The 144,179-nt window shown below is 52.5% G+C and overlaps 2 protein-coding genes across 5 annotated transcripts; one reads left to right on the top strand and one right to left on the bottom strand.

Moving 5' to 3' along the window:
* Positions 1-60,507: 60,507 nt before the first annotated feature.
* On the bottom strand, positions 60,508-75,002 carry LOC119090100 (putative nuclease HARBI1). 4 transcript variants are annotated; one of them, XM_037212897.1, is made up of 11 exons: positions 74,793-75,002; positions 72,204-72,391; positions 71,063-71,574; positions 70,536-70,635; positions 69,291-69,374; positions 68,467-68,697; positions 66,513-66,628; positions 65,171-65,276; positions 63,654-63,848; positions 63,107-63,258; positions 60,508-61,785 (listed from the first exon to the last, which is right to left on the bottom strand). In XM_037212897.1, the coding sequence occupies exons 2-11, from the start codon at positions 72,381-72,383 to the stop codon at positions 61,665-61,667; spliced, it is 1,797 nt and encodes a 598-aa protein (XP_037068792.1). In that variant the 5' UTR covers positions 72,384-72,391; positions 74,793-75,002; the 3' UTR covers positions 60,508-61,664. The 4 variants fall into 4 exon arrangements, with proteins under 4 accessions (XP_037068792.1, XP_037068805.1, XP_037068813.1 ...); XM_037212910.1 differs by having other exon boundaries at positions 68,467-68,631; XM_037212918.1 differs by having other exon boundaries at positions 72,204-72,339.
* Positions 75,003-75,296: 294 nt separating this feature from the next.
* Positions 75,297-125,027, top strand: LOC119103343 (2-oxoglutarate dehydrogenase, mitochondrial). Its single transcript, XM_037226884.1, has 23 exons — positions 75,297-75,435; positions 76,198-76,416; positions 100,589-100,810; positions 101,786-101,888; positions 103,054-103,168; positions 103,579-103,719; positions 104,866-104,999; positions 107,455-107,555; positions 108,481-108,660; positions 109,068-109,196; positions 110,139-110,318; positions 111,053-111,205; positions 114,686-114,799; positions 115,529-115,651; positions 115,878-116,020; positions 116,485-116,612; positions 117,195-117,280; positions 121,279-121,371; positions 122,018-122,143; positions 122,572-122,735; positions 123,545-123,692; positions 123,982-124,139; positions 124,866-125,027. The coding sequence occupies exons 2-23, from the start codon at positions 76,210-76,212 to the stop codon at positions 124,966-124,968; spliced, it is 3,051 nt and encodes a 1,016-aa protein (XP_037082779.1). The 5' UTR covers positions 75,297-75,435; positions 76,198-76,209; the 3' UTR covers positions 124,969-125,027.
* Positions 125,028-144,179: the final 19,152 nt, after the last annotated feature.

Genomic DNA, 144,179 nt, shown 5'->3' with positions numbered 1-144,179 from the left:
GTGTAAATGTTCAGCATGTACCGCTGCACCAGGTGTGTCGGCCGTCAACCCGGCAGCCGTCGTGGTTACTGACAGTGATGATGAAACGGATGGTGCCAATGACACACGTGGAGACTGGGGTGCCCGATCATGTCCCAAAGTCCGACAGGATGATGCGGATGACAGAGAGTGGGATAGGGTCTCCCGAGAGCGAATCAGGCATCATATCAGCAGAGATTACATGCGGTATCCCGGTGTGGGTAGGCACAGCATGCTTGTTTGACATAAGCTAGCTGCTAGGTTTGATTTTCGAGGAGGGGAGACAGGTAACAATTTGACATCGTTTTCATGACGCTGATGCGGACGAGCACCGATCATCAGTGCCATTTCATCGCGGACAACTTTGGCATCTCGAGAAGCTTTGTCGCTAAACTGGTGTCTGCTCACCCCCCAGTTATGGCTGGCTGCCTGCGTGAATTCATCAGATGGCCACCAGCTGACGAGATACTCAAACGTCTCCCTCCGGCTTTCAAAGTCTTTTATTAAACAGGATCAGCTCAATGCTGTTTCGAGATCGAGAAACCTTCCACTGCCCTGTGGTATGCGAACTCATGGTCTGACCACAAACAAATGTGACGCGGTCCAATATTGAATATCATGAACCCTCGATGGCTCCAGTAACGTACTGTCACGAGGAGTGACTGACCGAGCCTCGGATATTCATCTAGTCATCAAGGCAGGCTATTTGGCTCAACATGGACCAGATTCAACCGTTTTCCCACGCTGTGGCTCCAAGGAAGCGGATTGGGTTTTGGCAGCAAAGGGATGCTCGCTTTTGTGGCCGCTCATCAAATCAAAACACATCGAGCTTGAGCGAGCCGAGGCTATCTCGGATGTGGTCGGTAGCTGGCTCGCGCATTCATATCGAGCGCGTGGTTGGTCGCCCGCGAGTGTTCAGGGCTCTGGACAGTTGGTCCCGACTTCCACTGCCGATGTGGACAGTTAGTCCCAACTTCCACTGCCGATATGGACAGTTAGCCTCGACTTCCACTGCCGATGTGGACAGTTAAGTCGCAACTTCCACTGCCGATGTGGACAGTTAGTCGCTACTTCCACTACCGACGTGGACAGTTAGTCTCAACGTCCACTGCCGATGTGGACAGTTAGTCCAGACTTCCACTGCCGATGTGGACAGTTAGTCCTGACTTCCACTGCTGATGTGGACAGTTAGCCCCTACTTCCACTGCCGATGTGGACAGTTAGCCCAGGTTTCCACTGCCGATATGGGCAGTTAGTCCAGACTTCCACTGCCGATGTGGACAGTTAGTACTGACTTCCACTACTGACGGCGCGGTCGCGATCAGCTGTGGTCTGATCAGCCTCCAGGAGCGAGTCGTGAAGGTCTGAATGACAGAGTGTTCGGTTTGCGGTCTGTCACACAGAACCCACAGCGTCAGACCATAGTGCTAGCGTCTCATCGTTGACTGAATAAACTATAACGTGCTACTGTACATTCTGACTGATGCAAACAAGTCAGTCATCACAAGTCGGTCATTCAGTCAAGTCAGTCAAGTCAGTCATCACAGAGACGGGCCGGTTATGGCAAAACGGATCAAGCAGAATAACAATCTCGTGTGCATGCGAAATCGGGAGCATGTGACCTTAGGTGGCATGCATTTGTCTCTATGCTTATCGGTGTCGGCTGACTTTGTTTGACTGTTTTTGACCGTTTTCATCATCACTGCCTGTTGCACGCATACTAACACCCACTCTCCTTGTGTTCCTTTGTTCCTTGAGTCTCCACCTACGGCAGTTACAGGCAATGACATGCAGCGCTTGTGTACCGAAGGTAGAGCGGACTGTGTTATCAGGTCTGATCTCATCAGCACACTCACACACGGACAGCCCGCGGTCAGTATCAGCTTGCAAGCAGCGATGATTTCACCCGACTGTTGGGCTGTTGAATGCACGGCCGCGGTGCGCCTCAAAACAGACCACTTCAAAGCCCCCACTACACACTCGGACATCCATTGGTGCAGCGCCCACACGGCTCAAGGGGTTCCTAGAAGATTATCGATCCGCGGTGTCACCTTGGCTGTAAGCAGGAGTGAAAAAAGCTTCTGATTTACCGGCTATGGTAGGCTACAAAAACTGACACTTTTGGGAGCCAATTGGTGACAAAATTTCGAGCATTAATGCAGATTTCAACAGATCGGCACAGATTGCAACAGACTATCACAGCCAGCTGAAACTCAAAGCTTAGTATTGGCCTGTGCTCGCTAACGCCTGCGGCGTGAGTATGTATAGAGCACATGTCAAAGCGCTGACGTTTTGCTATATGAGGAAGGTTTTTGCTATATAAGCCAAACATATTAGCTTTAATCAGGATGGTTTTCAACACGGAGACAGAAATACAATACAAATTATACCATATCAGTGGTGACGTCACAGATCAGTGGTGACATAGTGCTGTTCTAGTGTCCCTCAGATCAGTGTTTTTCGTATAATTTTTCAGCCAAGATTCACTTCACATACTAAACAATATTAAATGCCAAATAACTAGGCTTAGTAATAGTGGTAAGACTTGAAGCTGGCCACAGCATCTTGCGATGAGTGTGATCAGTTTGCTACGTAGCGTTTTAAAGCGTCGTGCTATACGAGACAGATGGGCGCGAGTGCTCGCTCGGTAATGCAGTGGATTCAGTGCAAGGCTGTGGGCTGCTGTTACTTGTGATCATGTGGTGAGGACCTGACTGACCAGAAGAATGCAGCTGACCGTCGTTTTTTTAGGTAATAGCATTAAAACGCCCTCCTGGTCAAGAACAGTTGTAGTCTGCGGATACGTGAGCTGTAGCTGCAGAGGTAAACGGAGGACGTGGGAACGACACATGTCAAGGGTTCATCCGGGGCTTCCTGCCGCTGAGAGGAACAACGGCTTTGAGGTAAGAGGAAGAGCATCACTGGTGTAGCCTCTCACATTGCCCGTTGCACCTCAGAGTTAGCGTACTGATCGGTGGACACGCGTGAGTTAAAACCCTTTTTAATTCTCATCATATTGCACAAATGAAGATATTAGGGACGCTCAGAAATGTTGTTTGCATCTGTTGATACCACTGTCGCATGGGCTTTGCTCTAAATAGGTGGGATCATGCTAGGAAGGGCGAGTTATGCACCGGTAACGATTATGCAAAGATAGTGAAGGTCGCCAACGCTTCCAGCTGATTGTAAGTTGACGTCACAAAACCCAAGTGCTATTGTCTCCAGGTTCTTGTAGAACCATTTTGTTAGTAAATGTAGGACTACGGGGATGCAGTTTTTCAAAATACTTGGGGGTGAGAGAGGGAGGGGGGAGGAGGCTGTGGAGCAAAACATGACTGAGCCTGCCTCCGAAATGCACTTAAATCAGTTTTTCCCCAGATTTGACGCGCTTTGTTTCCACAGTTGGGAGCTGTGATATAGTATTTCACAACTAGTTTTAGGCAACTAAACCCACAAATTATGCATAATGAAACATTATGGATGTTAGCGAGCAAACGGGCCGTGGCTGCCGGCGCGGTGGCGGCGGCTCCGCGATGGTGTGAGCGGCCCCTCTGCCGATTGGTCCCCACCATCTGGAGCCCATATGTGGGCCTCGTGGGTTTATGGGGACACGCGGGCGGGGACGCACGGTCCCTGCCGAGCAGTCCACGTCCAGGCTCCGACGGCGCGGCTCGACGCGAGCCGTGTTCGTGTTTACGATGACGACGACGACGACTTCGGAGTGTGCGACGCCGCCCTTCCAACCCCTCTCTCACCTTTGCCTTGCAACTCCTGGGCTAATAGAGACTCTTCCTTTTCAACGTCGGTTTTCGAATCAAGTCGATGGTCCTCCGGGAAACTAACGAACCCATTCGCACGAACAATGGATAAAAATAGGGTGAGAAATGAACTCCCGAAACGAAAATATTTGGTGGCTATGCCGCATTTCATTTACTTTGTTTTTGTTTTTGTGGTTTATCGCAACTAGAGTTGTATTGCAATAATTGCTTAAAGGTTTGGCTCCAGGTGACAATTTAGACGGCTCAAATTTCGCCGGTGACAGAAAAGACACTTTTTCACCCCTGGCTGTAAGTGCACAGAGCACGGCGTCAGGGATATGATATCATCCAGTTACCTCGAGTGCTAGCTACGTGCCTTTTCATCAACCCAAGTAAAGTCGTGGCAACAGCCAAGCATGCTCATAGTGTGTCATTTCACGAAGGAATCGTTACCGGTGGCTGACTGGATGCAGCTGCATTTGCAAACCTACCATTTTTCATGATAAATCCTAAAAAGCCATAAGATATCACTATGGGCCGTGCCGAAAGGACGATTAATCTCCAAGGCCGGAGTTGTAGTATTCCCCTCTTGAAACATGTATTGCGGGGGGGGGGGGGTGTTCTGTGGTGGGTTGCGTGCGCCGCACTGCTGCCGGGCCGCCGCTGGATGTTTGTGCGGCGTCGGCTGCCGCTGTCACACCTCCCCACAAGAGCGAATTTATACTGAGCAGCCCATTGGTCAGCATACGAGCCAGATGATGTTCCACTCGGCGCACGACTCGGCGCGTAGTGACTCCGGTACACCTGACATCAACACACACTCCTGTAAGCCACAGAGCGAGGATGAAGCGGGTCACCAGGGCATTAGCAGGATGGCAGGTCCGGTCAGGCACAACGAACAGCTGTCTCCTCGTATGTGGCTGTGCGCCCCTAACCACGGTACCCCACCTCCACGTTTTAGCTGATGATTATATTTAAATGGGGCAAAGACGGGACCAGATGCAGCGATAATACGGCCAGTTTGGAAGGGATCCCACGAGACCGGCGAATTACATTGGCAAGGGCCCGCTGGATAACAACCCTGGAAACCCCTCGGCCTTAACTAATCCACACAGACATCATGCATTCGGCGCCCGACAACACTCACCCTGAGCATGGACCCCCCCCCCCCCTCCCTGTTTATCTAGCATGTTAACATTACAATTGACACGTCCGTGCGAGTTCGAGCTAAGCTAAATTAAATTTATCTATCACATTCCCCACACCAAATAAAGCCACGCTTAAGCCCTATTTAAAACTTATCAGTTAATTCATCAGCTGTGCACCGATGCAGCTGCTGGGCCGACATCTATTGTCCGGAGCTGGACGGCGACTTGTTTTCTCGCCTGACCTCCAGGGTGACGGCTCTCTATTTGGACGACGCTCCACGCGTCTCGGCTACGGTGGGCGGCCCACCATTCCTACAGCCACGCCCACCGCTGGCAGCTTTCGGCTGCCGCGCACGCGCCTCAGGCAGCACCTCGTCCAGCACGGAGACGTCGACTCCGGCGCTTCTGCGCCCTCGCCTCCTGCCTGTAGGAGTGACCTTTGCAAAGCGCCGCCCCCCGGCGCGTCCCTCAGAGGCCTGGAGGCAGACAGTGCACCTGATAGGACGGTAGAGCCCGTCGGTAGACGGCGAGCGCCTAGCATGACTTGCGTTCACGCCTTACGTTCTCCTCAGCCGGCGCGCTCTGGAGACTCGGCTTGACCGGCCTGTCCGTCGATCTGGTCCCTTGTCGCCCTCTCTATAAGCGTCGATGGCGGGATCTCTATTCACTACGAACATCCCGTCATTAAGAGCTCACAAGGCCTGGCGTAAGCCACGTCGGAAGAGAACAGGCTGTGTCCTCTTCTCCTCCAAAGCGTTGTACACCAACGGATAGACTCGGCTACCGCCGTGCATAATCCGGCACCCCGGGCGGAGCCCACTGGTCCTAGGTCATATCATGACCTATGCCTTTTTATGCCGTCACGCCTGAGGTCAAGTGCGAGACAATGAAACGGGAAACGGAAACGAGACAATGAGCGTCTCTTAGTCCAAAACAGAGCGAAACCGTGCCTCCGAGTCGCGCTGCTCATCAAACATTGATCTGCGTAAGGGCAGGACTGCGGTCGTCCGGCTCGTCCTCAATGCTGAACATGCCCCACGACAGTGCCATTCTTGGCTTGCTTGCCCATTTTGTTGCTGGAATGTGGCAAAAATTAAGGAAAGAGATAAAACATCACACAAACTTACAGTGATTAGGTCATCGTTTGATGGCCAGAGCTTCAAGAACGCTGAATACAAAAATAATGATGTGATAAAAGCAGAAACGACAGCCGCTAAAGCTAGAGAAGACTACACTCATAAAAAACACCTTTGTGGTGGTGGGAGGGGGAGTTTGGGTTGTCGACAATAGCAATGAGCACTGTATTCAGCTCTGTTGTTGGAGACTACCGCATCTCCAGTTCAGATGGCGGTGAATACGACGAACTAGTGAAAGCCGGTGCGTTGGCAAGGGGTCAAACCCGGTACGTCAGGACCATAACCTCTGGGCCTTGCTTTCATGTAACACGACCCAAAAAGACACGACCCAGAGGATGGCTCCTGTTTTACAGAGCGTCAGACCTCAGGCTAGCGAGTGGCTGTGAAGATATTTAGGTATGAATTACAGCTGACAGGGTCCTTATATCATAGGGGACCCTGACGCAATGGTGGTCGTATCATCAGATCAAACACTGGATCTGATGATGCAGGGGGCGTTCACAATTTCCACGATGCAAAATGTAGATAAATCATGATGTTCACAGTCTATGATCATCAAAATTTTCGGCGTCAAAGTTGGCTCCGATCTGTCATGGGCTGTCTCAAGTGTCGTGAAAAAATGCAATAACATCCTCACTTCTCTGTACAAATGCCGTGATTAATTCGCTTCAGATCTTCTTAAACTCATCATTCATGTGTAAGTGTTTCCTCATATCACGTACTGCCTGTGCGTGTGGGGTGGGGCGACCAAGAGTCAACCACATAACATTAAAAAAGTAATCAACTGTGCTGCTAGAGTAATTACTGGCTCTAAAAAGCACCACAGCTGTAAGTTTCCTTGGGTGGCCGAGGATCGAGGTCAAAGTGGCGCACCACGACGGGATCAAAGTGTTAAGGGCGCTGAAGGAGGCAGATGCGCCTCACGAGGCCCGCGCGCTTTTTGTGCCATGCGCCGCTGTTTCCACCCGTGAAACGCGCACCTCGGAAAGAGGTAGTTCGCTCCTGCTGTACACACCGACTGACTGCCACTCAGTGGGCGTTTTCGCATCGAGCTGCAGTTTGCTGGAACCGCGTGCCATCGTATGTCTGTGATGCCACAACACTGAGCGTGCATGCCCCGCACTGTTTAAGCGCTGCATCGCTCTGTTGGGTGTTAACGTTGTGACTTTCCGGGATTGAGTTGACCTGCGCCCAGCGCTGCCTCGTCCCGCGAGTTCGCCCGGAGCGACCGGAGAAGGCCTCTGATGAGGTGAAAGGCAACTATCACCTAGCTGAACCAATCATCACGCGAATACGTGGAGCGTGATGATTGGTGGAGCCGGGTGAGATCAGCGCCGTATGACCCGTGGTGAGGTCGGCCCGCGCGAGAAACGAGGTGGGGAGTGTGTGTCAGGTCATGAGACGAGTATGTCGTTGTTTGATAACAGAGTGACATGGGGTTTGAGTATTTTAGAACCCAGCTTGTGATATGTGCCGAGACTCGCAAAAGATGGGACGTCCTGAGAGAAGTCACGTGAACCTTACTTTTAGACTGTTTGATGGTCTCAAATGAGCAGATCATCACGAGCTTGGTGTGTACATAGGCTGTACGCATCAGTACGCGGGTCAGTGGAACCAGTGACAAAGGCACGCCTTGCATACTGAGCTGCTGATGAGTGATGATCCTATAAGTTGTGACCCCAGAATGTTTTTAAGGTTTGTCTTGCCGGGAATTTTTGTCCTGGGGTTTGCCGCTCCTCATTACGTTCCTACGAGACATCACTAAAGTTGTAGGGAATAAGCATGCGTGACTGTGGCTCCAGTTGGAAATAACCTCACGGCGTGACCTTCCAAAAATTGCCAGGTCTATAATTCTCAAGCAAACCGCCGCTTTGACCAGGCTCAAACCCAATCAGGCAGATTCCAGGTATAGAATAACCCCGAACGGCGATATTTCCGTGAAATAAAGATGCGACAACCCATGCAGCGGCCCAGCTGCCGCTGACTCCATCTGCTGCCAGCCGGGACTGAACAGACTACCGCACATCGACAGGACTGAGGGGCCAGCAAGCGGAGGCAGCGACTCCAACTGGAATTGAGCACAAGCATAGCTTGTTGGTCTTGTCCTGCCACCACCGCCCAAGCGTTCCCACATACGGAGTCATTTTTCCGCAGGCCCACAGGGCCGCCATACGAAAACCCACGCAAATGAGATCCATGAATCGAAGGCTGCAGAACGTTCCCAACCGTATGTTTGGCAACAGTGGTTTGCATGCAATGGTACAGAAGGGCGCCGAATTTCTGGGATGCGTGAGAGCAGTGTCGGCTGGCGTGACCGCCTACAGTGAAGAAGTGTTAGCCGGGCGATGCCGACACTTATAATACGCTGCTCTCCAGCCCTGAGAACAATCCGGACTACGTGCCTACCTGCGGCTCTGGTCATAGGACGCGACGCTATCGACAGACAACCTTCGTTAACAACAAACCCGGAGCGACGGGTGGCACAAGTCCAACTGCTCGAGATTGTTGGCCTCTTATCGGGCAGCAGCCGCATGACACACTGCCATCACAAGACCTACCGGCGTGGGCAGGTGCAACATGAACGGGTCGTCCTGAGCTCCAGCAGAGGCCGCCGATAAAATTGTCCTCCAGTCTATGTTAAAAAAAAGCCGAAGTCTCTCTTCCAGCAGGGCGTCTAACGGGCACCTGATTACCGTGAGACCACATGCCTAGGTGCAAAACTATACGAATGCTATAAGCGGGGGGAGGGGGGAGAACGGCAGGGTGTGCAATTAAGAGCGTTCTCAAAATGCAGGGGACCGACTCCATCCACGAGCGAAGCCTCAGTATGAGGCCGCGCCTAATTGCATAAAAACAAAGGCCCGGCCAAGCGCACGTGCCACCCAGACTTACGATAGAACGAGCTGGATAATATGGTAGGGGCCAAAGTCGATATCAGTCGCGGCCAAGATGTACCTTTGCTGCTTACCAATGGACCGTCAGCCATGTTAGCTCAGTCCAATCGTGAAAGTGTCGAGCAAATGTTTCGATGAAGACGGAAAGCATTTGCCCGAGTTTTACACCATTAGCTTGATTTTGATACGCATGCACCAATAGACGAGCGGGCAGAGTTCCACCTGAGTTAGGGCACAAACAGACCACTTGAGTCTTTTTCATCGTAACTAGCCAACGTGAGTGTCCAATGGCTTCAAACGGATAGGTGATACATGCGAGTGAAGCTTAGACAATACATGCGTCATGCACAAAGATCGTTCTTGAGCGCAAGGTACCTTTCAACAATTGAAAGAAGCGTCGGACCTTGTCGGAAATCAGGGAAGTGGACGGGTAGTCGTTAAATAAACGGCAAACAAGGTTACCTATCGCGCTGCCGCACGTAAAGAGACCAGCTTGGAAATGGCCACAACGCAATACCTATCACACGACCTTCTCCACACGTCAACCCAAGCACGTCCCGACGCAATGAGGTTATCGCCAGTATGTCGCACAAGGGTGTTGGCCAGCCTCAAATTTCGCGCGGCTTTTGGGTCGCCCAGGATAAAGAGACACCCGCTTACATACACCCGTGTCCGTGGCGTGTTTCCCCGAACCAGCAGTGGCAACTGCAACACCAATCAACACCATCTGGTCCACATCATGGGACCTAAGCTCAAAACCCACTCGACTTACAGGACTTTGATTCCGACTCACATAATACTAACCTATGCTATCAGGAGGCTCAAATAGTCCTCAACTTATGAATGTGCTTAATACAGACGGCTGAGGTGTGGGTATCAGTTATAATAACAATTATTGAACCATTAGCATTGCGCACAAATATACCGTACCGCCCACGAACGGCACGGCAGCAACGACACAGTCCAAACAATACGGATGTCATCAGGAGACCAGGAAGCGGTCTCCTGATGTCGGCTGTGTGGAAGTTACGATCTCGAATACCGCACACTGATGTTGAAACCGAGAGAGGCGGTGCCACAAGAGCAGCACTGGAGCACAGGGCTGTACATTGCAGAACTATTTAAATAAAGCAGTGGTGTAGATGCAAAACAATCCCACACAGTCACAAAAATGTTCATGTTTACGAACATGAACATTTATGTAACTGTTCAGGCAACATTGTTTAAGACTTGAGTCAGGACGGCGAACATGCGGCAGACCATGCCGGTTTTGCTCCCCTCAACGCCGCACACAGCCCAGGCTCTCCCCCAAGTCTACGGGAGACAGTGGTATGACGTGTTCACAAACGTGTTTGTCTGGCACGGTGCTGCGAGGCCGGCCCTCGCCCGGCCGTACGACGGGCCGTAGCTGGTCCTGGCTCGCGGTCTGAGAACGGTGGCCGTGGACCGTGGTCACCGCCTCGTCGTCGCACCGCTGCACCGAGTCCATCCTCGACGGCTCACCTACTCCGGACGCGTGACCCCGTGCGCCGAGTCCCAGGACCGCCGCCGCCAGTGGACCTGCAGCCTCCCACCCAGCCGCGGCCGAGTTCTCCGCCGTCGGCTGAGTTGACGCGACAGTGAGCTTCTTCCATGCCAAGTTAACTTATACCTTTAGGAACATTTTCCTACGAACCATTGTGTGCGTACCTAATACATGTGTGCTTATTCTGACGAAGTTAATAACTAAGACCTGCTGCGCTTGCAGCCGCGGAGCACGCCAGCGCCACCGGCCAGGAGGAGCCGCAGCGAGCCTAGCGACCGCCGCGCCGTGCCTCGCCCCAGCCATCTGCAATCGTCGCTGGCCTCCGCCCGTTCTCAGTACTCATGCAGGTCACGTCATGCTTCTGTCGCCCTGCTATCGCCCCGTCATCCTTGTGAACGTGGCCGCGTAGGCAGCGCCGACACTCCCTCGCGGCTGGCGGGAAAGTGGTGTTTTTTACTCTGACGAAGAGATGGCGCGAATACGCCGAAGGGGCGACGGCGAACAATTTACGATGCGTTCCATGCATGGGCATAATTTATTGAGCGCCCTGTGGCGGTATGACATACATGTTGCGTAGCGTTTCTAATTTAGCAAAGAAATCAAACCAGCCAGCCTCCTAGGCTCTGATGTAACAGCTTTCGTCAATATAACTGATGTACAACCTTGACTGAAGTCTCATTTCGAAAGACAGATGAATGAAAACAAATACTAGAGCTAGGGGTGGTGCACGGCTATTACCCATAGCTACATGTTCAAGTTGTGCACTGAGTTTGCAAAGAACACTAGGCTATTGTCAAATCTGTGAGATGGTTCTCGGAAACAGTCAGGAAGCACTCGAATGGTGTAATGCCGAATAATTATATGCTATCAAGTTTTGCTCGATTAGGCTCACTATACCGACCCTATTCGTTCTGTAAACGGAGTATTCCTACAAGTTGTTACATTCTTTGTCCCGTTTAGTGTTTTCGCGTGTAGTAATAGTATCTGAACTATGATCCTGCCAGACTTTATTATCTGTGCTATGTCTGGATTCATCTTTTCTTCCAGCTATATGCCATATAAAACCATGATCGCACATGCGACATGTCGATGACCCTTGCGCGTTTTGGTTCATGGAACTAGCTCATACCAGGCTTCTTTGCCGAAATTGATAAAAAAAGGACTGTCATGACAACTTCATCAAACATGTCATATATGCCTCAATCAAGGGCGCAGGAACGATTTAAAAAGTGGGGGCCAAGCTCCGGGTGTACTTCAGGAACTTTTTCTGGAAATCGAGCCCGATGGCCGGCGGGAGGGGGGTAGCGATGGAGGTTGTTATCGTTCCTTATTCAAATGTCATGGCTGCTATGCTCGATACGCATCTGAAGCTGTTTCTCACTGGTGCACACTCTTGTCTATTCGACTCGTCTGTCATTTGGCAAATAAGGCTATCCAGCTTCCCAACATTATTCGTCCATTTTAACATTGTCCCTCGCTGGGAAGCGAAATTGCACGGGCGGGTAGACATTTTGGGTCATTGAGGAGGCATCTGCCTCCACAGTGTAAATGCCAAAATACGGCCTGGACATAGGCTGGTGAGAATTTTGAAAGTGGATCGATGGCTCACAGTGCTTTTAAGAACCAGGCCACATAATAGGGCCCATCTGTCATACGTTCCTTATCTGGGCCCTGCTCCTGTCCACCGTCAGTGGTCACGCCCTGGCTCGTATGGCTACTTTGGTGCATACTTTTGGATCGGCGTTACTACTACATGGTGTATGAAACATGTGTTGGACACCTGCAACAGTATTTTTTCCGAATTATCTTCCCTTATACCACACCATCGCAGAAAAATAGCCTCCGGGAAGCTGTCTGCCTTAGGTATGGATTGGCCCAACGCCAACTTCATTGTCCATCATGCAACGTACGCTACTTGATCTACTTTTGTGTGTCGGCAGGGGCGTAGCCAGAGCCTCGCCAAGAGGGAACACAGGGTTGACAAAAGCACATCTTATGGTGATCCCCCCCCCCAAAAAAAAATCCCCGGATATAGCTTAGTGGTTAACAAGGGACACGGCTTTCTTCGTTTTATTGTTATTTCTATCTTGTAACCAGAACAGAAACCAGGAGCTAGAATGAGCTCAATTCTGTTTGTATTTTGATGTAAATAAACTGCATAAATCAGGCGTTGAACAACTGCATGGAATAAATCACCGGCGCTCTTAATTTATAATGGTTTAGTTGACTCTTTCTAAGCCGATAGAATTCAGACGCCTTGTCAGAATTTTCATTTCATTCATACAGACTTTGAGGACATCGCGAAGGTAGATTTCAGATCGATGTGTTCGATCTAAATTTGAAGATGAAAATTTGATTGCAGATCGAGTGGTCAACAATGTGTATTAACATGACGAAGCGATGTTTGTCTGGAAATGTTCACCATTCAATTAGAATGTATTAGCGACACAATTTATGTCACGTGGTTTTTTAACATGCGCGCTCGCAAATCTTAGTAACCAAAACCTCGACACCAGGCGTCGCAGTCTCCATTATCCGCAGAGCGTCGCCCAGTAGCTAACCTTTAGCCGTCGCGCACCGGTGGACGAAAATGGTGACGCTTCTGAAACGATTACCTTTAAACACTGTAATCGACTATTAATGCAAGTTATGTGACGCAATTTTGAGCGTGCGCACTCTAAAATCTTAGAAACACAAGCCTCGAACCCAGGCGTTGCAGTCTCCGTAGGGTGCGCAGCGTCGCCTAGCATCTGATACTAAGCTGTGGCCAACGGGTGGACGAAATGACGATGGTCTTAAAAAGTAATTTTGAGCGCTTGATGACATCAGATCTTATATTAAGAGGGCAGCCTGAGCGCATATTTCACGTGTACAATTTTTTGACTGATGAAGAAAAACGGATTGGCCCTTTAAGCACCGTGAAGTGGGGCTGGAATCTGGTGGTTGAACTGGAAAATTGAAGATAGAATCTCTATTTTTCGTGTTTTGCAAATACTTATCTATCCAGAAGACAGATTAACACGGCGCCCGCCGTCCGGTGGCACTTGCAGGGGCCGAAACTTTTCGGTTTTACGCAAGCTGCAACCCAGACCATCCTTGTCCTTGCTCTCGAGGTTACGGGCGGATATGTTCAAGCCGTTTGATGTAATTTGCTCCACTAGTGCATTCTGACAGACTGAACGTTCTCAGGCAAACATGGCATGCACTTGCTCGTTTTTTAAGCTTATTTCGACCCACATTATTCAACAATAATGAGACCCCACTCTACTCAACAATAATGAGACTCCTTATTTCCTTCCGGGTAAGGGGCCTCTTGAGTAGAACATCAGGGCTATAATACCGTTTCCGGTCAAGGGCTGAAGGGCCATTCCGTCCCATCGCAAAGTGTCTTCTGGCTATCATTCTGGCGACACGGAGCGGGATCTCCTGGGAGATCCAGAGGCCATTAGAAGGATATATGATATCACATTGTTCCCATCCCTGACACGGGACGCCTTCTGACCCGCGCAGTTAGCGCCGGATCAGCACAGGAGCCCTCATTGACGCAACAACATCCCTGATCACCGCAGATAGTCCAATAATTGTCACATAGATTCTAGTTCCGTGTTTTTCTGTGTTCTTCGGAGATAATAAGTTCTCCCCGACCGTAGATTGTAGATGAACTGGGGTTCCTTATTAGTATTAACATGGCTAACCCACGTTCGTCTAAATATGCACGGGATCCTGTCATAACTGATTACTGATAAGCAAACTACGCAATATGGTCTTGAACATGCGCGCTCCCAAGTCATAGCAACAACAGTCTCGACGTCCGGCGTTGCAGTCTCCAGCCCGTACAGCGTCGGCCTTGCGGCTGTAATGCTAAGCGATGGTCAATGAGCAAACGAAAAAGATGACGCATCTTAAGGGTGATGTCTGGTGAACTAGGTAAATCGGCATATATGTTAAATGTAGTGCAAAAGTAAGCCAAATGCAACCTTAATATGACAATTGTGGCGGGGGGGGGGGGGAGGCAGTTAACATTGCTAGCCCCCCACCTTGAAGAGTGGGGGGTGGCATGGTCCCCTGGCCCCCCGTTCCTACATCCATGGTCTCAATGGACCAAAAGCAAAACGCACAGAATATGGCAGAATACACAATATTTGGTGTATGGTGCTGAACGCACAGGATGTGCACAAAGTGCACAAATCTTTTTTCGGTAAAATTGTATGTGAGAAGAACAATGCATGGCACTCAGACTTGTTTAATGAATACCTGGGCACACATGCCTGCGGAGGGCGTACGCTCACAATTAGGGGAAGAAGCAGTCGACATACGTGCACCAATGGCACACATTACAACACACTTAATTTTTAAGTGCACATTTCAGCAACGGCATGAGACAAACGCGAACCAAGAATATAAGAACCGCTGCGAATCGGTAAGCTTTGGCAGAGGATAAACCCGCAAGCACCATCGTAAAATATTGATTGTTAGCGCTGTTGTTCAGGTAAGGTACGTTCAGCAATAGTTGTCTGTTGATCGATTTCTACACTGATTTCCTGTAGCGCATTGCTTTCTTATCTGTGATACAGTCCATCGAAACCTTCCGGCCTATCCATCGATGTCTCGTGCGAGCCATATCATAGTGCCGTGTGCCTAACACTAGGATATGGAAGCTTGCGTGCTTGATTATTGTTATACTTTTTCTTGTTAGGATCTGTATAGGATTTGAATATCATAATATTATGGAAATATGGCGTAGAATCTTGAGCGTTGGCCTGTTTCTTTTAACGAGTGATGGATTTCTGGGTTTGTGCTCATGCGATGAACAGAGGCAGTGTCACCGACTTCCCTTGTAGGGCGAGCATGGTCTAAAAAACCGAAGGTGTCCTCAGATTCGCCAACTTTTCAAACTACCTTCATAGATATATGAAACTAAGCACAGCCATCTATTAGCCTGGCGGGATCTCATGACCTGTTAATCAGTGCCTCCTCTTGGACTGGTGGGACTTTTAGAAGCAGAAACGTCACCGGAGCTCAATCAGTTAGTGTGTGCCGCCCAGCCCACACGTGACGGTGTGGGCAGGTTTGATTCCCCCCGGTATTCGCCCTCAGCGCTCCACATTCGTTATTCGCCCCATTTCCTTTTAAGGTCTCATCTGGAAGAGTAGAAGGTTCTTCCGAAGTCTCCTGAGCGGGGGCAATCCAACTGTGGGTATTCCACGTACAGATCTTCCGGGCATTAAGCCTTCCGAACATGTTTTTTCTGACCCTCATCTTTCCCAGCTCGGGAGACAGGCTCACCGTTGCTGCTTCGTCAGCGGCGAAACTGCTTCTTTGCTTTATGAGTTACCGATTCGGGGGAGTGAATGGACAGCCGTAGAGGACAACAGCCATGTTTTGACAACTTGTAGCCAGTTTCTCAAGACAGAAAATCGTAGATTTCTGACGTATATCGTGTATTTTTGGATGCAATCGTAAAATCCAGTTTCCCAAAACAAAAATGTACGACTTACAACTGTAATCTACGGCACTCAAAAAATACACAGAAAATGTACAATCTGTGACACAAATGTACGCAAACAATCTTGCACTAGTTTCGCATAGCCATACACAAATTACGTCACAGCGTACATTCTCATGCAGGAAGGCCATATTTGGCAACATAATCAACGACACCCAAGCTTGCGTGTTTTCAGCATTCCGTCAGTTATCTGTACAGTACTCAAGAGATCCTCATTTCCCTGTACATTTCAAGAAACATTAAGTAAGTTAAAGTTGAAGTTAAAGCATTAGCTAAGTGAACAATGGGGGAGAAACATTATCAACCCAGGGGAAGAAGACCAAGGATATACAGACCAAGGATAAACCTTACGTGGCAAGTAGCTGAGAGCTTTAGGTAAGTTATGAGTCCTCTATGGTATTTGCAACAAGGACTCAAATCATGTGAAATGACAATGATTGTGAAACGATCTAATTCATTGGCATGTTGAACATTCGTTACAGAAACCTAAGTTATACACTGGCACTTGCTACACATGCCCAATTGCAACCCATAGTTGCAAGGCATCTATTTCCCCAGGATGAGACTCAGGATATCAGCCAACATGGCTGAAGCTATTCTTGGTCACATAGGACCACAGCTGGCCCATCCTACTGGAAGGGGTTGAGCTTTGCTCCCTCATGAAGTTCCTCCTGGCATTGAGGTAAATGTGTTGCATATTGGCACTGCATTATGATTCATGAGCACCAAATTCCACCTACCTCCAAGCATTGCTGCTTGAAATCACTATCCTTTGATGCACTTGGTGTTGCACAATATGTAAATATAAGCTGGTTTAAATTTGCTCTTTTAGGTAATAATATCCTGCATCATCCAGCAGCTTTGCTATCGCGTTGTTGTAAAATGGATTATATTGCCGTGCCAATTACACTGCTGTCTTCATTTCCAGATTCTTTGCTACAGGAGGCTTCTATCTACTGACTGGCGATGGGCATGGGCCTTCAAAGGCTACTGTGTGCCGCTGCATTTGAAGAGTAGCATTTGCCTTAGTACATGCATTTGGCAAATCAATTGCCTGGTCGCAGCAGCCCCAGCTTCAGGTCATTACAGAGAAGTTCTTTCGGATGCATGGGCTGCCCGACGTGATCGGTGTTCAACATTGAACATTCTGAACGTCATTCAACGTTTCGAATGTCTGGAATGCACTTTGCTTGGTTCCTTCCCCACAACCCCGGTGGCTGCTTGTGATCATGCGTCGTAAATGGTTGACTGCAGACCGGTTCTGCTTGCCGTTGGTACCTGGGAGCTAAGGTTGGGCGCCAAATGAACACATGCATCTGGTGCACCCAAAACCACCACATAGTCGACACCAAAATGAAATTATTTACGGCTATCTACTTATCTACACCTTAGACACTTCCTGAAATGCTGCCCCCCCCCCCCCCCCCGACACACCACTGCTGCCATAACTGCTAGGAATTCGCAGTAATGGCGCCAGTCTGCTCCCGTTCGTCGATTGACGTGACTTTTCATGGTAACGCTAATTGTCCACCTTTCAGTGCTTCTTAACTGACATGGCCAGATATTTTTCAGAATCGTTTTTTTTTTGCTTCAGTGCAAAATTTTGCGAATATTAACCCATGAATAGCAATTGCTCGGTTGAAAAACTTTTGCAATTAAGTTACGAACTGGCTCACGGGCATGACGTGTCCTTGAAATCTGACGAACGGTAGCGTTCGCCCGACCGCACGTGGTGAGCACGTTCGTATTGAGTTGAAGTGTGTGCCTCAATTTTTTTATCCCACCCTCAAAAGTAATCACCTCACCTTGGGTCTTAATTTAATTTTGATCTAAGCCTTTTCTTAGATGCACGATGAATGATGCCACTAAAGCCATTGGTCGCAGATATGCACGCGTAGTGGTCCCCGAACAGGACCTTTCTGAAGTGTCCAGCACAGCCTTCAGGGACCCATTCTGGCCTGCAGAGGGCCTGTGATGAGCCGTAGAGAATACATTATTGAAACCTGAGTTCCCATCCTGACCTGCACACGGGACATCCCACTTCCAAACATCAATCGATTTTACAATGTCTACGGGGGCCGGGGACGGATCTAGCCTGGAGTTTGTTTTTTGTTGCTTTTTTCCTTTTTGCTGCTAAAATGCTTTCGGAACATTAAAGATGCGCTTCCTAGCTTTACATGGCAAGAGGCTGCATCTACGCAAGATCGAGACGCCAATCAAGGTCGTCGTGTAAGTGAATTATTTTAAAAAGAAATTAATTTATCCTGCACCCGAAAAGGGAAATTTAAAGCGCACACTTCGTGAGCACACCTCAGTAAGTTGATCATGCAGTGTGCGAATTGAACTTCACCGACTTATTACAATCATATGGACTTCTGGCATGTACACTCCTCTACCGGAAACATCGGGTGAATACCGAAAATATTCGACGAGAAAACATGTGGGGGGGGGGGAAGTCACGCTATCTCCTATCTATGTGCTTGCGTTCCTTACCATAACGTGTGTGGTCATAAGTTCCAAACTGTCATCGTGTCGACTCTCATAGTGTTTACGCTGTTCCAGGGCGCGCGTCATCTTACACAACCTTTGCCAGTCGGCTGGGGATGAAGGTGCATGGCTGCTAGACGGGCTGGCGGCTCTGCCCGCAGAACAAGACAACGTTGAAGACGATCCTATCTCGGTAGTGGAGTCGGTCGGCCGGGACGCAGCAGCCCGAAGACGCGCTGGCTTTGCCAGCCGCGCCGAGCTAGTGCGGCTTTTTCGGCGATAGGGGTCAGTCCATGTGTTATATTAGTTATGTGTCAGGAAAACTTTGCGTGCATGTGCATGTGCATGTGCATGCCAATTTGTCCTAACCTAACCTAACCTAACCTAACCTAACCTAACCTAACCTAACCTAACCTAACCTAACCTAACCTAACCTAACCTAACCTAACCTTACCTAACCTCACCTAACCTCACCTAACCTAACCTAACCTAACCTAACCTAACCTAACCTAACCTAACCTAACCTAACCTAACCTAACCTTACCTAACCTAACCTAACCTAACCTAACCTAACCTAACCTAACCTAACCTAACCTAACCTAACCTAACCTAACCTAACCTAACCTAACCTAACCTAACCTAACCAACCTAGTTAACCGAAAAGTTACGGAGCTATGTGTACCACGCTACCAGATTCGTGTGTTGGGTTATGTTTTACGCCAGAGCCAGCGCATGCTGTATTGCCGAGACGCACCGATAAAAATCGCTATATCAGTCGTGGTCCCATAGACTTTAAATTGGCTTTGCTTTTGGAAACCTATTTTTTTGTGTTGACTCGCTGAATTTTGAAGCTATTGCAAAATTTTGACCATGGCTGGGAAGGTTGATGCAAGTTGTTTTTTCCCTATGAGCTATCTGTTGGTGCCGAAAGTGCAGCGGTACACGCATCTGATAAACTCCTGTTCTTCTGGGAAACCAGCAACACGAGATTCGAGTCCCTGGGTTGCCCACCCTTTCTGCCAGGGTAAGAGGCAGATGACGCTAAAGCCTCAGCAGCTAAGTGAGTCGTAAAGCAACAGTGACGACGACAATGACCTATAACCTTTCTTAATGTACATACGAGTGTGATACTTTTGTTTCCAGTTGTAGTCGTAACTGTACTAATTTTTATAAACTTTTACACCATTCTAACTTTACTATCCAACCTTTATCAACGGCCAGCTTAGTCAGCCCATTGATCAATGCGTTGAGAATGAAATGGCAATCGACAAACAGTGCTGAGCAGCGCGTCAAAATATGCGTTAAGTGCGTGTCAACAAGTGGCAAGCAAAGCAATTTTAGTTGTTTGCCTTTTTGGTAAAGTTCCTCACAACATTGCGTGTTGGTTAACTCGATTTTGAAAAAAGATAACCACTTGGGGTTCATCTTACCTAACGGATGCAAGCAATGTCTACGTTATGTAGGAAATGCAGCAAAAAGTGAAATCAGATCATATAGAAATGTTGAACTGAAGGCAAGGAGATGACTGTCGGACTTAATTTTCCTGAAGTACGCGACTAAAAGACATTATACATTGGAGTCCTATATACGTATTCATATGTTAAACACTTCAGATGGGATATTCGGAGCACATGTGTCTGTAATCAAATGGTTGATTTTTACAACAATTAAAGCCTCCAAGAGTATAAAAAAGAAAACAAAAAAAAACATTTTTCTCTCGTAATATAAACATTTTGTACAAGCTTTGCCGTGTTTCATTTGCACACTTTTTCACAAGCTGCGTGGAATATTTTGACACCAAATGATAAGGTATCATTACAGTGTCCTAGAATTGCCGACTTTGGGTGTAAAGCAACACCCTATGAGGAGGAACTTTTCACGCATAGTTTTGACGGTGGCGGCTTGTATTCGCCTTCGGTTTTGAAAAAAATCGGCCCGTTGCAACTTGTAATGCGGATTGCAGCGCAACGGCGAGTTGGACAAGCCCGCCATACCCACTGAAAATGTGGCCGCTTGAATTGTTAATGTTAACGTTGAAATCGTTAAACGTTTACAACGTTTAAATTGTTAACGTAAAACCGCGTCAAAAACGGTCGATTTCATCTTGTCAGCATGTGTGCACGTGCCACGCGTCATGTGGCGCAAACAAAAGATACCAGATTACGATGGCCCATTCCGTGCTCTATCTCACCGTGCAAGTTGCATGTCGCTGCAACCCTTGGTTGCCGAGATACGGCTCCGGAAAGCGAAGCGTGCCGGGCCGTCGGCCGGAATCGCTTAATTGGCGTCGCACATGTTAAAGCTATGGGTGTTTTTGCGCCCGTGTTTCGCTCAGCACGCGCTCATTTTTGCGAAATGCAGAATTTTGACGCGAGTCTGTCACGCGCCGCAAGCGGGCCTTGGTCGTGCGCAAATTTCATGGAAAAACTCCTGACTGTTAAGCCCGCAGATGATCTAACTCAAATGACACACACACACACACTGTTCCTTTAGTGATATAGAACAAAGAAGGAGAAGATGACACCATTCATGATTTGTGTATGGTAGGTTTGTATGGAAATGACGAATGTGATTTGATGTCTCTAACTCCCATGTTTGTTATATTATTATGATTTATTATTGAAACTACCCTTGTTGAACTTGTTGGTTCGCAAATCAAATAATGCAAGGTATTTCATCTGGCTAAATGAAAAGAATGGTCTACTTAATTTGCAAATGACTTTTGCTCAATGTCTTTTTACAATAATGAAATGTTCTGACTTGTTCAATCCATGTCTGGCACCAGCAAAACAGTTAACAATGAACTTAATTTGACCTTAAACAGACCCTATTTGACCCGAAGGTGATTACCTAGGAACCCAAAACTTTGACCTAGGTGAGTTCACGTACAGGTCGACACACCCTGCAAATTTAATGTCTTTAGCTTTCTTAGTTCCCATAATGTCAGGGGGTCAAATTGACCCCCACCTGAGCGAACGGTATCTGGCTGGCCGCCCGGGTGCGTGTTGACAGAACCTCGGATATGCAGGACGGAGGAGGGCGTGGGTAGTACACTAGGATGGTATATCTACTGATGCATAGCACACTGCACTACACTACTAGATGATAGCACACCAAGGGGGAGGGGTATTACCTTTTCCGGTTAGTGGCCAAAGGACCTTTCCATCACAGCCCAAGTTGTTCACCAGCTGTCATCTCCCGACGTGGGAATTGGGTCCCCTTGATCCACTCCGAGGCCCTCCGGGGATGTATCGCATATCGGTCCCCTCCCCGACGCAGTCTGTCTTTTGACCGGAGCAGCTGCAGCCGGATCGACACAGTGACTCTCACTGATGCAAAAAGATCACTTACGGCACAGAGGGTCAAATAATTTGCACAGGGGACCCAGTTCCACTCAACTAGCCACTGGTCGCAGCGGGGTAGGGCTCCCGGTTGTCACTGAGGCCTCCTGTGAGAATCGGAGCCCTTCAACTGTCTCATTGGCTCATTATGCACCCTTTCACTGTTATCAGTACTCTGTCGTTCTCAGAGGGCACGAACCGACGGAGAAGGCCTGTGGTGGGCTGTGACGGGTACCAAATGGGCCTCTGGCCGGCTCGAGCAGCACAGAATTTACTATTATATATGCACTGTGATCAGAGGACATCCTGTCCGACATCGGTACTCCGACGAATGCGACTTGCGAGGTCTTCTGAATGTCATTCTTAGGCCCAGACCGTGTCCATGTTTGGAAAATGGGCCTCAATCCGACAAAGGGCCAATTGTTGGTGATCTCAACCGAAGTGAGGGGCTTCTTCAGAGGGGCCCCTTTCACCGCCAGAGGCCCCTCTGACATCAGAGGGTCCCGGCCCTCCGGACTGGAGACCTACGGCCAGCCCTTCGGCCCTTCGAGCCCTGTAATCGGTTCGTTGATTGTCAATCCCGAGGGACCGTCTGGATCCCGAGGGACCCTCTGGATCCCGATGGACCACGATGACCAAGGGGCCACGTGCCACCTACCGCTCCACTATCTGGGCCTGGATGTGAGACATATAAGATTCTTTATGTTCAAAACAAGCCAACTTCATTACGCTGCGGGGTCCCAACTTCACGAACTTAGATCACAGTGCATGTCTGGCGCTTGCAATTATCTAGGACCGGTCACTCGCCTCCAATATTATGATATCAACATGAAGCGCCGCTCTCGTTACACTGGGCCGAGTACATTGCAACCAATAATGTGCATAACGGAGCGCCGATTATAAGCCTCCAGGCCTTGAGGCGCATGTAAAACACGAAAGAGACGTTTCCCAATAGCGCTACGCGAAACTCAGTTTTTGCCGGTAGCTCGATCCAAAGTTGAATTATTTCAAAAGTTTAATATTTTCAGACTCTTGTCGCCTCGCGTTATCTATGTTTTACCACGAGAAAATCCGTTGACCAGTATTCTTCCCGTACTTACTTAAATTAAAGTTCATCACCACGTTCCAGCAGTAACCTATTTACGCATCAACGGAGATAAGACATCAAACTGACTTGCTGATTTCAGTGCCCTAAGCTTTGTGTTAATAATGGACCGAACTAGTACCTTGGTAAATTTTGTGACCACAGCTTAACCGGAAGTGAGCTCAAGGGGCATTTGGAGTTGAGGGTGAAGGTACTGCATCGACTTTCCGAGCGAGAATAAATTCATCGCCGACAGGGATAAAATCACCAACTTTGTGTTAGTTCTCAAAATCAGACACCGACAATCCCCACAAAACAACATTCGCGTACAATGATTATCTGTGGAGATTATTCCAGGGTGGGGGGGGGGGGGGGGGCAGAACCTAGTCGGAACTAGGTCTCGCAATCCCACGGTGACGTCATGATGGGAGTGCCTGAGGTCATTTACGCATTGAAGTGCAAGATAACACTGACTTTTTGACAATCGTTCTCGAGTGTTACTAAGGCGTTTTTTTTCCAACGAAAGGGGTCTCATGACGTTATATTCCGTCGCACTGGTCGTGTGTCCTTTTGCGTGGGATATATGACGCGACTTGTTGTGTTTCGGTGCAGTTTTGCGTCCGATTCTTCACCCAGGAAGTCACCTGGTATGTGTTTGCTACAGCATCTAGCGTGTGAGACAGAGGGTGATGATGCGTAATAGTGGCTGTTCCGCCCGAGATGAAACGGGCGCAGTTAGTGCCTCTGTTGTCGTTGGAGTCTCTCGGCGTTGGAGTCTCCTCAGGCCGCGCGGCGTCGGTCTAGCAGCTGATACTAAGCTGTGGCCAACGGGTGGAGGAAAATGACGACGCTTCTGAAAAAGTATCCTTGAACGCTTCGTGACATCAAATCTTACATCAAAAAGGTAGTCTAAGCGCACATTTCACGTATGCACTTTTTAGGCTGATAAAAAGAACGGATTGGCCCTTAAATCACCGCGAAGCGGGGCTGAAATCTGGTGGTTAAACTGGAAAATTGAAGGTAGAATCTCTATTTTTCGTGTTTTTGCAGATATTTACATATCCAGAAGGCAGATTAACACTGCGCCCGCCGTATGGTGGCACTTTCAGTGGGCGATACTTTTCGGTTTTACGGAAGCTGCAACCCAGATCATCCTCGCCCTTGCTCTCGAGGTTGCGGGCGGGCATGTTCAAGCCTTTTGATGCAATTAATTTCGGTAATACATTGTGAAAAAATGAACGTTCTCAGGCAAACATGGCATGACCTTGCTCTTTTTAAGCTTATTTAGACCCACCCTATTCAATAATACTGAGATCCCATTCTGCTCAACAAGAATGAGACCTCTTATTTCCTTCCGGGCAAGGGGCCTCTTGAGTAGAACGCCCGGGGTACATTACTGTTTCCGGTCAAGGGCTGAATGGCCATTCCGACCCATCGCAAAATGCCCTCTGGCTATCACTCGATCGATCCGGAGGAGGCCATTAGAAGGATATATTATATCACATTGTTCCCATCCCTGACACGGGAGGTCTTCTGACCCGCGCAGCTGGCCTCGGATCGGCACACGAACTCTCATTGGTGCAACAAGACCCCTGATCACCGCAGGCAGTCCAATAATAGTCACAAAGACTCCAGTTCCGTGTTTTTTTTCTGTGTTGTTCAGAGATATTGAGCTCTCTCTGACCGTAGATAGTGGATAGAATGAAGTTCCTAAGTTTTATTAACATGGCTAGTCCATGTTCGTCTTAAAATGTTCAAGATCCTGCCATAACTGATAACTGATAAGAAAACTACGTAATGTAGTCTTCAACATGCGAGCTCGCAAGTCATAACAACAGCCTCGACGCCTGGCGTTGCACTCTCCAGGCCGTGCGGCGTCGGGCTTGCGGCTGTACCGATAGGCGATGGCCAATGAGCAAACAAAAAAGATGATGCATCTTAAGGGAGATGTCTAGTGAACTAATTAAATCGGCATGTATGTTTAATGTAGTGCAAAACTAAGCCAAATGCAACCTTAATCTGAAAAGTTGGGGGGGGGGGGGCAGGTAATATTGCTGCCCCTCCCTTTGAAAATGGGGGACGGGGACATGGCCCCCCTCGCCCCCTGTTCCTAAACCCATGGTCTCAATGGACCAAAAGTAAAATGCACAAAATAGAGCAGAATACACAATATATGGTGTATGGCTCTGTGCACACAGGATGTACACAAAATGTATTGTAATCTACAGAGCTACAGAGCTGAGAGCTACAGGCACTACATTCACAGGATATGTTGGCTTGTACAAGAACTAACTTGCGTCGAAACTATCCCATTGTCTAGGGTTGGTGTGCCTGCACTTTTTGCATCGGCAGTTATATTGGCATTAGTTGAATGGCATTGCATACATGAACAATTCGGTTTTACGCATGATATTACAAGTCGCGTCGATGAAAGAGATGCGTCAGTGATGCGCCGACTCCTGATGACACTTCTGGGTATGGACGCCTTTGCCATTTCATGTCAGGTGGTATCGCGTCACACTGTTCGCGACAATTTTGTCCGCAGAAATTCGGTTGGCAACACAAATTACATTTGTACCACTCCTGCCCGCCACAGCAAACTAACGGATCACTACTTAAGCACAAGCCTAGTGTGTTACTGGCACACGGTGTCGGAGTCTGCACCAGCCACGATTAAACGAAATTCAGTATATATGCACATATATATGTGCACACATTGTACACATGTGCACATATTGCACACATTGCAGTCGTACCGTTCACTGGTGCTACGAGCAGAGATAGGATGACCAAACATGATCGCACTGTCGGCACACGAGCGAAGTGACAATGTTTGCAATGTTTGTGCGACGGTAATGTTCAAGATTACTTTTAGGCAGAGAGACGTCGTATATCTATGCCCCGAGGGAAATAGACGATTCCGTTTCATTAACTTTCCTCGATGTCACAGCAATGCAGCGCAAAAGCGAGCGGGAACTTCCCATTCTGTATCGCAGTAGTGTCGTCAGCCTTCGTCACATCACGCAGATCACTCTAGCAGTGGGATTTCATAACGCGGCATGCACTTCCAATGTCTGAAAATACAAACTGACAACCACATCGACCCACCTGCCGTTAGAATCGTGAAACGGAACGCAAACAATCACTATCGTTATATCACATTGGGCTTTCTGGTCGGCTGGCGCAACGGCTGGCGAACTACTACTGCCGCCGTTGATCAGGGTCCGGTCTGTCCCAAAGTTGAATCCTGACTCCAGGGGGAGGCCGCGAGCTCGCTCCGCCTACGGATGAGGTACGAGCGTCAGGCTCATGGCTTTTTTACACGCGGGTGCGAGCCTTGTCACATGACAGGTCATCGTCAGCATTTCAGCAGCTGTCGTTCACGATAACGAACGGACGAGGCTGAAAAGCGATTGGCATTGCAGGAAATGCGGTAGTACGTAGACAGGCAAAAGTGATTTATGGACGATCTTAAGTAAACACAAAAAAGGCCTAGGTGATCAATGTATTGAAATGAACGATATGTTAAGCACGCATCGATGGCTAGGTATGCTTTTGGACATATCAGATCCAGTAAGAGATGAATACTGCAGAGATAACAATGTACCGCGGGATATCTACATAACTGCGCTAGTGTTATGAAATATTTGTGAGCCTACTTGCAGTTATTTAGCAGTTTGCTTACCTGCAAAAGCAGACAGCACACAACACAGGCCACGAAAATAATCATACTACTCGGACGCATTGTTCTGGATGTGTAATCCACGGCTCTTGGCTCTCAGTTGTCTGACGTGCGGGAGTCTGAGGGTGAGTTCAAAGTTGTCATTCTGGCATTAATCGACCTTCAGTATCTCAGGAACGGTTAGCAAAAGCTGTCATCGGAAACATATAAGGTATATTGAGAATGTGCGACGCCACGGCCCAGTGCTCATGTTTACGAGAGACTGGTTACAAACTTGGGACATGTCGCATTTAAAAATCAAGACTCATGTGTAACTAAAAGGTTAAGACGATAACTATAATACATAGCTATATATATATATATATATATATATATATATATATATATATATATATATATATGTATGTATCTCTCTCTCTCTCTCTCTCTCTCTCTCTCTCTCTCTCTCTCTCTCTCTCTCTCTCTCTCTCTCTCTCTCTCTCTCTCTCTCTCTCTCTCTCTCTCTCTCTCTCTCTCTCTCTCTCTCTCTCGCTCTCTCTCTCTCTCTCTCTCTGTATCTATATCTATCCTACATTAAAAGATAGCTTCCTGAAATTGCGCAGACATTGTTTTTGTAAATGTATGAAGGATTTACTCCGTCCGCAGTTAATATGGAAAACGGTTCATCTTATAATACGCCCAAGCTTGTAGTGCAGCCTTCTCAACTGGCCCTTTTCTTTTGTGAGATCAGTGTTAACTAAGCTGCGCTCAATATAAGAGGAAACGCCCGTGCTCTCCTAGAGGCTCGGCACTACTCTCAACACCCAACGACAACGACACTATCAAGGAAGCGCTGGTTACATTGGACAACAAATTCGACGTTTAACTTATCTGTAATCTAAACACAAAAAACAAATCGTTCAACAAATGACTTCTGGCAAACGAAAGGTCACATATCACCAGTGCAAGAGCTCCCAAACTCCCATAGCGGTGTGAAGCCAGCAGATCATGGCGTTCCTTGTTCGAATCTAGTCGCCTGTCCGCACGGTTCACCAATTCTCCGCCTCCTTTGCCAGAAGTGCCATTCTGTTCCACGCTCTCAGGTATTCGTCCCCTTCCCTTGGGCAGACTGGATCCTCTGCGCCGACGTACGCGGCTAGCCCCAGTGGCGACAACGGACTCACTCCACATGCGTCACTCACCGTTACTGCCCTGGTGAGGGTCTCAGCGCCGCTGTGCTGCTGCCGACGATGTCTCTATCCAGCCCTCTTGCAGCGCCCTTTATATCCGCGTCACCGATAACCGCCATGGCAACTGCTGAGCAGGAAACCGGTCCGGAGGCCTCGTCTATTTTTTCTCATCCTGAATTCCGACGTCTTCTCGCTCGAAGTAAGCGCCTCAAATAAGCAGAATGTCTCCAGTGCCATGCACTATGGTTGGCCGTGTGTACCTAACATATGACGCAATTGCCTATTGTTCTTGCTAGATTATCGTGATCGGCTACGCTTATCAGAAGGCAATAGATAAGGTGCAGACTTCTGTTAAGTGTAGCTTAACAGAAGTCAGAAGATGAAATTATGACGCAAACTTAAATTTCCTGAATTCCAAGTGCATGAATCCCAAACTGTTGAATTTCAAATGTCTGAATTCTAAATTACCGCACACGCGTAACACGTGGCTTTTGCGGTCCATTGGCTAAGAACAGGGCTCGCAGCACGAAATTGCAGTGCATTGAATACTGAAGCGGCTCTACCTTTCTTCAGCAGGAATAACCTACTTAATTTACACAGGGTCTCTCTGTCAGCACATCAACCTTAGGTACTGAGAGGTACGCGTTTATTTATGTCACGTGTGGGCGTATATAAAATTTTGTACCACTTGCGATTTTTTTAAATACTGCAACAACCATGACTACCATAGGACATGCCTACCATGACATGACTGACATGACTACCATGACATGACCCGGCATGACTACCGTGACAACCATTCCACATTGGAAGAGATTGAGCCAAGCATCAGATAAGATGAAATGATCTCATGTGTGATCTCATCTACTGATGTGTCTTTAAGTGCAAATGACTACTCTTGACAACACCAGTTCACTACTTAGTATCTAAGCTCATCAATGCGTCATCGCTTAATGACATCATGAAGCGTTTATGGGGCATCAGAATCGCTGTCAAATGTCCGTGTCAGAATTGCCACTATAGAGAACGGACTGGCTTGCAATACAAACGAACTTACAATACTTCAACCTGCCCAGAGGTGAGGTGTGTGCTGGCGCGTGTTTTGAGACGCCCATACCGCTATATATATATATATATATATATATATATATATATATATATATATATATATATACTTGTGTATGTATGTATATATGTGTGTGTATTTCCCTTTTCTCCTGTGGAGTCTTTTTGCATATCTGTCCGGTTTTTATATGTTTTACTTGCATTTGCATGCTCAGTTTGTACTCATTTGGCATCCCTGACCACTGACTGGTGCAGCGCTCATAATAAGGTGTTCACATTATCATTGTTATGGGAAGCAGGAAATATTATGATTGATAACATGCCAGTGACTGTATTTTAAACATCAAGACGTGGCAGAGGACAACCTGAAGGCAACCATCACATGGCTTGATGCTGAAAGTCCATGCTATATTCCACCTTATAAGGTCTAAAATTATATCATTGGCATGAAATTGCATATGCACATTAGCATTACAATGTTTATAAACAGACACACCTGGATGGACACAGATGGACCTTCCATAACAAATTTGAATGTAACAGTGGTGCAAGGTCTAAAATATGGAAGTTTCGTTTGTTTGTAGGCTCTGTTAGGACACAATTCAGGGAAGGTTATTACATAAACGTCAGGATAGTGTCATTGTAGTTATTGCTACGAAAATGTTCACCGGGATTGCCGAGCAACGAACGGTGTAAAATGCATGTGCGGCCCTGCGTGCTGCTAGTACAACTAGTGCAGTTTTGTTATGTCGCCGGAGCACCATAGTTGTAACATTGCCAGATTTAGTCGAAGGTTTAAGCTATCAAGGATGCTAGTCTAGATATTTGCTATAACGGATTGCAATACTTCGCCAGATATTATGTGTTATCAATTTTTATTTGAGTGGCAGTATTGCAACAAGTATTGATAACAAGTTGCAAATAAACTCGCTTTGCCGGTACCAATTTCAAATATAGTATATTCTGGTATTATCCTGCCGCCCAGCCTGTTGTTATAGGACCTTGATTCAAACGAACTTTTTTCTCTGAATGTATATCTCCTGATGGGATCAAAATCGGTGTTGTGAATTTGAGTAGTGACATTTTATGTTTGAATGATTTTTAATCCGTTCAGCTTGTGTAGCCTTGTAAATTCTGAAATCCGGTCTAGTTCTAAGCCGTGTGTTGTTCTAAATTGCTGGCCAGGTCCGATCCACCCTGCGCTTTGGTATAATCCGTGAAGTGCTCTAGGAAACGTTTTGCCCAGAATTAACCAAATCACAAAATACCCGGGGTTTTCTTTCTGTTTTGTATCACTATCTGTTGCACAATGCAAAAACTTATTCGACGGTAGAGCAGTTTGTGAAGCTGATAGTGGGAATGTGTGCGTTGTTAAGTTTTAAGAGGTTAGTGACCAAGTAGGCCTGATGGTACAATGTATCCTGGTAAAATGTGTCGCTGCTTAACGTGTGGAGTTGTGCTGGCACATGCAAACGTGCCACAAGGTTAAGATAAAAACCACAAAATTGGCAGATTGCCATAAATCATAGAGTGGTGGACGACAGAAGGTCTTCTATCTCGGTATCCATGAGCCAGAGCGAAAGGAAATCGACACATTTAAGCTCTGCAAACAATAGCTTATCACTGTGACGAAAGCGCGGGTCTCCGTGCAGCAGCAAATGTGTGATCGTGCAAAAGAGACTCGGACCTGGGTGTTTGTGACCGTTTTTCACTATTCATGCAGGTCTCGGCAGTACAGGAAGATGGCGCCGTTGTCAGCCGTTCAGCCAACACTGTTCGACCATAGTGACGGGCCAATTGTCGATGGAAAGCGACTAACGTCACGTTTTTGGAAACCGAGCACAAATGTCATACCCAGAGATCTGAACCGGGTGACATGCAGACGGAAAAAGTCCCAGCCGTAAATCTCAACTCATGGTGATTAAACATGCACGCCCAGTGTTTGGGTGTTTTCCAATCCCTTGGTCACAATGGCCTAAAATGTAGCCCATCGTGACTGTGCGAGCTTTGTAGGTATCAAAGGACGCGCCTGTTCGCCGCTCTTCTGGGGAAATTAATTAGCTATGTGGTTACGTGTTTGTGCCGAAGATCCCCGCGTGACGGATATAATTATACAAGCTTGTAACGGGGCTCTCGAGCCGGCTATCGTACCATTGCAGGAATAATACAGCTCGGGATAGACAGCAGCACGCAATTTTACAGTGAGCTAGAATCTATTTTGAACTAGGGCGGGATTGAAAAAAATTCATCGCAAAAAACCGTCTGGGAGTGGAAAATTCAAATTACAAAAGGTGGAACTTATGAGATAGTGACTGATGCTTCAACAAAGACATCTTTTTCAAGTTGGCATGGACGTAATATCATAAACCTGATAAAACTGCTCATTTTTTAACATCTTAGGCCATTAAAATGAAACAGAATACATTAAGGTATAGCAACTTTCTTACAGTGTAATGAGCATACAATATTCATAAACACCAATAATTTGATGCTGCACTTTGCACATCCCTTCCACAGCATTTTTAACACAAAACGAAGCAAAGAAATTCGGCAAAAAAATAACAACAGAAAATTAAACAAGCATAAATCACTCAAACAAAAAAAAGACCTTGGACTCCCACCCATCAGCCCATCACCGAGTCAAACAAAATACACATACCTCTGGCTTCTGTTAAGATGGGGCCAGGGAATGCAAACATTTTGTCACTGTTTCTTACAAAATACCAATGCTTAATTCCATGTAAGCAGCCTAACTATGCCTAACCTAAAGAGGCCTTACTTCATCTCATCCTGTCTAACCTGTTGGTATCACAGCAGCAGCTGTGAGTTACTGATTCCTGCACAAATCCTATTGCCACTTGTCATGCACTTAACCAACTTAACTTAACTTAGAGTAGCCCATATGTTGAACATCATCTCAACTCAACTATCTGTTGACAGCAGCACTTATGATAAAAACGTGACAAGCTCATTTTTGACTGGTTTAAACTTGGTTAAAACTTTTTATTCAGTCAATTTGTGTACGCCTGTTGACATCATACAAAGTTGAGAGCACACAAATGAAAACACTTTAGATCGCCTTGAACAACTTACTCTCATTGTCCTGGTTAACCTCTGTCAGGGGCAATAATTGGTATGCTTCACAAAACATTCGCTGTTTTGCAAAAGTATAACAACTTTTAGATCACCATGCCAGTTTTGCTGCTTGCCTTTTCAGCTGCAGCAAAGGCATCTATTTAGGTTGTTTATTCATGTTTAATGACATTACTTAGTTAGTGTGAGATGTTGGCTTCACATTTCAAATGGGATGGTCTGACTATTTGCTCAATGCTGATATTTACCTCATATGATAATTGCTTTGCAGCTTAAAGTATCTGAGTGCTAAAAATGTAGTGCATATTTACAGTACGGTCATTTGCCAGTCAGCAAACAATGACAACTATGGAAAAAATCTGGTTAAAGCAACCATGAGGGACCACTTCACGAAATGTAGGCAAATTATTAAGAATATGGAACAAAATAAGTCCACTGCATGCCATGTGGCAGCATAATTTGTTTTATGACAAAAATCGATGAATTAAAACAGAAAATGGCTAACTCTGGTTACAAATCATGTGTTGAAAGCAGGTAAGGTAAGTAATTACTTGGTTCACAAGAGACTTACTGGCTTTTTTGGGGGCACACTTTTTCCTGGTCACCCAAAACAGTCAAAAAGTCAAACCAAAACAGTCAAAAGTCAGTACCACAGCTCGCACAGTTTGCTGACAGACAGGATCATTCCACTCACCCCCCCCAAATATAAGTATCAAACACGTCCACCAACCTACGAGATTAAAATGCAAAACAAGTAAGAGGTGTGCATAATAAGCATTTCTGGACGACAGAATTTCGCCATCAAACACTTCTGTATTAGCCGCGTCAGGTCTGTCCCAAAGCTCGATATGACAGCATACGGATAGCCTTGTCAGGTAGCATGGTAAGTTAGACACTCGAAAGGCTTAGATTTATCATCACCAAGCACCGCCATGAACCCAAAAATGGCTAACCGAAGGTTTAACAGAGTACAGATGGCGATAGAAATAAGTTCCGTGCTTCAAACTGTCTCATGCATTCCCTGTGAATTGCTCACTCTTGGATGCATATCAGACATATTTGGGCGGCTGGCAAATTAATCCAATTTATGTAAAAAATACGTGCAAGTTTGCAGTTGGAGAATCTTGCAGAGAAATTGGTCAAAAATTTAAGCAACAGATGTTATCTCAGCTGTTCGCTGTTATGATGCTACTGTTATCATCAGATATTATATATGTTATCAGATGTTACTGTTGGCGTGCGTACTTGAGCCGCTGGTGGGTACCTGTTGACTTGAAGGAAACATGCGCTTAGAGCCTGAGTGGGGAGAGTTTAGAGGCACATGGCCCAGTACACATGTCTCGTGCGAAGGAGGCACCAGCTACCTAGCATGTACAAACAACACTTTTTGGAACATAAAATTAGGTTTTGCAGTCATGGACACAGCACGGTATATACTCAGATCCACACCAAAGTGACATAAATGGGGGTTACGAGTGGAGCCGAATGACGAATTAGGAAGAAAGAACGGGCTACGCTTTCAGGGAATGAGGCGATGAGACGTGTCTTGTCGACCGACCTTGACCAATGGCGGGTCCGGAGTAATAGGGATGAGGAATGGGATGGGACTATGCCCACTGTCCCTTGGGGGAGGGGCAGCAAAATATGGTGAACGGGCAGTCAAATTTTTATTTCGGATCCACATAACCTTTATTTTGAAAAGGCCCTAAAATTTCACGGGCACCACAAAAGGGCGCTTAAGTCCAGCGGCATTGCAATAGGTGTGCCTTTTACTTTGGAAAAAATTCCCAATCGAACCGTTCAGGGAAGGAGCACCCTGTAGCAGGGAAATAGGCACCAACAGCCTCCGTTGTCATCGGGGCTTTACGATGGGCCATCACAATGCCCGTGTCTCACCATTAACGAAATCCTGCATCGGCCCATTCGGCCAAGAAACACCTTTCTTTAGGACCACCACTGCATTTATTTCCTTGAGACACCAAATGCAAGTTGGCGAATGAAAGAACAATTGAAGGTGGTCCAAAACTTCCCTTTCAAGAGGCACCGAAATACAGGAGCACAACGATAGCGCTGTCTTACACTGCTGAAATTCTGGTTCGGCTCCTACGGTAAAAAGACATCAAGAACCTTCATTGGGGGGGGGGGGGGGCATCATAACGTTTATTTTCGTCAGCCCCCAATTTAAATTAGAACACCACAATCATCTCAAACATTTATTTTAAAGCGATGCAAGATTTCAGAGGCACTTAAAATGGCCCCTAAAGCTTTATTTTCACGGGGAACCAAATCAAGCAGGACTCCCCCCTCCCCACGTCCCTTCTAGGCTCCCGGGGTCCGATGGGTTCCGAAGGTCCTTTTTTGATCCCTTGGGGCCGAAGATCAAGAGCCCGATTAAAAGGTTTGAAGCGCAGGCCAGAGATCATATGGAGGGATCACAGCCCGAAGACCGGACCCCAAAATGTAAGAGTAGCTCTAGCACTGATCGGAGACCGGTGCGACTGTGTCTGCGACTGACAAGAGCCACATCGAACAGTCCGCTCCATGCTATTCAGGGGCCTTTGGGTTATTTCCCAAGCAGAGACAAGGCCAAGATCTCTAAATGCCAATCAGAGGGGATCCTACTTTCGTCGGGACACCTGAAATAATGAAGGACCCACGTAGCTGGTCAGTGACCGCAGTCCCTAGCAGCAGACCATGTGTCGGCAATGGGCCCCAGGTCGGCCAGGAGCACATTTGCTGAATAGGGACTATCATGGGCCCCCGTATGTCAAAGGGTCTATTGTGCTGGTCTTGACCCTATTGACAATGAAAGGATTCATGAAAAGTGACAAAAGGGGGTAATCCTGTACAATGAGACAGTGGAGAGGCCTGTGCCAGCCAGGAACACCAGAACCGGACGAGGGATCCTCTGCATCATTTGAACCAGGGACCGATAAGGGGAGTTAGTGTCTCGATACCAATTATTGGACTTCCTGTGCCAATAAAGAGTCCGTTTGCATCAGCGAGGGCCTCTGCGCCGATCCGTCGCTAGATGTCTCATTTATAAGGCCGGCCGCATTGAGGAGGGGACCGGTTGTGATGATTTTTCTGAGGGTCTCTCCGTACGGCCCTAGGGGCTAGCACTAGACTAAAAGCCACTAGGAACCCCAGATAGGACGTAATACCCTTCAGCTGCTGACCAGAACGTTTTACCAATGCAATGTAGTTGGCTGACCAGTTGATTCTCTGACCGGGTTCAGCAGCTGCAGCGTTACCAGCAAGAGAGATTACGTCATCACGCCTTCCCATTGCGCCTTCCCGTAATCCGTCCCGAACACCATATAACCCGACTACCAATCTAAAAATTACACTAGTGAAACATCCGGCAAGGGCACACCTTTTACACGCATACCCATTGACTTCATAAAGCGTTGGAAAGTACCGATTTCGATACGTGGTCATTTTCATCCGTCCGTTGACCGCTGCCAGGTGTTGCCGCAAGGCTCCGTACGCTACAATGGCGTAACTACAACATTTTGTTCCGACGTCTCACAGAGCACCTCACGCAGGGGGCACCAAGGAATCACGTACTGCCCGACCACAATACTCTCTTTGCGCACCGAGCGCTTACACAAAACACTGCAATTCTATCATATACACACAAAACAAAACTCAACAGTCTAGATGCATTGCCCATTCATGACCATAAACGACCTCTGAGCAAAAAAAGAGTCAAACTCAATAATCATCTCTTTGGAGCAGCATCACAGATAAATCAATTAGACACTGATGAATGATGACGAACACATGATCATGAAGACACTTATAAATGGCGTGGGTGTTGGGTGATTGGCATTTGGTGTTGTGATTTGCTGTGTTGATTATGTTATTTGCAGTGTGTGGTGCTAATGATGTCTTCTGCACTAAAGAATTGTTTGTTGTTGCCAAGTCAAAACGACAGTGAGTGATGTTCAGTGAAAAGTTTATTGCTGGTTTGCATGCTCGCGTTTTATGCTCTGATTTGAAGTGTTTAAGGTGCCGAAGTCAAATGGAGAGCCAGATATACAGAAGTCAATCAGCAGTCATGTGCCGAGCAAGTTCTGCGAGCTGCGTGTGTCTGTCGTCATAAAAGTATATATATATATATATATATATATATATATATATATATATATATATGTGTGTGTGTGTGTGTGTGTGTGTGTGTGTGTGTGTGTGTGTGTGTGTATACACCATTATTAAACCCTCTGTGCGATTCGGGCGAAAGCACCGGCCAGAATTAACACGACGCCATATCGGAGTGATCTCTAAGAGCCAGAATATCCTGCACATTAAACCCCCCATCTGCCATAACAGTGTCACCTGCACGCAATCTGTCCATAATGTCACATCACTCAAAAATCTCCCTATCGCTTGTTGAGCCTGTGTATGCACCCGAACAAAATGTCACAGCTCCACTGCATGAAATGCCTAGCAGAACTTTGTAGGCATTGACTTTTTTGTAGTGGGAGTAGGATGCCTGCTGCCCCCTGGGATTTAAAGGGACCTGAATTTCGCACTCAGTGCAGTCAATGATTACCATAGGTTCATCCTTGAAATCACTCCATCACATGGCCAAATATCAATCATTGCAAACCGCCTGAGCATAAAACAGATCCAGTTTTCAAACATAGCACCAACAGCCTGCCTGCTCAGCTCAAACATTACGCCCAGAAAATCATTAGTCACCTTGCGGAGCAGCTTTATAATCACCAGACAGAACTGCTTCTATGAAGGCAGCCTGCTACCTGTTGTCACATCATTGTCAGGTCTGACAATGGATAGCACAAATCTGAAATGCTCAATGTCGTCAAATCCAGTCAGGGCTTTGATTCGCCCTGGTATGTTAGAGCATACATGTAGGTCAAGCACTCCCGCCACAAAACAGGTTTGAGTGGCAGCTTTACAAGGCACTTTGAATGTGCGCTCATCGTCAGAGCTGCCTGCCACATCATCTTCATTTACAGTCCCAATCCCTACTTCCATAGCAACTTCAACACTCTGCTGATGAGTACTGCTGGATGCTGCACTGGTTTGGCTATCACTGAACAAATCTGAAGCCCTGCTTCTATTCGGCCCCTGTCTTGATGCCCGCTTGTTCAGCCGTGAACTTCGGCTGCTATTCATACTGTCTGATGGTTTCCATTTAAAGATGGATAAAATAGCATTTGCCACCAGCTGATGTCTGTATGTTTTTTCCTGAAAAATCATTGCCCATAAAATTAATCATGAAGAATTGCACATAAAATTTATAAAGTGCAATCAGACCAATGCGTACACTATAGTTGTTTTCATTTTTGGTGAATAAGACCTATGCTTACACATATGCATGGTCATCACACAGCTTGAATGTGATGTTAGTGTGGTGTTAATATTAATGTTAACTCATCAAAAATATTGGACTGAAAGCTTGAATATACTCCGGAAAGGCAATTATTGCCAAGGAACAACATGGCTATCAAGATGCTGCTGAAATGATCTTTTTTCTGACGTTGTTGAACTTACCAAAGTGTTACAGCGTAACAAAGTCAGTCTTTGGATTAAAATGGTTCTTGCAAACCACCGAATATTTGTTCGGAATCCAGGGCCTCTTTGTCTTGGGATCTTCCCTCTTAATCGCATTTATCTGCGCTTGTCGCAGTTTTTTTGTTGGCAGGGAACTTGTGGCCACCAGGTTCAGAGCAGAGGGGGACGCAGCACTTCAAGGCGGTTCTTTTACTTGCTGACCGTACAATCAAAACCCCTCCACGGATTCCAATCCTGTATACAGAAATGCAAAAACGAGAGGCCATCACTAGACTAGATAGCGCTAGCTACACGCACTCCAGTAACGAATCGTGAGAAACTACCAAGGCGATACATATCAAAACTACCATGTAACCAAACTTTGTCACAACTGCGCCACCGACCGGTGGACTTCAACGTTTGACCTGTCACCTGTCGGGAAAATTCTCGGAAAGTTTTAGCATGGCCCATCGTGGTCAAATGGCTGGCATTGTATTTGCAGGCTATCAAAAGCAAGGGTTTTTGCCAGACAAAATACCATGGGATACGTGACAGTGCATGGAAACGGGGCTGTGGCGATCGAATATCCACCCTTCCTCCCCCGTCCCCTCTGCCCCTCTACCCTGCCCACCTTTCGTAATATCGCAGCCCTCTGCACATTCGTGCACCATGGCCGGAGAGATAACCTGCCCATCAGCAGTGTTTAAAAAAGAACATTTTTCATGTACCTACCGAGTGGATTTCTGCAAAAGCTGTCTTTTGGTAGTAGTCAAATAATGACATGCAAAACCCCCAGCCCACTTATTTTGCACTGTGCTCCTTGTAAAAATATATATTCGCACAGCATGTGCACTTGAGAATGTGCAGCATCCACTTAATGTGTAGACTGACTCGAACGGGTCTTTCGCAGCATCGTTAAGCTTTAGTTACAGCATGGAATTAGGCATTGCATAAAACTTAACCTAAAGGCAGTTTAATTCTTTAAACCTTGTAGAAAATCGAAACGTTATTCCAATATATGCTTCTTTATTCTGAGCGTTGTCATGAGCACGGCACCCAGGTGGACAGCGTGTTCCAGGACGGGGAAGAGCGGGGGGGGGGGGGGGGGCGGAAGTACTGGCGGCAAGTTAGGTGTGGATGGGAGGGATGAGTCCTTGAGCTGAGTGCACAGCATACAGTGCCCTACCCGGCCTGGACCGACTTAACTGGAATTCGGCGGAGGCCTTAACTGGAAGTCGGCTGATTTTTTATGAGCGTCACGCTGTCAGGTCACCTTCGCTTTGCGACGGTACCAGCTTAGGACAGAGCTGTGCTGGGCCGGACGTCGTGCCAGTGCTGGCCGGCCGGGGAGCTGCGGGGACTCCCCGTCACTACCCGGCCTCCAAAACGACGCCATCAAGGTGGAACAAATCCTTCCTGTAAGCACACCGGCGCTTGCCACGAATATGGACGAGCTAAGTTCCATCAGTGCTCAGTCGTGTCCTTCAACAGCTGAGCTGGTATTTCACGACGATAGTCCTAGACTTTTCCGGGCCAGCCTCAGCAGATGTCTTTGAAGTCCAGCTGTTATCTATGACTAGCTGACAACCGCAGACGGCGGCTTACAGAGGTTTTGAGTTTGTCGTGAAATACGATTAGCTCCCAGCACAGGTTACTCAGGGTTGTAAAAGTGTAGCGGTCGCAGCATTCTCTGTCTGGAAATGGTTTCGTCCGAATGAATTAATGTTTCAAAATGCGCAATGATGCCACCGCGTACTTCTTACACCATCTGCGGAGTCGAAAATCTTCATCTGAAAAACATACAGTACAAGTAGCCCATTTATGGCATTTAGCGCGCCAAAACGGAGAGCTTTTTACTACTACACTACTAATGCCCGGCTCAGATAGATGTGACAGTCCGGTTTCTGGGCCCGGTGCGTTCCGTAAAAATAAGAATGCATGGTGGCCGGGCCGACGGACCGAAGGACAAGCGTCCTGGGCCGGCCGGCAGACCGGAGAAGGACAGGCGTCTTGGGCCGGCCGGCAGACCGGAGAAGGACAGACGTCCTGGGCCGGCCGGCAGACCGGAGGACAGGCGTCCTGGTAGGGGTGGCAAAAGTGCGCTTTTTGTCGCCGACCAAATTTATGGAGGAAAAATTGTCGCCAGTAGCGTAATACAGTATCCTATGACAAAATGGTCACTAAGTCCATGCCCAGTAACGTCATTAGAAGTCAACCTATCACCGAAAGTCGCTATCATCACTCCGATTTTCAATACCATGCACATAACCGAAACGTTCAATCATGCATCGTCCTTCAACAAATGTCAGGATAAGTGTTGCTGCTAGAAAAGCAGGCACACCTGCCCTAGACAAGTGAAATACCCCAATCAAAACAGTTTTCTTCCACCCTCGGGGCTTGCCGAGGCCTTACGTTTAAACTCGATTTTCGGCTGGATTTGCTTTCCTTGACCTAAAAAAAAACAAACAACGAAGGACCTCGATAGTCAGAGCAGCAGAATGCATAGCAGATTTCGAGCCAGTAGCGAGCGGCACTGGGAACGACGTTAAAGATAGGGGCCTCCGCGAGGCCACGCCCGCTTATGAGAATCGCGTCTGCACTTCGAGTCCCATCTCAACCGTCATCAAACAATCCACCATACCTCAGGCGTGTTCCAAGCCTGGCGCGACACGTTTTGACGGGTGGGCGCCTTTCGCCGTTCCCCAACAAGTAAATTGCATCGAAATTTGTCAATAACTTTATATCAGCCAGCTAGCTCTTTCTGAACAAGTTACTCGCCCTGAGAGGAGGGGGAGGGTCAGCAATGAGATACCCACCCGCCCCCCCCCCCCCAACGGTTTTCCGCGGCATAAGAAACACCAATGCGGTATACATTACCAAAAATAACAAGGCAGCGTATTGTGCAATCTCGCTCAAATCTTTGGTAGCCTCTGAGGCATCCACTGACGTCGTGTTGACACCAAAAAATGGCTCCCAGCAATTCTGGTTTCAGAGAAGCAATGTTTTTTTACAAGACGATTCGGAGCGGGCGGGTGCGGCGGGCGGCAAGCGACGATTCTTCGGACTGCGCGCGGAGGATTGACACTGTTACATGAACGAAACCCTACATTGCAGAACTAGTCTCCAAGCAAACAAAAATACCTGCCATTGCACTCATAATCAAACAAGGGACATACCGTTTCATCTTGCATGCTATTACACCACATGTTTTCGTATATATGAACATGCAAAGCTGATGTTTGGTTTTCAGGAAAATTTGTTCTTCACCTTGGTGAAATGGGGTCAATGAACCACAGGAGATTTTTTACCAGTCGCGAGATCTCGTTAAAGACAGCTGTTTGTTTCATTTTTGCTAGGCTTGAGCTCTTTGTTTGCAAACGTCAGGGAATCCCCCTCCCCCTCCCCCATTAGCCCACGTTACGAAAACCAGCGAACCATGGTAAGAGGTAAAATTTTTGGCTGCCATCCATTGCTATTCATCAAACGCCACAGCAGAATGCCACATTTCAGTACCAACATGCAAACATTGGTGGAAAGTTAATAAGCAAGCCAACATTGCGATCTGCATGCAAGTAGCGGGCAAATATAAGGTTATGAGTGATGTTTCTCAAGTATGATGCATGAGTATTAATTCAAATTAATTTCTAGGGCTCTACTCAATGTTTATGTTGAGTTGTTATAGCACAAAATCATCTTCTCTGGACCTTGTTTATGGGCCATGATCTATAGGTTGCTACCTCCCGCTAATCATGCATAAAAAATTGGCACTCCTGTCATACTATGTCACCACCACGCAAACTACATTGATTTCTACTGTCAATGTGGAGTACATATCGTTCGGTTTCAACGTATATTACACGGAGGTGTGTCCGTGCGAGCGCGAATAAATCACTGACTCTCGGCGCTAGCTGCCACGCCGTGGCGCTAGTGGCGTACGGTGGGCATGACGTCAGATTGACGCCAAACCAAACACCTCCCCCTACGTGATTATAACATCATTTCTAAACACACCGAAAGGATATGAACTCGACGAAATCTACTTTAGTCACTCTGATCATTCCAGCGGACGGTAAGGCGCTGCGGAGTGCGCTGATCGCGGACGCCACGGCGGAGCGGCGGCTCCGCAGGTGGGGCAAGCGGCACCTGGGCGGCAGCCAGCTGCACAGCGCCGCGCGGCGGACTCGGTGGCGTATCCGCGGCAGCACCGCCCGGCGTGTTCGGCGGTACATCGGAGGCCGCGCCTCCCGGCGTGATCTGAGGTCCGGGGCTCGCCAGCAGTGGGCGACGGGGTCGCAGGAACCGCCTGTTTCGCCACCAGATCCGCCCGCTCGGCAGCTTGACGAGGTAGGACCTCCGCCGGCCGATACCGACGATGACGCCAGAGCGGTCCCAGAGGCGGGTCTCGGCGTTCTGAACGTCCGCTCTGCCGACAAGCGGCAGGGTTGCGAGTGAACGGGATCGCAGGCCGTGTCGATGCCGTACGTCCTCTGCAATCTCGGCGGCCCTTTCATCGCACTGGTCGGCTGCCCGCTGCCACTCCGCGGCGTGGGCACGGTGGTGCATGGGCACCAAACCTGACCGCAGCGGGTGGCCGAAAAGGACCTGTGCAGACGACCGGCCGTCGGCCCGCGGCGTATTACGCAGATCGAGCAGATCGCGATCGACCTGTTCGTCGTTCAGGCGGCCCCCGGCTGACACGGCACTGAACATCGTTTTTACCGTTTTCACGGCGGCTTCGGCATGTCCATTCGAGCGTAGGTACCTGGGAGGCGACATCTCATGATGAACTCCTCACCGCTCCAGGAACCGGCGCAGCGTCGAAGATGCGAACTGCGGTCCGCCGCCGGTCCGCAGCACCGCCGGAACATCAGTGATTGCAAACAGCGTGCGGAGCTGTTTAGTCAGGTGGTCCGCTAAAGCCGTCCGCGGCCATACGGTGATGTACGTCCAGCCCGACAGTTGGTCCACATACACGAGATACGCCCGGCAAGCCACGTGAAAATAGCCCGCGGACACCATCTCGAATACACGACTCGGTTGGTCCTCATCCCGCCACAGCAGCTCGTTGCAGTGGCCTGGAAGAAGTTGTCGGCAGTTCGAGCAGGCTGCTACAGTGTTGGCCACCGATGTCATGTGCGGTGCGTGGATGGCGCGGGCTGGGAGACGTGCAGGTGCGGCGGCAGCTGCAGCCTGCACGACTGCGTCAGCGTCGACCGGCGGTGCAGCTGCTGGACGCTCCTGCGCCAGAGCACGCTCCAACATCGCCGTCAGTCGCGCGTCACGCTGCGTGGCCTCCTGTTGGGCCTGAACGGCCATCTCCGACTGCCGCTCGAGCAGCGCCCTTAGGCGCGCTATGTGCTCCTCACTGTCCTTCATGGCACGAGTCCGTCACCACTCACTGTGACACGCTCACACGCAACCACACGCTGTACATTATCAAGGTCCTACCGACCGCGCCATGTTCGGCTGCCAGTGTTCTGTTCGGGTGTATATTACACGGAGGTGTATCGCGTGCGAGCGCGACACACCTGACCTGTGCGAGCACCGTGCAATGGGCCATCACAATCGGGTGCGTTGTTGGCGCCACGTCACATGTGTTGAGAAGAAGAAATCGGGCGTTTTTGGCGCGGTTTCACATTCATCGTTATGTCTCGGCGCGCAGAGCAGGTAGAGGCCTGAATTTTGTTTCTCAACATTTACAATTGAAGCGGCTTCGTTTTCAGTGTGCATCGAGGGCTTCTGCAACGCAGAGTTACGCTGCAAATTGCAATACAATTTACAACGGACCGAGTTTTAAAAACCAGCGCCAAATACAAGCCGCTACAGTCAAAACTATGCGTGATGTAGCGTTGAAAACTACATCAGCGTGCCGGCCAATTCATGCTGTCTCTGATGCACCCTTTTTATCGCATTTTTTAAAAGAATGTCGTTCGGAAATGAGCCTAGTCTAAGGGGCTGCATGACAGCATTTTCGCCGCGGCGGCGGCAAGCCGCTGCCCCGTCTCCCAGCGCGCGTCCAAGGCGTTAAGGGTTAAAATGGCCGTTCGCGCCGCGAGCTGACGACTTTGTTCGTATCGCTGGCCTTCATACGAGCATTCTAACGTGCATTCAATCTGTCCGGCTGTCGGCCGACGGGCGGGTCGTCCGCGGGACGTATATTTTTTTCGCACATGCGTTTCTAGGCAACCCATGGAAACAAGGTGAGGAATAGTGCTGACCGATTCCGGTTGGTTCGTCATATTTCACCACATTTCCGGCGCACAAGCCACGTATTGAAAACGTTGGACTTGGGCACCACAGCGCCTTCCGGTTTGCGGCGTGATTCGCGGCGGTCGTGATTCAGCTTGCTCCGTCTCTGCGTTAGTTTTCTGTCGTGGGACAATGTGGTGGTGGTATTTTTGTTAAAATTCCGTCACGCATTGCCCCGGTAGCGTTCACGGTGTACCGTCTCGCCTATCTTCATTTCAAAACAGTAAGTAGCGTATTTCTCCTTCAGCGTCCCGCGATCACGCCATAATTTAGTCTCCGCCCCTTCCCGCCGCCAGGAAGTGCTGCCACCTGCCAGCCGCTGTAAGGACGACGGGGCGGGTGGCTGGTTCGTGGTTGTGCTGACGACAGCCTAATGTGTGTCGGAATTGTTTTTTTTTTAGTTTTAAGTCGTTCTAATAAGTAGTTCGTAAGTTAATTTAAGTTAAGTTTAAGATTAAGACCCAATATGTCATCAACATCTCCCCTCCGGCGGCCGGCCCGGCGAGGGGCTTGTCTGCCCCCCTCCACTTCCCCTCCGGAAGGACCGAGCTTCGTGCTCATTAGAAACGTTGACGGGAAAAGTTTCCGCACGACAAACCCCTTTGCCATCCATCGGGAGCTCGAGCTCCACACCGGTGAAGTGGATGGAGCCAAGCCGCTGCGCTCGGGAGCCCTGCTAGTTAGGGTTTTTTCGGTGCATCAGGCAGAGGCCCTGCTCAAATTGAGCAGTTTTCTGGGGCGGGCGGTCACAGCCACAGACCACGCGGACCGCCTGAACACCATCCAGGCGGTCGTCTACAGCCCGGAGCTCACCGAGCTGTCGGACGACGAGCTACTAGAGGAGCTGACCGAGCAAGGGGTGTGCGAGGTTGTGCGTCTGCCCTCCCGCCGTCCCGGCCCGGGCCCCAACCCACTCGTCCGCCTGAGATTCAGGGGGCTAAAGCTCCCACGTGCAATTCACTACGGGTACCTCATGGTCCCAGTAAAGGGCTGGGTCCCTCCTCCCCAGCAGTGCCGCACCTGCCAACGGTTCGGCCACACTGACCGGACCTGCCGAGCTGCGCGCCCGACCTGCGGCCGCTGCGCCGACCCTCATCACACGCGGGAGTGTGACGCGGAAAACCCGCTCTGCGCTACATGTAAAGGCCCGCACGCAGCTGGGGACCGCCGCGCCTGTCCCGCTTGGCGTGTGCAGCGCGAGGCGCTGCGCGAGCGCCAGCAGCAGGCAGCGGCAGCGGCCTATGCACCGGTCCGAGTGCTCCAGCCTCAGGAGTGGCCCACGCCGCGGGAGGTGTACCCTCATCCTCCCCCTCTAACACCAGCTCTGCGGCGGCGCCCCCTCCCTCCTTCGCGTCCTGTTGAGGAGCCTGAGGTATCGAACCAGTGTTGTGCCTCAGCATAACGCTCCTCCTCAGCACGCCGCTCCTCCCCAGCAGGTCAGCCGCGTCCAGTGCTGCGTACGATCGTGTCCGCGCCAGCCGACCCAGTCACAGCAAACCCGGTGGCTGCGAGCTTCCCTGAGCAGGAACCCGCCTCACCAAACTCGGAGAGCCTCTCTCCCACCCCAACACGTCGCTGTTGGTCCACTCCACCTGTGCCGACGTCCCAAGAAGCTCCATCCGATGCCTCAGCCGCCGCGGTCCCGACGCCAACCCCCCGGGCCAGTCCATCAGTCGAACGCCGAGCCCGGCCCGTTACGCGCTCCCGCCGCCGCGCCCCTCGATCGCTCTCTCACTGCCGCTCCGCTGGATGGCCTCCCTCCCTGCCCTAAATTAATCCCCAGTTCGGTGAATTCTTGCTCCAATGGAATACGAGATCTCTGGTATCCCATTGGGCAGAATTCAAGGAATATATGATCAAAAACAAACCATTGATAGCCGCCGTTCAAGAGACCTTATTTAACGACTCAGATTCTTTTAATTATAGCTTCAAGATCAACGGTTATCGCCTTTACACACATAACGTAAACGAAACCCCGCGCCGAGGTGGTTCGGCCTTGTTTGTCTCAAATAACCTTTTGCATCGTCAAGTTCATTTTAATACGTATTTCAATTCAGTTGCAATAAACGTAAAATTAGCACAGTTAAACCTTGCTCTTCTTTCTATATACATTAGCTAGCCCTGTCTCCTCAGCTGGTCTCTCCGCCTCACTCGCCCAAATTCCTTCGCCCTGTCTCCTCCTTGGGGATCTGAACGCCCATCATCGCGCATGGGCTTGTAGCACGACACAAGCAAGGGGGAGAGTTTTACACACACTCATGGACACTCATGACCTCATATGTATCAATGAACTGACACCTACGCATGCACATCACCACGGAGGCACAGAGACATACTCTGTTATAGATCTAGCCTTAACAACACCACGCATAGCACCACTCTTTACACACAATGTCCAATCAGACACGCTATTTAGTGACCACTACCCGATCCATATAAATTTAGAGATCCAATCAGGACAAATAGACTTCAATTTTCTTCCCCGATGGAATGTTCGCAGAACGGACTGGGCATCTTTCCAAAATTATATAGATGAGGCACACCCGTCAGGCGCAACTCCCGACCTCCCCACATTTCTAAACACTATCTTAGCCTCAGCGCACCTGTTCGTTCCACACACTCATCGTCGACCAGGGCTCAAACATGCGCCCTGTTGGAACGATGAGTGTCAGCGCGCATTAGCCCTGCGACGCCGGGCTATGCGGGCCTTTCGTAATTGCATTTGCAGAGCTCATGAAGAGGAGTTTCGCAGAGCTAAATATCAAGCCGACGTAATCATTAAACGCGCAAAACAGGAAAGCTGGGAGCAATTTTCAAACACGTTCAACCGCTTTACCCCTCTTTCTAAAATATGGTCACTGATTCGGTGTTTCACAAACAAACGCACGCCACATTATAAAACTCCGCATCTTGTAGTCAGCAACCAACACTACAGCATACCATTCGAAGTCGCCACAAAATTTACCACACACTTCGCCCGTGTATCATCATCCGAGCAGTATTCCCAACAGATCACTAGCACACTTAATGCCACACTGCTCGCACTCAACTTCACGTCTGCTAACACTGAGACAGTCAACGTACTCTTCACACCCTATGAATTGGACCTTGCGATCAGTAAGTGCGGAGACACCTCTGTCGGTCCAGACCAGTTAGCCTACCCCTTCTTTAGAAATCTTACTAGGTCTGGACTCACCAACCTTCTGTCGGCTTTCAACGATATGTGGGTCAACGGCCCCTTCCCTCCCTCATGGCGCTCTAGCACACTTATCCCCATACTTAAACCTTCTAAGCCTCCCTCTGACCCTTCGAGCTATCGCCCCATCTCTCTTACTAGCTGTGCTTCTAAAATATTCGAACGAATGGTCAACGGACGTATCAGGGTGTTCCTTGAGTCAAATCATCTTCTTTCACCTTTTCAGAACGGCTTTCGCCCCGGCCGCTCCACGGCGGACAGCCTGGTCCACATTATAGATTCCATTCAGCTCGGATTTCAGACCAAGTCTACTACGGTAGCATTATTCGTGGATTTAAAGGCCGCCTTCGACAGGGTGAATAAAAGTGCCCTCCTCATCAAACTACATGAAATCGGAGTTCGTGGCCAGCTCGCCGCTTTCATTAAAATGTTCCTAACTGATAGGACGTTTTCTGTGCGTTGCGGAAATACCTATTCTTCTCCGACGACGCAGGATCACGGTCTTCCTCAGGGCAGTGTCTTATCTCCAACCCTCTTCCTTGTGATGATAAATGATGTTTTCAATAATATTAATAATATTTCTCCACATTTTCAGTATTCTTTGTACGCGGACGACCTGGCTGTGTGGCATACGCATGCTAATGTCGATCGCGCACTGCATTATGTACAATTAGCTGTAAATGATATTCACGCCTGGTGTGCACGGTGGGGACTGCAGATTTCACCCACAAAGTCGGCTGTAATTGTCTTCTCTAGGCGAAATAACGTTCAAACTCCCACCCCCCTGAATCTTAATGGTGAAATAATTCCTCTAGTTGAGAGTTTTAAATACCTCGGAATAACATTAGATCGTCGTCTTACTTTCAATGCTCATTTTGCTGACCTTAAGCAACGATGCGCCAGACGATTGAACATAATGAAATGCATAGCAGGGCGGGAGTGGGGCGCCGACAGACGCACTCTCCTCCGCCTCTATACGTCCCTGATACGCCCGATCTTGGACTACAATGGCTTTCTTTTTGATGATATTTCTTCCAAAAAAGTCGAAACCCTGGAGACCATCCAAAACACAGCCCTCCGCATAGTGACTGGTGCACTTCGCACCTCCCCGGTCCCAAATCTGCTCGCGGACACGAATATCCCCTCCCTATCACACCGACGAAAATTACAACTTCTCAGGTTTTACGCACGCGCCACAGGCCACGCTGGTAACCCAACATACAACGCCCTCGCACACCTCCGCCCCAACCGCACACTTACCAACGCGGAACTCCAGCATCCAACCATCAGCACTCGTGTTATTCGAGCGCAGCGAGCGCTCAATCTCCCCGACATTCCCTGCAACCCAACTCCCAGTCCCCGACCCTTTTGGGGCGACCCTATACCTAACGTAATCTTTCTGTTTAAACACAAAAAACGAAACGTATCAGAAACCGAAGTGCATGCACTCTTCGCTGAGTTCAAAGGAGAATATGATCAGCACACCTTTATTTATACTGACGGCTCCCGACGCGATGGTCGCACAGGAGCTGCCTTCGTACATCAAAATTACCACAAATCAAACCGCCTGTCAAATTACAATACTGTGTATACGGCTGAACTAACAGCAATCCTGGCAGCCCTGCTCTACATCAAGCAAGGCCATCTACAAAGGGCAGTCATATGCACCGACTCTCATTCGTCCTTACAAGCTCTCATCACTCTCCATAATTCATCCCACCCAACTTTAAACGGGATACGACGAACGCTCTGCTCCCTTCCTCAACAAACTCACGTAATATTTCTCTGGATACCTGGACACGCAAATATTCGTGGAAACAGCACTGCTGACGAAGAAGCAAAACGAAGTCTCATGCTTCCGGGACGTAATCATCTTCACTGTCCCGTTTCTGATATTCTAGCAACTATCAATTTACATTTCCGTCTCTTTCTCCAATCCGAATGGGATCAACACGCTCATCACCATCTTCACCCAATCAAACCCATACTTCAGCACTGGCCGACAATCAATCAAGATAATCGCCTGAAGGAAGTGCTGCTTGCCAGACTGCGTATCGGTCACACCAAAATCACCCACTGCCACCTTTTCGAACGCACTCCTCCTCCACTGTGTCACCGCTGCGGCATCCCTTTCACAATAAATCACTTCCTCCTCGTGTGTCCGGTATATCAACGATCAAGACAGCCGTTCATCAATTACACCAACGCTAATAGGCTTCCACTCAATCTCCATTCTCTCCTCTGTGATTCCTATCCTGATTTGATCGTTCTCCTCTTTGAGTTTTTACACAGTACAGGATTAGATATCTTCATTTGAATAAAGGATTTTTTCCTGCATAATTTGGCAAATATTGCAGGTTTTTCCCTACTGGCTAGGAGTCTTGGTTTTTCTTAGTTACGACTTTCCAGGACTCAATAACATCGCACAACACCACAAGGTCGTGCCGGGCAGCGGAGCCCGGGGCTGATCTCCCCGTTGCTGCGATGAGGCGGGCCGGCATCCATCCATCGCACAGGTCGCCGACAAGTCAGCTGAGCCAAGGCCATCGCTGACACGGACACCCCACGCAAGACACACGGCACCCCAGGAGTAAGGCGGAAGGGCCGGCGAGGAGGCTCACTTGTCGTTCAAACGTATTGAATGCGTGCTATGTCGTCATGAAATAAATATATCTGTTGCTGCGGTCTGATTTACCTGCTATGACCTTGCTGGACAAAAATGAGCCAGGTTAACGTAACGTCACTTACGAATACCCTTTCCCTTGCTTTGCGCCGGACAGCATAAGCCGGTTTAACGTAATTGTTGCCTGGCCTTGTGCCGGAAGTAAATTTCCCCCCCCCCCCCTCGGAGGTGACTTTAGGTCCGTCGAGGGAAAAAAGAGGCCTTACATTGGCCCACCAAAAAAGGGCACCACAGCATTACTATGGGGCGCGGAGGATGTCTGCATTTGGTGTGGGTCTTTCTTTGGTTTTAGTTGTGCTGCTTTTGACTGATCATCTCTGCGCTTGGCAGGGCTTGCAGTCTGATCAGGCTCACAGAGGTAAGTTTTGGGTGTAATCGGCTGTATTGGGTCTGGTTTTAAACAGTTATTGTGTGTCATAGCATTTGTACTGGCCATGTGTATAACCGCACGGAATTCCAAATGCATACCCAGTAATTTTCCGCATGTTATACGGTACACTATATTGAAATATACAGTAGTGTTCCTTTTTCTTGAAATACTGCTGTTTTTGACGGACATTGACTATTTTAGTCAATCTGCCAGTGAATTTAGCAAGGAAGTGTACAAAGATCAGTGATAGGAAGTGATAGATAGGTTTACTAACTGGAGCCATCATAACACAAAATGTCTGCATCCAGTCCAAAAAACACGTGTATTTTGCTGGACACCTACAAGACATCTGTGCCTGGATCTTCACATTGGAATGTCAAACTCTGGCCAGGCTAAATCACGCTGAATTGTCAAATTGTTGGTGTGCAAATATATTTTTCGGCGTATGTCTACCTGAAACTACCTTGGTGGCATCATGATTCCTTGAAACATTGGCTCTCTTAGTATTGGAGTTGGTGGCATGTGTGTTAAACTATGAGCTCTTGGATTTAGAGGGTATGAGCTGAAATTGTTAAGATGATGTCAATTTTTTGCTGTACATAATCTACCCTTACCCCAGACATGTGAAATGGTGGGTATGTTTTGTGCAACCTGGGTTTATATTGATGTTATCATCTGTCATATTGAAACAGTTTTCTCTCACAAATAACTAGTTGAATACATGTGTAATAAGATAGAACATAACATGACTATTATCCAACATCCATATTTTTAAAGAAGCATAGTGCATGGAATTTCTAATTATCATTTTAAATGGGCACAAGCAGTGATGACATCTATATTTCATAATTTTGACCTGTGCTTGAATAATCAAACATCACGGACTGCTATGAAATAGTGTTCTGGCTTTGGTTCACCAAAACTCAAGTTTAACATGCTCATGGCTCCAGCATGCTTTCAACATGCTTTCAAAGGAATACTTGTGGTCTCACATGCCTATTTACAATGCAACCATTGACTTGTAGACAGCAAAAGAGGGAAAATTTCCAGATCTCTGCAGACCCTGACAATAAACACCATTAATAAACAGTCATTCATGCTCCACATTATAATGTTTGATGCCTGTTACTTAAGGTTATGGCTAACAGAAGATACAAATGGCTAAGCCAAAAGATTTTGACGACCACAACCAAGCATGGGGTTAGAAATACATGTCCCAGGAGCTTCAGCATAGTAGTACATCTCGCTACTACATCCTAGCACCGGATACCCCGTGCGTGGGAAGGGTTGCCCAAAATATGACGGCTAGGATGAAAGGTTTTGAAGTTCTGTGCCAAGTGTAAGGTTTCAAGGTGATTTGCTACAGGAAATCAACACTCTGGTCATTGTTCCACCATCCGTGCGCCTCACATAAGCTGCACTACGCTTTGCAAAAAATACTTCCAGCGGGTGTTAATGATAGGTCAAAACATGTTGAGAAGCCGTGGGAGATTTACACGTTTTCAGGGCATTGCAATTAAAAGATTGACATAGCTTACAAACAGGATCACGCTGAAATTGTTGGTGAGACACCATGTCAGCCATGATGGTCAGTCGTCTCTGTAGGCTGCACATAATTTTGGGAGGACGCACATTACCTTCTTCCAATGAAATCAGCCGATTTTCAAAGGATTATTGGACTGTTCTTCCTTGGCAGGACGACGCGATACACCATCTGGATGGTTTGCCACCCTGAGGGCGGAGGCCAGCCCCGCCATAGAGCCGACGCCAGGACCGTCCGTGAAGGCCGCCGAGACGCCAGCCCTTCAGCCCTTCACGGAGAACCCAAGGGACCGAGTCGATGACGACAGCGATGGTGATGACTTTGTGGATCCTCGTCACGTCAGGCCGTTTGACCTGCCGGCGCCCGCGGTGGTCCGCACCTCCCCCCCCCCCCCCCCCCCCCACCGCCTGTGGCTAATCCAACGGCCGGAACGCACAACACCATGTCGGATCTCCCAGGCAAGATGCGGAAGTCCATTCTTCAAGATCCGGACGATCACCCTAAGCATGACCCGACATGGGTCAAGGCGCTGTCGGCATTCATGACTGACGGGTGCGCCGCACAGTCCGCAGGACTACGTCGAGCAAAATTGAGCGCTGGGTCGCGGAACATGTCATGTCAAGTTGAGGTCATGGAACGGCAAGTTGGGCAGTTAAACAGACAACACACCATAGAAATGTTCTCATGCAGACTGCTTTCTCTCAGTTCAGTGTTATGATCATTGCATGTTCATCAGATGCCTTGTCGTGGAAATATCCCGGCCTCTCGGTAAATGCCTGGCTGCAAGCTTAGGCTTAGTGGGGCTTTACTATCTGAGGCCCTTCCAGTCGTTCCAAATACAGGGGTTGAGGTGATGGCGCGCATTTAAGTCTAATTGTGCTTAGGGAAGTTTGCAAGATATCTGGTGTGTGTATGTATTGAAGAATAGAGGTAGTGCGCACTGGAACCTACAATGCTTGTCTTGGGGCACCCAGCCGCTCCCTGCATGCCTGTACTGGGTGCCGGCCCGGCTCGGGTTGCTGCCGTGCGTAGGGCTGGAAGGGAGTCCGATGTAATGTTGCGTAGTCTTCGTCTTCGTTGTGGCTATGGAAGCGGGGATGGCTTGATACGATGATGTGTGACGATGGTGTGTTGTATTTGATGGTTTTACGATGACGATGTGTTCGCCTGCGGACGGGAAACTGTACGCTGTGCTTGGTGCAGTCTCCTTTTTGGCTGCATGAATCACTTGGACAGCTTGTGAATGTTGTTTTATTGTGTTTGTGAGAAGTCCCTTGGACGGAATGTGTTATGTCTGGTTTAGGCGGAATGTGTCTAAACTGTTGTCGTTTCATGTCTGCTAAGGTGTGTTCTGTCGATCTGAATACACTTGCATGGCCTGTTAAAACTGGTGATCTCGTTCATATCACCGTCCACGATTTGTAGGTCTTCGAGTGTCTAGCCGGGATTATTATACGAGGACCAGCCGACCGCTGCTGTTGCCCTTAGCCGGCGTGGAACTTGTTCTGTGCTTGACCGGGGCGTGTTCCCTGTTTGGTCATAGCTTTATGCAACTAGAACCTCTTGTTGCAACTGCTTTTTATTTTTAGCGATCGCTGTCACGTTTTCACTACAATTAGCCTACAGCGTACGAAGGGGTAAACCTTGCTATACAGATACTACACATGATACCATTTATAACTATCAGCTGGTGCATCAACAGATTGGTGGAGACTTTTCATTGATGTGGACTCCCCACATCAATTTATTGGGTCTGTCAGGGGCGGCGCCAGGAGATATGAGTTGAGGAAAGGCTTTTACAGAGGACTTCCTTAACAACATGGGGTCTCCTTTCAGAGGAGGGGAGGGGGGCTTCCAGGCCTGGTCCTTTTGAAGCGATGGGCACCGATGCATGTGACATGTGAGTCCTCATTGAACTGGACCATGCATTAATATTCATGTAAATCAATGTCGACAGGAAAAAAACAAAATAGGGAGTGCGTAAATCTTAAAATATGTTTAAGTCTAGTTTCAGTGCGTAAACGTGACACCGGTCAAGTCATGAACTAGTCATGGAGTTTAAAATTATTGGCCTTATTTGACCCAAGGGTCTTCACCCAGGAACCTCAAATTTTGACCTAAGTGAGTTCACGTGGCGGTCAGCACACTCCGTGGATTAAGTGTCTCTAGCCCTCTTAGTTTCTGAAATCTCTGGGGGATCAAATTTTCCCCACTCGAGCGATGGGTATCTAACCGGCCACTCGGGCGCGTGCTAATGAGATCATTTTGCACAGGAACAGCACGCACGCAGGTGACCAGTTGAATACCTTCGCTCGGGTGAAGGGTCAATTTGACCCAATTCTAAGAATTCAGAAATTAAGGGAGCCAGAGATACCAAATTCACAAGGTGTGTTGGCTTGTACATGAACTTATCTGTGCCAAAATTTGAGCTTCTTAGGTCATGCCGTTTGGGTCAAATGAGGTCAAACAAGGCCAAACTCCAGGCTGGTGTCCAAAGTGCCTCCAGAACCTAGATGCCTTCCCTAAGTAAAGGCCACTGACGCTTATTTAAGATCCGTGGCCTTGTTTAACCCCTCGAAGGTCATGGTGGCCAATAACATACAAGACTGTTTTAAGTTTTACATTTGAATAGGCGTTTAAAAATACACTAGGCGGCATGTTCTTAAAAACAAAATGTTGGCCTGGGTTATTTTAGGTCAGTGATCTGTTCTGAACTTTGAGAAGTCCATGGAAGATGTGTAACACGGTTCCTGTTATTAATAATCTCGAAATGAGCACCAGACACTACCCCATACAGCATGCTCTAAAGCAATAAAGCAGATTGCTTTCGAACTTGGTCTGAGCTTTATACCGGACATTAGGTCAATAAATTTCGCATTCAGTTGCTGTTTGTCCTAGAAAACTATATCACAAATGTAATGCTTCGTATAACGCTTCGTTGTTGCATCAGATGGAACGATTCCCTAGAAGTTGTCTTCGCTGAACCCATAACTTTGATCTGTCGTAGGTCAGCGACCTGACAAGGTAAATCTATTTTTTCAGTTTTTAGAACCTAACGTTTCGAATGAAAGTACCAAATGGTGTGAATGCTGCATGGTCAAAAACAGACATGTTCATTTAGCCCAATTAAGCGTGCAATGCCATGTTCTCACTTGATGCGCTTTATATCACTGCAAATATTGCATGTATTTTGCAGGCATTTTGTACTCAACTTGCCACACAAAAAACCAGCCGCGGAGAAATCCACGCCAGCAACAGGAGGTCCAATGCGGAAAAGGATGCAAAACTGGAGCGTATAAAACCCCGGTGCGACCACCTCTTAGCGATGACAAGTCCAAAAGCGAAGGGTCCAACGCAAACATCTAGTAACCTATCGTGACGTGACCTCACCCGACCCGACCCTGTAGAGATTTTGTTCTGAGGTTTTGTTGTTTTGTTTGAGGTGTGAGCTTCCACAGTCATGTAGCTGTCAACGGGGAGAAGCGATAAGAAAAATTGTACCTGCACGATCGCTTTTCATCTCCCCAGACATGAAAACGTCATGCAGAAAGTAGGTAACGAAAGTAGGTAGGTAAGTAGTAGCATGTTTCATCTATTCAAACATGAAAACGCCATCCAGAAAGTAGGAAACGCTCGACACTTCGACTGACCTAGAAGACCCATCAATGAACAGGGTATGAAACAAAGTCTGAATGACTCATCTACGCGATGGTGGATGGTATGCTGGTGGATTCGTCTTTATTTCACTCAAGCAGGGCAAGGTGATCTCGAGGCTGACGCCCCCTTCAATACCAAACCACCACCACACACGACTGATGTCACTTCTGTCCTTACTCCAGCGCAATCATCCAGTCTAACTATTACGTCCATCATTGGGGTACATTTGGCACGGTGATGGCGACCATTTGGGTGACTTACGTCATATTTAAGATGCTTTCTTTGACTTCACGCACTGATTCATATTAAATCGGGATGATCGAACATTGGGGCTGACGGGGCGTATGGTGATCACGTGACTCGAACACGGTGACTGTTGTTGTTCTGTCCGTTGCTGATGCCGAACGCGAGCTCCGCCCTGCAAGCAACTTGCTGAGGTTCGGTCAACAAGGTCACTTTCCAACAACAGGCGGAGCCGTAGTTAGCCGCGTAGCTCGACCGCCACTGTCATCGTCATGGTTCCATGGAAGGGACTCCTTCGCCAGCCATGAGGTTCAGTCAACAGGGTCACTTTTCAACAACAGGCGGAGCCGTAGTTAGCCACGTAGCTCGACCGTCACTGTCATCGTCATGGCTCCATGGAAGGGACTCCTTCGCCAGCCATGAGGTTCGCAGCCAAACAGCTGTCCATCGATGACGCTTTGGGTGTGGATGCAAGGCGCGTCTCTCTCTCTCTCTCTCTCTCTCTCTCTCTCTCTCTCTCTCTCTCTCTCTCTGTCTCCTCCCTCTCTCCCTCTCTCTCCCTCCCTCTCTCCTCCCTCTCTCTCTCCCTCTCTCCCTCTCTCTCTCCTCCCTCTCTCTCTCCCTCTCTCTCCCCTCTCTCTCTCTCTCTCTCTCTCTCTCTCTCTCTTCTCTCTCTCTCTCTCTCTCTCTCTCTCTCTGTCATTGGATGCACGATTGATGAACCGGACTACTGTGATGAACGTGGACTGGACTACTGTGATGCACGTGGACTGGACTGCTATGATGCACGTGGACCGACTGCTGTGACAAAAATGCCAAAAGGCACACTTTGGAAAGACGAAATGATGAAAGAATGCCTTTTTCCACGGAAGTTGACATGACCCTTCTCAGACCTACCAGGCCCCATTGCATGCCCGTAGTTGGATGGGCACTTCGTGTTTTTGTCAGCATCGCCGACACACATCATATTAGGATAATATTCGTCATCAAGGGTACTCATGCGTGAGCGCATCTTCCATTTATAATAACACCGCCAACTTCCAGGTGAAATTATACGACTGCGATCGGACGAATCGAACATAACAGCACATGATCGCTAATCAAGCCAATCACGGACACCATAACTGCGCCATTTGATTCAGCTTACCAACTCGGAGGATGACATCAGTCTGAGTTTGGGCACAGTTATCAAGGGTCCTATATGTCACCTCTACCACACCATGACGATAATGCCAAAATATGCTGCAGAAAACAAGGCCTGGGGCCACACCAGCTTCTGTTGTGATAAGGACAATCGATCTCAACATTTTGCATAGCAATAGCCGTTTTCTGGGAGTTTTGCCATACTCGTCACGAAGCCAAGAAGCAATGACAAATTTGTACTAGGTTTAGTCACTGGCTACGCTTTGTGCCATGCCTGACTCTACTGACCTGACGCAGTTGAATCAGGAAGGCTCTAGACTCTGAAGACTCTGACTCTTTCGCACACCACGTCAGACGTGGCATGGCTGACTCATTCGACGAGCAGATAGCCAGACATTGACAAAACAAGATGGCGCCTAAGATGCCTACGATACCTGCAATGAGATTACCTTTCATCAATGACAACCTAGCCAAGGAGCAACAATCGAGCACCATGTAGTCATGCCCCCCCCCCCCCTACAGCTGAACCGAGCCTGAAAGACGGCCGGCCACTCTGAAGACCGTTGGTAGGCTCGGCACTGGAAATCTCGCTCTGCAAGAACTCCAGGAAGACTTGCCATGCCTGTCAAAGGAGTCTGGCGGGTTGCTGTACCCGGGAGGACATCGGTCATGAAATTGCATGCCAGCGCTGTTTCGAAAGCTGCACGGGAGACACGATATATTGCCTCAGACACCTTTTCAACGAGCAGGTCACGATGCCGACAAATATCTAAGCACACCCCGGCAGGGCGGCTTACTCATGCTCACCGCGACAAGCCGACACTGGCCCGGCTACCGTCTTGGCATCGATGTGCCGGTGGAACACACCGCGAAATCCCAGTCTCTTTCCATGAGGGAACAACTCTTAGAATCCACTATCCACACTAATCGTCGTTGCATCCTGGTTACCAGCCCAATGACCTGACGCTCCAACCGGCGGCAGCTGCGGTCCCCAGCTCCAACCGGCGGCAGCTGTGGTCCCCAGCTCCAACCGGCGGCAGCTGCGGTCCCCAGCTCCAACCGGCGGCAGCTGCGCTACCGATGGTTAGCCGAGACCTCAGTTGGGGTAGTACTGCCATCGGACCCGCCCGCTCGTTCTTTACTCCTCAGTCTGTTTAGCACTGCCATCGGACCCGCCCGCTCGTCCTCAGTCGGAGGTACCATAGGACTCACTCGCTCGTCCTTTACTCCTCAGTCGGTTTGGCACTGCCATCGGACCCGCTCGCTCTTCCTTTACCCCTCAGTCTGTTTAGCACTGCCATCGAACCCGCTCGCTCGTCCTTTACCCCTCAGTCTGCTTAGCACTGCCATCGGACCCGCTCGCTCGTCCTTTACTCCTCAGTCTGTTTAGCACTATCATCGGACCCGCTCGCTCTTCCTTTACCCCTCAGTCTGTTTAGCACTGCCATCGAACCCGCTCGCTCGTCCTTTACCCCTCAGTCTGCTTAGCACTGCCATCGGACCCGCTCGCTCGTCCTTTACTCCTCAGTCTGTTTAGCACTATCATCGGACCCGCTCGCTCTTCCTTTACCCCTCAATCTGTTTAGCACTGTCATCGGACCCGCTCGCTCTTCCTTCACTCCTCAGTCGGTTTAGCACTGCCATCGGACCCGCTCGCTCGTCCATTGCCCCTCAGTCAGTTTAGCACTGCCATCGGACCCACTCGCTCGTCCATTGCCCCTCAGTCAGTTCAGCGCTGCCATCGGACCCACTCGCTCGTCCTTTATCCCATTGATTAGCGATGGACTACGTCAGAAAATTTGTCTTTTGTAACTAACAATCTTCTCCACTCTTTTTACATTTCAGTTGAAGGTCATTGACGGCTGCCTCTGAATTTTTTACAGCGCTGCAGAAAATGCTTTGCCCACTGTTGTGATCTTCTGCACGGATCTTAATGCCCAGTAAATCGTCTCGAAATCATAGAGGATGAAGGAGGAACCTGATCGATATGACGCGAGGTGACCCATTTACATCAAACACAAGCCAGTGGGCAGTCCACGCCGGCACAAACACAAGCCAGCGGGAAGTCCACGCCGTCTTCAAGCGGAAACCAAGGAGCTAAGCGGGGCCCGGTGTGCGGAAACAACATTCGCCTCGACACCGCACGAACTTCTCAAATTATCCTTTTCGACCAAAGACAAGTGCGTACATATTGAAGGGAATCCGACGGCGGCATGTGCGCGGTGTCTGGTGTCGATGTTGGAGCGCATGTTGGTGAGTGCGAGGATTACGCTTGTGCGTTGCGTCTGATTGCATTGCACTGCCTGTGAGAATTGCTTGATCGATTCCAGCAAAGCTTCTCAGTCTCTCCGCAAGGATAGCTGGGACGCGCAAGAAGATCGTTCTGAAGAATTTGTTTCATCTTGTTGTGCTGTCTCCCCAACCATCTGCAAATGAGTCTCCGGATGAAGACTGGAGACCGGACACCATAGGCAGCGTTGAGAAGACAACATATCCTTTTCACTTCCAAATATTTTGCTCACGTTCATTTCAGACCGAACACACGCTGAGCGAGTGGCGCAACTATTGGACAGTCGAGGCGGGCGGCGACGCAAGCTGCCTCTCCGGACTTGTGACGCAACTATTGGACAGTCGAGGCAGGCGGCGACGCAAGCTGCCTCTCCGGACTTGTGACGCAACTATTGGACAGTCGAGGCGGGCGGCGACGCAAGCTGCCTCTCCGGACTTGTGACGCAACTATTGGACAGTCGAGGCGGGCGGCGACGCAAGCTGCCTCTCCGGACTTGTGACGCAACTATTGGACAGTCGAGGCGGGCGGCGACGCAAGCTGCCTCTCCGGACTTGTGACGCAACTATTGGACAGTCGAGGCGGGCGGCGACGCAAGCTGCCTCTCCGGACTTGTGACGCAACTATTGGACAGTCGAGGCGGGCGGCGACGCAAGCTGCCTCTCCGGACTTGTGACGCAACTATTGGACAGTCGAGGCAGGCGGCGACGCAAGCTGCTCTCCGGATTGTGACGCAACTATGGACAGTCGGTCCGCGACGCAAGCTGCCTCTCCGTGACTGTGACGCAACTATTGGACAGTCGAGGCGGCGGCGACGCAAGCTGCCTCTCCGGACTTGTGACGCAACTATTGGACAGTCGAGGAGGGCAGCAGCTCTCCGGACTGTGACGCAAGCTGGGTGCGGCGACGCAAGTGCCTCTCCGGCCCGCCTCTCCGGACTGTACGCAACTATTGGACAGTCGAGGCGGGCGGCGACGCAAGCTGCCTCTCCGGACTTGTGACGCAACTATTGGACAGTCGAGGCAGGCGGCGACGCAAGCTGCCTCACCGGACCTGGCGTGGAGCACTTGGCGCCTGGAAACAGCAACATGGAGCTAACGAGCAGAGTCCTCATGATGACCCTGCACCACTGCATAACTGATCCACTGTACCAAACCGGGGCAGCCGGGGTGCTAACAGCCGACCTGACATCTAACCTAACTAGTCCATACTGGTCCACTGTACCAAACCCGGTCAGCGCCGCCGGGGCGCTAACAGCCAACCTGACAGCTAACCCAACAAGTCCATACGTAGGCAAGGCAGGCACCAGCGGCTCGTTTCTTTTTTAGAATGGGAGGCCACTTAAGGTCTATTCTCTCCAAACAACACCAAACGCGATTGGCGTAGCATCCAAATTCAAATGTGGGGTGGGATGGGGATGGGGGGGGGGGGGGGGAGACGCGCTCGTCAGATCCCGCCAACTCGTCGTCCAGTCAGTGACTGAACAGTGCCCAGTCAGTCGTTCAGTCAGTGCCCAGACGAAGTGTGCTAGCTAGCAACTGTAGCTAGCCAGCGCGCGCCACATCAGCCCGCCATCCCACCGCGTCCCCTCATCGAGAGCCTTCACTCCAGCGCCGACCAAACCCCGGCGAACCGGCACATAATGCGTCTTCCGGCCCGTCGAAAACGCTTGCGTTCGCATATCAAACTCCACGCTTACCAAACCACCGCTCTCCCATCCTCTGTATTTGTACTTGTTCCTCTCGTGTAACATGTTACATGTGTTCACAGCAGATATTCATGGCGTCCAGAATGCCACCCAGATTCGGTCCGACTGAGAACACGAGGCGGCGGTGTGGCCCGCTTGGGCAGGCTAGTTCACAGGAGTCACTCCAGAGGCGAACAGTTCCAGACGGGCGTGAGGCGTGCCGTCACCGACAGGGCAGGGCAGGGCAGGGCAGGGCAGGGCAGGGCAGGGCAGGCAGGGCAGGGCAGGGCAGGGCAGGGCAGGGGCAGAGGAGGGCAGGACAGGGCACAGATCGTATGCACGGAGCAAGATGGGACGGGTCAAGACCAAACATGATAGAACATGGCGGTACACATAACAAGATGGGACGGGCCAAGACCAAACATGATAGAACATGGCGGTACACATAACAAGATGGGACGGGTCAAGACCAAACATGATAGAACATGGCGGTACACATAACAAGATGGGACGGGTCAAGACCAAACATGATAGAACATGGCGGTACACATAACAAGATGGGACGGGTCAAGACCAAACATGATAGAACATGGCGGTACACATAACAAGATGGGACGGGTCAAGACCAAACATGACAGAACATGGCGGTACACATAACAAGATGGGACGGGTCAAGACCAAACATGATAGAACATGGCGGTACACATAACAAGCCGTCATCGAAAGACAAAAAGGCCTGAGAGCCATTAGTCAACATAGCACTGGGCCTTTTTACTCTCGGACAGTAGAACAGACCACGTCACGATACAGGTCAGGTCAAGACCACGTCAAGATACAGGTCAGGTCAAGACCACGTCAATATACAGGTCAGGTCAAGACCACGTCAAGATACAGGTCAGGTCAAGACTGGAAAACGGCGAAAGCTCCGTCCCGGCTACCGGCAGAACAGTTCACATCGAGTCTGCACATCACACCCCCGCCGCCAGCACGCGCCACAGCGCCACGGCAGTCCTCAGCGCGGCTCGACTCGACGCCAGTGCCAACCTCGAAACGCCGTCACATCCGCTGGCGTGACGTCACACCAGCGGACGTGACGTCACACCAACGGCTCAGGCCAGTGCAAACCTCGAAACGCCGTCACATCCGCTGGCGTGACATTACACCAGCGGACGTGACGTCACACCAACGGCTCAAGCATGTCGGCGGCCAGCTGCTCCCGGCGGCCAGTGTCCTCGTCATGCGGAGTCCACTGCACGGCCTCCTGCAGGCCCTCCGGCTCCTCCACCTCCACCAGGCCCCTGACGGCAGGGACGGAGCTGCAGACCGCGTCCACACGGCGGCACGCTCGCCAGACGCCGGACCTCCGGCGGGGGGCGGGGTGGCACTGCAGGCTGACAGGGCACGCGGCCGAGACCAGGCGCCCCCCCCCCCCCCCCACTGCGGCCGCTGCCAGCGCCGTGTGCAAAGAATCTCAGGTTGTAAGCGACGCCGGTAGGTGGCAACAGTGTGGGTCATCTTCCAATGAGGTTAAAGGGACGCTCGCAAATGCCTGGAGATGAATACGAAATAAATGATACCTTCATAGTCAGCGCAAGTAACTGGCTTCGTAGTAACTGACATTCGTTTCGAAACCTCCACCATGTGAAAATATCAACCACTCAATGACAGAAAGCTGATATCCCAATCTCCAATCCAATCCCTGGTCAATCTGCCCACACCATCCCACGTGCAACGTGAAATGCACCTGACCCATGACATTCAGTACCAACTGTTTCAGTCCAAGACCTGGAAAACGGCTCTTCTGCCTCCGCCTTCCGTCTTCACCTGCCACGACAGTGCGCTGTGTGCTCTGCCGTATGTTCTGCGGTCCACCCACATCTCTCCGCTAAAGCTACCACTCAGTGCCAACCACCTGGTTGAAAGACTACCTTTCTACACCAACTTTGTCGCAGCATAATAGTATTTTCAGCTCAGTTCCCCGCTGTGTGTAAACCTGTGTCTGGATGCACGCTTGCGGCGGGTCAAGTAAGTCGTTATAGCGGTAATAGCCGAGCCGTAGAAACACCGGGAGAATGGAAATATAGGTGCGTTAATATTTCGGCACCGTGCTTTTATCGAAACAAATCGCAGAGGTAAATTGGTGAGATTTTTGACGACTCATAAATATACCAATTAGAATCAAATATTGGAGGTACACCAGAAAAACGGCAAATTTACTTCCGTTATTCGATTCGATAAAGACGTGTTGCCGAAACATTGATACATCTATATCTGCATTCTCCTATTTCTTCTACAAGGAACGGGACTATTACCACTGTCGGTACCTACAGACACACTGTCGGTACCTACAATGTGGCGCGCAAAGACTACGGTGCCTACAGTGTGTCGCGCAAGGACTGCGCCTGCCCCGCTGCGCGTGGTGTTTTGCCAGCCACGTCCCTTCATCTGCGTCCCTTCACGCCACGTGCCACGTCGTCCAAGCCACGTCCCTTCATCTTCCCTTCCCGGCATCGCTCATCCTGTTGCTTAGCTGTTCCGCCTCACCCAAATCCTCTGCAGTGACCCACGGCGGCCCGAGCCTGTGTCGTGCGCCTCTCCGACTGCTCCCCCGCCTCTCACCCCATCGCCTGGTCCCCCTCCAGCTGCAGCTCCAGGTTGTGCAGCAGGCAGCAGCACAGGAACATTTGGCTGACGCGGTCCACACGCTTGACATTGCCGCAGCCGAGCCGCGCAAACCGGCAGCGGAGGTAACCCAGAGCCTGGTCCGCCAGCTGACACCGGCCGGAGGGAGGGAGGCAGCCGTCAGTGGAGGTAACCCAGAGCCTGGTTCACCAGCTGACACCGGCCGGAGGGAAGGAGGCAGCCGTCAGCAGAGACGCCACCAATTTAGCCGTCGCTCACGCCCAACGTACAAAAACAAAAAACAGCCAGAGCGAAGCTTCGAACCGACAACATCGCGATCGCCAGCCAGGCACTCGACCCCGGCACCACTCCGTCTTCAAGCGCTCAGCCAAGGCCAGTATCTTTGTCTACTGTTTCCATGCAAAAGCATAGGCGCCATGTTAAATTTAAAGGCCATTAACGGCACGCATCTCTCCCCAGCGTCGCCGTCGTCCTGCCCGAGGCAGTGTTTTTCAGGGGCAAAGCGAGTCGGTCCCCGTCTGACCCGGCTGCCCCGCCGGAGGCCGTCCTGGAGCCGCTCCTGCGCGGCGGTCAGCGTCTCGCCACCGCCGTACGGCCGCATCAGCCAGCTTGTCAGCGGCAAGCCGCCGTGGCCAATCAGCACCGTCCGGTCCGGCAGCAAGGTGGCGCGCTCGGCGGCGTCCTGGAGATGGCTGTACAGGGGCGTACTCAGCAACACCTGGTAGGGGGAGGGCAGATACCGCCATGAGGGTGGGCGTGGCGGTGGCGGGTGGAGCTCGCGTTCCCCCTAAGGCAGTGAAAATTATAACGTTTGAATGTTTTGGCCTTCAGAGTACTTCGCCTGCCACCTCATGACGGAACTTCAGCTAGTCATCGGACATCACTTTAGAACGACGAAAGACTGCCATCGCCGAGTCTTGAAGGAAATGTTCATGTTGAAACATATTAAAGCAAGCTTCAGATATGATGAAACCAGCTCATTTTTCACTGTTGGTATGCTTCTAAGTAGAAGAGACTACTCTAGACAACACAATTTCTCTGTTCAGTAAATATGCTCCTCCATACGTCATTGTTTGATAACGTCGTCGCACCAGGCATAACATTGATTCAAAGCCAATTCACGGCCGTTAAACTGGTGATCGTACTTACGAACACCAGATTTGAACGGCTTAACAATACTATTTTTCTTGGCCTAGATCGCCGCATGGCTTATGGAATGGTGGTATTCAAATGACGCTATTATGACGTCATGAATGGAAATATGATCTTGAAATACCTGAAAAAGCCCTCCCATCTTCGCGGGCCTGTAGCTCAGAAACTAGAGTGGTTTAGGTCTTAATAAGCGCAGGGCTGTGAACTGTACCGAATGATCTTCAAGATAGCTATCTTAGTTCGAAACCCACCAAGTGTGGAGCGCTCCCTTTAAGGCCTCAGACTACTCCTTGGTTATCCGGCCGCCCAGCTGCCGACCTGCTCGCCACACAAAGGAGGCGCCCCCAGTCGGCAACCGCACTTGACGATCCTCACTGCTCCACAACCATGCATCGTTTGAAGGCACTGGCGGCCGGCGCCATTTCACCGGACATATCTGCGCCGTTTTGTGGGAGCATCACACCATGCCCCCTGCAAACGATTGACGCCAGAGACCCCCACCCACCTAAAGCGCGGGCCTGACCGTACACAGCCGCGAACATACACCTTTCGCCACAGGCCAGCGCCAGAGACCCCCACCCACCTAAAGCGCGGGCCTGACTGTAAACAGCCGCAAACATACACCTTTCGCCACAGGCCAGCGCCAGAGACCCCCACCCACCTAAAGCGCAGGCCTGACTGTAAACAGCCGCGAACATACACCTTTCGCCACAGGCCAGCGCCAGAGACTCCCACCCACCTAAAGCGCGGGCCTGACTGTAAACAGCCACATACACCTTTCGCTGCCAGCACATGCGCATCAAAGCCTGAGAACAACTCCGGACAAGTCTGGCGGCCGCGACTCAAGCCTGAGAACAACTCCCGACAAGTCTAGCAGCCCCGACTTACCTCGGTGTTGCTGAAGCTGCCGGGGCAGGCGGCGAACACGTCCCGGAACCGCAGCTGGTGGTCACACACCACCAGCATGGCCACGCTGCTGTGGCCCAGCTGGTCCCTGCAGGGAGCCGGGGGGATGGGCCTGGGTCAGTGGGGCGGGGCTGGGTCGGCGGGACGGGGCTGGGTCAGTGGGGCTGGGCTGGGTCAGCGGGACGGAGCAGGGTCAGGAGACAGCAGCGACAGGCTGGACGGCAGCGGCTGACCCCTGAGGAGCGACGAACCCGGCGGCCAGACACCAACTGGGGTCAGCCTCCCTTGGAGTTAGTCTCCCCTGGAATGGGTCTCCTTAGGATTTGTCTCCATAGGGGCTTATCTTTCATGGGGTCAGACTCCTTTGGACTCAGTCTCCTTAGGGGTTTGTTTCCTCTGGGGTTGGTCTCCTCTGGGGTTAGCCTCCTTTGGGGTTAGCCTCCTCCATGACAAACTGAAAGTAACGCGATCAGACGAAAAAGGTCGGCGCGGCGGTGAGGCTTTGGCTGGACACAGGTTAACACAACACTAATACGCTCTTCACTCACACAGAAACGACATCAAAACAATCCCATATGGAAATGGGCTGGGAGAAGTCGGGAAACATGCCTGTACGGGAATGACGCGATAATAGCGGACAGCACCGAGCTACACGATATGGGATAAGACAGGCACAAGACAAGTTTGAGTGATTAAAATTTTTACTGGGTTACATATTCTGAAAAACGATAGCAATCTATTTCGAAGAGACTGGAAGGCTATAGTACTGAAAAGAAATCAGGAAATGTCAGCAAAACTGAAAGGACAACAAACGCCGGGGTTGGTCTCCACAAGCTGGCAATCACAACCGGACAAGATGCTGGACACACTGGACAAACAACTGGACAACAAACGCCGGGGTTGGTCTCCACAAGCTGGCAATCACAACCGGACAAGATGCTGGACAAACTGGACAAACAACTGGACAACAAACGCCGGGGTTGGTCTCCACAAGCTGGCAATCACAACCGGACAAGATGCTGGACAAACTGGACAAACAACTGGACAACAAACGCCGGGGTTGGTCTCCACAAGCTGGCAATCACAACCGGACAAGATGCTACACTAAAAACCCCCCACAAACTTACAGACCAGAGTAGTCTCGATTTGGCCCTTCAGCAGCCTCACACAAGAACAGAAAACCACGCCGAGAAGGTAAATAGGTCAGGTCAGGTCAGGTTTAGGAGCAGAAGGTCCCGACAGAGTATCCCCTCCGGACACAGAGCAGAACAGCGCGCCGTCGGCCGCCGCAGGGCAGGCGCCGGCGCCGGGACAGCTCGCTCACCTGTACCGCTCGCGGTCCTCGCTGGACGGGAACATGCGCACGCGGGTGACGCTCAGGGCTCCCAGAACGGCGGGCACCCCGGTCAGCTGGCGGAACCCGGCCCGCACCGTCGCCATCTGGCGACGGCAGCTCACACCAGTCAGCTGAGCCGAGCGGCTCCGGCCGGCAGGCGCCGCTCAGGGCGGCTGCGCTGATGGGATCTGGACACAGAGGGCTGCGCTGGTGGGATCTGGACACAGAGGGCTGCACTGGTGGGATCTGGACACAGAGGGTTGCACTGGTGGGATCTGGACACAGAGGGCTGCACTGATGGGATCTGGACACAGAGGGCTGCGCTGGTGGGATCTGGATACAGAGGGCTGCGCTGGTGGGATCTGGATACAGAGGGCTGCACTGATGGGATCTGGACACAGAGGGTTGCACTGGTGGGATCTGGACACAGAGGGCTGCACTGATGGGATCTGGACACAGAGGGCTGCGCTGGTGGGATCTGGATACAGAGGGCTGCAGCTGGTGGGATCTGGAAACAGAGGGCTGCACTGGTGGGATCTGGACACAGAGGGCTGCGCTGGTGGGATCTGGATACAGAGGGCTGCACTGGTGGGATCTGGACACAGAGGGCTGCGCTGGTGGGATCTGGATACAGAGGGCTGCACTGGTGGGATCTGGACACAGAGGGCTGCACTGGTGTGATCTGGATACAGAGGGCTGCACTGGTGGGATCTGGACACAGAGGGCTGCGCTGGTGGAATCTGGACACAGAGGGCTACACTGGTGTGATCTGGATACAGAGGGCTGCACTGGTGTGATCTGGACACAGAGGGCTACACTGGTGTGATCTGGATACAGAGGGCTGCACTGGTGTGATCTGGACACAGAGGGCTGCGCTGGTGGAATCTGGACACAGAGGGCTACACTGGTGTGATCTGGACACAGAGAGCTGCACTGATGGGATCTGAACACAGAGAGCTGCACTGGTCACTTAAAATCGCAGTGCACAGTGATGAGATCTGAGCGCATCGGGCCCCTGAGTCGGCGGCACTGGCGGCATCTGACCAAAGGACGGCGCTCCGGTCGAATACACCGTCTGTGTTTGACTGAAACTGATACGCATAATCCCTGTCTGTGCAGGTGACCCAAATACAGACAGACAGACAGACAGACAGGCGAGAGAGAGAGAGAAAGAGAGAGGAGAGAGAGGAGAGAGAGAGAGAGAGAGAGAGGGAGAGAGAGGGAGAGAGGAGAGAGAGAGAGAGAGAGAGAGAGAGAGAGTAGAGAGAGAGAGAGAGAGCGAGAGCGAGAGCGAGATCGAGAGCGAGAGCGAGAGCGAGAGCGAGAGCGAGAGCGAGAGCGAGAGCGAGAGCGAGAGCGAGAGCGAGAGCGAGAGCGAGAGCGAGAGCGAGAGCGAGAGCGAGAGCGAGAGCGAGTAGCGAGAGCGAGAGCGAGAGGCGAGGAGCGAGAGCGAGAGCGAGAGCGAGAGCGAGAGCGAGAGCGAGAGCGAGAGCGGAGAGCGAAGAGAGAGAGATGAGAGATAGAGAGAGAGAGAGAGAGAGAGAGAGAGAGAGAGAGGAGAGAGAGAGAGAGAGAGAGAGAGAGAGAGAGAGAGAGAGAGGAGCTGAGAGAGAGGAGAGAGAGAGAGAGAGAGAGAGAGGAGAGAGAGAGAGAGGGTCTATTGCAGCATGGTACAGACTGAAAATGGCTCCCATCTGGAGAGAGAGATAACTTAAGACATCACTGGGCAAAGAGCACGCAGGCACTGAGGTCATCACATGTCTTCCAACGTTCCATCGATCATTCTGACACAACAGCATGTCAACACTACTCCACAGCAGCACCGTGTCTCAAAAACGACGTCACTGTGACGTCACGGCGCACAGCACCACAAACAACACAGCGACATCACGCAGCATGGCAACGTCACGGTCACGTCATAGTGACGTCAAGGTCCACCCACCTCGGTCCGGTCTGGCCACGCGATGAGCGGTCCATAGCACGCCACCACCATGGAGCAGAAGTGGCCGAAGGCCTCGAACAGGCCGCTGACAGGCACGTCAAACCGCTGCGCCGCCGCTCGGAAAAACTCCTTCGAGTTCAGCAGCCACAGCGACATCATGATCACCTGCGGCATCATCACCAGCGACATCATGGTCACCTGCGGCATCATCACCAGCGACATCATGGTCACCTGCGGCCGCGCGACATCGGCCAACGTCACGACAGCGACGCAGTGTCGCGACATCATAGTGCCAGTAGTTAATCGCGTGGGTTAGTGTTGTATGGCTGTCAGAAGCTGGCCTATCCTCGAGCCGTCGCTCGCGCAAACAGCCAAGTCGCTGACGAGCATCAGCACTTCAGCCATCATCATCTCAGATCAGGGCCGCAGTTCGGGCTCAGTATCATCAGTTCGGGGCCACAAGACGGTGCGCTTTCGGCTGAGATGGGGCGTCCCCTCGCCGGCAGCCAAACACGGCTCCGTCACCGCCGTCCGACACGCCGCTCCACTCGCTCCGAGGCCCTCCCATCGAGGCGCGGCGCTGCCCGGCCGGGCGGCACCGAAACGCCAGGACCTCGGGACCGCCTCGCGCGGTGTCAGTGTTGCTCACCACCCGGCGGTGCCGAGCACTCCGCACATACCTACGCCGTGCGATCGCACCACGCCGCTCCACAGCCAGCGCCGCCGCCGACACGGACCGTGGCCGCGCGAGCCAGGCCGCACTGAGCGAAACGAGGCAGAGGGAGAGGGGGGGGGGGGGGGGGGGTCGGCGACCTCGAGCGTACCGAGAGCAGCGGTCGGGCAGGTCGAGAGCTGTGTTTGCCGCTCAGGGCGCCGTTGTAGTGCAGCGCCAGGTCCGTCCACAGCTTCTGCTCGCAAGAGGGTGGTCAGGTCACCGAAGATACGACACGGGCTACTGGAGATACAACTCGGGCCACCAGCGCTACGACACGGGTCACTGAAGATACGACACGGGTCACCGGAGATACGACACGGGGCACCAGCGATGTGACACGGGTCACCGGAGATACGACATGGGTCACTGGGGATGCGACACGGGTCGCCAGAAATACGCCACGGCTCAACGAGATTCGACATGAGCGTCGAAAATACAACACAATCAGCGAACATACGACAGCGGTAGCATGCCATACGATGCAGGTCAGCAAAGATAGAACACGGGTCAGCGTCGAAAGAATTCGGCGCCAGGCGTGCACCAGAGACACAGTAATGCGACTGAGAGACAAAGACATCACGGAAATACTGCAACGGTGTGCTGTTCAAGCAACCACTTACCGGATATCTACAGCACGCAGAGGAGATAAGCCACGCACCAGATACAACAACAACGTATCCTGGATACGGCAGTGTAGCAGAGACACAGCCACGTGCGAGAGACAGCAATGTGCTAGATACACAACAGTGTGACGGATATCCAACACGACGGGTCCACGGAGGTACGACACGTGCAACCGGGGATAACACACGGCTGCCCGAAGACAGGACAAGGAGTCAGACAAGGCAGAACGAGGAGCATCAGCGGGACATGGGACATCCCGTACCCGAGACGTAGCAGGCTGCAACTACACGGTCACGATAAAATAGAGGAGTACATCTCAACAAGGTACAGGAGAAACATTCGAGGGCAACTCAACAAGCGCAAGAGGAACCACAGGGCGCAGGTTGAAGATACCAGAGCTACATGAAGAGGAACCACAGGGCGCAGGTTGAAGGTACCAGAGCTACATGAAGAGGAACCACAGAGCGCAGGTTGAAGGTACCAGAGCTACATGAAGAGGAACCGCAGGGCGCAGGTTGAAGGTACCAGAGCTGCATGAAGATGCAACTCAACAGACACCAAAACTAAAGCAGGACGCAACTGGACAGGCCCCCAGGATGCAACACGATGCACGTCAACAGTCACGCGGCGCAGCGCGACACGGGGTTCTCACACATTCTCGCAGTCCCGCTCCTGAACACCCCACCGCGACGTGACGTCAGCGCCGCCGCCCAGCGCGGCCGCCACCCACCTGCACCGTCGTCTTGGAGACGTGGAACTGGTGCCAGAAATCGAGCTCGCTCAAATCCGTCAGCATGTTGCGGAAGAAGAACCGGTCGTAAGGCCGCGGTCTGCGGAGCACGCGCCGCCAGCGGTGACGGCACGCACGGGGCGCGGGCCGTGCTGAGTGACGGCCAAATTCAGCGCCACAGCGTCACGTAAAGGCGCGTAAAGCCCTTGTGATCGGTTTGTCACCATTTTGCCATTCCCTCCCCCAAATAAGCATCGATGCTTAACGCGTTATGCTATCTCCAGGTTTTTAAACAGATCGTATATCAGTGCGGCCACTTCATTGCCCTGAACTGGAGGAATACCCGTGGAAGGGGTGGAACACGAATTTTGCGACCAGTGTTACTAATTGGACGGCGTCATGCAACGGTTGGTGAAGAGACGGGCGGCCGCGCCGCCGCGGAGCAGGGCGACGCTGGTGACGTCATACCAGCGATGCCAGTGACGTCATCTGACGCCACGGTCGCGGCCCTCCTCGTCATCACTCACTTCCTGGAGGGTTTGCCCCTGGCGTCGGGCTCAGAGGTTCCGCCATCCTCGCGCCAGGGGCGCTTCAGGCCCATTTTCGCCCTCTGGCCGGGCTCGACCCAGTGTCGAAAGGTCAGGTTCCGTGGAGGCCGAGTCCGCCGAGTCAGCAGCGCCGCAGTGCCGGCTGAGTCGCGCTGTTGAGCTCGCTGGGGCGAGTCGACAGCGCCGGACGGCCGGGGCCGTTGACGCGGTAGGGGTGATGGGAGTGAGCCAGCCAAAGACGGGTGGGGCGCATGGGAGGGCCCGGGGCGTCCGGGTGGTCGGGCGTCCTCGGATGGTTTTGACGACTGTGATGGCTGTGGTGAGTGTGATGATTCTGATGGCTGTGATGAGTGTGATGATTCTGATGGTCGTGACGGTGGGGTCGGCTGTGTCACATGAGTTGGATCCAGCAACCGGTACAACATGGCCAGCTCAGATTCTTGAGATGACCTGGGAGCCTCTGATGACGGAGATGGCTGACCTCCAGAATCCTGGGGCATCAACAGGAGACAACATAAACTAAATCACACCGAATTTATCGCCACGAGGTAATGCCACCTACCACATACCTTTAACAAGTTAAACTATAGCTTCGGAGGGTTGACATGGCTTTAAAGAGTTAACAGATGGCTCTGCAAGGCTCACGATCAACAGTACAAGGTCTCGAAAAACAGTTTCATGCATCATATGACATGCCTACACTGAAAACGGGTAGTGGGCAACGCTACCAAACTCTATCAGACGATAAATTTGGGTGACATATGACAATGTAAATAGGCGAACAGCAAACATGAATTTAAAACACACAAAAACAGCATCAAAGATACCAAAGAATGTGGCAATATGAACCTTACCTTGAACAAAACCACCTGAAATTAGTCTCCATCAACCCGCAATGATCTCCAGACAAAGTGGCGTAAGTCACAGCTCCCACCTCAATTTTCAGCTTTGACATCAATCACAAAGATTAGGAGTTCTAAAAACCGTCATAATGCCCATATAAATTGCCACACTGAGTAACCGCCACCACTGTCTCAGCAGCCCCATGTCCACTGCAAAGGGCCCTTGCCAAGAGGCCCCACATTCCCTGCCAGCCACAGCCGGTGAGAGCCCCGCCCACCTCATCCTCCGCGAGCGACCCTGCTGGCGTGTCCTCGTCCTCGTCATCCTCCTCGGGGAGCCTGGGGTCGCGCAGCAGCGGCTCGAGGAGCGCCTCGCTGACTCCCAGCAGGCGCGCCGCCTCGCGGTCCTCCTCGCTGCCCAGCAGGTCACATAGCACGTCCACCATCGCGCTGTTCATGGCCGCCGCTGTGCCAGCAGGTCATGTGGCACATCAGCAGGTGACACCAGCAGGTGACACAGCACGTCAGCAGGTGGTACCACATCACACAGCACATCAGCAAGTGGCACCAGCAGGTCACATAGCACATCAGCAGGTGGCACCACCAGGTCACACAGCACATCAGCAGGTGGTGCCAGCAGATCACAGAACACAACAGCAGGTGGTGTCAGCAAGTCACACATTGAGCTGTTCATGGCTGCTGCTGTGCAAGATGCTAGAGCAGAAAGACCAAGGTGACTGGCCAGTGCCCAAAGGGCACATGTGGTAGCTGTTAGATATGTGCTTTCTAAACAGGTCTTCAAGGTATGCTTGAAAGGCTGATAGTAACAGGCATGCCAGTGTATTGCTTGGAGGACCTGTATTGCTTGGCAATACAGCTCCTCTGGCATGATTGTTCCAACACACAATTGGGTACTTCAATATCCCATACTAGTATAAGTGATATGAAGCCAGGAAGATGTTTTTGGGAACAGATGCTAGAGATCCATCCAGCAGTGATGGGTATTCACCCACTGATCAGTCCACAAGAAAGAGGTTTAGGTTAGGTTAGAGGTTAGGTTAGGTCAGGTTGGGAACAGATGTTAGGGTTCCATCCAGCAGCTATCAGTATTCACCCCTTGATCAGTCCACAGGAAAGAGGTTTAGGTTAGGTTAGAGGTTAGGTTAGGTCAGGTTGGGAACAGAAGCTAGGGTGCCATCCAGCAGCTATGGGTATTCACCCCTTGATCAGTCCACAGAAAAGAGGTTTAGGTTAGGTTAGAGGTTAGGTTAGGTTAGGTTAGGAACAGATACTAGAGTTCCATCCAGCAGCTATAGGTATCAACCCACTAATCAGTCCACAGGAAAGAAGCGTGCAGAGCTAAACTGACCAAAGACCATGACACAATTACCAATGGCATGACAAAATGACCAATGGCATGACATGTGCCTAATGACCAACAACATGGCATGATGAATGACCACTGAAAAATTATACGTATTTGAAGCATAAACATCTGGCCAGTTCAGGTTTCAAATTTTTGAGAACTGCTATCAGTTAAAGCATGTGGGTTGGATTGGACACATCCTTTCCTGCCTTCTAAGCCTATCCACAATGGTAAGGATAACCATGAGACTGTTCTGTGAGGAGACATTTTCATTATTGCCTAGCTCCAGAGCAGGATGGCAGTGATCCAGGTACACTGCATGTGTCTGCAGCCCCTGGCAACTCTAGTGCCTCTCCAGCCTTGTTCCATACAACTCCCACACTCAGGCACAGGGTGCCAAGCAGTGGGCTGAGCTGTTTCTTATGCACAGGCACACATACAATTGACTGAAAATATTTTACTAATAAATAAATATTGCCAACATTATAGTTACTGGCAAAATCTAATATATATGAATATATGCCAATATCTATAAATAGTTGCTAATGAATGCATAACTGTCCCAGTCAGGATAAAAACAATGAAGATTACACAAGGATTTGCCTGTTTTTTGGAATGCTGCTGCATCCAATGGGAGTTTGGTAAGGCTACAAGACTTGCAATGAACAATATTTATATAGCCAGAGGAGAGTTATAATAATGCTACAAGCCTGCTGTAAAGAACAATATTGATATAGTCAGAGGAGAGTTATAATAATGAGTATACATAAGATTCCATGAATGCCCCAAACATAACCTGTTTGACATATCCCCCAGCTGTCATGTTATGCTATATCAGCTGGGTATGTATATCCTGCTGCCTTAAAGTACATCTGACCCCACTAGCTGATGATGACTGGGTTAATAAACCTGATTCTAACCTGACTCTCATGAACATTTTAATAAACATCATCACTTAAACTATACCTCACCATAATAATAATTGGTTCTAAAATTGATTTTCACTCCACCCAGAACTGAAAACATATAAAAAGCCTTACTACAACCTGTCAGGAATTCGGGGTCCTGCAGATTCTGCAGGATAGGGCCTGACTAGAACAAAAAGACTACAAAACTACACTTAATATTTCAGCCATAGCAGTTATCTCAATTGCTGCAAGAATTTCAGTGTAGGTATGTGCAGTGCATTTGTATTGATTATATTTCAATACATTTCAGCACATATAGGCCTAACTGCTAAGAGTTTGGTGCATAATTGCCACCATTTTCACAACTCATGAAGATTTAGTGTCTCAGGGAATAGTTTTGCCAGGTAAGTTCAGGTAAAAACACTCAAAACACATTTTTAACACAAAATTAATTTGAAAAATAAGCTCAATTTGACTCTGCCTGAATTTGCTGGAAACCAGAACCAAGTTTAGCCCAAATTTATAATAAGCATCTGCTGCAGTGGATGGACTCTTTGCAGAATGGTAGGGCAAGGGCACACACACCAACTTACATCAATGTTTACCCTTGTACCGATTACGTACAGCTCCCGAACTTGGACAATATTGGTGGTGGCGGTTAATTATGGCTCCAATATAGTTCATTGTTTTAACCATACTGCTTAATTTGGCACACATAATAAATATATCGCATGTTTGTGCTTATGACACCCCTATACCTATAACAACGCGGTCACAGAATGCACAACGAAAAGACGGGCAACCAAACGTTGTTGTTACTGTGGATTAGGGTGCACAGCGGCACAATTGAAATATGAAAGCCGTTTTTGTAGACAATAATGAAAGGCTCCTGTCATTTGTAAGGTACAATTTTTGATATCACTTAGTGTTTTTGGTGTTTTTATATCGTTAGTGTTGAGTTTTATATTGCAAAAAGAAGATTTTTTTATCTAAACCCGATACAACTTAATGAATTTCTTCTTCACGATGTAAGAACATTTTCGCTAAACATTGCGCATATGGGACAGATGTAGCTCAGTTGTTGCCAGAAAGAGGAGGCGTTGCGCCACCAGTACTCCGCGGTGTTCCGGTGCGTGTGGGTGTTGCCCCGGTCGCTGCTTATCGTAACTCTCGCCCACTGAACAGCTGTTTTTGAGCTGGTACGGGACATCCGGTTTTCTGTTCAACTCTGCGAAGGTGAGGGATCATGTGGTGAACGTGGGATTCTACCCTTGCATTCTGCGTTACTGAACTGGCCACGTCTGTGCTCTATGTCCAGTAATCATGTTAGCCACACGTTTTATGCACATAGCTGTGTACACTTATCCGTTAGTACGTACCTTTTATGTAACATTATGTGTGCTATGGGTGCCTTTATCATCTAATGCTGACAATGTTGAACTCGTCTTTACAATCGATTCAATATGATTTTGGTACAAGAAAGAAACACATATTGGATTTGTGCTAAATGAGGAACAAAGCCTATTAAAGGGCTTGCTCGCAGCCTTTTTGCTCTGTTGCAGAATGTTGTGACGGGCCTATTGCCCCTCGGCACACATTCAGCACAACTCCCATATTTACCTGAGCACCATTTCAAACAGCTTCCTCGCACCACAAGCTACATTTCACATGCCCCTCCCAGCTTAACCCCCAGCATCGCCAAACAGCAGGGCACCAGCGTGTGCCACATTCTTGAGCCCCTTTCATCGCCGCGTCAAGTGGCCTGGGCTGGCGAGTGCATTATTGAGCCCGGCCTTACGCCGAATAACAACAGCATCCCACATCCTCCCCGCGGAATGGCAAGCCGCCGCCGCCGTCACCGGGCGCTGACCACCCGATGCCGTCACCGGGCGCTGACCACCCGATGCCGTCACCGGGCGCTAATCACTCGATGCCGTCACCGGGCGCTGATCATCCGGTGCCGTCACCGGGCGCTGACCACCCGATGCCGTCCGGCAGGGGCACGCCGCCATGCATCGGGTGCCGTCGCTGCTGACGCGGCTGCGGCCGGGCCGGACTGCGACGCCGTCGCTGGCGGCGCTGCGCTGGAAGAGCGCGCCGCCACCGCCGGCCGCCACCAGCGCCGCCGCCGCCGAGCCCTTCATCAACGGCACCTCGTCCAGCTACGTGGAGGAGATGTACGTGCAGTGGCTGCGCGACCCCGCCAGCGTGCACGTGGTGAGTAGAGCCGGCCGGCGGGATGCGTAGGTGGACGTAAACGACTTCGCTGAGATGGACGGAGGGCAGCTATTTTGCTGTGAGATCCGTATTCCACGTGGAAGTTTTATCTGTTACCCCCTTCGTGTCGGCCGATGCGGTGGGTCTCGAAGTAACGGTCAGTCCCTGCTTAGAAATGAACTATGCGGCCTTGCCTGTATTGGATTCATGCCAGCGAGGGGTTGGAACACTTGTGGTTCGCACGCTGCATGAATGCCATGGTCTCGGGGAAGTCGGCGCCGATGAGAGACGCGTAACCAGTTGGGGGTGAAAGGAGATCATAGATATGGGCCGCTACTCGGACCTCGTATTGTCGCTCGCACGCACCAACCATCACTAGCCGTGAGCCGTGACATGAGTCTTCTCTCACAACAAGACTCGTGGCGTGACCCACTAACTGTCCCTAGCCATGGCCCGCTCCCCACCTCGTGGCACCCCTGGCCTCGCCTGTGGTGGCAGCCCCGCTGGATAAAGAAGCCGTGTACTGCCGGGCGCGTGCGTGGGAAGTTCTAGAGCCAGCGGGCGCACCGCCCAGCGGCTTGGGCGGCGCTCCTGCCCAGCGGCTTGAGCGACGCTCCTGCCCAGCGGCTTGGGCGGCGCTTCTGCCCGCCGCCCGGCGGCGCTCCTGCCCCGTAATTACGTCCGGCGGCCACCGCGCCACCGCTGTAAACGGTCTGCTGTTGCCGAGGTGGCCGGTCCCGGCGGGGACCGCTGACCGCTGTGCGGCGGCGGCAGAGGGACGATGCACGAATGATGAAAGATGAAGGAAGTTCGTGGGAAATGACGAAAGACGAAAAAAAAGAAAAAAAAGACGAAATGATAAGAACTAAGGACAGAAGGACGAAGGAAGGGGTGGGGGGCGACAGGAAAAGTCGTTGCAGAACTGAAAACTGTAGAGACCGGAGAGACAAACTGGTGGGAATTGATACCGCGGGATGTGCTGGGACGCGGGCTCAATCAAGCCTATTCCTCCAGCCTGGGGGGTTCAGCCGGGAGGGTTTTGGTCTGCTGAAACTCATGTAGCTCCGTGTCAAGTCCTGGGCGCAGGTTTCGTTTTTTACCGTACACCAGGTGTGACTGCGCAGGTGCATGTGGTGTACACCAGGTGTGACTGCGCAGGTGTATGTGGTGTACGCCAGGTGTGACCGCGCAGGTGTATGTGGTGTACACCAGGTGTGACTGCGCAGGTGTATGTGGTGTACGCCAGGTGTGACTGCGCAGGTGTACGTGGTGTACACCAGGTGTGACTGCGCAGGCGTATGTGGTGTACACCAGGTGTGACTGCGCAGGTGTATGTGGTGTACACCAGGTGTGACTGCGCAGATGTATGTGGTGTACACCAGGTGTGACTGCGCAGGTGTATGTGGTGTACACCAGGTGTGACTGCGTAGGTGTATCTGGTGTACACCAGGTGTGACTGCGCAGGTGTATGTGGTGTACGCCAGGTGTGACTGCGCAGATGTATGTGGTGTACGCCAGGCGTGACTGCGCAGGTGTATGTGGTGTACGCCAGGTGTGACTGCGCAGGTGTATGTGGTGTACACCAGGTGTGACTGCGCAGGTGTATGTGGTGTACGCCAGGTTTGACTGCGCAGGTGTATGTGGTGTACGAAGGCTGATATTTCACGTGGTCTTTGTTCTTTATTCGCCAGTGATATTTCATGAAATAACTTTTTCATACGATGTAACGGCTTGACCATCGTGCAGCTGCGAGGCTGGGAAGGTGGGGTAAAGTGGTTGGGGTGCTCGGCGGCGGACCTGTGGGTCCTGGGTTCGAATCCTGGCCACGCCACTACTGCGCCACTCGGCATGGCAACTAACTAGGGCATCCCGCCTCAAAAGGGCCATGGCAGCTGGCGGGACGCTGAGCTCAGTCATCATTAGTATTATTATTAGAACTGCAAAGCTGTTAGCATCATAGTTCGGCCGAGAGCTCTGTTCCGCGCCAGCCCCGCCCCTTTCCCCGGAGCTCAGCATCAGATGAGTCGGAATGCTGTCCCGTATGCTGCGGCGTGTGCGACTCTGCCGCTCTCTCTCTCTCTCTCTCTCTCTCTCTCTCGCTCTCTCTCTCTCTCCGCTATCTCTCTCTCTCTCTCTCTCTCGCTCTATTCTCCTCTTCTCCTCTCTCTCTCTCTCTCTTCTCTCTTCTCTCTCTCTCTCTGTTCTCGTCTCTGTCTTGTCTCTTCTCTGTATCTGTCTCTGTATATGTCTTGTCTCTGTCTCTGTCTTATGCTATGTTATCATGCTCTGTCTTATGTCTCGTCTCTGTCTCTGTCTTGTCTCTGTCTCTGTCTCTTCTCTGTCTCTGGCTTGTCCTGTCTCTGTATCTGTCTTGTCTCTGTCTCTGTCTCTGTCTCTGTCTCTGTCTCTGTCTCTGCTTGCTCTGTCTCTGTCTCTGTCTCGTCTCTGTCTATGTCTCTGTCTCTGTCTCTGTCTCTGTCTCTGTCTCTGTCTCTGTCTCTGTCCTGTTTCTGCTCTGTCTTGCTCTGTCTCTGTCTGTCTCTGTCTCTGTCTCTCTCTCTCTGTCTCTCTCTGTCTCTCTCTCTTCTCTCTCTCTCTCTCTCTCTCTCTCTCTGTCTCTGTCTCTGTCTCTCTCTCTCTCTCTCTCTCTCTCTCTCTGTCTCTCTCTCTGTCTCTCTCTCTCTCTCTTGTCTCTTCTCTCTCTCTCTCTCTCTGTCTCTCTCTGTCTCTCTCTTCTCTCTCTCTATCTCTCTCTCTCTGTCTCTCTCTCTCTCTCTCTCTCTCTCTCTCTCTCTCTCTCTCTCTCTCTCGTATCTCTCTCTCTCTCTCTCTCTCTCTCTCTCTCTCTCGTCTCTCTCTCTCTCTCTCTCTCTCTCTCTCTCTCTCTCTCTCTCTCTCTCTCTCTCTCTCTCTCTCTCCTACTCTCTCGTACTCTCTCCTACTCTCTCTGCCTTACTCTCTCGTTCCCTCGCTCTCGTTCTCGGGTCGTCCAGAACTGTAGACGTAGAGCCGGTGGCTGGGTCGGCACGCTGTGTACCAAAACAGGATCATGCAGTATGCGGGTGGCGAATTGGCAAGGGTGATAACTGGAAACGCTATTGATTAAAAGAACGTGGAACTCCGCACATGGGTGGCGACGTCTGTAGGCGTATGGGGTTGCTCTGCCGCTCCACGCTTTCAGCATGGGGTTGCTCTGCCGCGTCACGCGTGCCGTGTGGGGTTGCCCTGCCACTTCACGCGTGCCGTGTGGGGTTGCTCTGCCGCGTCACGCGTGCCGTGTGGGGTTGCTCTGCCGCTTCACGCGTGCCGTGTGGGGTTGCTCTGCCACTTCACGCGTGCCGTGTGGGGTTGCTCTGCCGCGTCACGCGTGCCGTGTGGGGTTGCTCTGCCGCTTCACGCGTGCCGTGTGGGGTTGCTCTGCCACTTCACGCGTGCCGTGTGGGGTTGCTCTGCCGCTTCACGCGTGCCGTGTGGGGTTGCTCTGGCACTTCACGCGTGCCGTGTGGGGTTGCTCTGCCGCGTCACGCGTGCCGTGTGGGGTTGCTCTGCCGCTTCACGCGTGCCGTGTGGGGTTGCTCTGCCACTTCACGCGTGCCATGTGGGGTTGCTCTGCCGCGTCACGCGTGCCGGGCAAAGTCGCTAACGGGCCACGAGCTGTGCTCATGACACGCAAAGAATAGCTGTTGGAGCGCGCGGCCATGCTTTTTTGTGCCAGTTCAGGTGCGCTAATCGCAGATTTTAGCTGCTCAGCCTCTGTGTAGTGGGGTCGTTCATGTGATCTGTGTGTTGTTTGCCGGATACTCTGATATGATACGGTATCAGCAGGCGAACAAACCAGTAAATCTCTGCTGCCACGCACCGGACGTGATGCCGTCATCTGACGTCAGCGACATGAACCTCACGAAAGAGTGAAGGGGCTGCTGATGTCAGCGGCCGTCCGATGATCAACCCCGCAATGGGGTCCTCAATGGGGTCATCAATGAGGTCCTTAATCGGGTCGCTCAAACCTTTGCTGGGGGGGGGGGGGGGGGGCGGAGTTGCCTCCAATACTGCAACCATTAGCCGTGAGCCACACTAGCCATCAGTCAGCCATTAGCGGGGCGATGTGGCACATGGGACAGCATCCGAGACCGTGCGCCAGGGGTTTTGTTTCGGTTATTTTTTGGAAGGTCCTGCTCCTCCCAATGTTCATTCGAACCCCGGTGCCGGTTTGGGACTCACAATATTTGTAGTTTGCTGGCATATTATTCAAGTTGAAGGGAGAATCAAACATTGTAGTGCGCGTCCCTTCCTTGAGCGTAGTGTTCTGTGCGTGATAACCATTCCGCCAAAACAGCGTATTGTATGGGAAGTACTATTTGACGAATGATATGAAACAAACGATAGAAATGCGGTCTGTCGAAATGAAGTGAGCTTAGTCCGTTAAGCCTCGCCCCTTTTGGGAGTCGTTGTGTTGTCGATCCCTCGGCTCCCCCCCCCCCCCCCCCCCGGGCCCATCATTTACCCAGAGCGAGGCCCCAGCCGGTCTCAGTTTGTTTAGCCGTAATATCTGGGCAGAGTCCGATGCCGGCACCGCTGGCACGTTGCTGCATGGATGCGCTGGGGACCGGAGCGGTTCAGGGCTCGGCAGGTGGAGAGGGGCGGTGATTAGAAGGCTCGAGTTCAAACCCCGCACGTGCCACCTTTTTGGTCGCACCGTGACGGTCCGCGAAATAGGCTCTTGACGCCGCGGGCCAAGAGGCCAGGCTTGACGGCCATTAGCACAGCGATTCGTTACGAATGGGTGCTGGTGACTGTTCGGTCAGTGATTTGTTTGGTGACTACTGACTGCTGTTCGGTGGTGCGAGCGGGCCTTACGATGTGTCCGTGTGGCTTTGGTGACACGTGATGCAATGTCACTGGCCTGGCTCTCGTGTTTCTTTGTGTGACAGGTTTGATGGACGTTTTCTCTTGGCGCGACTCGGGCGACACCTACCGTCACCACGTGCTGTCATGTAAAGACGCACCTTCCTTCAAATGTCTCATGTTAACATACACAGCCGAAAAGTCGTTCCACTTTCGGCCATCCGCCATATCACCCGGGCTCTGGTGTCTGCCGCGTTCGACGCGCATTTGGCGTGCTCCATGGTAACTCATGCGAACGTGGCTGCAGAGCTTATTGCGCCGCTCTATCGAACACCGTTCCAAATGAGCTTCACTGGTTTGTCTCGCTAGAAAACTAACCAGTGTCACGTGTGGCATGCTGCTATTCTGTCGCCAGTGGGGCGTTGTTAGCGCGGCTGGCTTTGAAACAAACCGGCATTGGAGAGTCGGCTCGCCAGTCGGCCTCCGGTCCATTGAGAGGCGTGCTGACACTGCCCGGGCGCCTCAATAGGCGCGTCTGTTTGTGGCGGACGCAGGTGGCGAGCCCGACCGAAGCCTAGCCAGAGTCCGTGTTGTGGCGGCAGGCTGTGGCTTTGGTCCTGACCGGCGGACCCGCGGCCGCTGCGGCCGGCACCAAAGGCTGCGCTCCTGGTGGCTGCCTGGTGCTCATGGTGGTTGTCTGGTGTTCCTGGTACAGCGGCGCTCCTGATGGCTGCCACGCCGTCACATGCGCTCGTAAACCAATCAAGAGAGATGTTTCGAACGACGGACTTGTTGTGCACATGTTTGGCGTGGTCGTACAAGCAGACGACCCCACAGCGTTCGTGAGTGAAAGCTGACAAAGCGCCCAACGGCGGTACATGCGGACATGTTTCTCTGAAAGGTGGTCGGCCTGCCTCTTTTTTGCAGAGTTTCACACTCCTGTTTTGAGCAGCGACTTTCAAGCGTACAATGGCCGCCGAGCAACGCCAACGTGTCATTGCAGAGTCAAGCGCTGTCCGGCTATGTGCGTTCGCCCCACTGATCACCTCGAGGATAATCGAATTTCCACGCTGAAACTCAATTTCCGCGCGGAACGAGGTGTGCTCCGCAGAAGAGCACGATTGGATCGCTGTCGGAAATCGACAGTGGTGCGCCCGGAACGACTGCGTTCGGACGTCAGGCTGCCGCGAGGCCTCAGTTGGATGTATTGGCAACACTTGGACGTCAGGCTGCCGCGAGGTCTCAATTGGATGTATTGGCAACACTCGGACGTCAGGCTGCCGCGAGGTCTCAGTTGGATGTATTGGCAACACTCGGACGTCAGGCTGCCGCGAGGCCTCAGTTGGATGTATTGGCAACACTCGGACGTCAGGCTGCCGCGAGGTCTCAGTTGGATGTATTGGCAGCACTCGGACGTCAGGCTGCCGCGAGGTCTCAGTTGGATGTATTGGCAGCACTCGGACGTCAGGCTGCCGCGAGGTCTCAGTTGGATGTATTGGCAACACTCGGACGTCAGGCTGCCGCGAGGTCTCAGTTGGATGTATTGGCAACAACCGATCGACATGTTTGTCGCGCTTTGTTTGTTTGTTTGATGCGCGCCACGAAAGCGAATTGGACCCCCACCCGCACCCATCAGACCCCCGCCCGCACCCATCGGACCCCCACCCGCACCCATCGGACCTCCACCCGCACCCACACGTCGAGAGCTTTGGTCGTAAGGGTGTGAGGGCGTGGACACGCCCAGTTCCGGCCTTCCCTGCGGTCCAGGCAACTTAGAGGAGAGCGCCTTCGGTGCTAGATGTGAATGATACGCACGCAGGAGTGTCGCTTTTGTAAGTGATAGGGAGGGGGGGGGGGGGGGGGGCGACGGCCCGACGAGCTAAGCTCCCTAAACTTTTGTTTCTCCACGGATTTGGCCGACATGAGCATGACGAGCAGAAACTTTAAGTTTTTATTGTTTTGTGTAAAACAATTAATTTGAGCAGTACATTGGCCATGGCTGGCCAATATTTTCCAGCGGAGGTATGCCATTTGTGATGGTAAACTTTTCCCCACGTTTGTGATATTCCAGCCAAAAATATCCGGAGCTGAAGCTTATCATCAACAAGGGAAGAACCCTGAGAAAAGAATGCAAATCGATAACCCTAGATGTGCGGCATTTTAAGATCCACTCTTTGCCTGAAGTCTCGCGTTTACGAACGGGGTATGGTGTATCGCGTGCCAGACACGCCACAGTTCTCAATGCACACCTCGCTCGCTGCTTGCCTCCCCGCCTCCGCCTCCACCTTGCCCGCATGTTCTCTCAGCCTGTCAGTGTCTCATTCCGTTCGATGTCGCCCGTGTCAGTCCGCGTACATTCCTGTTTCCATCCTCGCCTTCCGGCGTGCCATGTGCCAGTGTCTCAGCCGGTCAGTCCGCTGGTGAAGCCTATGTCGGCCCTGCCCAGCTGTGTGCCTGACCCCCCCACCCCCTCCAACCTCCACCTCCACCCGCTCTTTCTCCCCGATCCTGCCGATTATGTAACACGGCTCGCCTGGGTCGTGGACTGACGTTGGGCCGCACTCGTCCCCAGCTGTCGCCTGTCTGTCGTCCCCAGCCAAGCTCTGGTGACGTTACCGTCCATCGAGAGACAGCGGCTTTGCGAAATGCCGGCTTGTCCTGCGACTGGGATGGCGGGAAGCGAAAGGATTTGATTGGATGACCAGGGTCAGGTTCCGGCTCTGACACACGATGATCTCCACAGATATGTCGTGTCAATAAGATATATTGGAAGGACCATCACCACACGGCCCGGTTAACACACGCGAGTAATGAATAAATCAGCCAGGGGATGAGATCTATGTAACCTGTTTACAACACGGTAACATGTAACTGCGAATGTTCGAGAGCCCGTGCCGCGTACTCCTCTGAGTTGACGTGAAACTCCCGACTCTATTGGAATGTCTGTTTTTGATTCTTCAGCTCGGAAAACGGGTTTCTGATTTTTCCAACGCGGAAATTAAGAGAGCGGAACTTTGGGTGCTCTGGATGGGCACCTGTCGATCGCAATTTACCCTGAGGCTCTCGTGTCCGACCGGGGTTCCGGCTCAGGCTCTCGTGTCCGACCTAGGTGACATCGACGATGGAAAGCGAGGTGCGAGGAGGAGGAGGAAGTCAGGGGATGGGGATGGGGAAGTCGGCGTGAGTGTGGTGATCGGCAGCTATGCTCTAGACCCGGATGGCGTACCGCGCGCGGCTCGCTTTCTGTAGTGTTTGGGGCTTGCACGTTTGGATAAGGATTAGAAGTTCAGGGCATGCATTGGGCGTACGCAACTGCCACACGCTTCAGTACCCCGCGTTCCACGACAGCAGCTAGGGGAAGTGGCCGTTACAGTGCCGTCTCAGTGTACTTTTTCTTGTTGTCGCTCGGCATTTATTTCTCACCCTTTGGACGACGCACGCCATCTTATAACCTGCTCCAGGGACGCAGCCGGGATATCACTGAGAGGGGAGGACGGTGTCGAAGCTCGGTGAGTATGGATCACGCTGATTTTGAACTTCCTGCCGAGCCATCTACGGCGGAAAACGACAAAATCCGTCCTAAGCGGCGGGGACTAGGAAGCGCCTTTATCTACCCGCGAGGTCGCATCCGTCGTCGCATGCGCCATCGCATCGCGTCCATTTCACACTCATCCACGTCTCCTCAGTTTTATCCATATCGACTCACTTGGTCTTCATCGCCGCGGACACGGCCCATATGCTATGGTTTCCTTCATCATGCATCACGCCGCCATACCACTGCAATGACGCATTATCATAATCAGTTACGCAATTATCATCAGCTCCGGCCTTATTTGTCCCTCAAATCTCCCCCCCCCCCCATTTGCCCCCACCCTCCAAATGCCTCTTCCCTCCTACCTTCCCCTCTGTTGATCTCAACGCTTGCTCCTCTCCTTACTCCTCTCCTCTCCTCTCCTTCTGCCTCTCCTCTCCTCTCCTCTACCTCGCACTCTCCTCTCTATCTCTACGCTCGCTTCTCTCTCCTCTCTATGCCTCCTATGCTCTGCTCTGCTCTCTCCTGCTCGCCTCGCATGTCTGCCTTCTCTCTTCATGCGCTCTCCTGCTTTCTCCCCTCTTTTCTCCCTCCTCTTCCTTCCCCTCTTCCCTTCCCTCTCTTCTCCCTCTTTCTCCTCCTTCCCCTCTTTCCCTCTTTTCTCCCTCTCTCCTCTCTCTCTCCTCTTTCTTTCCTCTCTCTCCTTCCCCTCTTTCCCTCTCCTCCTTCCCCTCTTTCCCTCTCTCCTTCTCCCTCTTTCCCTCTCTCCTTCTCCCTCTTTCCCTCTCTCCTTCTCCCTCTTTCCCTCTCTCCTTCTCCCTCTCTCTCTCTCTCTCTCTCTCTCTCGCTCTCGCTCTCGCTCTCGCTCTCGCTCTCGCTCCCGCTCTCGCTCTCTCCTCGCCGATCCATACGGCCTGCTCTGCCAGCCGCAGTTGTGTAGTACAGCTGTCGCTCTCTCCGTCGATCTGTACGGCCTGCTTTGCCAGCCGCAGTCGTGTTGTATAGCTGTCGCTCTCTCCATCGATCTGTGCGGCCTCCTCTGCCAGCCGCAGTTGTGTTGTATAGCTGTCGCTCTCTCCGTCGATCTGTACGGCATGCTTTGCCAGCCGCAGTCGTGCTCTATAGCTGTCGCTCTCTCCGTCGATCTGTGCGGCCTGCTTTGCCAGCCGCAGTCGTGTTCTATAGCTGTCGCTCTCTCCGTCGATCTGTGCGGCCTCCTCTGCCAGCCGCAGTCGTGCTCTATAGCTGTCGCTCTTTCCGTTGATCTGTGCGGCCTGCTCTGCCAGCCGCAGTCGTGTTCTATAGCTGGCTGAGAGCGTGATGGGCCTCTGCATCTGTCGATTGTGCAACACGTGCAGCTGCACGCCCGATTAACGCGTGACTTTGGCAGCGGTGACGGAGTGCTTGTTGCTATGCGGCTCTGCGCCCCTCCCAATTGTCCGTGTTGTCATGTGGTGCGCCTGCCCAGCCAACTCGACCGCAGGTCAGGTCTTGACCTCCGTTGAAGGGTTATCATATCCCTCGAGGGTTTTGGACTCGAGGGTTTGCTTTGGGTGCCGGCGCAAAAAACAAGTCAAAGATACCAGGTCTCGATGTTTGTGTAGCGATTTTAGCGATGTTTATGGGGGTGGGGGGGGAGGATTTGAGTCCCACATTTGATGATGATGGGTCGCGCCTGCGGCCGAGACCATTCTGTTCGGACTCAGACAAACATGGAGGGGGAGGGGGGAGGGGTACCATGGCTGCCGATGCCAGACGGAGCTCGGCGCCTGTGCAGCTGAGCTGCACTGGGTCGGTGCAGTGAAGCCACTCCCCCGCCGCCCCGGCACGGCCGCCAGGAGGCCGGCTGCACTGGGTCGGTGCAGTGAAGCCACTCCCCCTCCACCCCGCCGCCCCGTTGGCACGGCTCGTGTCGGCCCGCGCCCCGGCACGGCCGCCAGGAGGCCGGCTGCACTGGGTCGGTGCAGTGAAGCCACTCCCCTCCACCCCGCCGCCCCGTTGGCACGGCCCGTGTCGGCCCGCGCCCCGGCACGGCCGCCAGGAGGCTGGCTGCCCGTGCCGGGGGCTGCCTGGCTGACCAGCGCTGGAGGCGCTTGCGCTGGGCAGCTGATGATGTTGATGATGATATTGATAAAATGCATGCTCGTGCTCATACACATGCAAATGCTTATGTTCATGTTCATGTTCATGTTCATGTTCATGTCCATGTTCATGTTCATGCTCATGCTGATGCCAACGCTGATGCTGATGTCGATGCCGATGACGATGCCATACAACTGCGCTTCGGTGGGTTCGGTCTTTGCACCGGCATTTTGCGCTGGTGCGTAACCATGCGCCACGGGTGTGACATAATGTGCCAATACGGTTAAATGCAAAGGGTTGCGTTGCGTTGCGTTAAAATGCGTTGCCACCCCGCTGGTTGGGTGTGAAGAACCTGTCTGTGCGGCGTGTCTCTAAAACTGTGATCGATGCGTTCACTCTGTATCGACATGGGCTCAGTCATGACAGTTTGAAGATCACACTCGGCTCACACGCTGCCTTCCACGCCACATGACGTGCGCTCGTTGTTTTCCGTCCAGTGACGTACACCCGTTGTTCCCCGTCCAGTGACGTACACCCGTTGGTTTCCGCCCAGTGACGTACGCTCGTTGTTTTCCGTCGTGACGTACGCTCGTTGGTTTCCGCCCAGTGACTTACGCTCGTTGTTTTCCGCCCAGTGACTTACGCTCATTGGTTTTCGTCCAGTGGCGTACGCTCGTTGGTTTCCGTCCAGTGACGTACGCTCGTTGGTTTCCGTCCAGTGACGTACATTCATTGGTTTCCGTCCAGTGACGTACACTCGCTGGTTTCCGTCCAGTGACGTACGCTCGTTGGTTTCCTTCCAGTGACGTACGCTCGTTGGTTTCCGTCCAGTGACGTACACTCGTTGATTTCCGTCCAGTGACGTACACTCATTCGTTTCCGTCCAGTGACGTACGCTCGTTGGTTTCCGTCCAGTGACGTATACTCGTTGGTTTCCGTCCAGTGACGTACACTCGTTGGTTTCCGTCCAGTGACGTACACTCGTTGGTTTCCGTCCAGTGACGTACACTCGTTGGTTTCCGTCCAGTGACGTACGCTCGTTGATTTCCGTTCAGTGACGCAGTCGCCACGGCGGCCGGCGTGCTCATCGCCTGCCGTAACGCTGGCAGTGTACCAGAGACATTGCCGTTTGTGTGCTTAGATCACGGCAGCTTTTTATGCCAGATTCGCGCCCAAAAACTGTAAAAGCATCGTCGTTATGGCAAGCCAGAAGCTGGTCGCTAGATGCGAGTCACCAGAGCGTACCAACGGGTCAGATTGTCGTCTGTGAATCGGGAGCGAAGTTCGTTACGTCTCTGAATCTGGAGCGAAGTTTGTTATGTCTCTGAATCAGGAGCGAAGTTCGTTACGTGCCCGCCCTGGTTTCGGACAAACCGCTGCGGACAGTTTGGGACTGGCCTGCCTCATCTGTGTGAAATCAACTCCGACGTAAACAGACGCACGCTCCGAGGCTATTTTCACGCCACGTTTTTACGTCGGCCTTGCGCGCGCTGACCCACCCAGACGGGGATCAGGTGATCAGCTGCCTGATGGACGATTGTGACGCGCTGACAAACCTGCTCCCGGCGCGTGCTGTCCCGCTTCCAAAACCGGGGCCAAAGGTCAGCCATTTTCTTACGCATGTATGTGAGGACGATCACTGGATGTCGCCTATATACGTTGTTTCGTACATCCTGTACCCAATTTTGTCATTTCGCTTGCACCTTTTATTACATGGAGCGGAACGGAATGAGCAGATGCCGTTATGACATAACAGACAGGGACTTTACTTATACACACGTCACTATACTTGGCGGGGGGGGGAAGCCTAGCCTCCCCCCCCCCTCACAGGCTGACTTGATTCCCCGCAATGTTTCTCAGGTCCTTCCCAGTAAAAAGGGACAACACAGGACCACTGATCCAAGGACATGCAGGAAATTTCCGGAAGTGCTGGCACTCTTCTCATACCTGGTGCACCTAAAGACATCATTTATAGTGCACCTAAAAACATGATTTTTAGTGCACCTAAAGACATCATACATAGTGCACCTAAAGACATCATATATAGTGCGCCTAAAGACATCATATATAGTGCACCTAAGGACATCATGTGTAGTGCACCTAAAGACATATATAGTGCGCCTAAAGGCATCATATATAGTGCACCTAAAGACATCATATATAGTGCACCTAAAGACATCACATATAGTGCACCTAAAGACATCATATATAGTGCACCTAAAGACATCACATATGGTGCACCTAAAGACATCATATATAGTGCACCTAAAGACATCGCTAAAAGCTTCACGTGCCTTGGCATATAGTGCACCTAAATAGCCTGACGTGCATGTTGTACTACATAATATCCTGTGGGTATCAGACATGTTGATGTCATTCCAACTGCTTGGTAAGTTAGACGGCCTGCAGATATTAACAGGTTTTTAACGATATATCACCTGAAGCGGGACACCAAACATTGACTGCGATGTGCGGCAGCTTTTAGGGATCAGATGGCGGGTTCAACATTTAAGGGCATATAAGGGGAGACAATTGCTAATCACGAACGAACGTCACAGTTCAAGAACATCGCACGAACACCACGAACATTCTAGTCATTCAGACTCACGCCCAGTCACCTAATACGCGGTGCTGTGCTGAGGTCTTTCGAGCTGTATTTCACTTGTATGGTGGTTGCTTCTTAGCACTGCACGTGATACATGTTCCGTAGCCTGTCCACTGACAATGCGTCATGTGCACTCTCTGGTCTGCATGCGTGAAGCCACGCCATCCTGCATAAAACAGTGGCCTTAGGCAGTCTTCCATGCAAGATAAACAAGACCTGTTTCTGGCGATCACATGGGACCGCTTACTTAAGTGTTCTCTGTGAATTATATCAAGTTTTAATCTTCTTACGACGCGGCAAGTTCACATGGGTTTGCAGTGGGGAGTCATTCTCCCGTTAAGATCATCTCGGGGATGAAACATTAATATTTGGCGTTGGAACGCAAATCAAAGTGGCAAAATCCGGGAAAAGGTCAGTTGTGTGGAAGGTTAGGTCCACCATATCGGCGGAGTCCCTCAGCCGGTTTTAAAGATGACACCGGTGACAGCAGCTGTGATCGAGTGAGCGGAACGGTAATGCCCACACGGCCCCGGTCTGTTTGTACCAGTGACACCGGTGATAGCAGCTGTGATCGAGTGAGCGGAACGGTAATGCCCACACGGCCCCGGTCTGCTCGTACCAGTGGCGACCGGCGTGTCTTGGACGTGCCAGCTTCCTCAGCGTGTGTCGGCAGCCGGGCAGCCGGCCTCGCCCAGCGCCGGCCCGTTCGCCGTAATCGGGGCTCGCCGTGTGACGTCACGGCCGACCTTGGGGGCGCGGCCACGACCGACCAATCACCGCGCCGCTCACAAGCCGGGCCGCGTGACGAGGCGCAGGGCGGCGAGGTTGTGTGGCGGCCTGCTGGGAACGCGGCGACGTGGCAAACTGGGGCGCTAGTCACGCACGGCTGTGGCAGCGGCCGACCACTCAGACGGGTCGGCGGGTGACGGGTCGTGACGTCATCGTGTCCGGCTCGCACTGCGGATGCTGCCGCCTGAGAGGGGCGATTGTGGACGGCGATCCAGGCTGTTGTTCGCCTGCGATCGTCCCTTCAGTGAGCGGGTCTGAAACGGGGCGTGGTTCCAGGGCCGATGACCTTGAAGTCGCGTTTCTGTGTCAGTGTCGCGTGCAGCGGGCCCGTAATTGCCCAAGCATGGAGTGCGCGGGCGGTGGGCCGCGCCGTCTAGGCAGTCAAGGGCGTCGCCAGAGGCTGAGCCTGACACGGAACACTGGGACACAGACTCAGTGCTCAGCGCTCTGACACTGGTGGGACACTGAACACGCCGTTGAAATCGATCGGATGATGCGGATGAAACTGGCCCTGCCGCTGAGAGCTGGTGTCTGGGAGCTGGTACCAGTGCCGCTGAGAGCTGGTATCCGGGAGCTGGTACCAGTGCCGCTGGGAGCTGGTATCCGGGAGCTGGTACCAGTGCCGCTGAGAGCTGGTATCCGGGAGCTGGTACCAGTGCCGCTGAGAGCTGGTATCCGGGAGCTGGTACCGGTGCCGCTGAGAGCTGGTATCCGGGAGCTGGTACCAGTGCCGCTGAGAGCTGGTATCCGGGAGCTGGTACCAGTGCCGCTGAGAGCTGGTATCCGGGAGCTGGTACCAGTGCCGCTGAGAGCTGGTATCCGGGAGCTGGTACCAGTGCCGCTGAGAGCTGGTATCCGGGAGATGGTACCAGTGCCGCTGAGAGCTGGTGCCCGGGAGCTGGTACCAGTACCGCTGAGAGCTGGTATCCGGGAGCTGGTACCAGTGCCGCTGAGAGCTGGTATCCGGGAGCTGGTACCAGTACCGCTGAGAGCTGGTATCCGGGAGCTGGTACCAGTGCCGCTGAGAGCTGGTATCCGGGAGCTGGTACCAGTACCGCTGAGAGCTGGTGCCCGGGAGCTGGTACCAGTGCCGCTGAGAGCTGGTATCCGGGAGCTGGTACCAGTGCCGCTGAGAGCTGGTATCCGGGAGCTGGTACCAGTACCGCTGAGAGCTGGTGCCCGGGAGTCGTTTTGCACGAAATCCCGAGTCACTTTAGGGCTGCCCTGGCTGATGACCTCGCTCCCCCGAGGCTCCCCGCGCCGGTGGCTGCGCCGGAGGACCTGCCTACCCCTCACACCGTGCGGAGGGAGGGAACTGTGTGGCCTGGCGTATTCTGTCCAGGTAGACGGCCGCCGCATTTCCTGTCCTAGTTATCCTACGGTTACGTGTTATCCATCCTACTGGTCCTCTAACGCATTGTCCCCTTAACGAGGCGTTTAGGCGTAATGAGCCGTCGCCCCGAGACAAAAAGCGCAAACGAAATCGGTAGACTGGAGCCAGCTGCCGGTCACAACTCTGCCCGCCGCCCATTGAGGTATGCCGGATGCCGGTTCCTGCACGTGATGCCGTGCTGTGACGCTCCATGGCGCCGCCCATTGAGGTATGCCGGAATGCCGATCCCTGCACGTGATGCCGTGCTGTGACGCTCCATGGCGCCGCCCATTGAGGTATGCCGGGATGCCGATCCCTGCACGTGATGCCGTGCTGTGACGCGCTATCGCCGGCTACCCTTATCAACCTCGTCGTATCTCAGCTCTCCGGCCGTCGACCTGGGAGAAGTCGTGCTCCTACTTGGGCACCTTTTTGTTGCTGATGGTGTGTTTTGCCGATCAGACGCGCCTGCAAAGCGAAGCTTTTTGCGCCGGGGCAGATGCGGTCTTTCGGTCAGCGTTGGAGTGCGCTGAACGCCGCACACAATCGTTTTGCGATGTAGGATTTGAACAAAGCTGTTGCGATGTGGGATTTGAACAAAGCTGTTGCGATGTAGGATTTGAACAAAGTTTGTGTGATATAGGATTTTAACAAAGTTTGTGTGATATAGGATCTGAACAAAGCTGTTGCGATGCATGATTTAAACAAAGCTGTTGCGATGTAGGGCTTGAACAAAGATTGTGCATATAGGATTTGAACAAAACTGTTGGAAAGTAGGATTGAGCAAAGTTTGAGGATCAGCGTGACACGGTTCGGGTGGAAAAAATGTTTCCTGAGCATTAAGTATTGTGGTTTCTTATCTTTTTCCGCCGGATGCACAAGATCATGAACTTAAAATGATCTAATATCAATGGCCGTGACTTGTAGCGTGATATTTAATGCCAAATTCGACTCGTAACTTAATTGAAAGTCATGGATGCGATAGATACATATTTTACACAATTCTGGCATAATGATACACGATGAATACAATAAATGTACGTTTGGTATTGGAAACGAGTCGCAAAACCGTCAAGTATTTTGGTTGGCCGTCCAGACGTAGGGCGTCGCGTATTTCAGCTGGCAGTCTGCTCGGCTTACTGGAATAGCAAATTGTGGGTTGTACTCACGGAATCCCATCCAAAGCATTTGCTCTATCCGTTGTCTTCCTAGTTAGGAGTCTTACGTGTTTGTGGTCAAAGATATGAAGCCAGAGCTTAAATCATCCTTTGCATGAAACATTTTTTGCCTATTCATAGCACGATATTGCATCAAATTTCAGCAACGTTTTCGTGACTTGGCAACAGCACTCATGGCTTAAGGCTCTATGCTCCTAATAGGACACGGCGCGGCCCGGTCAACACCGGGTGATCAGCTGTTTGGTGATAACCCTACCGGATCGAGCGTACCAGCCCTCGACAGCCGTGGCCAGCACCGGGCGATCAGCTGTTTGGTGATGACCCGGCCGGATCTGGCGTACCAGCTCTCGATAGCCGTGGTCAGCACCGGGTGATCAGCTGTTTGGTGATGACCCGACCGGATCGGGCGTACCAGCCCTCGACAGCCGTCTTTTTAGTGTTTCACCAGCGTTGTTTCGCGCCAGCTGTTTGGAGCCTTAAGCATGGTACTAGCATCTGCTCCTGGGAAGCGTTGACGCTATGTTTGGACGTATCTTAACGGATCTGACGTAAACGCACGTGCGTCAGCGTGTCCGAATCCTTCGCGTTGTAAACATACGGGACGTTGATTGTTGTGGACGTCATTCATAAAGCGGAGGAAATCGGTCGCCTGTTCGCCGGTATGCTCTTTGTAAACCGATGTTTATCTTTTGGTGTTGCTGTTTTTGGCGGCAGTGACTACTCTGTGCGGGTCTTTTCTGCAGGGCGCTAGGATGGTATGGCAAGTGTGGGGTTGGCTGTGTCGAACATCAGTTTTTAACTTACAACATTTTCCTCATTTTATCGCAGATTAGTTTTGTGTTTAATGACTTATATGATATAATGTATAAATGTATTCATGTAAAAATCATGTACTATCTTTACGCACATTCCCGTGCCTCGCCCTTGCATGTCGAACTCAACTTGCCATGCATCAGGTGAACTCAACTTACTACGCGCTGCTAATGACCAGTTGTGTGTTCCAACGTTCACTCTTGTCTTTTGATTTAACATTCACGCGCGCCAACAGCGTTTGACAGCGCGCGTGCGTTATAACAAATTGTCAGAAACCGTATTCCAGCTTTTTCTGCCGCCTGAATGCCAATGGTGGTGAAAGCCTTGGGCTGTTTTGACGAACCGACCCGTAGTCGTCCGTGACCGTGCGACCTCGGACTGCGGAAATGCCTGGGGGTGTGCTCCTCTGCGCGACCTTTGACCTTCGCGCTGCGTGGACGCCCGTAGTCGGAAGTGTTAGGTCTCATGGTGGATCTGGTACTCATTGGGACTGCCTCGAGACTGTTGCTTTAAAATGTTTGGCGTTTTCAAGTCCGTTGATTTGCTGCAACATATGCTACATCACCAATTACCTAGCCTGAACGGCGTTGTTAAACTGACACGGTGTCTCCTTCCGTGCGCTTCCCATGCCATTTCGTTTCTGCTGCGCTCGTGGAGTGCTGCTCGGAATCTGCGTGACGCAGCCGTGTGGAGAGTATTTTCCACCGGACCCAGCCAAGCACGTGGTCCAGCCTTGTGGAGGTCATCTTCCACCGGACCCAGCCGGGCACGTGACCCAGCCGTGTGGAGGCTATTTTCCACTGCACCCAGCCAGGCATGTGGCCCAGCCTTGTGGAGATCATTCTCCACCGGACCCAGCCAGGCACGTGACCGAGCCGTGTGGAGACCATTTGCCACCGGACCCAGCCGTGTGGAGGCCATTTTCCACCGGACCCAGTCGTGTGGAGGTCATTTGCCACCGGACCCAGCCGTGTGGAGGCCATTTGCCGCCGCGTTCGGAGTAGTTTTGCCGTCTGCGCACGTTTGCTGAGAGATGTAGCAGCGCGTGCTGTGGAAGGCGTCACGGCAGCTGCTGTAGCCGCGGCAGCTCGGCTGCTTCGCGCCGGGACTGCCCGCCCGTGTTCGAGCGTCCGCTATATTTGGTACGGAGACCTTGCCAGAGTGCCCGCTCACGATCTGTGGCGTTGATCCAGTTGAGTTAGCGCCCACTCACGTCTTTCCACGTCACGTCTTTCCCAGAGCCGGCGGCCTCGGCCGCGGGTAGTGATGTCGTTCCGAGCTGGCTTTGTGCATTCTGTTTGTTCTTGACGTTGGGGTGTATTTTTTTGACGGATGTTGTATTATATGCGTCAGATCTTCCATGGCTGAAAGCGCGATAGCATTTCTTGGGAAGAGGCCCTATGATGCAATGCTTACCACTCGCCAAAATCGCACGCGTTGCGTCACTAACATATTCCATTCAAGTACAAGTTCGTGTGACAATTTTGACGAGCATTCATACCATAATATCCTTGTTATTATAGTCTGCAACGTTGTCTGTTATAGCCTGTTATTATAGTCTGCAACGTTGTGCTTTTCCAGCATGCCGCTCGCGCTCTTCTGCCCCCTTCTCCCCGTCCCCGTCGTCCCCGCTCACCTCTTCTGCCCACCCCCCTCAGCGGCGTGGGCAGAGTACTGCAGGAGAGAGAGAGAGAGAGAGAGAGAGAGAGAGAGAGAGAGGAGAGAGAGAGAGAGAGAGAGAGAGAGAGAGAGAGAGAGAGAGAGAGAGAGAGAGAGAGAGAGAGAGAGAGAGAGATAGAGAGAGAGAGAGAGAGAGAGATAGAGAGAGAGAGAGAGAGAGAGAGAGAGAGAGAGAGAGAGAAGAGAGAGAGAGAGAGAGAGAGAGAGAGAAGAGAGAGAGAGAGAGAGAGAGAGAAGAGAGAGAGAGAGAGAGAGAGAGAGAGAAGGAGAGAGAGAGAGAGAGAGAGAGAGAGAGAGAGAGAGAGCGAGAGAGAGAGAAGAGAGAGAGAGAGAAGAGAGAGAGAGAGAGAGAGAGAGAGAGAGAGAGAGAGAGAGAGAGAGAGAGAGAGAGAGAGAGAGAAGAGAGAGAGAGAGAGAGAGAGAAGAGAGAGAGAGAGAGAGAGGAGAGAGAAGAGAGAGAGAGAGAGAGAGAGAGAGAAGAGAGAGAGAGAGAGAGAGAGAGAGAGAGAGAGAGAACTGGAGTTCCGCCTCGCTTGGCGGCCACATTCGCCCCCCCCCCCCCCTCAGATCTCGCGGCGGCGTAAACATGGCGGAGTGCTAAATGATTTCCAACCTGCAAAATCAGAGGACACGTTGGTGTGTACAGGGTGGGGGCGCACAGTATATGCGTAGCCTCCAAAACGTCAAAAGCAGCTAGACCCTTTGGAGGAGCCACAACTTGCCAGTCCAATGGCTGCGTGTTGTGTTTTTGGCGTCCCTGTCGGCTCGTCTATGTTGTGTTTTTGGCGTCCCTGTCTGCGCGTCTATCGGCCCGCTGGCCGGCCGCAACTCGCAGCTCTCCGTGTTCACTTTCTATCGATTATCGGGCACCGTCCGGGCTTCTCCGCACGCCGGATTTCGCCATCGATTGTGCGTGACCCTCGGTCTCCAGCCGGCCTCAAGGCCATCGCGTTCGCCGGCGGTTGGGCGCATAGCTCACCAGGGGAGAGGGGGGAGGGGGATTGAAGCACTCGTGGTGATGGAGCGGTCTTTGGCGGAAGAGAATGGAGGCTGACAGGTCGTGTCAACGCCGGTGTCGTGTCGTGTAATATCAGTCCTGCATTGCGGCCGCGGAAGGCGCCAGTGAGAGCGCCCGGTTTATTCGGCGGTGCAGTCTACCCTCCGCATCGGGGGGACGCATCGGCGGATTACCCGTGAATGCACTTCTGCACGAGATATCGCCTCCATATCGACCTACTCGATGAGGAGCACTGAGGATGAGGATGATGAGGATGAGGATGATGAGAATGATGATGAGGATGAGGATGAGCTGGCTTGTGAAGGCTCTCCGTAAATTATGCTCCTGTTGGGGTATTGCGTAAACCATGTTCCGTATATCGGGTTTTAGGCGCGCAAACAGGTGGCTTGATATGGAAGTTCCAGTGCAATTTTTCACATTTACGTAGGAGATTTATTTTGACACCCATCAACTCCGATAATATGTATTGACCTGTGGTCTCCATTCTGCCGTTCCGCCACTCAGTTCCCTGTCGGACGTTTGTGGGCGCGCGCCGATCTGGCGGACGACATATTGGAACTCCGTTGCGCTGATTGGTGGCCGGTTTTGTGCTGAACGTCACACGGCTGGCCGAGTAGATTGGTTAGCTGAGGTCATGCACAATTTCGATTTGCAAGATAGCAGAAGGTTAGTCACATTTGTGAAGTATTGAATGTGCAATGTGGAAAAATTGAACAATGCAACAACGCCCTGACACGGTAGCCACCACAGTGCTAGTGTAGTTACACTAACGTCTCAAATGAAAATTTTCTCTAGTATATTTTGGGGTGGGCGGGTAGTTGAAGGCGGGACCAGGGCCCTTTCCCAAGCATGACCCGTCGAGATCAGGCCCGTGTTTGGCGGCGTAACGGTCCGAGTTGGCGTGGTGTTGCATGCAGGCCTTCCCAGGGCGGATGAAAGGAGCCCCAGCAGACGAGCGACGAGCGAGTGGCCTGAGCGCTCGTTCTCAGGGGCAAACAGAGTCGCGGGTCAGGTCAGGGAGTGTCGCCCCAGGAGACGAGCGACGAGCGAGTGACCTGAGCGCTCGTTCTCAGGGGCAAACAAAGTCGCGGGTCAGGTCAGGGGGCGTGGCGGTTTTCCTTACACACCAGGCAAGCAGTTCCTTCAACAGCTGAAAGCTTGTGGCTTTTCTGATGTGCCCAGCGCAAGCTACATTTTGCGCTCGTGACACGTCATGGGCTCAAAACAAAACGAGGTCGATGCCCGGTGTCACTGCGCGTTACAAGTCGGCTTGCGGAGGGCCGTTACAAGGGAGTCGTTACAAGTCGGCTTGCGGAGGGCCGTTACAAGGGAGTCGTTACAAGTCGGCTTGCGGAGGGCCGTTACAAGGGAGTCGTTACAAGTCGGCTTGCGGAGGGCCGTTACAAGGGAGTCGTTACAAGTCGGCTTGCGGAGGGCCGTTACAAGGGAGTCGTTACAAGTCGTCGGCTCGCCGTGCTTCCCAAGCGGGATAGGTTTAACTCAACTCGTCCAACGTCCAAGTTTTTCAGAATTTAACACGTATGGGAGCCATGCATGCATGTAAAGTATGGGAGCCATGCCTCCCCTGTGCCGTAGCTGGGCCTGACATGGAAGTCATGCCTCCCGCGGTGCTGTGGCTGGGCCTGGTATGGGAGCCATGCCTCCCCTGTGCCGTAGCTGGGCCTGACATGGAAGTCATGCCTCCCGCGGTGCTGTGGCTGGGCCTGGTACGGAAGCCCGCATCTCAGCAACACACGTGCGTGTGTTTTCTACGCTCTACCCACCGAACTGTAGGAATTATTTCGTATTGGTTCTAGAAACGCGGTAATTGTGATCATTGGCCCTAAAGTGGCAAACCTTCTGGCCACTGTTCGCATGTTTGCACGTGACGATCACCATACTGTTCGCATGTTTGCACGTGACGATCACCATATTGTTCGCATGTTTGCACGTGACGATCACCATACTGTTCGCATGTTTGCACGTGACGATCACCATACTGTTCGCATGTTTGCACGTGACGATCACCATATTGTTCGCATGTTTGCACGATGACGATCACCATATTTATATGTGCTATGAAGGCAAATACGGAGGACCGTGTTCGTGTACTTACGGATCGCCAGCACGTTTGCATACTTGGACGTCACTGGTCTATTGCTTAATTACCGGCACCTTATTTGTGTACCTCATACATACCAAAATTTTCCCGGTAAATTTACACGTTGTCGTCATCCTTTTGATATCAGCTTTATCCTGTCCGTAACCCACCATTTTCTCACCGGCAAATGTCTATATTTACTTCAAATTCACTTTGGTTACCTAGGTAAATAAGTCCGCTGTCAGTCGGACGTTCACACTCCGTATCCAGGAATAAGTCTGGCGTGCACCGAACACGCCACACCGATCAATAAGGCCGCACCGAACACGCCACACCGAACAGGCCGCACCGAACACGCCACACTGAACAGGCCGCACCGAACAGGCCACACTGAACAGGCCGCACCGAACAGGCCGCACCGAACAGACCACACCGAAAGCGGATCAATGGTCGGGCCTGTAATGGTATGCGTAACTCAATGAAAAAATAACATTTCCTGGAGAATCGGCGACACGTGACGACGCTCTGTCGTGTTCCTTTCCATTGGCGTTATTAATTTCGAGGTCGTACTTCATGGTGTCAGAATTTTGCGTTCTCTTATCCTAAGTTGGATGTGCGCTGTATCATGGCACTGGCTGGTCAACCACTCCTGGTTTAATACCTGCAATGTTGGTGTCCTGTAGAAACCGGCTCGCTGGTTGAAAACAACTGAAAAATCAAGTAGGGTCATCGGCAGGCAATCTCGAGTCAAATTCTGCTTTCCGTTTCGATAAAGGGATGCTGCCAAAATATCAACGCATCTTTTATCTCCATTCTCCTGTTTTTTCTCCGAGGAATAAGGGTATTTAGTTACTACTATTCTATCGACATGAATAATGCTCCTCTGAAATGTACATAGCAGTTTACGTAACTTTGCAATTTTTTCAGCTGTTGTCGCGTAGTGGTGGAAATGTGCTGAAGCGTCGTTGTTGACTCGTCGTTGGCAGACGTCATTATTCTTGCTGGGTGGACTTTGACCGTGACTCTTCCTTGAAAGGCAGCTGACTGTTGCTTGGCGACCTCGCCGTAGCTCTTCCCTGAAAGGCAGCTGACTATTGCATGACAACCTCGCGGTAATTGGTGGATGGCAATTATGCAGCGTCCTCCGCCCGTCCGTCTGGCGTGACTGAAACGTCGGTCATGCAGTGCGCTTCCATCAATTATTTTGTCGGTACCACGCATCGCTCGGCGGGTTTTCGTATGCGCTGGTTGGGCGACGCCCTGCCGTTAGTACCTCGGCACGCTTCTCGTGGCACGCTTCTCGCTAGTTCTCCCTGAAACTTTAGTGCGCATATTTTAATTGGACGTTTTTTTCTGGGGGCAGAGCTTACGCTGAACAGAGATTGTTGCATGAACCCTGACCGTGACCGTGACGTCACCCCACCACCCGATCGTGAAATTCTAGTTCAGAATTTAGTGGTAAATTTAGACAGATCTAGACAGAATTAAGTGGCAAAAGCCTAACGTGTCGCCGTGGTCAACGCGGCCCGCCATGCTCTTGACCTCATTTAGGTCAGGAGGCTTTCCCAGTCAGGCTATTCACTGCTTCCGGCCGGAGGCCATCCCAGTCAGTGGCAGATAGTGAGCGCCGAAACGGCTCGAACCCACCCACCCTGCCACGGGCCTCTCTTGAACTCACGCCTGTCCGCCGTCTCACGCCTCTCCACCGTCTCACGTCTCTCCGCCGCTTCATGCCTCTCCACCGCCTCACGCCTCTCCACCGCCTCACGTCTCTCCACCGCCTCACGCCTCTCCACCGCCTCACGTCTCTCCACCGCCTCACGTCTCTCCACCGCCTCACGCCTCTCCACCGCCTCGCCCTCCCCACCGCCTCACGCCTCTCCACCGCCTCACGCCTCTCCACCGCCTCACGTCCTCTCCACCGTCTCCACCGCCCCGCCCTCCCCACCGTCTCACGTCTCTCCACCGCCTCGCCCACTCCACCGCCTCACGTCTCTCCACCGTCTCCACCGTCTCATGCTTCTCCACCGCCTCACGTCTCTCCACCGCCTCGCCCTCTCCACCGCCTCACGTCTCTCCACCGTCTCCACTGTCTCACGCCTCTCCACCGCCTCACGTCTCTCCGCCGTCTCACGTCGCGCCGCCTTCCTGTTTCAGTCATGGGACGCGTACTTCTCGCGGGCGGCGGGCGGCGCGCCACCGGGCGCCGCCTACTCGTCGCCGCCGTCGCTGGCGACGCCGGCGGCGAACACGGCGCCTGTGACGGCGCTGGTACCGCATGGTGCTGGCGCCAGCAGCGGCGTCGCGCGCGCTGCCACCGCCGACGAAAAGAGCATTCAGGATCATCTGAGCGTGCTGGGCGTCATCAGGAGCTATCAGGTGGGTCATCATTGCTGACAGGTGGGTCATCAGGAGCTATCAGGCTGGCCACCAGGAGCTGACAGATGATCAGGAGCTATAAGGTGGGTCGTCGGGGCTGGGAGATAGGTGATCAGGAGCTATCAGGCTGGTCACCAGGAGCTGACATGATCAGGGGCTATCAGGTGGGTCATGGGGCTGGGAGATAGGTGATCAGGAGCTATCAGGCGGGTTATCAGGGGCTACAGGACCGGTCAGGTTGCGTCAGGTCTTCTCAAATCACTTAGCCGGGACAGCGGAAGCGGGCGGCAATGCGCACACTGGGATACGCCCACGCACGCTATTTTCGCACACGCAATGCACACACTGGGACACGCCCACGCATGTTATTTTCGCACACGCAACGCACACACTGGGACACGCCCACGCACGTCATTTTCGCACACGCAACTGCACGCACAGTACGCGCCGTTCCAAACACGGATCCCCGACCCCAGGCCGCAGCCCCCGGGCGGCAGTGGGACGGGACGACGATAGCCGCCGACGCTCCTTAAAGGGATCGACGCGAAGGGAGGCGTGATTCCTTAAAATGGCTCCCTCCCCCCCCCCCCACAAAACAAGGCTTCTGGACATGCTCGATTTTTTTGTGTTGGAGCAGGGGGCGGACGTTGGCTGTGTTTTTTGTGTGCGGATTTATCGGACGGTTAATGCTGGTTTCGACGCTCGATTTTTAGTTAGGCAGGCGATAGGTTTTTTGCGTCCGGAATGGCCCGTAATTGTACTGGCGTGAAGATCCCAACTCTAAAGTTTGAATGCGGGTTCCGCATTACATCTGTTGATGACCTTTGCTGACCTTCTGACTTACGATTCCTGCGTGATCTCGGCACCCAGATCTTCCGTGAAATTCCCATTGTTTACGTCACGCGGTGACCGATTGGTCCTGCGGTCAGCCGCTGTGTGACCTCTGTTTGACCTCTGTATGACCTTAACCGGCAGATCCGGGGTCACCTGGTGGCGCGTCTGGACCCGCTGGAGATCGAGCGAAAGCCGGTGGAAACCGCCTCGGAAATCGTCGTCAGAGGATACATGAAGTCGTTCGGTGAGATCGCCGGCTGTAGTGTTGCGGCTCGGTGAGACTGCCGGCTGTAGTGTTGCGGCTCGGTGAGACCGCCGGCTGTAGTGTTGCGGTTCGGTGAGACTGCCGGCTGTAGTGTTGCGGCTCGGTGAGACCGCCGGCTGTAGTGTTGCGGCTCGGTGAGACCGCCGGCTGTAGTGTTGCGGTGGGGGGGGGGGGGGGATTGAAGGAGTTTCTCATGTGTTTCGACGGACGGCCCTGGTCTTCTATGCTTCGTTTTGGCCACTCGCGTGGCCAAAATGCGCGTGATAGCTGAAATGTTCCACCCCGCCGCCACCACTACAGCATTACCTGGGTGAAGTCACAACTTGTCTGTGGGAGAGGGGGGGGGGGGGCAACTCAACTCCTTTAAGGTTGATTGTTTAAAGATAAGGCCTTGTGCTCCGACCTTGTGATCGAAGGCCTAGTCCTCACATGAGAACTTCAGGAGCTTCAGAATAGACTTCAAGTCTGTGGCGGAGCCAGGTGTTCCTCATGACGTCAGGAATAGGTGCTCCTGGGACCTTCACGCGCCGGCAACCATAATAAGTGCAGGCTACTTCACATCCCCCCCCCCCCCCCCCGTGAGGTGTGTTTGTTCTCTGCAAACCTGTCTACATCCACAGTTTGCGCAGGTAATGATAGGATGAGTTGTTGCCAGGCCAGTGTGCGACGGGTGCGGTTATGTTCGAGCGTTCCGCATTTCGGCCGAGGCCAGACTCGTGGCCTGTGGTGTCACGGCACGGAAACGGCCGTGGCCGTGGCCGACCGTTTGTGTAAGCCCTTCACAGAGCCGGTGGAGGAGCCGGCTAACAGATGGCTGGGTTAGGTGACGAGAGGTGTCAGTTTCACCCAGTTTTGGGCCAACACTATCGCTCGCTCAAGCTGCGATGTGAACTTGGCCCTTCTCCCCCTGCCCTGGCTGTTCATATGTCCTCTGCGTTCAAGCTGCGATGTGAACTTGGCCCCTTTTCACTGGCCCTGGCTGCTCAATGTCCTCTGCGGCTCGTGGGCGGTCCATGACCTGCCGACACGGGCGCTGCTCGCTGCTCGGCGCCCTCATCGAGCCCAAGCCTGACGGGCGTCGGAGCATGGTGAGAACGTGAGCTGAGGCGAAGCTGTCCTCACCCCGCCCGCCGCCCTGCCGCAGACGAGCAGGACATGGACACGGTGTTCCAGCTGCCCTCCTCCACCTTCATCGGCGGCAGCCAGAAGGCGCTGCCGCTGGGTGAGATCGTCAGCCGGCTGGAGCGGGCCTACTGCAGGTGCGGAGGCGGTCCAAGGAGTTGTGCTGGACCTGGTCTGCTGCCGGTGGCCCGCGTGGACTCGGGGTGGAGAGTCTGGCCTTCTGCTGACACATGCGCCCGGGGCGTGTGGACCGTGGAGGCCTCGGTGTTGGTGTGTCGGCCAGCGGCGGACTGTGTGCACGCTTGTGGTGTTGGCGTGGGCTCAGGTTGGGGAGGGGCGGAGCTGAATGTGTCGGCCAGCGGCGGACTGTGTGCACGCGTGTGGTGTTGGTGTGGGCTCAGGTTGGGGAGGGGCGGAGCTGAATGTTCGCCGCTTGTTATTTAAAGACATCACGAATCGCCCACGTGGACCGATTCCCGTTCCAGGAATATCGGCGTTGAGTACATGTGCACCAGTGATCGTCCACGTGGACTGATTTCCGTTTCAGGAGCATTGGCGTGGAGTACATGTACATCAACGACCTGGAGCAGTGCAGCTGGATCCGGCAGCGGATCGAGTCGCCCGGTATACTGCAGTTCAGCAGCGACGAGAAACGGCTGCTGCTCGCCCGCCTCGCCCGCGCTTCGGGGTGGGTTTGAGGACCACTGGGGCCGCTGGCTTTTGGAGCCGCTGAGCCTGCTGCGGTCCTCAAGGGGGTTGGGGTTTGGGAGAGTCTGTGTTATTTCCTCTGATGGGGAGTGACTGGTCTGCTAAGTTTGGGACATACGGGGTCGGGGAGGTTTGAAAGCCACTGGGCCGGGTGGGTTAAGGACACAGAGGGCCGGCTGTGTTTGAGAACCGCTTGGTTTCGTAGGTTTGAGGGCCACCGGCCCGGCAGGTATGATGCATCACTTTGCTTGTATATATTTGGGAACCACGCAGCTTAGTCGGTAGTTCGTGTTTGTGGAGGCAATGTGGTGTCTAATATTTGGAAATGACTGGGTCTGATGGATCTGGGACCCACTGTATGCAGCTTAGGCAGCGTTTCAATCTTCGTATATTTACCGGGGTCGAGAATACAGTGGCTTCTGGTCTAGAGCGTACGTTTGGGAGCCTCTGGGTTTGGTACGTCATTGTCGACTGTTAACTGAACTGCGTGGTCCTGTACCTGAGAACGTGGTCCTGAGCTGCGGGCAAGCTCAGGACCGCAGTGTGTGGTCCTGAGCTGCGGGCAAGCTCAGGACCGCAGTGTGTGGTCCTGAGCTGCGGGCAAGCTGAGGACCACAGTGTGTGGTCCTGAGCTGCGGGCAAGCTGAGGACCGCAGTGTGTGGTCCTGAGCTGCGGGCAAGCTGAGGACCACAGTGTGTGGTCCTGAGCTGCGGGCAAGCTGAGGACCGCAGTGTGTGGTCCTGAGCTGGACTGACCCGAAGCCGTGGGCTGACCCGAAGCCGTGGGCTGACCTGAGGCCGCGGTCTGACCTCTGTTGCAGTTCTGGCATCTGGACCGTGCCATCTGGGGCGAAACGCGACTGAGCCCAGCCACGGTTTTGGCCTGTGGACCGCATCGGGTACACTGACCCAAACCAAACCCAGTCCCTGGTTGTTGGCCTGAGCCGGACCGTCCACGCTTGGCAGACGTCCGGCGGCCTGCTCCACATCCAGGCCATCCGCGCCCACGTCCACGTCCGCACCGTCCGCGCCCACGTCCACGTCCGCGCCGTCCGCGCCCCACGCCCGAATCCCCTGGAAGCGCGCACGACCGCGCCCGACTCTGACTCATCGACTCCGGCGGCAGGTTCGAGTCGTTCCTGGCGCGCAAGTGGTCCTCGGAGAAGCGGTTCGGCCTGGAGGGCGGCGAGGTGCTGATCCCGGCCATGAAGCACATCATCGACATCTCGTCCGCCATGGGCGTCGAGTCCTTCGTCATGGGTACGTGCCTGGCCGTGGGTCTTATCATGCGTGCTGGGTCTCGTCATGGGTGCATGGGACTCGCCATGGGTACATGGGCCTCGTCAGAGGTGCATGGACCTCATTGCGGGTACCTGGGGTCTCGTCATGGGCACGTCACGGATCTGGTATGGGTCTCGTTATGTGTACACGTGTCTTGGTCATGGGTACATGGGTCTTGTCACGAATGCGCTGGTCTCGTCTTTGATACGTGGATCCTTCATGGCCGTGGCTCTCGGGGGGGGGGGGGGGGGGGGGCTAGGACGATGTCGAGAGTCGCCTTGCGAGAGTGGGGACCTTATCGCAAGGTCGTGTTGGAGTGGGGACAGTGGCAGGCCACGCCGCGTGACCGGCTCGTCGCGTCACGGCGCGATGGACCGGCAGGCGAGTGTGATGATAGTCCGTGATTCGAGTGCAGAGGTACGGGCACGCCGGTATCAAGCAGGCGTCGCCTGGGTGGAGGCTGCACTGAGGGCCGCTCGGTGATGGTTTGTTCGTTAGACTATGCCCGGCTGACGGGTATAACCAGATGGGTTGGGGTATACCCAGTGTCGGCCGGTAGATTTAGTGTTGTCCTGACCACGTACATGCCGTGCTCTTGCTATCCGCACGTTCAAAGGTCGACTGGGTATGCCGGGCTTGCTCGGGTAGGGATCAGTGCAAACATCGGCGCCTTTCAGAGAGGATCTCCCAGCCTCTTTCTCTTAGCCGCGGTGTTGGCATCTCCGAATCCTTCAGACTAGTGGTGCGCTCCCGCAGCGCGCGCGGAGGCGACCGTTGTGGCCTTTGACGAGCAGCCGACAGGGAGGAGACCTTCTTTGACGGAAGGCTGCATGAAACGGGCAGCTGTGGGCCGTCCCGGTCGATTTGATATTTGATGCATGACTGGAATGCGGCAGATTCCGTGCTAGATAGAGAAGCGGTGTGCTGGGGCAGTAAGTGGGCCGTGAAACCTAGCATTGCCCTCGCATGACGAGTCACTAGTATGCAAACAGGCTTGGACGAAAAGGAATTATTTGGGGCAGTTTCACCAGCGCCCGGAGCTCCGCATTGCCAAAGGCTACTTTTGGACATAGCTTGGCATGCTGTATTTCACCGTCAAACATTAAGGTAGCACAGATGCCGACGAGGTTTTGTGCGCACAAACGTGTCGGTGCCCAATCGCCTTTAGCGATGTAACTGAAACGGTTTAGAACACAAGCACACAGACCACACGCACACAGACCACACGCACACAGACCACACGCACACAGACCACACGCACACAGACCACACGCACACAGACCACACGCACACAGACCACAAGCCGATGGCCGCCCCTCCCGGTGAGCGTCAGCCTTCTCCGCTGCACAGAGCTGCGGTCCGCTTCTCCGCTGCACAGAGCTGCGGTCCTCGTGCCGCAGCTTCTCGGCGGACGGCTGGCGCACTCCGTTTGTCACCAGTAATGCGATGCACGTGCGGTGTTTGTGCTCAGCCTGCGGTGCCCGGTGTCGGACTTGACCCCCGTTAAATACACCGGTGTGGTGCGCTGCTGCCGGACGGTGGATCACCGGTGTGGTGCGCCGCTGCCGGGCAGTAGACCACCGATGTGGTGCTCCGCTGCCGGGCAGTAGACCACCGGTGTGGTGCTCCGCTGCCGGGCAGTAGACCACCGGTGTGGTGCTCCGCTGCCGGGCAGTAGACCACCGGTGTGGTGCGCCGCTGCCGGGCAGTAGACGGGGAATGCGTCTCAAGTGGTGCGTGCCTGGCCGTGTCTGTCCCTACTCCTTTAGTAGAAGGAAGCTGCTAACATTGCATCGCCCGTGTTTTAACATTCCATAAGGTCGTTGTTGCACTTGCAAACAAACACCTACCGCGTGCAGTAGTGCGCCGGTGGTTGCGTGAACGCCGCCGCCGCTCGGCAGGGTGATTGTGTTGAGAGCCCTCCGCCACAGTCATTTCTGCTGTGTTCTCCGCTCTCGGGCTTCTCATTCGTCTGGCCTTGACGTTGACGCTGCACTGGAATAACACGGCCCAGAGCGCAAGAAGTGTTATGTTCATGTCGTCAGTTGTGCACCGAGTACCCGAAAACCCGTATGCGCGTGTGCCACATGCTTTGATACGAATTTTTGGTCGTCTCGTGCAAATTATACCACCTTCACGGATACATGTCATGCTCGGTGGCATTCGCTCTCAGAGTAATCGCCTGTGGGGAGTGTAGAACACGCGTAGGTGTCAGTCATGCCAGGAACTCGCGCGTGGCGTACTCGCCAGCGACTGGTGATCCCTCTGCTGCTTGAAATCGTGACCTTATGCAGCGGTAGCAGTTTCCCAGCCGCTCCCTGCAGCTTGTCATGCCCTAGCCCTGACGCTGTCCCTGTCCCTGACCCTGTCCCTGTCCCTGACCCTGACCCTGACCCTGACCCTGACCCTGACCCTGACCCTGACCCGTCGGCAGGGATGTCCCACCGCGGTCGGCTGAACGTGCTGGCCAACGTGTGTCGGAAGCCGCTGGAGCAGATCTTCTCCCAGTTCGCCGCGTTAGAGGTGGCTGACGAGGTGAGCAGGCGCCCCGCGGCTGGCCAGGCTGCGGCCACCACCAGCGCTCGACCACCCGATAGCTCTGGCCGGTCGGTCAGCCCCTGATGATCACCCACTACAGTGGTGACGGGGGGGGGGGGGACGGGGTTGTGTGGCCCGCGAGGTGCTCTGAGGCGAGGGTCGGAGGGGGTCTGACTCCTGATGATCACCCACTACAGTGGTGACGGGGGGGGGGGGGGACGGGGTTGTGTGGCCCGCGAGGTGCTCTGAGGCGACGGTCGGAGGGGGTCTGACTCGTGGATGACGGGCGCCGAGTGGCCGATCTGAGTGTCGGAGGACCAAGGCTTAGCAAGCAGTGTTAGCGCCGCAGTCTGAGTTGTTCGTCGACGTGATTTTCCGGCGAAAACAGACGCGGGGCGTGGCACGCTGATCACGCTGGTGACACGCTGGTGCTTTAACAGTGCACCTTTGCACCATTTTGGTCGGGTTTGCTGGGCAGCCATCTGAGTGACCGCAGCCATCTGCCCCTAGGCACAATATTCATGACCAGGGCATTACACTAGTCACTTCGCCAACATTTTCCCATCGATATGTGTCCTCGGTCGTCTGGTGTTTCACTCACTCTGGTTTGGCGGCGACGGTTGCTTGACGTCATGTACACGTGTTTGTTCAGACCATCCCTTGGAAAGCATCTGTGGCGTGAAAATGGTTGCACCTGACGGCGTCGATCCATCAAACATCCCCAGAAGCTGTTAGTCCTCACATATGGCGCAACGTGACGTCAGACATCGCCCTCATGACGTCAGACCGAGCCGGTGACGTACGCTGGCGCCCGCGCTGGGCCAGTTAGCCGCGCTCGCCACCGGCGCGGTCGAACCGGACCGCGCCGACGGCGGCCATCAGCTCTGACGGGCGCCTCCTCCGCCGACCCTGACCCGAGCAGGGCTCTGGCGACGTCAAATACCACCTGGGCACGTACGTGGAGCGCCTCAACCGACTGACCAACAAGAACGTGCGCATGGCCATCGTGGCCAATCCGTCCCACCTGGAGGCCGCCGACCCCGTTGTGCAGGGAAAGACCCGCGCCGAGCAGTTCTACCGCGGCGACAACGAGGGCAACAAGGTCTGTGCGCGGGGATGCGGGGCGATCGGGATGGAAGGTCTCGGGTTCGATTCCCGCTGTCAGAACTTTTTCGTTGGGTGGAGTTTCTTCTGAGAGAGGCGGCGCTGATGACCGTGGGCGGTACCTACGTCCGTAGATGAGAGAAGGGAAGATGGAGAGAGGACGCACAGGGTGGCCGAGAGGATCATTTTTTTACTGCAAGATCCCGGGTTCGAATCACCGCACCGACCGCGTCTTGGTCTCCGTCTTCTGTCATCATGTTTCATCTGTCTCCCCCATCACGCTCGCCCTTTCCATCTCCCTCTCTCCCCCTCTCCCCTCTCCCTCTCTCCCTTTTTCCCTTTCTCCCTCTGCCCGTCGGCCGGTGCCGGTGCCGCTGTCCGCTGACCTCTCCGCCGTGCCCGCAGGTCATGTCGATCCTGCTGCACGGCGACGCGGCCTTCTCGGGCCAGGGTGTGGTGTACGAGACGATCCACCTCTCCGACTTGCCCGCCTACACCACCCACGGCACCATACACATCGTGGTCAACAACCAGGTGGGCTGTGGCTGCACCAGCCGCTGGCTGCGCGGCGCGGCCGGTGCCCCCGGCTCGCGCTTTGTGAGGGACGCTAGCCGCAGGGTTTTGTGGCGTGGTGTTGTGCTGGCTACTGAGAGCACTTTTTCGCTTGTGAAGCAAATATTTCCCAGTCTGAGATGGTTTGAACCCGATATACGTAGTCTGCGCAGAGTTGTCTCAATATGTCGTACTATGCTGGCGTCGACCGATCCAGCCGACCTCACGAGTCCCCTGTGATGACCTCTAACCTATCTGACCTCTGCCTAACCCCGCTGGCCCTGTCTGACTCCACCTGACCCAGTCTTAGCCCACCTGGCCCTGTCTGACTCCACCTGACCCAGTCTTAGCCCACCTGGCCCTGTCTGACTCCACCTGACCCAGTCTTAGCCCACCTGGCCCTGTCTGACTCCACCTGACCCAGTCTTAGCCCACCTGGCCCTGCCTGACTCCACCTGACCCAGTCTTAGCCCACCTGGCCCTGCCTGACTCCGCCTGACCCAGTCTTAGCCCACCTGGCCCCGCCTGACCACGTCCGACCTCGCTTGAACCCGTCTGAACCCGCCTGAACCCGTCTGATCCCGCACAAACTTGTCTGACCTTCCCTGTTCCCGCCTGAACCCGTCCGATCCCGAACCCCTCCGACCCCCCTGACCCACAGACCGGCTTCACCACCGACTCCCCGTCCTACCCGCTCCCACCCGTTGACTCCCGCCTGACCAGTCTTACCCCGCCAGACCTCCTCAGACCTTGTCTGACCCCGTCTCACCTCACTTGAACTCGTCTGACCCAGTCTTACCCTGCCTGACCCGGCCTGACCACTTCGGACCTCACCTGAACCTGTCTGATCCCGTCGGAAACCGTCTGAGCCCGCATAAATATGTCTGACCCCACTTGAACTCGTCTGACCCCTCTGACCCGCAGATCGGCTTCACCACCGACCCCCGTCTCACCCGCTCGTCGCCGTACTGTACGGACGTGGCGCGCGTGGTGAACGCCCCCATCTTCCACGTGAACGGAGACGACCCGGAGGCGGTGATGCACGTGTGCAAGGTGGCTGCCGAGTGGCGCAACACCTTCCACAAGGACGTCGTCATCGACATCGTGAGTGAGGCAGGACGTGGGCGAAATGTGGTGGGCGCCAGATAAGTGCTGCCACCTTTAGGCGCCTTGTGAACTTGAGCCTCGCGTAATCACCGCGCTTCCACGATGGTGTAGTTTATGTCCGTGGCAGCGGGCTGTATGGTATGACAGACTAGATTTGGGGAAACATATGAGTTGTTTTAGATGCTTGTTTATTATAATCAGTGGTCTGATATTCGATATACTTAATAGTATGACGGTAAGTTGTGTGGTGTTAGGAGTGCTGCCACCCCCTAATTAGGAGTGCTGCCACCCCCTCTTCCCTCCCCTGCGCATGGACGCCAATACCCCGCCTGTCGTCCGTAGAGCCCGCAGAACACTCCGTAACTCTACTGCGACGTCCCCCACGCGCGCGTCCAGTATGAAACGTGATGCCAATGTGTTCCCCGCCGTCGGCAGCGTAGCTGTCTGATCCAGATAGGTGCAGGAGGGAAGTGAACGACACTGAACGACAATGTGATGTCATTGGCCCTTCATCGTCATACCTTGGGTTGATTGCGAACCGACCCCGCTAATGGCTGATACACACACAGCCAAGGGGAAGAAAGAACGACCTGCAACTGTGTCATCACCACTAGACGCCGTGTGTTTGTTGCGAAGCACATGACTTGTTTAGCCTGCGGACTTGTGTCCGGTTGGATTGCGCGCTGCTAAGCGGGGTCTCCTCCCTGGTAAGGGCGTGATGGCGTTGGCAGGTGTCGTACCGCCGCAACGGCCACAACGAGATCGACGAGCCGATGTTCACGCATCCGTTCATGTACAACAAGATCAAGAAGACGCCCAACCTGCTGGAGAAGTACTCGCAGAAGCTGATCGAGGAGGGAACCGTCACTGCTGACGAGTTCAAGGTCAGCCCAAGGTCGTGCTTGTGAGGGGAAAGGCCTGCCGAGACCATGCTGTGGGCTTGTACGCGTGTCTCCGGACCGCGGGAGTGCGTGAGACGGCATAACATACCGTGTGATGAGGGCTTGTGCTGTTCTGGACGTTCATAGGAGTCCAGGACGCACCGAAAGTCCTGCAGGCCTGCATGTACGCCATTGCTGGGTGGTTTACACACACCTTTCTAGCATCAGCTTATTTAGCTGAGAGATTCATATAAAAACTTATGTATCAAGACAAATGCCACCAGAAGCAGTTTCCTTGAACTCGTTTATCTGGTGACTATCCAAGATGGAATACTTCTTCGCTTCGAAGATGGCTCGGGACACCTCTTGTGATGAACTTTTTTGTGATGTCAACAGTCATTTACCAGCTTTCCTGGTACTATTAGCACGAAGCTTTCAGTCTGGGGCAATGGAATCATGACATTTGAAGTCCAAAACTGACCTCTTCAGCATGAGGGTGTTTTAGCGGGTTGTCGTGTTACAATTCTCGCCCTTGTAAGCAAGCACCCACCAAACCACTCCCGGGTCACTCGGGGCACTCTGGGCGTCTTCTGGCACAGTGTTTGACACCGTGCGCGGCGAGTGCTGTGCCAGAGGCCGTACTGTAGGGTTGCCTATGGGAGAGAGTTGAGTCCTCTTTGCCAACTGATTTGCTGTTCCACAAACTGAAAGGCTGCATCCAATTCAGGCTCGAGATAGTTGGTTTTAAACAACGGTTTATTAATCATCTTGGAAAAAAGCAGGCCGAAATTGCAGTGTGATAACAGCATCTTGTTTCGACAAATGCCGGCGCACGGTCACTCTTGGCGCGTGCAATGAGTGAGTGACCCAAATCAGTTCGCGAACGGAACTGATTTGGCCAGCCTCCGGTGCGTGGCTGCCGGTGACGGCGGACGGCTGAGTCTGTGCACGAGGCGCTGCGCGGCTTCCGTCGGTAGCGGGTGGTGACGTCACGGACTGGCGCCGGGGTGGGAGAGCATGGGCGCGCCACAGCTCTGTCGCGCGCCGCCAGATGTAGCTAGGCCGCACAGTGCCGCACGCGCGCCGCCTGGCGGTGCAGACAGCAGGTATTGCTTGTGCGGCCGGCGAGCCGCTGCTGGGGTGTGACTGCTGCCCGCCGGGGAGAGCTGTGCGTCGTGCCGCTCGCTCGCTGTGATCTGGTGTCGGCACCGGCGGCTGGCCGGTTCGGCCCGTTTAAGTGTTGCGCAGCGGGTCGCGGTGCCGGTGTCTGCCGTTGGTCCTGTCTATGAGGCTTGAGTGATGTGTGATAGATCAGAGGCTAGATTAAGGACTAGTCTCAGGGTGTGGTCTAGGCAACGCGTCACCCCAGCTTGTCCTTGTGCGCACGCCAGCGGCCACGGAGGCGCATAGTCTCCAAGGCCGTTGTGGGACGATGCATATCACCTGGGGAGGGGGCGGGGGGGGGGCTACTCTAGTGGATGGATGACCTGCTGCCGGTGCCACGCAGTAACAGACCAGATGACCCTCCCGTCAACCAGGCTGGATAGAGGCAGACTCTTTGATTGTGCTCGGTGCATGAACTCTTGTCAGTGCTGGGCTCCCGCCAAGGTCGTCTGACCCCGGTCGTCAGCGGTGGAGGCTGCCGTACCATGCCATACCAGGCCATACCCGGCGGCCCTTCTGTGGATCAGAAGCACTTTCGCCTTCGTTAGCCGCTAAATGCCGTCGGGCTGTGTCCGCACCGGCAGCCTCGCCGGCGTTAGAGTGCGCATGCGCGCGTCGCTCAACAGCTGACTGCACAGCAGCTGATGGGACGGCCGTGGCTGAATGGAACGAGCCGTAATAGTAGTGACTGCTGCGGGGTTCTGCTGATGGCATCGTTAACTGCACGCGGCCTGTGGGCCTCGTTCGGGACGCCCGACCGGGCCGGCGGCGGCGCCGGCAACGTACGGTCCCCCGGCGCCCCGCTAGACGGCAGGAGCTGTCACCTGTAGCCTGTTCTGTTCCTTGTTTCAGGAGGTATGTCATCACTGCGGCCCGCATTGGAACAGTAACTATGTTGTCTTCCGGCGTACCTTTCCCTGCGCTGTCACGAGCCTCAGCCGTGACCTGGCCGCGCATCCCGGGGGCATCCAGCGGGGAATAAGGCGCCGACACTACCTGGCCGTGCTACTCAGGGACTCGCATTGCCCTCGCTGTGAAGCGTCCTCCGAGGCGAGCTGAGCTCTCTGCATAGTTCAGATTTATTTACTATGTTGACATCAATTCATGCCGCTTGCACTTGTTCTTAAACGGCGCCAAAGTTTCCTTTAATGGGGTATTTTGTGGAGCCGCCGTGATATAAGCCATGTTAACGTTCGAGCCTTCGGTTGGTGTTTGTCGTGTTCTGGACACCGTGCCCCAACACGCTGGACTCTGCATGTTTGTGTCCCTGTGAAATGCAGAGATAAGCTTCAGCGAACTTAAGTTCTGTTGATTCGACTGTACTCTGGTCTTGAAGTTACTTCACCGAAGAGTCACAAAAAGATTCGATGTCTTTACCTTCACACCTCGTCGATTTGAAGCGTAGCGCATTCTAGAGAGTTTTACAAGCTTGAACTGACCAGCGCGATTCGCATTAGGAATTTTGGTGATGTTCTTGCAAGTCATGCCTACGCAGGCACTATTCGCTCACTTGTGCGTGGCTTAGATTCCCATCAAACACCATACTTCTTGTGTTCATTCTGGCGCCTAATTGTCCTCACCTGTGCACACGTCTGTTCACATTCCACACTTCTGTATTCACACCCAACCAACCCACCAGGAATGCTATATATATATATATATATATATATATATATATATATATATATATATATATATATATGTTCTTGGAAGCTTGATTGCACCCTCGCACATCGCACTGAACTCGTTTGCACGTTGTATGAATCTGTACGTTACGACACGTTATATCGTACTGCATCTCGATAGCCTGTCACCGTTTTGCTGCTTAAAAGCTTGATATTGCCGGTATCTCAAGCCGGGCGGAAGCCGCCCATGTATGTACTGTAGTTCAGCCTCAAAAGTAAGCGCAGTCAGCTGTTGGCTCACGGCTAGGCGATATGTTCACTCCCCAGGAACCCCTCACACGGCCACAGAACATCTCAATCGCACCCACGCGTATTTTACGCCGGCTGCTCTTCCTACCTTTCGCGCCTGTTACTTTTCCCACCTTCTGCGCCGGTTACTCTCCCAGCCATACGGGAGCTATCTTCCCCTCTCTTGTTGCCTCTCGTCTTAATCTGGCCGCTGGCATGCTCAGCACGCGCTTGTGTACACCTCGTGATACGCATTTACATCACCCGACACCCCAGTGGCGGTGACGTCGTCCAAATTACGCCCTACTGACGCCCCAGCAGCACCCTAATACACCCCACGTGCCCGGCCGACACCCCGGGGAGTAGGGGCGAGCCTGGTGTTATCCAGCACGTGACCACTCTACAGGACGTCGTCAACCGTTACGAAAAGATCTGCGAGCAGGCCTTGGAGGCCTCCAAGAAGGAGACGCAGATCTACAACAAACACTGGATCGACTCGCCCTGGTCCGGCTTCTTCGAGGTCAGCGGGGGCCGAGGAGGGTGCGGCGAGCTGGCTGTCCGGCCCTGTGGGGTGGAGACGGCTGCTGCGCTGTTTAGGCTTGGAGGAGGTCATTTCCCGGCACGTGGGGAAATGTTGATGATCGGATCACGTACTGTTGGACGATCGAAAGGAATGTGATGTTCAAAAGTTCTTGTGCCGGGGGAAATGTCTGTTAAAGGGTTCCATGAGCCCGGGAGGCAGGAACCGTCACCATCTTGCCGGACGTTTGCGTGCTTTTGCGCATCGTGCAGCTGTTTTTATCTCAAGTGTTGCAACGTCACCGTCACGGGCCACACATCCCGCCTCTGACTGTTGCAGAAGATGTCCTCGTCCCCCCCCCCCCGTCCCCGTCCCCGTCCCCGTCCCCGTCCCCGTCCCCGTCCCCGTCCCCGTCCCCGTCCCCGTCCCCGTCCCCGTCCCCGTCCCATCCCCAGTCCCCATCCCCATCCCCGTCCCCGTCCCAGTCCCCGTCCCCGTCCCCGTCCCCGCCCCGCCCCCGCCCCCGCCCCCGCCCCCGCCCCCGCCCCCGCCCCCGTCCCCGTCCCCGTCCCATCCATCCCCATCCCCATCCCCATCCCCATCCCCGTCCCCGTCCCCGTCCCCGTCCCCGTCCCCGTCCCCGTCCCCGTCCCTATTCCCGTCCCTGTCTCTGTCTCTGTCACTCTCTGTCTCTCCGTCTCTAACTTTCTGACATGTGGCTGGCGGCAGGGCAAGGACCCGCTGAAGATGTCCACCACCGGTGTGGTGGAGGAGACTCTGGCCCACATCGGCAGGCGGGTGGGTTCGGCTCCACCCAACGCCGTGGACTTCGTCATCCACCGTGGGTTGCAGGTGGGGCCAGGTGGACACAGCCACCGGCGTGGCCATTGCTCTCACGTATTGCAGTGTGCTTGCCCACGTTCCCGAGTGGCCCGATCGACCGTCGCCGGCCATACCGATGTGCGCGGTGTGGCCGGCTCACCGCCGCCGGGGTGCGCCGGCCACACTGCGAGTCGCCCCGCCGCGCCCTGACCTGTGTGCCGACCGAGGTGTGACGCTGACGGTGGTGCCGCCGCAGCGGGTGCTGAACTTGCGGCTTGAGATGGTGGAGGAGCGGACGGCCGACTGGGCGCTGGCCGAGGCCATGGCATTTGGCTCACTGCTCAAGGAGGGCGTGCATGTGCGCCTCTCGGGTCAGGACGTGCAGCGGGGCACCTTCAGGTGAGCGACTGGGCACTGCTGGGTCGGTGAGAGGGCGAGTTGAGGGTGGGAGGCGGCGGATGGTGGATCGGTAAGAGCGTAAGCTGTGACAGGTGTCAGGCGGCTAGCAGCTGTTCGTGGTGAATAACCGAGTAATTTTATTGCCTTAGAACCCAACTGATCATCGTCAGGAATTGCTCACTGTTCACCGTCGCACGCACTGCTGCTGGTTATACCTGAGACCGGCTCTTTTTTGTCGGCATCTGTAGCTTCAAACAACGTATTCCTTGAATAAAAAACAGGCGTCCGAACAAAGCTAATAGCCTGTAACGGACGCTGCCACCGAATCTGCTACTTACTGAATACAGAGACCATCTTGCACTGTGGACACGCTAGCCTGCGCCACAGCGGCAGCATGCCTCATCGTAATGGTGCTGCCATCTATCTGCCGGTCTCTGCACTGACACTTTTCTGCCCGTTCGCAGTCACCGCCACCACGTCATGCACCACCAGAAGGTGGACATGGCCACGTACTGCCCGCTGCAGCACCTGTACCCCGACCAGGCCCAGTACTCCATCTGTAACTCGTCACTCTCCGAGTTCGGAGTGCTCGGTGAGTAGCGGCCGAGTTGAGGGGTCGCCGGTGGTGCCCGTGATGGCGAGAGGGAAAGTGGGGCTGTTCTGTTTACGCCATGAGTTGGTATGCTGGTACACCAGACTATACGAGTGCTGGACGCAGCAAAGACACGAGGACAGGAGCGTCGACTCAGGAAACAGCGGATTGGAGAATGACGTAGGTTGTGGTGTGAACTGAACTTACTATTTTAGTGATCACTGACATGTCTAGAGACTCCCGAGATGCCATCGTCCAATAATACATTCGCCGTTGATATGACATCTCGGAAGATCTCATGGCAAAGCTTTTGTAGATCTTACCTTCAGCGCGCTCTCTTGAGCCTGTTTCCTGCCGTCGGGTTTCCTCGTCCCGCGTCATACAAGACAAAAACCCCGCCTTCAGTGGGTGATGTTTGCCCCATACGGCGTCTCCAATGACCAATCAGCGTTCTTTACGCGATGCTCGCGTCCATTCAGGTTCGAGCATACAGCGCCCGGTGGTCAATCCGCTTTCAGCATCCAGTGCCTGGCGACCAATCAGCAGCCGTCGGATCGGTGACGACTCCGCCCCCGTCCGCAGGGTTCGAGCTGGGCTTCAGCCTCACCAACCCGAACGCGCTCGTCTGCTGGGAGGCGCAGTTTGGTGACTTCTGCAACACAGCGCAGGTGAGCACCACTCTGGCACCACTCCAAGAACCACTCCGGGCACCACCGCCCATCAGTGGTGCCCGGTGACACCAGTGGTGCAGCCCTTGAATTGTCTTGTGTGCGCATTTATTTGCAGAGCTGTTAAAGAGGGGGAAGTGGAGTTCAGAAAAACAAGTGGATCTTTTTTGTTACATTTACCTCCAGATGTGTGATGGAGGGGGTGGAGGAGGGAGGGGGGGGGGGCAAAGACAAGTTCCGGAGAAAGGTAGATCCAGGGAGCTAGAATCGCTTTTGAACTAGGGTGGGAGTGAAAAATTCCATCGCAAAACGACCGTGCAGGAGTGAAAAAATCAAGTCACAAAAGATGGAACTTATCAGCTGGTGACTGATGCCTCAGCAAGCAAAGACATCTATTCCATGTTGGCATGGACGTAATATCAGAAATCTGACAAACCTATTTCGTTGTTTAACATCTTAGCCCATTAAAGTGAAACGAAATACATTAACACGCGCTCGGGTGGGGAGGGGTCAAATTAACCCCCGCGAGGGTTTTTCCACGATGGTCTCCGAACGGCGCGGAGCAACCGCGCCAAGTTTTGCATAGCTGTAGAAAATGCCATAGCGAATCGTTTGACATCATGAATTTAAATGTAGCTTGAAACGTCGCTAACCTATGACAGGTCAAAGGCAGCCCATGGTTTCAGCGAAGGCAATTTCTAGGGAATTGCTCAGTCTGATGCAACAACAGAGTGTTTGACGAAGAAATGCATCTCTGAGATGCTTTCGTAGGCACCACAAATATTAAATGAGCAAATTACGTTGACCTAAGGTCAAGTATGGTGGTCAGACCAAGGTCAAAACCAACCTGATTTGTTACTCTAGGGCTTGCTGTATGGGATAGTTTCTGGTGCTCATTTCGAATGTATTGACAGCAGGAACCGCATTATACATCTTCATTTTACTTCTTATAGGTCAGAACAGGCCATTGATCTAAGATGACCCGGGTCGAAAGTTTTGTTTTTGGAACATACCGCCTAGCGTAATCTTTGTCGCTTATTCAAATGCAAAACGCAGAGCAGTCTTGTATCATTTTGGTCACCATGACCTTCAAAAGGTCAAATAAGGTCAATGACCTCAAATGGGCTTGTGACCTTTTACTTAGAGACAGTTGCCTAGGTTTTGGGAGCGCTTTGGAGACCAACCTGGAATTTAACATTGTTTGACCTTATTCCACCCGAAGGTCAGGACCCAGGGAGCTGAAACCTTAACCTAAGTGAGTTCACGTGTAGGTCAAGACACTCTGTAAATTTGGTGTATCTAACTTTCTTAGTTCCCGAGATCTCAGAGGGGGTGGGGGCGTCAAATTGACACCCCACCCGAGTGAAGGGCATCTAGGCGGCCAACCGGGCGCGTGTTAAAGCATACTTATTTCATGACAGTATTATGAGCATAACAAATTATTAACTTCAATAATTTGATGCTGCACTTTTCAATTCCCTTCCACAGCATTTTTAAAGCAAAAGAAAGCAAAGGAATTCAATAACAAAATAACAGAAAATTCAACGAGCATAAAACACTCAAACAAAAAAACCTTGGACTCCCACTCATCAGCCCATCACCACGTCAAACACAATAGACATACTTCTGGCTTCTGTTAAGATGGGGTCAAGGAAAATAAACATTTTGTCCCCATTCCTTACAAAATACCAATGCGTATTTCCCTGAAAATAGCCTGTACTAACTTAAAGAGACCTTACACCATCTCATTCTGAATAACCTGTTTGTATCACAGCAGCAGTTGTGAGTTACTGATTCTTGCACAATTCCTGTTGCCACTTGCCATGCACTTGACCAACTTAACCTAACTTAGAGTAGCCCATATGATGAACATCATCCCAACTCACTTAACTGTTGACAGCAGCCCTTGTGATAAAAACATGATATTTAAAGCTAGTTTTTGGCTGGTTTCAAGTTGCATTTTCATTCAGTTCATTTGTGTATGCTTGTTGACATCAGACAAAGTTGACAAGACACAAATAAAAAACACCTTAAATCACTTTGAACAACTTATTTTAATTGTCATGGTTAACCTATGTCAAGGGCAATAATGGGTATGCTCCATAAAACAATCTCTCTTCTCCAAAAATAGCATAACTTTTAGATGACCATGCCAGTTTTGCTGCTTGCCTTTTCAGCTGCAGCAAATGCATCCATTTGGGGTTGTTTATTCATATTTCATGACAAAGTTTGAGTTGTTGGTTTTACATTTTAAATGGGGTGGTGTGACGATTTGTTACATACCCATATTTAACTCATATTATAATTGTTATGCAGCTTAGAGTATCCCTGTATTAAACATATAGTGCATATATATACTACAGTCATTTGCCAGTCAGCAAACCATGACAACTATAGAAAACATCGGGTTAAAGCAGCCATGAGGGACCACTTTAAGAAATTTGGGGAAGTAATCAAGAGTATGGAACAAAATAAGCAGATTGCACGCCTTGTGGCATCATAATTTGTCTTATGGCAAAACTCGATGCATTAAAACAGAAAATGGCTATCTCTGGTTACCAATCATGTGCTGAAAGCAGGTAAGGTAAGCAATTACTTGGTTCACAGGAGACTTACTGGCTCCTTCCTGCTCCCCCAAAAACAAAAAAATTCAGTACTTTTTGCATGGTCTGCTGATAGACAGAGTCATCCGACTCACCCTCAAGTATAAATATCAATCATGCCCACCAACCTTCGAGATTAAAATGCGAAACAAGTAGGAGGTGTGCATGATAAACATCTCCAGAGGGCAGAATTTCGCCATCAAATACTTGTGTATTAGCTGCGTCATGTCTGTCCCAAGACTCTGTATGGCAGCATAAGAACTGCCTTGCCAGGTAGCCTGGTCAGTCAAACACACGAAAGACTTGGATTTATCATTACTGAGCACCGCCATGAACCAAGAAAACGGTTAACCGAAGGCTTAAGAGGGTAAGAATGGCGGTAAAAGTAAGTTCCGTGCTTCAAATTGTCTCCTTCATTCCCTGTGAATTGTTCACGCTTGGGTGCATATCAAGCATGTTTGGGCGGCTGGCGAATTGATCCAATTATGTATGAAATACGCACAAGCTTCCAGTTGGAGCATCTCGCAGAGGAAATTGGTCAAAATTTTAAGCAGCAGACGGTGCCTCTAAAGACAATCGAAAAGGAAAGAAAAATAAAGTTGTAACACACTGGTATGATACCAAGAAAAACAAAAGTAGCTAAATGAATATAAAGACCGGTACTTTTCTTGCAAATTTTGTAATCAGCTGATTTGACAAAGCATCTGTTAATATAATTGCTCAAATGGTGATATTCATCTTGTAAGTTTAATTTATAACACATTTCTTGTACTTTTCACTCATGCATTTCGGGAGTGATGCAATTTAGTGGTCAAGTTTCCTCGGGAAAAAAGAGATACGTGGAGTAAAATTCTCTACCAGGCCTTGCTGGCGTTTGCACCAGGCTGTGCTTTCGTGGTGTAGTGGTGAGACCAAAAAAATAGGGGATGCGTGAAAACTTTGTATTTGGCGCACAGCTGCAGATTGTGATGCATTTTGTGAACAAACCAAACTTAATGCGTGTAAGCGGCTGGGGTCGCTGGGGTTCTTGGGCTTGGAGGTACCTGGCGCCCTTGCTCTGTGCATACATGACATGATTCCGATGTAGGTGAGGCATGACATAGCCATAGGTGTCCAGGTTCTGCGGAGCCTCATTTATGCTTGGTGGTTTTAAGTGAGCTCGGTTTTGAATGACATCCGAAAACCTCAGAAAGGAAAATAGGGATTCGGCGTGTGCGATCAGTCATTGTCAGGCAGTAGTGAAAGATTCACCTAGAATATGTGGAAAAGGAGTGAAAAATTCCTCCTCATGGGGTGTTGTTTTACACCCAAAGTCGGCAATTCTAGGACACTGGGTAGATCAGTCGTCCGCCGTGACGACACGGTCGTCTGATTGATCGGCGCCCGTCTCGCCAGGTGATCATCGACCAATTCATCGCCTCGGGCCAGGCCAAGTGGGTGCGACAGTCGGGCCTGACCCTGCTGCTGCCGCACGGCATGGAGGGCATGGTCAGTGACGCGGCATGCAGGGCGCCACCGGCGGGTTCGCAGAGTGTGGACTGATCCAAGCGTTCAGGGCAAGTTGCCCCGGCGTCAAATGGCTGCTTGAAGTAATCACGTAAAGTGGACGTAGTTTTTCCAACGTCGCGTCGGTCAAGCTCAACTTCAACTATGTTAATGATTAATTGCCTGTGCTCTGAACGCGTCTCCCAGTTCCCAGCAGCACGGCTTTGTAGCACCTGACGGCTATGCTCTGCATTTTTGTGTGGTCACACGTCATTCTGTCATGTTTTGTCCTGCTCTGTCCCGCCCTGCCCTGCCTTACCATGCCCTGCACCGTCCTGTCCTGCCCTGCCCTGCCCTGCCTTGACCTGTCCCGTCCTGTCCGGTCCTGTCCTGTCCTGTCCTGTCCTGTCCTGTCCTGTCCTGTCCTGTCCTGTCCTGTCCTGTCCTGTCCTGTCCTGTCCTGTCCTGTCCTCCCGTCCCGTCCCGTCCCGTCTCGTCCCGTCCTGTCCTGTCCTGTCCTGTCCTGTCCTGTCCTGTTCTTCCCTGACCTGTCCTGTGCTGTCCCGTCCCTGCCGGCCCTGGCCTGGTTCGCTTGCTCTGCTCTGCCCTCGCCGCCTCTGACTAGTCCCCCCCCCCCCCTGCCCTGCAGGGCCCCGAGCACAGCTCCGCCCGCCTGGAGCGGTTCCTGCAGATGTGCTCCGACGACCCAGAGTACTTCCCGCCGTTCGCCGCCGACGAGTTCGCGATCCGACAGCTGCACGACAGCAACATGATTGTGAGCGAAGGACGGGAGCTTGAACGGGAGTGCCAAAACCCCGTGCTTGGGGCTGTAGGGCCCGGGTTCGATTCTCGGGGAAGGCGAAAAATTTATATCGTCTCGCGTGACAGGGATGGTGATTCGCATGAATATCGACGGAAATGATGCTCAGCAGGTTCACATGTCGATAGGGACGCAGTGTGATGGTGCAGCGGAAGTTGGTGCCTGCCAAAGGTGGTATTTTAGCCGCGCTGGCTGAAGTCACCACCCGTCGAAAGGTCAAGTCGGCAAAGTGATAGCGTTAGCAGATAGCGTCCATCGAACATAGCCAACTCGAAAGACGTCCGATGTTTCCCCCGGGACCTCCTCTTCAGGAGGGGAGCACGCGGAAGGCTCATCGCTGAAAATGCTAGGTGATCCGCCACAGCGGTGTCCTGTGCCAACAGGTGGCGAACTGCAGCATGCCCAGCAACTACTTCCACGTCCTGCGGCGCCAGATCTACCTGCCGTTCCGGAAGCCGCTGATCCTGATGACGCCCAAGTCTCTGCTCCGCCACCCGCGCGCCAGGAGCAGCTTCGACGACATGCGGGAGGGCACCGAGTTCAGGAGGTGGGTCAGGAGCGCTGCCAATTCAGGAGATGGGCCAGATGGAGGGCGAGGAGGCGGGTCAGAGGACATTGCAAAGGGCCAGGAGATGGGTCAGGGGATACTGTGAAGGGTCAGCGGGTCAGAGGTGAAGTGTATGGTCGCAGATTCGGAAAGCCAAACATGCGCGTTATCTGGATTTGTCGAGGGGAGGGGAGGGTGTTGTGTCATCTGGGTGTGTCGAGGGGAGGGGAGGGTGTTGTGTCATCTGGGTGTGTCGAGGGGGGAGGGTGTTATGTCATCCGGGTGTGTCGAGGGGACGGTGGTGTCGTGTCATATGGGTGCTTCGAGGGGAGGGGAGGGTGTCGTGTCATATGGGTGTGTCGAGGGGAGGGGAGGGTGCCGTGTCATCTGGGTGTGTCGAGGGGAGGGGAGGGTGGTACCGTGTCATTTGGGTATGCCCCCTCCGTTAGTGACACTCTGTTAGTGACCCTCTGTCAGTACCTGTCTTTTGCCCTCTGTCGGTGCTCTCTCATTGCGACCCTCCGTCAGCGGTCCTCTGTCAGTGACCCTCTGTCAGTACCTGTCATGGCCCTCTGTCGGCGCTCTCTCGGTGCGACCCTCTGTCAGTGACCCTCTGTCAGTACCTGTCATGGCCCTCTGTCGGTGCTCTCTCGGTGTGACCCTCTGTCAGTGGCCCTCTGTCAGTGGCCCTCTGTCAGTGACCCTCTGTCAGTACCTGTCATGGCCCTCTGTCGGCGCTCTCTCGGTGTGACCCTCTGTCAGCGGTCCTCTATCTCTGCGCCGTCGGTGACCGGGCGCCCTCGCCACAGGGTGCTGCCGGACGTGGGCCCGGCGGCCAAGTTGCCGCAGGCCGTGCGTCGGGTCATCTTCTGCAGCGGCAAGGTCTACTTCGACCTGGAGAAGCGTCGCGAGGAGCTGGCGCTGCAGGAGCAGGTGGCCATCGTGCGGCTGGAACAGGTGACGACGGCGGCGGCGGCGGGGCACAGCGAGGAGCGGCGACGAGCGTCGAGTCGGTGGGGAGGGGCACGGACCGGCAGCAGGGCCAGGAGCTCGGCGGGGTTAGGGGAAGGGGTCAGGGAAGCGTTTTGGGGTGCGGGTCTTTGGTTGAATGGACGAGGAAGGCGTCACCAGCGAATCCCAGACAGGCCCCTGACTCTGCGGCGCGGCCGCATCTCCCCATTATTCCGACGAGCCTTGACCCTTGTTCACCCTTGACCTTGCTTGACCTTGCGTGTCTGGCCTCCAGCTGTCGCCGTTCCCGTTCGACGAGGTGAAGCAGCAGCTGGACCTGTACCCGGCCGACGCCGACATCGTCTGGACGCAGGAGGAGGCCAAGAACAACGGCGCCTGGGCCTACATTGAGCCGCGCTTCGAGACCACGGCCGCCCGGGCCAAGGTCATCAGGTGAGAGGCCGCAGAGGTCAAGGTCATCAGGTGAGAGGCCACAGAGGTCAAGGTCGTGCGACTGTTGAGCCAGGCCGGCAGGCGAGCGTTGCAGAAAGGCCAAGCGGAGACGAACACAGGCGTGACATGTTAAAACTGCGGCATGTGTGATGCATGTCAAGGTCACGTGGCCAGATATGCTGGAGGACAAGATGCCGTCTGCGATGCAGATCGAGTGGTCATTCCACGCCCTCCATGAGGAGCTAAAGACGAGTCAGCTCATGTTAGCAATGGCATAGCAGGAGACAAAGGTTGCTGTGACAGGGCGAGATCGGTAGGACTAGGCAGAGGGGACAAGGGGACGATATCAGTAGGCAGTCATGCTACAGATACAGGTCCAGCCTCGTCCAAGGCAGCTGGTAACAAGCATCTACGTTCAGGATGTAGATGAATTTGTATGTTGTTCTTCCACTGACTGTTCGAGACAGCATGTTCTTCATTCAAACCATCGGCCGACCTCCCACACCATCGGCCGACCTTTCACACCATCGGTCGACCTTCCACCCGTGTTTACCGCTGCCGACGTGTTGCCGGCGGCAACGTGTTGCCGCGGCCGATGACGTCAGCGCTGCCATCGGCGCGCGGCTCGCTCCCGCCGCCGGTGCGCCGCCCTCGCTCCCGCCGCCGGTGCGCCGCCGCGCCGGCCGTGTGACGGTGGCTGGCTGACCTCAGCCCCCGCCGCCGCAGGTACGTCGGCCGCAGCTGCAGCGCCTCGCCGGCCACCGGCAGCAAGACGGCCCACGTCAAAGAGCTGGATCAGCTGCTCGGCGACTCGTTCGGTGGCTTGTAGAGCGCGGCGCGGCCGGGAGGCGGCGGCGCGCCGCCTGGGGGTGCGTCACGCCGCCAGCCCGGAGGTCATCCCGGCGGCGCGGGCGGCCGCGGTGCCGGCCGGTGCTGCGGTCAGGCGTGTGGCGGGGTGTGGCGGCGGTACCGGTGTTGTGGCGTGGCCGTGTGCTGCCGCTGCCGCCGGCGGCGCCAGTGTGCCGCGGCACAGGCCCTGTCACAGGCGTCGCGCGCCGAGTCATGTGTAAAGTGTCGGCGTCACAGCGTCACAGTGTCAGTGTCACGTGTCACAGTGTCAGTGCAACGTGTCACAGTGTCAGTGCAACGTGTCACAGCGTCACGTTTCAAGGTGTCATTGTCACGACACGGTGGTGTCACGCAGTGTCTTCAATGTCAACACGACACAGTGACTCCGACGTGGGTGGCCAACCGAGAGTGGCAAGCCAGGCTCCGGTCATTGACCTGTCTGGCCGCGGACGAAGTTCGCTCGGCTGGCCTTCTGCGGGCCTCTGCTGGCCTTCTTCTGCTGTCGTGCTTGACCCGATGTGGCCGGACCCGACCGGAGACGCCCTGAGGTGACCTGGGGTCACCTTGATGACCTGCGTGCGAGTCCGCTGCCGCCCGTCCGCCGGCCGGACCCGCCTCCCGCGAGACCAAAGTCGCGTCCGAGCTCGCGAAGACCAAAGTCGCGCCGAGGAGCCGCCCGACGGAATTTGTACCGGCGCCAGGCCGCTGCGAGTGCGATAAGGCCGTTGGCCGGTGGATGCGGCTCGACTTTGGTCGCTAACGCGCGTGCGGCCGAGCTGACCGGCGGTGCTCGGTGGCCACGTGACCGGTGACCGGTGTGCTTGGTATGGTGACGGTGGCCACGCGCTCGGCTCTACTGCGCGGTGATGGGGCGGCGCAGTCACGGCGCGCGCGCACGTGCCGGCAGACTTATGGGGCTAGCGACGGCTGAAAATGTCGACCGCGCCTGGCTGCGGCTGCGTGACCTGCCGTGACTTGGATGCCTCCCAAAGCGTGCCCAAAGGAGCGGCATGCGATAGGTATGAATATACTGGCCCTCGCCAGCGCGGTGCGGTTCTTCGGGAGTAATTTGTGCGCCGCCGCGTTGTGAGGGCGAGCGCAGCGGCTGCCCGGCTCCTCTGCGTTGTGAGCGTCGGGGTAAGCCGGCTGGCGCCCGGTTCTGTTGTTAACAGGTGTGTCGCACGACTGCTGCCCCGCCGACGTGGAGCCGATTGTCGGTCTCGTGCTTTACCGCCGTGCCTTGCTGAGGAAGCCGATGCGGGCGGGTGAGAGAGGGAGGGCAGGGGGGCTTTCCAGAGCTCGGCTTCTGATCGTGCTGGAGGGGGGGGGGGGGGGGGGGGCGGCTGTCCGCGTTTGCGGTCGGCGAGAAATATGAAAGTGGCGAATAGTCGTGGCGTTTTTGCTGCAGGAGAGCATTTTCGAGTGGGAACGGCGTCAGGGATGTGAGTGAGCGTCTGCTGAGGCGAGGCTGGGATGAGCAGCATGCCACCCTGCTGCAGGAGAACAGGAGGGAGAGCCGAAGCCTCCTTCTCCCTCTTTTGCTCTCCCTCACTCTCTTTCTCTCCCTCTCCCTCCCCCTCTCTCTCCCCTCTCTCTCTCCCTCCCTCTCCCTCTCCCTCTCTCTCCCTCGCGTCCCATCCCCAGTGCGCCACAGGCAGCGGCAAATGGAATGCAAATGAAAGACTTCCAGTGAACACCACCTCGGCCGGTCATCTGTGCCCCCGCACAAGTGACCGGCCGAGGCCCGACTGGGCCGCTCTTACGCTCGCTAGTGGCTCACGCGATGCATTTGGCCACGTCAGCGGAAGCGAAGGCTACCTGTGCCGAAACTCCCTCCCCGCAGGCCGCCGCTGGGGGAAGGGAGACCTGCCCAGCTGGAGTGTTGGGGGCCGGGGATGGGGCCGCTCTGACGCGTGGCCGGTCACCGCCCCCCCCCCCCCCACCCCGCCCCCTCTCCGGCTGGAGGGGGTTGCCATCTTCGGGTGTCGCTCACCGCGCACTGCCTCTGGCGACGTCGATCCACCGTGGCGCGGACCGGTCTGTGGCGGTGCTGCTCCCGAGGCGCGGCCAGGCCTGTGGCGGTGCTGCTCCCGAGGCGCGGTCAGGCCTGTGACGGTGCTTCTCCCGAGGCGCGGTCAGGCCTGTGGCGATGCTGCTCCCGAGGCGCGGTCAGGCCTGTGGCGGTGCTGCTCCCGAGGCGCGGTCAGGCCTGTGGCGGTGCTGCTCCCGAGGCGCGGCCAGGCCTGTGGCGGTGCTGCTCCCGAGGCGCGGCCAGGCCTGTGGCGGTGCTGCTCCCGAGGCGCGGTCAGGCCTGTGGCGGTGCTGCTCCCGAGGCGCGGTCAGGCCTGTGGCGGTGCTGCTCCCGAGGCGCGGTCAGGCCTGTGGCGGTGCTGCTCCCGAGGCGCGGTCAGGCCTGTGGCGGTGCTGCTCCCAAGGCGCGGCCAGGCCTGTGGCGGTGCTGCTCCCGAGGCGCGGACCGGCCCGCGGCGGTGCTGTGGTTTGTGCCGAGGAGTGGTCGCCGGCCTGTGGTTTGTGCCGGGGAGTGGTGGCCGGCCTGTGGTTTGTGCCGAGGAATGGTTGCCGGCATGTGGTTTGTGCCGAGGAGTGGTGGCCGGCCTGTGGTTTGTGCCGAGGAATGGTTGGTTGCCGGCATGTGGTTTGTGCCGAGGAGTGGTGGCCGGCATGTGGTTTGTGCCGAGGAGTGGTGGCCGGCCTGTGGTTTGCGCCGAGGAGTGGTGGCCGGCCTGTGGTTTGTGCCGGGCAGTGGTGCCGGCCTGTGGTTTGCGCCGAGGAGTGGTGGCCGGCCTGTGGTTTGTGCCGGGCAGTGGTGCCGGCTCCGCTCGTCAGAACTGCGAGGCTTGGAAATGCGTACCGCCTTGTTGTCTCACCCGCTTCTCTTCTGCTATCATGCCGAGGGCTTTAAGTAAACCAATTTGCTTTGAACAGCACAAACTGGCTTTGATGCCTCATGCTTGCCTGAATAAAACAAGCTGGCTTCAAATGAAAATAATAATTAGGTAAATTTCAAGGACTCGGGCAAACTTACTCATCTAATCCACGTCTTTGCGAGTCATCGTGTGGACCCGTGCGCATTTGGTGACGATCCACGACGTGCATGTCGTCCCCTCTTCCCCGATGCCTCGCAGTCCTCGCCTCGCCTCGCCTCGGTAGCCTCGCAGTCCTCGCGAGAAGGAGGCGTGTTTTAACGTTTAGCAGGGCGACCCTTTTAGTATATGGGCGAGAGACTAGCTGTGCATGGCCAGGCAGGGCGTCGGAAACATGCCGCACAGCTCGGGCAGCGATGGGTATTGTGCGCCAAAACACAGAGAACCGCCACCTGACGGCTCGGGCAGCGATGGGTATTGTGTGCCAAAACACAGAGAACCGCCACCTGACGGCTCGGGCAGCGATGGGTATTGTGTGCCAAAACACAGAGAACCGCCACCTGACGGCTAGGGCAGCGATGGGTATTGTGTGCCAAAACACAGAGAACCGCCACCTGACGCGGACCCCACAGATAAAGCTCAGATGGATACGCTGTGCATTACTGAGATGCGGATCAGCATTGTGAGGCGGCAGGCGGTGCTGCACCGACGCCGACGGCGCCGGCTCTTTGCGCAGTAAAGCAAGCGCGGGCCAAAGATCATAGCGATTCGATGTCCGAGTGGACGTTATAGTATTGCATGGGCACAGTGGCCTACTTTTCCATGAGTGTTCAACAAATTAAACAGATCCTGACTCCGGGACGCAGCCAAGGCGGGGCGCGGGGGGGGGGGGGCAATGCAGCATGCCCCTGCGCCATTAAACATACACTAGATGCTGTGCAGACTCGCATGAGTTCGGTGTGAACTCGTAGGAGTTCGCTGTGAACTCGCCGGAGTTCGCTGTGAACTCGCAGGAGTTCGGTGTGAACTCGCAGGAGTTCACGGCACGTTTAGCATCTCCTGAAGACAAGTCTGGCAGCGTGCCTCCGCTAGCTGAGAGCCACCTCACGTGGCTGAGGCACCGTTGCGTCTTCGGCGGTGAAGCTGATGACGCTGGCCGTGTGGTCTTAGCGTTGCGAATCCAGCGAAATCCATTTGTACTGCCCTGTCCAGGCCATCATGATGGGATTATGGGGTTTCATTCCCTGCTTGTGATTCCATGATGTCGGTTCATTTCAGTGTCATGCGCCGAAGCCGTTGAGTTTTCTATGTAGATTTCCCTAAACGCCTGAGTTCAACACGGTCTTGAGCTTCAACAAGGTCTTCACAGTCTTGAGCTTTAACACGGTTTTCACGGTCTTAAGGTTTAGTACGGTCTTCACAGTCCTTATGTTCAACACGGTCTTCACGGTCTTGAGGTTCAACACGGTCTTCACGGTCTTGAGGCTCAGCACGGTCTTCACGATCTTGAGATTCAACACGGTCTTCAAGGGCTTGAGGTTAAACACGGTCTCCATTTTCGTCACGTGCGAAACAGTTCAGAAACGTAAGTGAAATGGATACAAGATAGCGACCGTAAAGCCACCCACTCCCAAGTTTTTGGCCTGTTATTTCGACCCATTTGAATGCCAGATTGCTACCGGCTGGATTGTCGGCGAGATGTGGGAGGTTGGGGCGTGCCGTTCTCGCCGGCCACTTACAGTGCTGTCTGTTCGTAATACCCACGGTCCCTCCGGCTTCCCAGTGTCGTAAACGACACGGTCTTCACGCTAACGAATGCCAGATTGCTACCGGCTGGATTGTCGACGAGATGTGGGAGGTTGGGGCGTGCCGTTCTCGCCGGCCACTTACAGTGCTGTCTGTTCGTAATACACACGGTCCCTCGGGCTCCCCAGTGTCGTAAACGATCGCATGGGTCCGTTAGTTTATTTTGCAGTGTATCAAGAAGCGTGGCAAGACAGTCGAGGTACGACACAACTTTACCGGAGAACGATCCCTTTTAGCGACTACAAAGTCGTGGACGGACAGCTAATCAAAAGAAGCTACTCAACTCCATTTTGTCGCGGCTTAGACGGCAGTTACACCCAGACAGCCGAGTCATGGGCGTTTGTCTAACAATGATACTTTCAGTGCAGGTTTGGCAGCAAGTAAAAAACGTTCCAGCCTTGGCGCTCGGCAGACAGTGACGTAATCGACGCGGCTGCCAGCCCAGGCCAGCCAACAGCCCCGCGCCGGCAGCGCCACCTGTGGCGGTGGCAGTGCCGCCTCTGAGTCAGTCTGTTAAGCGGCATCAGCGTCGCATCAGAAGGCCGTGGTGTCGTTGGGGATGTAGCGGCCCTCCTCGGGGGTGATGTGGCACACGCCCGGCGCCACGCGGTACCCGCAGTGGGTGTCCGGTAGCGTGTTCTGCGCGAAAAACTCTGGCGGCAGAAGGCGGCGTGACGTCAGCACGTGTGACAGTCACGTAACAGGTTGGGTGAGACGGACGAGCGAGCTGGAGCTTAGCTGACGTGTAGATATACAGACAGACGGCCATACAGCTCACGGCTCGGCGCGACCTAGGGTCAGAGCACGCTAAACTGAATACAATCCTACACCTTGTGGCATAGCCAGTGGGATCCTACACCTTATGGCATAGCCAGTGTGGGGGGGGGGGGCTTTGTGGCCACGACCCCACACCCCTCATTGGAGATAGCCAGGACCCTATGGGACCGAAGGCACAAATGAGCGATTTGCGTTTTTCTGTTTGTGTGTGCCTCAGCTTTTCCTTCCGCGGATATGCCGCTGAAGGCGCCTAGAACCTAGCTTTACGCCTTCTCCTAGATCATATAGGGCAAGGTGGGGCAAGACGCCCCGCCGGGGCAAAACACACCATAAAGATATCTTATAATTTAAAAAGTTCCGGGAAACACTTTTGTTCTGTTAAACAGACAAAATGTGGTCAGCACGCTGGCAGATAGCGACGAACCTGGTACATCACGTTGGAGAGATAAAGGTAAAAATGTGTTTGCGAGTGTTTTTTTTCTATTTTGGGTTACAGTGCTAAGTTAAGGCAATTATTTATACCACACTACAGTTCAGAATCGTTAATGAACATCGAGAGATCATAATTTGGACCCAAAAATACCTTACTGTTTGGTGTCGAATTCGTGTTGGTTCTCGTCCTTGGCGCCGCTTCCTCTCCGAATGACTGGTCCGGGTAAAACGCCACAGTAGGCAACAAAAACTACTGTGGCAAATGTTTTTTTGTCAGGCAAAAAGCCCCATGGGGCGTCTTGCCCCATTTGTGCCTTTGATTGCGAATTTCCTGTTACATCGGCTTTAAATGACTAGTTGACCATAGTTTAATCTGGGTAACTATCTTAAAACTTTTAAGGGGCAGAATTTTGAGGAAATACAATTTTAGGAAGATAATGATATTGGCGGTTGATTCACCTTTGAAGCTTAGAAATCTGTTTTAAGTTAACAGCCATATTGTTGTTAATATTGTTGGGCGGCGTGCAATAAAATGGCCTTTTGTTTAAGGCATGGTGCGGACATACAAGCGAAAATCACGGCGCATGAAATATGGCGAAATTACCATTAAAAATATCTGGACGACCTCAAAAAAGGATTGGGTGTGCGAGAGGTGTCACACAAATATGGTGTGTCGCTTAGCAAACTCTGACGTCATCGCGACGGTAACGTGAAACGTCCGGGAGAGCAGCATCTTGAAAGCTACGACACAGTGTTCCCTTCCGATGTGGAAATAGCTCTCAAAGAACACATTCTTGCGATGGAAAGTCGACTTTTTGGCTTGACTACCGTGGACATACGGAAGCCGGCATTTCAGATAGCTGAATGTATGAAACTCCCGCATCCGTTTCGAGATGGATCCGCCGGAGAGGAATGGCTATGCGGCTTTCTGAACCGCAACTCAGATATCAGCCTCAGAAATCCGCAAGAAACCAGCATCCATCGGGCGACTGACTTCAACAAAGACATGGTGGCTCCGTTTTTCAAGATCTATAAAGATCGTCTTGAAAAGTTGAAGTTCAAGAGCTGGCAGGTTTGGATTATGGACAAAACTGGTGTTACTGCCGTCCAGACACCTTCAAAGGTTTCGGCCAAGAGTGGGAAACGTTGCGTCGGAGCGCTGACTAGCGCGGAAAGAGGCGTACTTGTGAGTTGTTGCTGCTTGCAGCGCCACGGAACATTACATACCTCCGATGATGATCTGGCCGAGAAAGCGCCTGCTGGACAAGCTCATGAATGGGCCACCTCCAGGGTCCATCGCTGGCATTAGTGATTCAGTATGGACGGACGGCGAGCTGTTATTGAAGTGGCTGGTGCACTTTGAGCAGTGGACGTAAAGCAGCACCAACAACCCACAGCTGATCACACTGGATGGACACCAGTCCCACAAGTATCTTTCTGCCATCCTCTACGCCAGGGAACACCACATACATATGCTGACCCTGCAATTGCATTCTTCGTACGAAAAACCCCTCGACCGAATTGATGCAACCTCTCGACCGAACCGTCTTCAAGCCACTGAAAGCCGGCTACAACGTCGCAGCAGAGAACTACCTGCGGACGAGCCGAGGCAGAGGCGTCACCGTCTTTGAGATTGGGCAGCTGATCGGCAAAGCGTTCAACCGGATGGCATCACCCGAAAGAGCCATCAAGGGCTTTGAAGTGAGCGGTCTTTGGCCGTTCGACCAAAACGTCTTCGCAGAGAAAGACTACGCGCCATCGCTGCTGACGAATGAAGCAGAGCCCAGTGGATGTGGAACTGACGGCGTTGGCCCCTGCGGAGGAGCTGGCGCGGTGGGCAGCGATGGTCCCAGCGGGAGAGCTGGCGCGGAGGGTGACGTTGGTCACAGCGGGAGAGCTGGCGCGGAGGGTGACGCAGGTCGCAACGGGGAGAGCTGGCGCGGAGGGTGACGCAGGTCGCAACGGGACATGTGGCGAGGTAAACGGCGCTGGTCCCAGCGGAGCTCTAATGAGCAGGATTGCGTCTGCAAGGACGCTGCTAGGAGAGCTGTCACCATTACCCCAGGCAGACAAAAGAAACGCACCCGTAAAACGGAAAAGTCTGCGGTCTTAACTTCATCTCCGTCTAAAGGGAAGCATCTTGTAAGCTACCTCAAGAAAACAAAAAGCGCTAAAACAAGGCCGGCGAAAAGGAAGTCAGTGCCCGATTCCGGGAAAGACGTGACACTCCTGATATGCTCAATGCGTTTCCCCTTCTCCTGTGGGGAGTGGATTCGGTGTGGGAGCTGCAAAGGATGGGCTTGTGTTCCTTGCACTGACGCGAATGACACTGAGACGGTGTACGTCTGCGACCACTGCCGTGAGTAGTTCTTACGTGGCAGTAATCCAGACACGCCACCGCACCAGTACCGTTACCGTTCGCCTACCGTTCAGCGCAGGTATGCGTGAATAAACGTTGATTGTTTTGGTACTAGTCTGTTTCGATGTTGAGAAACGTGATATCTACAAGGTGGAAATGCTTAGTTTAATGACCGCAGGCAGATACGAAATCTGTTTGAACCCCGACCTGAACTTTTGATGTTAGATGGGGCACTATTCCTGGTAAAGTGCTTTGCCCTAACACCCGGGGCTTTTTACCGAATGGCCCGGGGCTTCTTGCTTCACGGCCCGGGGCGTCTTGCCCTGGGGGTGGGACAAGACGCCCCACTTGCAGGCTTCTCGAAAATCACTTACCACAGGCGTATGAAATGAAAAATGAGGAGTTGCGTCTCCCATAAATCAGCAAAAATGTCCAAAGAACGCTTCAATAAATGCACTTGCAGTGGTAGTGAGGTAGAATAACGGATATGCAGCAAAATGCATTTTCTGGGGCGTCTTGCGAAGCCTGAGGTAATCTGTGATGACCTGAGGTAATCTATAGTAGATTGTAACAATGTAGGGAAACGCAACGAACGGACCTCATCTTTTGATGACGTCAATAAAAGAGACATTCTTGCTGTCTTTAATGACCATTAAAGTCTGCCAAAATGCTGTCACAGATCAGTATCAGTATCAAGTGCTGACCTCCAGGAACATCAACATAACGTAAGGCATATTGCTGGAAACATCAAAAGCCTACGTAAAAAAACTCATCATCGAAACAGATCAGAACAGGCTGTGGTGTTTTTATCAGCAGTGAATTGGTGACATCCTGCTCCCTTGTGCGCCTTGGCGAAGTATTTTCCTTTATGCAAATTTGAATAAAAACGACCGCTGATTTCGCTGATTGACAAGACAAGACATTGAAAAGACATTGACAAGAAATTGACAAGACATTGACAAGACATTGACAAGACATTGGCAAGCTGCTTGATGCACCGTTCCAGCTCCGGGCTTTTGACTTAGCAGTGTCGTTAAGCTAAAAGATTGTTCGTACATAATCACTCACATATTCGTCGAAATCTCTGCGTTCTAACACTCCGAGACCCCCATCTCATCGTCGGAAAAATATAAATGGCTTAAGCAACAAGTGTTGGGGCCTTTAGATGTTACCGCGGCTATGTGTCTTTGTAGCGTTTTCATTATGGGTGCACATTGTACGTAGCCAAGCACGACAGGAATTTTTGTCTTCTCCGTACCAAAAGATATCCTTCAGATTGTGGTGCACATCCTTAGCACACCATAGAGTACATCACATAACATGCAAGTACATAACATAACACGCGAGTACATACCGCCCACCACCTATTAGCTCAAGAGCTGTGCAAGAATTTGTTTGTCTGGTGATGGCTGGAGAGAATTCGTTGATAAAAGTGCTCTCCTAAATTTAAAGTCGTCTTTCGTCATCTCACGTCTGAAGAATATCAGTGTCGGCTTCATCTGTCGTCGTGTTGATGTCCTTCGTGTCGTGTCGCACGTGCTCGTCGGGTAAACGCATTGGGAGGCGTCCTCATGGTGTCGTGGTTACGCCAATGTAATGTATGGAACGAAGGTTGCAGCCTTCGAGATTACATTTTAATTGGTATACTGCATTGGTGCATTAGGTCTGTCGGGTCTGTCAGCGCTGTTTCTCATAACAAAGCCAGAGAGTTTTATGTTGCGATGATAAATGCGTTCTTGCTTTTTACGTGTCGAAGGATGATTTCCCGTACATTTTTTCATCTTATTCTTAGACAGATGTCATATATATATATATATATATATATATATATATATGTATATATATACATATATATATTTAACGTGTACTTGTTTAGAGGTCGGGAGCCCTCGCGTAAAGATGGCCTTGGCTGTACAGACCCGTTCGTCAACCCCGTTATTGTTACCGCGGCTGGGACCGCCACCTTCAGTCGGCACCGGCATGAAGATCACCTTGGCTGGACAGACCCGTTCGTCAACCCCGTTATTGATACCGCGGCTGGACCGCCACCTTCAGTCGACGCCGACGTTCATTACATCGGACCGGCTCCTGTGGAGGCCAACGGGACAAACTATACATGTGATATACGCTTGAGCGCCTTCTTCTTTTCAGCTTGATCTTCTGCGAGGCACAGCCCGAGCTTGTCACTGAATGGGTGCTCCGCTGCCCCTTCGGCTAACAAGAGAGACACCGCTAGCCATACTGAATGGGGTTGAATCGCGGGGGGGATCCTGGCTGAAGGTTTGCTTAAAGGAAGCCACTTGCTACATCAGGCGCGTACGATGTGATCAGTGGCAACAGTTTTTCTCGAAATTCTGCTGAGTAGCTAATAATTTGTATTTAGAACAGCTGACCCCACGGTGAAAATCTCAGTTGACGCTCTGGTTCACCACCATGAAAGTAATACATTTCATTAGCGTTGCTTTTACCAGAGTGTGTGTTGTTTAATAATTGCAACAGAAAGCTTGAAACACTCTGTTTAGACAAAAATGTATGCCAACGTGAAGGTCCTGTCCCGTGGATTGAACAAAACATCATGTCATGGCTTTGGTTTCTCCCCTACGTCGTTTACGACAGCGGCTCTTTTCGAAGCACACTTTGGCTTTGGAACCGGAGCATCATACAAGCTATGTGACATCCTGATTCAAACTTCAAACGAATCAACTTTACGGTGAACAGGCTCTTGCCTGTGGGCCAATCACAAACGTTCTTCTTTTTCCGTCGTTGTCATGACAACGGTAATCGTGACTGAAGGGAAGAAAGGGTAGCGCTGTTACAAAACGTTGACAGCGCAGTTTGGACTCGTAAATAATTGAACTTGATATCGTTATTTTGCCTTGGCGGTGCTGGAGGGCCACTACCCAGTGGCACATCAGCCGTAATTAGCTCTGAGCTTCAAAGAGTATATCGCTGCAGTACACGTCACAGGTAAAACCCTCCCTTTGACGAGTGAGTAGCGTCCTGGCACGGCCTAAAACAAAGCTGAATGACTGAATGCCCGCAGCCGAACAGTGGCCCCGCAGCATGTGGTGCCGAGACCTCACAGCATTCAAGGTCGATGAGGTCTTAGCAGCATGTGGTGCCGAGACCTCACAGCAGTCAAGGTCGATGAGGTCTTAGCAGCATGTGATGCCGAGACCTCACAGCAGTCAAGGTCGATGAGGTCTTAGCAGCACGTGGTGCCGAGATCTCACAGCATTCAAGGTCGATGAGGTCTTAGCAGCATATGATGCCAAGACCTCACAGCATTCAAGGTCGATGGGGCCTTGGCAACATATGATGCCGTGACCTCACAGTAGTCAAGCACGGGGTGGATGTGTCCGGAGCGCTATACATTATACATGATGCTGCGATACTGATGGTGCGATACATTTCGTAACTCGCTTTCATGCTTGCAAGCTGTCTTCAGACAGGATACAGGGCTGCAGGATTTCTAGCAAGGCCGCTGGTCCGAGGTGCAGATCCTCATATCATCTTTGACCGTCTTCAGTTCTTTCCCGATGCAAGCCGTGTATATTTTTTGCAAACAAAGCTGTCTGTTAACGCGTTGTGTTTTGAGATCTGCAAGTCATCTCGTTACGTAAAGACATGACCAATTCCCCACGCTATTTACAAGGACACCAATGGTGTGCCGGCTTCGATCATGTGGCTCTCCACTGCCCACCTGGCAACCATGTGGCTCTCCGCTGCCCACCTGGCAACCATGTGGCTCTCCACTGCCCACCTGGCAACCATGTGGCTCTCCACTGCCCACCTGGCAATCATGTGGCTCTCCGCTGCCCACCTGGCAACCATGTGGCTCTCCACTGCCCACCTGGCAAACCATGTGGCTCTCCACTGCCCACCTGGCAATCATGTGGCTCTCCACTGCCCACCTGGCAATCATGTGGCTCTCCACTGCCCACCTGGAAATCATGTGGCTCTCCACTGCCACCTGGCAATCATGTGGCTCTCCACTGCCCACCTGGCAATCATGTGGCTCTCCACTGCCCACCTTGCAATCATGTGGCTCTCCACTGCCCACCTGGCAATCATTTGGCTCTCCACTGCGCACCTGGCAATCATGTGGCTCTCCGCTGCGCACCTGGCAATCATGTGGCTCTCCACTGCCCACCTGGCAATCATGTGGCTCTCCACTGCCCACCTGGCAATCATGTGGCTCTCCACTGCGCACCTGGCAATGATGCAAATATCAGCCGTTGGGCCATGCTTCATTACATTTTTCAGAGTTTTTGCTTTGCTGTTGCTTAAAATGGAGTCATGAAGTCACCAAGTTAGGTCTAGACACAAAGTCTTTGACTAGCTCTTTCTGTTTCGTTAGAAGTTCTTTGCTCTGTTTGATTCTACAATACTGGTGGTTCGAGAAGTTCCAGAAACACCAGGGTTCTCTTAAGTGCTCATGATAATTTGGAGGAAATGCAAACGTCACGGAACAACTGGTGGGTTCCCAGACAAATCACAGGAACCGCAGGCGACAGTGGATTCTCAAGAACCGACTCTTGCCGACTCGAGTCCAGGGAGCCGGATCTGGGTGGGTCACGTGAGCGGGAGCCGGATCTGGGTGGCCCACGTAAGCGGCGATCATTTCCAGGCTGTCCGATCCGGATCAGATTGGGCTGACAGTCTGATGAGCTGTCATGGTAATCAAAGCATTTCCTGGGCACTAGCGAGGACCACCCTGATTGCCCGTGCCGACCGCCGATTCGACCAATATGCTCGATAACGACCTTACATCTCCCGGAAGCCCTGAGGGCAGGCTCTGGACTGTAATGATGGGCAGGCTGTGAAAGGAAGGGAGCGCACCAGAACTATCAACAGTCCCGAGATATACGGCCGGCGGTGACCGGTGAGCCATTGACGATCAGGGAATGAGCGCACCAGAACTATCAACAGTTCCGGAATATGCGGCCGTCGGTGACTGGTGAGCCATTGACGATCAGGGAGGGAGCGCACCAGAGCTATCAACAGTTCCGGAATATGCGGCCGGCGGTGACTGGTGAGCCATTGACGATCAGGGAGGGAGCGCACCAGAGCTATCAACAGTTCCGAAATATGCGGCCGTCGGTGACTGGTGAGCCATCGACGATCAGGGAGGGAGCGCACCATAGCTATCAACAGTTCCCGAATATGCAAGCCGTCGGTGACTGTGAGCATTGACGATCAGGGAGGGAGCGCACCATAGCTATCAACAGTTCCGAAATATGCGGCCGATCGGTGACTGGTGAGCCATTGACGATCAGGGAGGGAGCGCACCATAGCTATCAACAGTTCCGAAACATGCGGCCGTCGGTGACTGGTGAGCCATTGACGAACCATTGGAGGGAGCGCACCAGAACTACCAACAGTTCCGCAAATTGCGGCAGGCGGTGAATGGTGAGCCATTGACGATCAGGGAGGGATGCGCACCAGAGCTATCCAACAGTTCCGAAATATGCGGCCGTCGGTGACTGGTGAGCCATTGACGATCAGGGAGGGAGCGCACCAGAGCTATCAACAGTTCCGAAATATGCGGCCGTCGGTAACTGGTGAGCCATTGACGACCAAGCGGGCACGGACCAAAAATAGACTCAGCAACGTTACCATCGCGTCCTGAAAACACCACGGTACATTGGAGCGTAGCTGCTTGTTCTAGAAACTGGCCAGTCCCCATGTACCTTTCTACAGCTATAACACGATTGAATTGCCGGTCTTGTGGTGCAAACAAATAAGAGATATCTTCGACGGTAAACTGACTTCTAGCGGTTCAAATTGAGGCAAGGCTTGTCAACAAGGGATTGCTTCGGGCGGCTTTGACCCTAATGCATCACAATGGTTTGGACGAAGTTGCACAACTTTGATAGAGTTTTCTTCAGACAATCTGAAATTTTAAATTAGGACTGTAGCCTGTTCATTTAACAGTGAGCCGGTTATAAAGGTTAGATAAGGGTCAAAGCCAAACAGCTTTTTTGACATATGGACTGGTCTTGAGGTGTGTTATGGACGCAAATTTTTTCGAAGTAAGTCATTAAAAGACGTGACTGGGTGGCTTTATGTTGATTTTATAAAAGCACTGAAACCGTTCTTGGTCTACAATGACCACCTTTTACTTAGAACAGCTTTCTGACTGAAGCAGCTGTTGCGCCGAATTCATACTCGAAAACCAAAATGGTATCACAATTTTATCACTTTAACCCGATAGACCACGGTCTGCGGTGCCAGTGGTGGTATAGCTGTTAGGGTGCTCGACGCTGCATCTAGCGGTTAGGGCGCTCGACACTGGATCTAGTGGTTAGGGCCCTCGACTCTGGATCTAGTAGTTAGGGCCCTCGACTCTGGATCTAGTGGTTAGGGTGCTCCACTCTGGACATGTTGGCCTTGGGCTCATGCCTCTGCCACGTCACCACCGCATCCCAAATGACTCCTAAAAGGCCTCCGTCTAGAAACGGAGCTGGTAGTCGGTGAGACGCAAAGCCCCAATCATTACACGAGGTCACTCACCTTGTAAGTGACCTTGTGCTCGGAAACTTGGAAAAAGTGACCATCCCACTCCACTTTATGCTTGGAAAGGTATCTAGGTTGAATCTGATTGCATTAGAAGACCTGTAGGCACATCACCACTGATTCGAGTTTGACCTTGATCGGTCTTAGTCGACCAGAAGGTCACGACCTAGAGGACTAAATCAGTCGACATAGCTGGAGCAACATAGCCTAAGCCTTAAAGGGGGACTGGGCAGCTCACATGAAATGCTATCGGAATATGACATTAAGTCCACAGTTCGTGACTTGAGATCACAGCAAGTGTGCGTAGGAATAATTTACCTGTACCGGTAGTGTGATTTGTCACTACAGATTTAAAGGCATGCAGCACCACTGCAAGGCAGCGCGAGCAGTATCATATAATGTGACACGTCCCGTGTATTTATGCTTTCGTCCATTACTGACCGTCGTAATCACCCTCCAGTCCAGGTACGCAATGTGTAGGCATGGTGGAAACGTGGTGGTTTGGCAGTTACGTGGCAAAAGCCACTTCAGTTTATTTTGGAACGGCATGGTGCTGTTTTATGTTGCAAAACGTCCATTACGTAAGCCTTACCGTATTTCACAGGCATTCAGCCCTAACTGCAGGCAGCTTATTTTTCTGTCCTTGGTCGTCATTAGTACTTTGGTGGTTCGTACTTATAAAGTGCGATGGAAGACCATTCGTTTCAGGTTGTCTCTAACTAACTAACACCAATACCTCACAATTCTTTAGTCGGATACTTATGTCGGGCTCGCTAATAATGTGTCTCATCTGTAGCGAGCATCCTCTTAGGTTGGCGGCATTCACTTAGTTAGGGCCATGTGCACGTGCGCTATATATCTACCTACCGAATAGGCAGTACATCCGCTTGTTCCCACAGCCCTGACAGATATGAGCCCACGCTCCACACTCATATCGCAGAAATAGCTCTGATACGGTCTTGCAGGTTTATGAAGTTATTTTTTCTTACATACCTTTGCAACACCTTGAGCATTCAGGAACGTCAGCACACGTATGTTTCGGCGCAAGAACACATGACGAAATGTCATGCAACATGAAAGCATGCACTCAGCGTTGTATGGGCGTAACGGCAGGTAAACAGCGAAAGCATGCACATAACGGCAGGCTGTTGTCTTATTTCGACAATCACGGTACAGCTGGCAGACTGGTCTCTTTTTTCAAAGATCGGGGTAGGGCTGGCAGGCTGCTCTTTTTTCAACAATTAGGGCACAGCTGACAGGCTGCTCTCTTACTTTAACAATCAGGGTATGACTGGCAGACTGCTCTCTTATTCAAAAGAGATATATACAATAATATATAATAATATATTAATGAAAAATATAAAATAATAATAATAATAACATAGCTAATAAACAATAATAAGTGATAAATAATAATACACATCAGGGTACAGCTGGCAACTGCTCTCCTGTTTCTTATCATTGCTTTCAACCAACAAACCTGCCCGGTCCTGAGCCTTGTGTCTTGGTAATGATCCGAGCCGGCTGCGCTGGGCTCTGATCGGCCCTTGGCGAACACATGGCTCGTGCAATGAATGCCATCCGCTCTGGTGAAGGTGGGTCTTAATGTCATCCGCTGTGGTGAAGGTGGGTCTTAATGTCATCCGCTCTGGTGAAAGTGGGTCTTAATGTCATCCTCTCTGGTGAAGGTGGGTCTTAATGTCATTCGCTCTGGTAAAGATGGGTCTTAATGTCATCCTCCGCTCTGGTGAAGATGGGTCTTAATGTCATTCGCTCTGGTGAAGGTGGGTCTTAATTGCACATTTTAACCGTGTGCCATGGGAAGGATGCTGCTGGCAAGAGTTACTAAGCCTTTTGTTGTTAATCTGCATTGCCTACCGAAATCAAGCATTAACTATCACATCGCAGACGGCGCCAACGGTGATGTTGGAGGCTCTGTGCCAAGACCAGTTTCTATGCAGCCAATCTATTGGCGTATTCAGGTCGTGTGCTGCAGGTAAATAGGAGCTTCCAGCATGCAACTTGTCTTGATTTTCTTATATCCTGGCTGTTTTGTTTTTGAGCGGCGGCGTCTCTGTTGCCCTCCGAGACGTCATCATAGGTTATTAGATTTACGACAAATGCTGTTGTGACGTGACGGAGCCGCTGAAAATGGCCGCGAATCATCAAAAAGACAGGATGTGACGCCAAGACCGATGACAAGGCAGAGAAGGCACAGCGGCCCAGCGTGAGTGACATCAAAATTCCACGAGAACTACGCATGGATTAACTGATGAGACGCGATAACTCCAAGACACGTGTTAAGACGTGCAGCAAGACAGGAGGACTAGGCTGGTGGCGCGAGGAAGGCCATGCACTCACGAGAGGCACAGAGGCACAAAGGCAGAGGCACAGGCACAGGCACAAGCCATTATTATCACATGAAACGCCGCATTTGGCGGCATTTTATCCTTAGATTTGCTATTATCCATGGCCATAAACAACATTGATATTGACTAATGAACATGTAAAAGTGATATTTGCATGTAATGGCTACTTATGTCGTTAATTTTTTGGCAGGAGCGTTATGGGAACAAAGCGTGCCGAGTCGTTGGAAAACAGAGCAGTCACCAACAGTGCTTTCTTTTCCAACGGCTTCAAAAACACGGTTTTCAGAAAATTGTGTAATGTGGTTGGAACCGCGTGCAATCATTATGTATGTAAATTCATGTATATTATTCATCTATGTTCGTGAAATGTCTTTCTTTTGGGCTACAAGAAGAGGCCAGATTGACTCAGGCTTCCCTTCATTGACTGATGTATATTTCGTCGCTTACGTTTTGCCATGATTTCACGTAGCAAATCTTCAATGCCACTTGTTTTATGAACTCAACGCATGTCGGGGCGTTCGCTGCGCACATTTCGGAAGAGCCCCTCAGAAGCAACTTGACGAGTTTAAAGTTAGGAGTAGGGTGAGTGGCTGACTGGGTGACAAGGAGTGGAGTGAGATAGAAGTGACTCTGAGGATGTCTCCGCGTTTAACGAAAATGCTTAGCGCCCCCTGGAGGACCGGGCAGAGCGGCGCGTTTGAAGGGTGAGGTAGTGGACCATTTATTATATAGTATATATATATATATATATATATATATATATATATAGATAGAATCTAGGTCAGATAATTTAAGGTCAAAGGAGGCCAGCAAGCTATGTTCGGCGGAAACACAAGTATCTTAGTTCGAAGTGTTCCAAAACGCTCAAAATGAAAACTCAATACCAAGGATGTGAACAGTTACAAACCATGAACACTCCATAACTGATGAGGTAATGTATGCATCACAGGCGCCGCTGCATTATTATGCCATAACTGTTGGGGATTGGGCGCTGAGGGAAGTCAACTTGGACGCTGGCCAACGGGATATTAAATGTGAGGTAAACTGGGCAGTTCGATGACGCCCATTCTTGGCAGAGCTCCTCCTGATGAATGGTGAGGTTCGCCAGAAGTCCGCGTCGGAAGTCGCCGCCGTGCGGAATGCTCCCGTGCCTGCGCCCTGCTTCCTGCCCGGTGGTCCTTACGCGAGCGGCGGCGCCAGTCTCTGGCGAATGGTCCGGTGACGCAGCGGGGGGTGGGGGTTTGTTCTAGGGTCGAGCTCATGGGCCGCCTGCTCAGCGGCAGACCCTCCTTCCGATTAGAGCACCAGAAATAGACACTGCTCCGCGTAGCGTGTGCCTCCATCTCACGGGCGGGTCTGGCGCGCGGCGAGCGGGTCTACGTGTCCATGATAATGGGTGATAAGCATAGCCGACATGACCACCCTGTGATAGCGGTCAACGGGCACCCTGGCGTTGACTGGCTGTAACTAAACAGGTTGCCGGTCCATCCGGTTGTTTATTTGTCTGATTAAAATTTCGTTCCTTTGCCAACCGAAGCACCAACAGCTGCTTGCCCGACTCTTTATTGCCATGCTTGACAAAAAATTAGAGAAACAACAACAGCAAAAGACAATATCTGCAGCCTGCACGCCTAGTACAGCAGCATGATGGCAGATTTCAGCGGTTTCTGATGCGCGAGTGAAACACGCCAAACTGACGGTGCAGTGAGGTCCGTCGACAGCCGCTGGAAGACTCCGCCAGCAGAGTGTCTGACGTCATCACATCTGACGTCTGACGTCATCCTGATCACAGCAATCAATGGGCTGAGGCCAGAGAAGATCACAGCGCCCCAGCTGGCGGGCTATTCCCAGCAGCGGAGGGAGCCTGACGGCTGGCAGCAGCGATCCCAAACAAACCGGCGGGACGAGCCAGTCGGGGCCGAGCCCGGGCGGTCGCAGCGGGCAGGGGCCAGGTCTGTAGGGCTGAAGACCGAGACTAGACCAGGGGAGGGAGAGCGGTCTGTACGGCTGAGGGACCGAGACTAGACCAGAGGAGGGAGAGGTC

This window comes from Pollicipes pollicipes, unplaced genomic scaffold, assembly GCF_011947565.3.
Source record: "Pollicipes pollicipes isolate AB1234 unplaced genomic scaffold, Ppol_2.1 Scaffold_1600;HRSCAF=1878_pilon_pilon_pilon, whole genome shotgun sequence".
Lineage (NCBI taxonomy): Eukaryota > Metazoa > Arthropoda > Thecostraca > Pollicipedomorpha > Pollicipedidae > Pollicipes > Pollicipes pollicipes.
Note: the sequence above shows the minus strand (reverse complement) of the source record. Positions and strands in the feature narration are given on the sequence as shown.

Bases quoted from the DNA above. Each gene is read 5' to 3' on its own strand.
- LOC119090100 (XM_037212897.1), bottom strand. From the start codon at position 72,383: ATGAACAGCGCGATGGTGGACGTGCTATGTGACCTGCTGGGCAGCGAG. The intron at 68,698-69,290 runs GTACGCTCGAGG...GCGCGGCCGCAG, and splicing joins CTGCCCGACCGCTGCTCTCG to GTGACCATGATGTCGCTGGT. The intron at 63,259-63,653 runs GTCAGACGGGGA...GGCCGGTGTCAG, and splicing joins GCCTCCGGCGGGGCAGCCGG to CTGGCGGACCAGGCTCTGGG.
- LOC119103343 (XM_037226884.1), top strand. From the start codon at position 76,210: ATGCATCGGGTGCCGTCGCTGCTGACGCGGCTGCGGCCGGGCCGGACT. The intron at 108,661-109,067 runs GTCTGTGCGCGG...CCGTGCCCGCAG, and splicing joins GCGACAACGAGGGCAACAAG to GTCATGTCGATCCTGCTGCA. The intron at 117,281-121,278 runs GTGAGCACCACT...CCGTCTCGCCAG, and splicing joins ACTTCTGCAACACAGCGCAG to GTGATCATCGACCAATTCAT.